Source organism: Oncorhynchus clarkii, chromosome 19 (genome assembly GCF_045791955.1).
Source record: "Oncorhynchus clarkii lewisi isolate Uvic-CL-2024 chromosome 19, UVic_Ocla_1.0, whole genome shotgun sequence".
Taxonomy (NCBI): domain Eukaryota; kingdom Metazoa; phylum Chordata; class Actinopteri; order Salmoniformes; family Salmonidae; genus Oncorhynchus; species Oncorhynchus clarkii.
The window spans coordinates 53,924,734-54,063,554 of NC_092165.1; the positions used below are offsets into that span (position 1 = coordinate 53,924,734).

The following is a 138,821-nucleotide window of genomic DNA, read 5'->3' on the forward strand; positions in this document are numbered from 1 at the left end:
TGCTTTTCAACCGATCGCTGCCTGCACCCGCATGCCCAACTAGCATCACCACCCTGGATGGTTCCGACCTTGAATATGTGGACATCTATAAGTACCTAGGTGTCTGGCTAGACTGCAAACTCTCCTTCCAGACTCATATCAAACATCTCCAATCGAAAATCAAATCAAGAGTCGGCTTTCTATTCCGCAACAAAGCCTCCTTCACTCACGCCGCCAAGCTTACCCTAGTAAAACTGACTATCCTACCGATCCTCGACTTCGGCGATGTCATCTACAAAATGGCTTCCAACACTCTACTCAGCAAACTGGATGCAGTCTATCACAGTGCCATCCGTTTTGTCACTAAAGCACCTTATACCACCCACCACTGCGACTTGTATGCTCTAGTCGGCTGGCCCTCGCTACATATTCGTCGCCAGACCCACTGGCTCCAGGTCATCTACAAGTCCTTGCTAGGTAAAGCTCCGCCTTATCTCAGCTCACTGGTCACGATGGCAACACCCATCCGTAGCACTCGCTCCAGCAGGTGTATCTCACTGATCATCCCTAAAGCCAACACCTCATTTGGCCGCCTTTCGTTTCAGTACTCTGCTGCCTGTGACTGGAACGAACTGCAAAAATCGCTGAAGTTGGAGACTTTTATCTCCCTCACCAACTTCAAACATCAGCTATCTGAGCAGCTAACCGATCGCTGCAGCTGTACATAGTCTATTGGTAAATAGCCCACCCATTTTCACCTACCTCATTCCCATACTGTTTTTATTTATTTACTTTTCTGCTCTTTTGCACACCAATATCTCTCTCTACCTGTACATGACCATCTGATCATTTATCACTCCAGTGTTAATCTGCAAAATTGTAATTATTCGCCTACCTCCTCATGCCTTTTGCACACATTGTATATAGACTCCCCCCTTTTTTTTCTATTGTGTTATTGACTTGTTAATTGTTTACTCCATGTGTAACTCTGTGTTGTCTGTTCACACTGCTATGCTTTATCTTGGCCAGGTCGCAGTTGCAAATGAGAACTTGTTCTCAACTAGCCTACCTGGTTAAATAAAGGTGAAATAAAAAAATAAAATAAAAATATTTGAGGCATCTTTTGGTGACACAGGCTGCAGAGGGATCTCGGCACCAATATTTTGAATGCATTATGTAGGTATAATTATTACAGGGTGTGTGTGGGAACTCTTTCAAGACTGTTGGAAAAGTTTTCCTCAAGAAGCTGGTTGAGAGAATGTCAAGAGTGAAAAGCTGTCATCAAGGCAAAGGGTAGCTAGCTACCTTGAAGAACCATTTGTTTAACACTGTTTTGGTTACTACATGATTCCATATTTGTTATTTCATAGTTTTGATGTCTTCACTATTATTCTACAATGTAGAAAATAGTTTAAAAAAAATAAGAAAAACCATTGAATGAGTAGGTGTGTCCAAACTTTTGACTGGTACTGTACGTGTAAATTGAGTCTGTATTTGTATTTTGTCTAAAGTTTTGTGAGTAGTCAATGGAAAACACAAATATTAAGTGAACATAATCATCATTATTTAACTCTATTTGCCATGGTGCTGACTGACTGAAGAAATGGTCAAGCTGAGAAATTATTAAATTGCTGCATTCTGTCAAGTTCCCCCTAGTCTCTTCCCACAGCCGCTGTATCTCCAACACCAACACTGGAGCGTCATGAGTCTTGCAAATGAAACCGTTTTCACACCCAACTTGGTGTGAGTTTCTAAAGACACACAGCTTCACACTGTGGTTTCATTCCTTTTTAGTTAACCCACTGACTGGCCTTCTTCTCACTGTTTAATGTTTCTACAGAGGAGGGTTTTGGGTGAGCGTCAAGATACTGTGGGAAAGTGCCTAGTCACACATCAGTGTTGTCACCTCAGTGTATCACTATATCACTCAGAGATTGGGCCAAAGTGATTATGGTTAGGATAACTAATTTCATCACCTGTTATTGTAATTTCCAATTTCTAAAAAGCAATTACTAAATGGTTTCTGTTAGTTCAACTTGTGGATGGTGCTACTGCCACCTTGATAACTATTTAAGCATACCCATGTGTGTAAAGGGCTGCTAACCACTTATGGTTGGGACATTTTTGAAAACATGCACAAACCTTTTCACAGTTTGAAAGATGTAGTATGCATGCATACTGAAATACTTTCTAGAAAGTGCAGCAAGTACATATTAGTGGTCACAGTGTCTTCCGACAGCTGCTGTGTCTTACCTATTAGTTTGAGGGAAAAAATACTATGACATGCATGTGGTTATGTTCTAGTCTAGCTAGAATCCTCTCAGAAGAAGATATATAAAAATTACACTATATAAAAATTACACTATATAAACCTATGTTTTTTTTATTTGACTCTCCCAAAAATTGCAACCCTTCCCATTTGGCTTTACAGCATTTTATTTAACCAGTAGACCTGTATTTTTTTTTAGGAACTCAGTTGTGACTTATTGTTGAGAGTTATTCAAGTAGAATACACAAGGTGTATCTTTTGATGACAGGCTGCAGAGTGATCTCAGGCATTTATATTATGTTATATTAATATTATGCATTATGTAGATACAGTGGGGCAAAAAAAGTATTTAGTCAGCCACCAATTGTGCAAGTTCTCCCACTTAAAAAGCTGAGAGAGGCCTGTAATTTTCATCATAGGTACACTTCAACTATGACAGACAAAATGAGAAGAAAAAATCCAGAAAATCACATTGTAGGATTTTTAATGAATTTATTTGCAAATTATGGTGGAAAATAAGTATTTGGTCAATAACAAAAGTTTATCTCAATACTTTGTTATATACCCTTTGTTGGCAATGACAGAGGTCAAACATTTTCTGTAAGTCTTCACAAGGTTTTCACACACTGTTGCTGGTATTTTGGCCCATTCCTCCATGCAGATCTCCTCTAGAGCAGTGATGTTTTGTGGCTGTTGCTGGGCAACACAGACTTTCAACTCCCTCCAAAGATTTTCTATGGGGTTGAAATCTGGAGACTGGCTAGGCCACTCCAGGACCTTGAAATGCTTCTTACGAAGCCACTCCTTCGTTGCCCGGGCGGTGTGTTTGGGATCATTGACATGCTGAAAGACCCAGCCACGTTTCATCTTCAATGCCGTTGCTGATGGAAGGAGGTTTTCTCTCAAAATCTTATGATACATGGCCCCATGCATTCTTTCCTTTACACGGATCAGTCGTCCTGGTCCCTTTGCAGAAAAACAGCCCCAAAGCATGATGTTTCCACCCCCATGTTTCACAGTAGGTATGGTGTTCTTTGGATGCAACTCAGCATTCTTTGTCCTCCAAACACGACGAGTTGAGTTTTTACCAAAAAGTTAGATTTTGGTTTCATCTGACCATATGACATTCTCCCAATCTTCTTCTGGATCATCCAAATGCTCCTGGACATGTACTGGCTTAAGCAGGGGGACACGTCTGGCACTGCAGGATTTGAGTCCCTGGCGGCGTAGTGTGTTACTGATGGTAGGCTTTGTTACTTTGGTCCCAGCTCTCTGCAGGTCATTCACTAGGCCCCCCCGTGTGATTCTGGGATTTTTGCTCACCGTTCTTGTGATCATTTTGACCCCACGGGGTGAGATCTTGCGTGGAGCCCCAGATCGAGGGAGATTATCAGTGGTCTTGTATGTCTTCCATTTCCTAATAATTGCTCCCACAGTTGATTTCTTCAAACCAAGCTGCTTACCTATTGCAGATTCAGTATTCCCAGCCTGGTGCAGGTCTACAATTTTGTTTCTGGTGTCCTTTGACAGCTCTTTGGTCTTGGCCATAGTGGAGTTTGGAGTGTGACTGTTTGAGGTTGTGGACAGGAGTCTTTTATACTGATAACAAGTTCAAACAGGTGCCATTAATACAGGTAACGAGTGGAGGACAGAGGAGCCTCTTAAAGAAGAAGTTACAGGTCTGTGAGAGCCAGAAATCTTGCTTGTTTGTAGGTGACCAAATACTTATTTTCCACCATAATTTGCAAATAAATTCATAAAAAATCCTACAATGTGATTTTCTGGATTTTTTTTCTCATTTTGTCTGTCATAGTTGAAGTGTACCTATGATGAAAATTACAGGCCTCTCATCTTTTTAAGTGGGAGAACTTGCACAATTGGTGGCTGACTAAATACTTTTTTGCCCCACTGTAAGCACTGAAGTCAACGTCGGTTGCTTCACTCGCCTGTCATCTCTAGTTGGCAGTTTTTGCTCGTTTTTTAATACTAGTTGTTCCTGCCGACGCCCAGCACCTGGATCTAAATGCACTGCTGTGCACAGGGTTTCTCTTTCTTTTTTGTCTCCAACTCTCCCTTGGTATGGTTGTCATCTCTGTCTATGATGTAGTCCCCCCACGTGTTGTCCTACTCTTTCAGATACCCCCAACCTTTAAGATTAAAGAATTGAGCAAAGGCTAGCCAAAAAACAAACAATCTAATTAGCGTTTGAAATTTTTTTCACATACAGTTAATGTTACATCAGCTAATTCCATTAGACCTATTTAGTTACATTACATTAGGCCTATTTAGTTACACTTCATTAGGCCTATTTAGTTACCAAGTATACGCCTTACATTTTACCTCAAAAAAGACTGGTCACATATTTACCTGCACAAACCAGCAGAAGACTAATACTGATTATGGGAGAACTGGACCTCAGTCACAAGATACTGAATGTTTTAGGCCAGCGTTGTTGCAAACTACATGTTATGCATATACTACTAACACCCTTGAAATCATTAGTAGTTACCACAACCCTTTCTCGTTAGCAGTTACCGCTACTAATGTTATGTACTACAGTGTTACTTGCGGTTACATTTGTAGTGATATTCTGATAGCACTGAATATACTATTTGTCAGTTGAGGGCTAGATTCAATCCGTATCGCGGAAGTATTGAGGAAGATCCATGTTAAAATGTGAAGGTAATTTCTGATTGAGCCGACATATGCATAGTTTATTGATAAATGCAGTCTCCACGGACGCGGGAACATTGCCTTTAAATTTCAATCGAGCTATAACTTGAATCTTCCACAATACGAATTGATCCCTATTTCACAGGTTGATTTTTCCAATGTAAAGTGTCCAAAAGGGAGACACCAAGACCCTTTTTCTCGACTGCATTCCAGTGAGATAGTATACATAAATAGCAAGGGTTTTATTGTGAAACTAAGGAGACCGTTTTGAATCAGTTTCAGTATTTAATTCAATAAAAATTGCAGTAGCAATGCAAGTGACTTTAAAGACTGCCATTCCATCCAGACAGTTGTGCATGAAAATAATGTAAAGCTAAGCTATGACAGTGTGTTCATCTGAAAAAAAAACAGACAGAACATGTATGCTCAGACCTGAGCCCAGGGCAGTCATGGGTAAATGGTATCTCATTTGCATAGCTTCAATTTTTTACAGGCATTTACTGCATCCACATCACTGGCAAGTGCATCAATCAGTTGTTCTTTGTATTTATTGACCAGTTTGTTGCAGACACCTTTCAGCTTCCACAAGCTGCGACAAATAGAGTCCAGTATAGCAGTGATGTTATCCTGCAAGCAAAAATATAGAGCTATATCACAAACAGAATGCGTTAGTTTGTGTCATTGGTGACACAAATGAACTTGCTTACATAACATTGTGAGAATTGCAGAGAAATACAGTTGAAGTCGGAAGACTACATACACCTTAGCCTATATTTTAACTCAGTTTTTCATAATTCCTGACATTTAATCCTAGTTAATTCCCTGTCTTAGGTCAGTTAGGATCACCACTTTATTTTAAGAATGTGAAATGTCAGAATAATAGTAGAGAGAATTATTTATTTCAGCTTTTATTTCTTTTATCACATTCCCAGTGGGTCAGAAGTTTACATACACTCAATTAGTATTTGGTAGAATTGCCTATAAATTGTTTAACTTAGGTCAAACATTTTGGGTAGCCTTCCACAAGCTACCCACAATAAGTTGGGTGAATTTTGGCCCATTCCTCCTGACACAGCTGGTGTAACTGAGTCAGGTTTGTAGGCCTCCTTGCTCGCACACACTTTTTCAGTTCTGCCCACACATGCTTTTTCAGTTCTACCCACACATTTTCTATAGTATTGAGGTCAGGGCTTTGTGATGGCCACTCCAATACCTTGACTTTGTTGTCCTTAAGCCATTTTGCCACAACTCAGGACTTATGCTTGGGGTCATTGTTCATTTGGAAGACCAATTTGTGACCAAGCTTTAACTTCCTGACTGAGGTCTTGAGATGTTGCTTCAATATATCCACATAATTTTCCATCCTCATTATGTCATCTATTTTGTGAAGTGCACCAGTCCCTCCTGCAGCAAAGCACCCCCACAACATGTTGCTGCCACCCCCGTGCTTCACGGTTGGGATGGTGTTCTTCGGCATGCAAGTATCCCCCTTTTTCCTCCAAACATAACAATGGTCATTATGGCCAAACAGTTATACTTTTGTTTCATCAGAGAGAGGACATTTCTCCAAAAAGTACAATCGTTGTCCCCATGTGCAGTTGCAAACCGTAGTCTGGCTTTTTTATGGCGGTTTTGGAGCAGTGGCTTCCTCCTTGCTGAGCGGCATTTCAGGTTATGTCAATATAGGACTTGTTTTACTGTGGCTATAAATACTTTTGTACCCGTTTCCTCTAGCATCTTCACAAGGTCCTTTGCTGTTGTTCTGGGATTGATTTGCACTTTTTGCACCAAAGTACGTTTATCTCTAGGAGACAGAACGCATCTCCTTCCTGAGCGGTACGATGGCTGCATGGTCCCATGGTGTTTATACTTGCATACTATTGTTTGTACAGATGAACGTTGTACCTTCAGGCGTTTGGAAATTGCTCCCAGGGAAAAACCAGACTTCTGGAGGTCTACAATATTTTTCTGAGGTCTTGGCTGATTTCCCCATGATGTCAAGCAAAGAGACTCTGAGTTTGAAAGTAGGCTTGAAATACATCCACAGGTACACCTTCAAATGACTCAAATGTTGTCAATTACCCTATCAGAAGCTTCTAAAGCCATGACATCATTTTCCAGACTTTTCCAAGCTGTTACATGGCACAGTTAACTTAGTGTATGTACATTTCTGACCCACTGAAATTGTTATACAGTGAATTATAAGTGAAATAATCTGTCTGTAAACAATTGTTGGAAAAATGACTTGTGTCATGCACAAAGTAGATGTCCTAACCGACATGCCAAAACTATAGTTTGTTAACAAAACATTTGTGGAGTGGTTGAAATGCTAGTTTTAATGACTCCATCCTAAGTGCATGTCAACTTCCGACTTCAACTGTTGCTGTATAAAGTGGTTTCTCAATCATTTCAATATGACGCTGACTAGGCTTTATTATTACTATAATGTACTGCACAGTGATGAGATTGGTGTGTTAAAACTACAAAGTTAATATTTGTATGATATTTATTAGAGAGTGTAAAACCTAACGTGAGATTATTCTGTGATTGTAAAAGGGAAGGTGAGCAATCTATCATCATTACCTTGCTCTTATCACCATTCAGCTTGGTCTTGATCTTTTTGATGATGCGCTTACACAAAAAGCAGGTACCTGGAAGGACAGCTTTGATCTGAGGGAGAGGGAGACATTTTAGGCAACAAAAATGACCAGGTATTTACTTAAATATGACATGGCAAAATGGTATCACCAAATAATGGCATAAACCTTGATGTACGTTTCTTTCTTTCTTTGGGATTAATTAAAACAAGCATCGCAAGGCTTAGTCTGTTTCTTCTCTCTTGACATGTTTGGCATGACAATGGGTTACAAGGAGTTGGGATTTTTTTCATCTTTATGTTACCACATGCAAACCGCAATTTCTTTAGGCTACCGATCTAGCACATACCATTCTGAAAACCATATATTTCATAGAGCTTGGTGAGAGTGTTATTGTCTGGTGGTTATTTTGCAAACAACCTTCCCACAACTTTCTGGGAAAGGTGCAGGATATTTGCTTCCCACAGACGTCAAATTGATGTCTATTCCACGTTGGTTCAACGTGATTTCATTGAAATGACATGGCTACAACATTAATTCAATCAGTGTGTGCCCAGTGGTTTGGCTTTGGAACATTCTCAGCACAACCTTGAGTGTAGGGGGCAGTATTTAGATGTTTGGATGAAAAACGTACCCAAATTAAACTGCATATTTCTCAGGCCCAGAATCTAGAATATGCATATAATTGTCAGATTAGGATAGAAAACACTCTAAAGTTTCCAAAACTGTCAAAAAATATTGTCGGTGAGTATAACAGAACTGATATTGCAGGCGAAAACCTGAGGAAAATCCAACCCGGAAGTGGCTTCTATTTTGAAAGTTATGCTATGTTCCATAGCCAGCCTTCGCTCCATTTAAAGGAATATCAACCAGATTCCCTTTCCTATGGCTTCCCCATGGCGTGAACAGCCTTTAGACATAGTTTCAGGCTTTTATTTTGAAAAATGAGCGAGAAAGATCACATCGCGTCATTGTATGGCTGGGTGCCAGCAGTGTTATGTATGCGCAACAGCTTGGAGCAGCCATTTTCTCTCTCTCTCCTATTGACGAAGCTACAGTCCCGGTTGATATTTTATCGATTATATATTGTAAAAACAACCTGAGGATTGATTATAAAAAACTTTTGAAATGTTTCTACGAACATTACGCATACTATTTTGATTTTTTGTCTGCGATGTCGTGACCGCTCGAGCCTGTGGATTTCTGGACATAACGCGCCAACCAAATGGAGGTATTTTGGATATAAAAATAAACTTTATGGAACAAAAGGAGCATTTATTGTGTAACTGGGAGTCTCGTGAGTGCAAACATTCGAAGATCATCAAAGGTAAGCGATTTAATGTATTGCTTTTCTGACTTTCGTGACCAATCTACTTGGCTGCTAGCTGTTTGTAATATTTTGTCTACTGAGAGAGATGTCCTTACATAAACGCTTGGTATGCTTTCGCCGAAAAGCTTTATTGAAATCTGACACGCCAGGTGGATTAACAACAAGCTAAGCTGTGCTTTGATATATTGCACTTGTGATATCACGAAAATGTAATATTTTTTGTAATTTCATTTGAATTTGGCGCTCTGCAATTCAGCGGTGGTTGACGAAAATGATCCTGCTAACGGGATGGGTGCATCAAGAAGTTTAAGGAACTTCTCAAAAAAATCATTTTCTTGGCACTTCGTTACTTTATCATACGGTTTCCTAAAAGTTCAAACATGGTTATATTTACATTTTGGTAACGTTCTAGGAACGTTCTCCAACTGGTTTGACATCATGAATGTTCTGAAATAGTTCTGAGAAAGTTAAGAAACGGTTCTTCTGTGGCAATTTCAGTTCTTCAGCATAACATTTCCTAAAGTTGTTTTCATGGGTCTATTTAGTCATGTTCTTAAATATTTCGGAGAATGTTTAGAAAACCATTAAAAAAAAATCTACTTTACTAACATTCAGAGAACGTTCTAAGAATGTTATTTAATAAAAACATACATGCCGTGCTCAGCATGAACAAAACTCTCTCTATCCTCTGTCTTGTTATGCATGTTCACTGAGGCCAAACTCCCTGCCATCCAGGACCTCTTTACCAGGCGGTGTCAGAAGAAGGCCCTAAAAATTGTGAAAGACTGCAGCAATCCAAGTCATAAACTATTCATTATGCTACCCCACTGCAAGCAGTACCGTAGTGCCAAGTCTTTGTCCAAAAGGCACCTAAACAGCTTCTACCCTCAGGCAATAAGACTGCTGAACAGTTAATCAAATGGCTACAAGGACAATTTAAATTGAACCCCTTTGTTATTTTGTTATTTATCCAAATTGACTCCCTTGCACTGGCTCTATGCACACTCACTAGACTCAATCTACACACTCACACATACTACACTGACACTCCAACACACTCATACGCTCACACACACACACACACACACACACACACACATGCATATTGACGACACTCACACATAGACACACTCCCACATACACTGCTGCTACTCTGTTCATTAAATATCCTGATTGCCTAGTCACGTTTACCCCTACCCACATGCTATATTACCTCAACTACCCCGTACCCCTGCACATTGACTTGGTTCTGGTACTTAGTACCTTGTAACTAGCCTCGTTATTGTTTTTGTTGAGTTACAATTTCCTTTTGTATTCAGCAAATATCTGTTACTTTTGAACTCTGCACTGTTGGGAATGGGCTTGTAAGTAAACATTTCACTGTAAAGTATTCAGCGCATGTGACGAACAGGATTTTATTTTTTTCAGGTGCCCACCAATTGGCCACACCTGATCTTATTGGGTGCTTGTTTCCTTTGAAATGGAGTCTATTTTAATAGATGAACGTTTTCAGCTTTGAATGTTTAAACAAAACATGGCATGCTAGATCCATCCTGGTGGCTCAATGGACTAATTCCATGGAAACAAATGTCATGTTACAATTTAAAAAAAAACATGTTTTTGCATAATTAATGAATAAGGAATTTCCATGTGTCCTATCTGTGCTTGGAGTTCAAAGAAATAAGCTAGCAGTGTTATTAAAAGTCTTATTGAAATATTTAGTGAAAGTTAAGGAAGTTATTCAAAAAAACAAAATTACATAGAATTTCCCTTCTCAAAGCATTAATATAACCTGGCAGAAAAACATTAAAGGAACCAGAATAAAACGTTCTTAGAACCTCCCTGCAACATAAAAATAAACATTCACAGAACAGACAATGTTCTGTTTTACTGGTCAGGAAAAATATGGCTTCTTTCCTACATCCAATGTTAAACCAAAAACATACGTTCCCACACCTTCCAACAAAACAAATCTGCTAGCTGGGTATTGTGTAGGGCAGTGTTTCACAACTACAGTCCTTGAGTATCCCCAATAGTACAAATTATTTTGTAGACCTGGACAAGCATACCTGATTCAACTGAACTAGTCTTCAAGCCCTCAGTGAGTTGAATCAGGTGTTTTTGTCCGGGCCTACAAATAAAATGTTTGCTGTTGTTAAGGTACTCACTAATACAATACAATGAAAAGTCCCCCACAGTACCTCGGCATGGTTGTCATCTCTGTCCATTAGGTAGTTCCCCCACATGTCCTCCTCCTCTCTCAGACTCACCCCACCTTGAGACTTGAAGGACTGAGCAAAGGCTACCCCCCCCCCCCCCCCCCCCCCATCACACACACACACACACACACAAAAAAGACTATTAGCATTGTCATTTTAATATATTTTTGCAAAGCAGGGAATTCTTTACAACAGCTAAATGGTCACTCCATTGGGATTCAATCACTTTTTGACAGCACCACTTTTTGATTTGAACAATTCCATATTTGTCCATTGTAGAATTGCTCAGGAAGTGACCTTTTAGACCTGAATGCCCAAACATTAAAGAGATAAAGGTGCTCAAAGTTCTCCCATTTTACATCCCCCTCCGTACCATGAGACATCCATGTCTTCATCACTGGGAAATATTCAATGGTTGAGATTATCATAATTTAAAAGCTTACAAACAGGGCAGTCAAATATTTTATCATTTCTGGGGATAAATATATATATACATATATATATATTATATTTTAATATGAATGATCTAAAACGCATAAACATGTTCACAGACCCTATTTTACATAATCTATAGTATTTGTGTTGTGCCCACCATCGGTTGAGATACATCATGCTCTTGTGGATACAGTGGATATTATGTTTTGTCTGATAAATGCACTAAAATATGAATCAAATTGAAATGTTCAAATGGTACCACAAAGATGGTTGGAGGTCCACACATCAGAGAATGTTGACTTGAATGGGAATATCTGTTGTTATAAATTATACTGTCAATCCTCCATAGGAAACCTATTGAAATCATAAAAGATACCAGAATAGACATGACCATATAAATTGAAATTAGGCGGCGGGTGGACCGGCGGTCATCTTTGTGGTAGGAATTAGAAGTAAAAATTTCAATTCAATTAAAATGTCAATGGTTTACCATCTAAATTGCAGTGGTCTGAAGGGATAGATCCATTCTATGAATTACTTTCTATGATTGAAAGGACACCTATACTATATTCAGAAGCATGTTGTGTCTCAACCGATGGTGGTCACAACACAAATAGCTCAGATAATAGAAAGGGTCTAAGCTACAACATATGTGAACATGAAAATAAACGGACTTTAAGCGTTTTTAGATAATTGACGTTAACGGATTTCAAAATGACAATTCTTTATTAAAAAAAAAAGATATTCAAGACAATAAAATACTGTAGTTTGACAACACTTTGTAAGCTTTTGAATTAAATCAAACTCAACTGTTTATCTTTTCCAGTGATGAATACATGAATGTCTCATGGTATGGTGGGGTATGCAAAATAGGTCAACTTTGAGCACCTTTGTCTCCTGAATATTTTGGCACACGGGGCCAAAATGTTACTTTCTAAACACTTCTTCCATGGGCAAACATGTATTGAATTAAAACGGATTTACACTAAAGCTGGATTTTGATATGTAATTTTCCTGACTTTTCACCCATATTTCACAAAAGAAGACCCATATATTTACCTGCACAAACCAGCAGAAGACCGATATTAATGACCCTCATCTTCTTCTCAGTCAAAAGGTAGAAATGGATAATAAAGCAACTGTTGTAAGCCAGTGTAGTTAGCTTGGTCCTGGTTGGATAGCACAGAACGTCTGCTCTTTTCTACCCATTGCCTCTGGCTTGATTGGTTGCCGTTGTGGAGGGGAAGGAGCGTTGTTAGCAAGGTTAAGGGATTGGATCTGAGCCCGGGTGGGCGGGGGGGGCAATATTGTCGTTTAAGGTATTTTATAAATGGACATTGAAACACTATCATTTTTCAAAGCGAAGATCAGAAAGCTGACTTCCTTTTTCACTAGCTGTACCACAAATACAGATAACTGCCCAAATAAAGGAAACACCAACAGTGTCTTAATAGGGTGTTGGGCATCCACAAGCCAGAACAGCTTCAATTCACCTTGGCATAGATTCCTCAAGTTTCTGAAACTCCACTGGAGGGATGCAACTCCTTTTTTCCACAATAATTCCATAATTTGGTGTCATGTTGATGGTGGTGGAAAACGCTGTCTCAGGCACCACTCCAGAATCACCCATAAGTGTTCAATTGGGTTGAGATCTGGTGACTGAGATGACCATGGCATATGGTTTACATTATTTTCATGCTCATCAAACCATTCAGTGACGATCCGTGCCCTGTGGATAAGGGCATTGTCATCCTATGGGGGCGTAGCCATGGTAGCCAAAATATTGGCCTGCCCAGCATTGTTATTCATGACCCTAAGCATGATGGGATGTTAATTTCTTAATTAACTCAGGAACCATGTGTGGAAGCACCTACTTTCATATAATTGTATCTATCCCTCATTTAGTCAAGTGTTTCCATTATTTTGGCAGTTACCTGTAAATGCAACATCCTGACTTGTGGCAACTCAGTGTGCGGCCTAAAATTCTCACAACCTAGAGCCAACACATTTTCTAAATGTGTACACAATTGTCAAGCCCACTTTCATTTTATATGATAGAAGTGCTCTCCTAACCATGCTAATGCATGCCATTGAAATTAAATTGAAATCTGCAGGGATTTTAATCTGAAATTAGCTGACCACAATGCCTCTCCCCAATGTTTCAACATTTAATGTCACGTATACAAGTACAACAGTGAAATGCCTTTTTTGCTACTGTAGCTTAACCACAACAATGCAGTAGTCAATAACAATGTAATACTAAAAATAACAAGGTAGAACAAAAACACACAAGATATAAAAATAAGAAATAAGAAGAACACGATAAAGTAAGTAAGGATAGGATATACAGAGTCAGTTCTAGTACCATAATTATAATGTGCAGGGATACTGGAGTGACAGAGAGAGTGACAATATGTATTGGGGTAAGGTGACTAGGCCATCTTCTTTCGCGCCTTCTTCACGACTGTGTGTGTGTGTGTGTGTGTGTGTGTGTGTGTGTGTGTGTGTGTGTGTGTGTGTGTGTGTGTGTGTGTGTGTGTGTGTGTGTGTGTGTGTGTGTGTGTGTGTGTGTGTGTGGACCATTTTTAAGTTCTTAGTGATTTGGACACAGAGGAACTTGAAACTCTCTACCCACTCCCCTACAGGCCCGTCGATGTGGAGGGGGCATGAGGGTAGTGTGGAGTGCTATTGACATTGTGACCTACTTTTTGTGTGTCTACCAGTGGAGGCTGCATGCTGAGGGGAGGACAGCTAATAGTAATGGCTGGAATGAAGTCAATTAAATGGTATCAAACAACTGGAAACCACATGATTGATACCATTCCATTGACTCCATTTCATCCATTATTATGAGCCGTCCTCCAATCAGCAGCCTCCACTGGTATGAACTGACATGTATATGTAATAGTGATGCACGGGATGACTCATAACCTGCAGTCCCCGTGGTTATATCTGCGGGGCAGACGGGTTTAGAGTAATTAAATATTGTGAGGCTGAAGGGTGGATGGGTGGCTGGTGGGTTGAATAAAGAGAAACAATACCTCAAAAAAATCCAGAAATGAAAAGTTCTTGTGGAATTTATATAGGCTACGTTGAGGTTTTTCTTTCATTATTTAGGTGATCTGGTATTGTGCATAAGCCTAAACTTTAGGGCTTAAGTGTATGCACGCCTACACATCCGATCACCAAATAATGCTTTTGGGAACAGGCAGAAAACCAAATAATGCTTTTGGGAACAGGCAGAAAACCAAATAATGCTTTTGGGATCGGGAAGAAAAAGTTAACCTCAATCCACAGAGGCAAAAAGGACATTGTCGAAGTTTAATTCAATAAGACAAAAGCTGTGAAAAGAGAGTTGAAAATAAAGAGGAGGAAGGGACAGAAAAGTATTGTTTGGAAAAGATTTGGTGAAGTGGTTAAAGAGGATGGATGATAGCAGTGCCGGCTATGTTGACTTCTTTCTTTCTGCATCTTGAGAGAATGCAATGCTCAGATGCAATCTGAAGAGGTGCTGTCTTCATCATATTATTTCAACTACATAAAATGTGCATCGAAGCCAAAATCAAATCTTATCAGAAACATGATGGATGTTTTCACAGCTTTCTTTTTCCTTACAACCTGTCAAATGTCATTTGTACACATTTGCACAGAAAATATTTGTTTCTTTTTTTTGCGTTATTGTAATTTCTCCTTATTCATTAAACGTCTTTGATCCGCGAAAGATGACAGAGAACTTTACCGATGTCAACTAGATTGAAGCATTCATTCTATCGCTCTATTACATTATTCTGTTGAGCAACGGTTTGTTTAGTTTTCTAGGGCAACATACAGTCTAATGGCTACATGTATAGCCAAGTTGACTAGCAAACAGCCCACCAAAATGTTGGTAATTATAAGCAGAAACATATCTAAATCAGGAAAAAAAAAAATCCTGCACCCCCTGTCAAAAAAATTTATCTGCCGTATTAGACTGTAGCTCATAGCAAATGTTCTATATTTGCAGGTTAGGGTTGGGTGCGGGCCTCAGATTTTCACCTTATCACATATAGTTGGGCGGTTGCAGATGGGTTATTGGCTATTGCAGGCGGGTGAGGGTGAAGAAACAGCTGACCTTCGCATCACTAATGTGTAACTGCTAGATGCAAACACACATATACACACACACACACACACACACTACATGTTCATGTTTTAAATGTATGTAAATCGTAAAGTATTTTGTCTGTAATGTTTTTTTCATTATGTGTCAGACCCCAGTAAGACTAACTAATAAAATCGAACTCATTCATTCATTACAGTAGGGAACTACAGTCACCAGAAAACTGCCAGCCAAAATCATAGGCGAAATTCTCAAATGGGATCGGGGGACATGTTCAGACGTTTGAATTGTTGCAACTTACAGTATAATTCCTTTAGTCTGCACCTTTGTGGCTCCAAATAACCAAGAAGTGAAGGACTGTCACCAAAAACCAGTCAGACAAAACAAACATCCATGTTCATCGTAGCTACATGTTCCGTTCCCATCTTCCATAATCACCTGGCAGTTTCCCTGATGGCAGCACAACTCAACTGCCCCATAAAGTGTCCGTAGAGTGACCATTAGACTTGCCACCATGCTGACTGAATACGTTTGTAGGGACAACAGTTTTGAATGCCAATAGAGAACCAATAGTGTGCTACCTTTTTGTAGCATTTCTGACAACGCTAATATCTTTTTAAGCTGTAGCTCAGAGATCTAACATCAGTTCAAGAAATGTAGTTGCTTGGCAACAACACAACTGCTGCTTCACCAGGCTACCCAAGTTATGAGAAGTACAGTTGAAGTCAGAAGTTTACATACACTTAGGTTGGAGTCATTAAAACTTGTTTTTCAACCACATAGAAAATGTGTGGGCAGAACTGAAAAAGCGTGTGCAAGCAAGGAGGCCTACAAACCTGACTCAGTTACACCAGTTCTGTCAAGAGGAATGAGCCAAAATTCACCCAACTTATTGTGGGAAGCTTGTGGAAGGCTACCCGAAACGTTTGACCCAAGTTAAACAATTTAAAGGCAATGCTACCAAACACTAATTGAGTGTATGTAAACTTCTGACCCACTGGGAATGTGATGAAAGAAATCAAAGCTGAAAGAAATCTTTCTCTCTACTATTATTCTGACAATTCACATTCTTAAAATAAAGTGGTGATCCTGATGGACCTAAGACAGGGAATTTTTACTAGGATGAAATGTATTTGGCTAAGGTGTATGTACACTTCAGACTTTAACTGTATATGAGAACAAACCTAGGCTAGTTGTGCACCGACTCCGTCTCCTGTGGTTGGAATCGAAAATAATCAACTCTTGCTCGACTCTGACTCCTGTGGCTGGAGTTGAAGGAGTCGACTCTTGCTCAACTCCCAAAATACGCTGAAACGGATTCGGAAGACTAGGACTGCAATACTCCAAGATGGCGTGGCAGTGAAGACGTTGTTTGTTGTTCTCACGTGTAAATTCTGTTTTGTTCCGTCATTTTTTGTATATATATACAGTATATATATTTTCAATCTCTTTTTCCATTTTAAATTAAATATAGCTTCCGGCAACCCGCCTCACCCAATGTGATAAGGATCTGCTATTTTAGACCCTATAGCCAGAACCTCCATCAGAAGCTAGCCATCAGAGGCTAACCAGCTAATTAGCTACTAGTTACTTAGTCATTGTTAGCCACTGCTAGTGGCTTTTACCCTTAGCACAGACCTCAGCCGCTTTTAGCATTGATAATACTTGCATACCGGACTGTTTTTCTCCAATACAACACCGGATTCCTGACGTAAGCCCTGGACCATTACTCCTGATCATCGCAGCTAGCTAGCTGCTACCGAGTGGCCCAGCCCCGAAGCTAGCCTTGGAGCCAGACCATCTCCCGGCCTGCTCAGTGGACCCTATGTTCACTCGGCTACTCAGCTGATGCTTCCCAGACTCTTCACAAAGACGACTAGAATCCACTACACCACCAGAATCTTGCCGTAAGCTCTGGACCTTTGCATCGGATCATCGCTGCTAGCTAGCTGCTCCTCGCTTTTATCTCTCTCTAATGTCAATATGCCTTGTATACTGTTGTTTAAGATAGTTATCATTGTTTTAATTTAATGCGGAGCCCTGAGTCCCACTCAACATGCCTCTGATACCTCTTTTGTCCCACCTCGCACACGTGCGGTGACCGCACCCAGCATAACTAGTGCATCCAGAGATGCAACCGCTCTTACTGTCACTCAATGCCAAGGTTTCCTCCACTGTACCCACACCCTACCATACCTCTGTCTGTACATTATGCCCTGAATCCTACCATCTACTCCTTTTATTCTCTGTCCCCAACGCACTAGATGACAAGTTTTGGTTGGCTTTAGCCGTACCCTCATCCTACTCCTCCTCTGTTCCTCGGGTGATGTAGAGGTTAACCCAGGCCCTGTGTGTCCCCAGGCGCTCTCATTTGTTGACCTCTGTAACTGTAAAAGCCTTGGTTTCATGCATGTTTACATCAGAAGCCACCTTCCTAAGTTTTTTTTACTCACTGCTTTAGCACATTCCGCCAACCCTGATGTCCTTGCCGTATCTGAATCCTGGCTTAGGAAGGCCACCAAAAATTCTGAGATTTCCATCCCCAACTACAACATTTTCTGTCAAGATAGAACTGCTGAAGGGGGAGGAGTTGCAATCCACTGCAGAGATAGCCTGCAAAGTTATGTCATACTTTCCAGGTCTATGCACAAACAGTTTGAGATTCTAATTTCAAAAATATATCTCTCCAGAAATAAGTTTCTCACTGTTGCCGCCTGTTATAGACGCCCCTCAGCTCCCAGCTGTGCCCTGGACACCATATGTGAATTGATTGACCTCCATCTATCTTCAGAGTTCGTTCTGTTAGGTGACCTAAGCTGGGATATGCTTAAAACCTTGGCAGTCCTACAATCTAAGCTAGATGCCCTCGATCTCACACAAATTATAAATGAACCCACCAGGTACAACCCTAAATCCGTAAACATGGTCACCCTCATAGATATTATCCTCACCAGCTTGCCCTCCAAATATATCTCTGCTTTTTTCAATCAGGATCTCAGCGATCACTGCCTCATTGCCTGCATCCGCTCTGGGTCCGCAGTCAAACGACTACCCCTCATCACTGTCAAACGCTCCCTAAAACACTTCTGCGAGCATGCCTTTCTAATCGACCTGGCCCGGGTACCCTGGAAGGATATTGAACTCATCCCATCAGTAGAGGATGCCTGGTCGTTCTTTAAAGTAATTTCCTCACCATCTTAAATAAGCATGCCCCTTTCAAAACATTTTGAACCCTCGACCAGCACAAAAACATCGTGGGGCGGACTAAACTAGCATTGAATAGTCCCCGCGATATGCAACTTTTCAGGGGAGTCAGGAAACAATACAAGCAGTCAGTTAGGAAAGCAAAGGCTAGCTTTTTCAAACATAAATTTGCATCCTGTAGCTCTAACTCCAAAACGTTTTGGGACACTGTAAAGTCCATGGAGAATTAGAGCACCTCCTCCCAGCTGCCCACAGCACTGAGAATAGGAAACACTGTCACCACCGATAAATCCATGATAATCGAAAATTTCAATAAGCGTTTCTCTATGGCTGGCCATGCTTTCCTCTTGGCAACCCCAACCCCGGCCAACAGCTCCGCACCCCCCGCAGCTACTTGCCCAAGCCTCCCCAGCTTCTCCTTGACCCAAATCCATATATCTGATGTTCTGAAAGAGCTGCAAAACCTGGACATGTACAAATCAGCTGGGCGAGACAATATGGACCCTCTCTTCATAAAATGATCCGCCGCCCTTGTTTCAACCCCTATTTACCAGTCTGTTCAATCTCTCTTTCTTATTGTCCGAGATTCCTAAAGATTGTAAAGTTGCCGTGGTCATCCCCCTCTTCAAAGGAGGTCACAATCTAGACCCAAACTGTTACAGACCTATATCCATCCTGCCCTGCCTCTCTAAAGTCTTCGAAAGCCAAGTTAACAAACAGATCACTGACCATTTCGAATCCCACCGTACCTTCTCCGCTGTGCAATCCGGTTTCCGAGCTGGTCACGGGTGCACCTCAGCCAATCTCAAGGTACTAAACAATATCATAACCGCCATCAACAAAAGACAGTACTGTGCAGCCATCTTCATCGACCTGGCCAAGGCTTTCGACTCTGTCAATCACCAAATTCTTATCGGCAGACTCAACAGCCTTGGTTTCTCAAATGACTGCCTCGCCTGGTTCACCAACTACTTCTCAGATAGAGTTCAGTTTGTCAAATCAGAGAGCCTGTTGTCCGGACCTCTGGCAGTCTCTATGGGAGTACCACAGGGTTCAATTCTTGGGCTGACTCTTTTCTCTGTATATATCAACGAACCATCAAACCTGGTTCCCAATCAGAGACAATGACTAACACCTGCCTCTGATTGAGAACCATATCAGGCCAGACATAGAAATAGACAAACAAGACATCCAACATAGAATGCCCACCCAGTTCACGTCCTGACCAACACTAAAACAAGGAAAACACACACGAACGATGGTCAGAACGTGACAGTACCCCCCCTCCAAGGTGCGGACTCCGGACGCACAACTTAACCTATGGGGGAGGGTGTGGGTGGGCATCTGTCCGCGGTGGCGGCTCTGGCGCTGGACGTGGACCCCACTCCATAACAGTTTTAGTCCACCTCCTTAGCGTCCCTAGATAGGTTACCCTCCTTAAAGACCGCTCGGGACAGAGGGGCAGCTCGGGACAGAGGTAGCTCGGGACTGATGGGTAGCTCAGCACTGAGAGGAAGCTCAGCACTGAGAGGAAGCTCAGCACTGAGAGGAAGCTCAGGCAGGTGGTTGGATCCGGCAGATCCTGGCTGGCTGGCGGTTCTGGAAGATCCTGGCTGACTGGCGGATCCGGAAGAGTCTGGTCGACTGGCGGATCTGGAAGAGTCTGGTCGACTGGCAGATCTGGAAGAGTCTGGTCGACTGGCAGATCTGGAAGAGTCTGGTCGACTGGCAGATCTGGAAGAGTCTGGTCGACTGGCAGATCTGGAAGAGTCTGGTCGACTGGCAGATCTGGAAGAGTCTGGTCGACTGGCAGATCTGGAAGAGTCTGGTCGACTGGCAGATCTGGAAGAGTCTGGTCGACTGGCAGATCTGGAAGAGTCTGGTCGACTGGCTGCTCTGGCTGCTCCATGCTGACTGGCTGCTCCATGATGACTGGCAGCTCTGGCTGCTCCATGCTGACTGGCTGCTCCATGATGACTGGCAGCTCTGGCTGCTCCATGCTGACTGGCTGCTCCATGCTGACTGGCAGCTCTGGCTGCTCCATGCTGACTGGCAGCTCTGGCTGCTCCATGCTGACTGGCTGCTCTGGCTGCTCCATGCTGACTGGCTGCTCCATGCTGACTGGCGGCCCTGGCTGCTCCATGCTGACTGGCGGCCCTGGCTGCTCCATGCTGACTGGCGGCCCTGGCTGCTCCATGCTGACTGGCGGCCCTGGCTGCTCCATGCTGACTGGCAGCTCTGGCGGCTCCTTGCAGACTGGCAGCTCTGGCGGCTCCTTGCAGACTGGCAGCTTTGGCGGCATCCTGCAGACAGGCAGCTCTGGCGGCTCCTTGCAGACTGGCAGCTCCATGCAGACTGGCAGCTCTATGCAGACTGGCAGCTCCATGCAGACTGGCAGCTCCTTGCAGACTGGCAGCTCCTTGCAGACTGGCAGCTCCTTGCTAACTGGCAGCTCTAAGCTAACTGGCAGCTCTATGCTAACTGGCAGCTCTATGCTAACTGGCAGTTCTGAACAGGCGGGAGACTCCGGCAGCGCTGTAGAGGCGGAAAGCTCTGACAGCGCTAAACAGGCGGGAGACTCCGACAGCGCTGGAGAAGAGGAGGGCTCCGACAGCGCTGGACAGGCGAGGCGCACTGTAGGCCTGATGCGTGGTACTGGCACTGGTGGTACTGGGCCAAGGACACGCACAGGAAGCCTGGTGCGGGGAGCTGCTACCGGAGGGCTGGGGTGTGGAGGTGGTACTGGAAAAACCGGACCGTGCAGGCGCACTGGAGCTCTTGAGCACCGAGCCTGCCCAACCTTACCTGGTTGAATGCTCACGGTCGCCCTGCCAGTGCGGCGAGGTGGAATAGCCCGCACTGGGCTATGCAGGCGAACCGGAGACACCGAGCGCAAGGCTGGTGCCATGTAAGCCGGCCCAAGGAGACGCACTGGGGACCAGCTGCGTAGAGCCGGCTTCATGGCATTAGGCTCGACGCTCAATCTAGCCCGGCAGACACGCGGAGCTGGAATATACCGCACCGGGCTAAGCACCCGCACTGGAGACACCGTGCGCACCACTGCATAACACGGTGCCTGTCCGGTCTCTCTAGCCCCCCGGTAAGCACAGGGAGTCTGCTCAGGTCTCCTACCTGGCATAGCCATACTCCCTGTTAGCCCCCCCCCCAAGAAATTTTTGGGGCTGCCTCTCAGGCTTCCATCCGCGTCGCCGTGCTGCCTTCTCATACCAGCGCCTCTCTGCTTTCACCGCCTCCATTCTACGGTAACCCTCCTCGCACTGCTCCAGCGAATCCCAGGCGGGCTCCGGCACTCTCCCTGGGTCGGCCGCCCACCTGTCGATCTCCTCCCAAGTAGTATACTCCATACTGTACTCCTCCTTGGGCTGTTCCTGTTGTTTCTTCTCCCGCTGCACCTTAGTGCGGCTACACTCCCCTGGTTTAGCCCAGGGTCCTCTCCCGTCGAGGATTTCCTCCCATGTCCAGAAATCCTTTTTGCGCTTCTCCTCGCGCTGCTCCTGCCTGTTGACACGCTGCTTGGTCCGTTGGTGGTGGGTGATTCTGTAATGAGTTTCGTCTTCATACGAAGGAGAGTCGGACCAAAATGCAGCGTGTGGTTTACGATCCATGTTTATTAATAATAAGAAACACGAATCTCCAATACAATACTACAAAACAAAACGTAACGAACGTAACAAAAACCTAAACAGCCTATCTGGTGAAAAACACATAGACAGGAACAATCACCCACAAACACACAGTGAAACCCAGGCTACCTAAATATGGTTCCCAATCAGAGACAATGACTAACACCTGCCTCTGATTGAGAACCATATCAGGCCAGACATAGAAATAGACAAACAAGACATCCAACATAGAATGCCCACCCAGTTCACGTCCTGACCAACACTAAAACAAGGAAAACACACACGAACGATGGTCAGAACGTGACACAAAGCCTCCTTCACTCACGCTGCCAAACATACCCTCGTAAAACTGACTATCCTACCGATCCTCGACTTCGGCAATGTCATTTACAAAATAGCCTCCAACACTCTACTCAGCAATCTGGATACAGTCTATCACAGTGCAATCGCTTTTGTCACCAAAGCCCCATATACCACCCACCACTGCGACCTGTATGCTCTCATCGGCTGGCCCTCGCTACGTATTCGTTGCCAGACCCACTGGCTCCAGGTCATATATAAGTCTTTATTAGGTAAAGCTCCACCTTATCTCAGCTCACTGGTCACGATAACAACACCCACCCGCAGCACGCACTCCAGAGGGTATATCTCACTGGTCATCCCCAAAGCCAACACCTGCTTTGGCCGCCTTTCCTTCCAGTTCTCTGTTGCCAATGATGGAATGAATTGCAAAAATCGCTGAAGTTGGAGACTTATATGTCCCTCACTAACTTTAAACATCAGATATCTGAGCAGCTTACCGATCACTGCAGCTGTACACAGCCCATCTGTAAATAGCCCATCCAACTACCTACCTCATCCCCATATTGTTTTTATTTACTCTGTTGCTCTTTTGCACACCTGTATGTCTACTTGCACATCATCGTCTGGACATCTATCAATCCTGTGTTAATATGCTAAATTGTAATTACTTCGCTACCATGGCCTATTTATTGCCTACCTCCTTACGCCATTTGCACACACTGTATATAGACTCTTTCAATTGTATTGACTGTACATTTGTTTATTCCATGTGTAACTCTGTGTTGTTGTTTGTGTCGCACTGCTTTGCTATATCTTGGCTAGGACACAGTTGTAAATGAGAACTTGTTCTCAACTGGCCTACCTGGTTAAATAAAGGTGAAATAGAAAAATAAAACAAATGTGCCTTCTAGAAGACTGGCATGATCATGATACCGCCCATTTGCTCATCAACTTAGCCTTTTAATATGGTGGTGTGTAGGAACTATAATATTTCTGTTGTCCGCAGACTTGACGGTTCACCGGACGTGCTACCTGTCCCAGACCTGCTGTTTTCAACTCTCTAGAGACAGCAGGGGTGGTAGAGATACTCTTAATGATCAACTGACATTTACTCCTGAGGTGCTGACTTGCTGCACCCTCGACAACTACTGTGATTATTATTATTTGACCATATTGGTCATTTATGAACATTTGAACATCTTGGCCATGTTCTGTTATAATCTCCACCCGGCACAGCCATAAGAGGACTGGCCACCCCTCAGCCTGGTTCTTCTCTAGGTTTATTCCTAGGTTTTGGCCTTTCAAGGGAGTTTTTCCTAGCCACCGTGCTTCTACACCTGCATTGCTTGCTGTTTGGGGATTTAGGCTGGGTTTCTGTACAGCACTTTGAGATATCAGCTGATGTACGAAGGGCTATATAAATACATTTGTTTTGATTTGACATGGGATGATGCTACGCACTCTACGCTGATAAGCCTGTTCTTTGCCATGTTATATTATAGCCCTATTCGGACAGGTAGGCTATTACTAGAGACAATGGTCTTGTAATTATTATCCTATGCATGTATGTTACTCCAGATGACAATTCACACAGGATAGGTTTTTCCAAACTGCCCCTTGTAATTCTTATTTGCACTTGAGATGCGTTTATGGATAAGAAAGTGCAGTTTAGCGGGGATGCCCTGTTTTGAGATCTATAGCCAAAAACAAGGCTTTCCAAACCTGTTTGCGGAAAGCTACCATCATGTAGGTTTTCACTCCAACCCTAATCTAGCGCATCTGATTCAATAATTAGATGGTTGACATGCTGAATCAAGTTAGTTACAACTGGGATTGGAGCAAAAACATACAGGAAGGTAGCTCTCCAGGAGTAGGGTCGGAGAGCCCTGACCTAGGACATCAACATAATTTAAATAAGCTATAAGCACAATACTTTATATTCCACATTTGGTCTCATTCAACTTATATTCATTGGCACTATGAAGTTTAGCTTAAACATACTCATTCATAGCCCAATCTAGATTTTAACATACTTTGGTGAATTTACGAGGTATTGCTAGACAAGACATTGCGAGATACAGATTACCAAGATATAGACCTGTCTCTTTCTCCTTGGGGAAGCCAAACCAGAAAAAATCCATATTACAATCTATGTGTTGTGAGAAAAACGTTGTTTGCTCTATAAACTGTTCATGCCTGGCGACTGTGATGTATATGCCTGAGGCTGAGACAATAAGAAGACACAGTGGCAGAATAAATTCAACCACACCTTTGTTTCATCACAAAAACAGAGAGCAACCTCTGGCTGGTGAAGTCCACAAAGCATATTGCATGTAACAAAACAGTTAAATGACCTACAGCATTGTCAAGCAAGTTAAAGTTTCTGACATTTTTGGACCTCTAAACAACTATTGATTTAGAACCATGCAAGTCGCAAAGAAAACAGGAGCTGCCTCCACTATTCCAACACCATTTCAACTTCAAAATGTCAACATCAACTCATCTATGCTTAGTCTATTACAGGGACAAAAAAAGATAACAAAAACATGTGTGTGTGTGAGTGCAAGTAAAAAACATGTTGACTCACCCTACTTGTAGAGAAACGCCAACGCCATCCTCCTCTCATGTTGACGCAACAGTCTATCACTCTGTCATACAGTACACACTTTAATTTTTGTTGTCCTAGGCTACCTGGCTAAAATGCTTGCTCGTTAGCCTAACTTCCTTTCATGGGCAACGTTAGTTAGTTAACATTTGCCTTCTATATTTAGCTACATATTCAACTTCCATCCTCTCAGTCCAGGGGCACAATGTATTCATTTATGGTTGGATCAGAATCGCCTTTATAATCATTGGCCAGTACTGAGAATTAAGTAAAACCAGAAGTACATCGGATCCATGGCTAATTTAGGAAAGGGCCCATTTTAGCTAGCCAGCTAGACACCGTAGGACAACACAATAAGAAGCACAACGAGTTTCTGTCAATAACATATGCTCTCTCGATGCGATTGGAGTGAAGCCAAATCCAAACTGTCTTCCCGTCATGCTTTTATTTTGGTTTGCCAGGGCCATTCACAGTTGAGTTCACTCAGTTTAACTCAACACTGGTTGTCCATAATTAAAACATAAATAAATATATCAAAAGATGCCAAATACTCGCTGGGTAATTACTAGTCACATTTCACTGTTAGACAGGACACAACTCAATCCGCTGAGAAAACAAATTACTAGCTAATGTTACATGTAAATAGCGCCTCGATTGTGCACTGACTGCAGTGTGCAAATGCTTGCTTGGAAAAACCCACCAGCTTCTAACATCCATAATAAATTCCAGTATGCACCTTCTCCTGTCGTTTTTTACATTTTAATACACGTGATCAACAGTGCCAAAGAACAACTTTACCATGTGTTTGATATTTTTCAATAACTCCAGTGCATGGTTCTAGAGGAGGGGGCTTATGTCCCCCCAAACCAGAATTATTTAAATGTATAGGATTTATAACTAGCTTTAGGCTAGAAACAAGCTGTAAAAGCACAAGAAAGACCCGGCTCTAGCGCACATGGGGATATCTTTGTTTAGTCTCTATGGCTGAGTTATACGACCTTCAAAAGCCAATGACGTAAAACTCTTACTTTGCTTTCAATGGGTATGGAGTCATATTTTACAATGTAAGACTGTCACAGCCAATTGAGTACCACAGTATGAGTTTTAATACCCATCAAACCTAGTGGTCAAACAGGGAAATGATTCCAATCATTTTTCCACCATTCGTTTTCACATAGGGGATTTTAGAAACACATAAAATAAGGACTGTGTTTCGTGTAGACTTACCCCGGCGTGACGTTTTGTTAGCCATGTAAATCTCTCTAGGACAAGGTGACTTTTATCAACATTACTAGAAGACAAAACTGCTCAATCAATCAAGCCTGACGGTCTTGTAGGTATAAATGCAAAGCTTGCATTCATTTAATAATAAAGATGCTTGAAAAGGTAGTGTAATAGGATAATGTCTTAGTGTGGCGTGTGAAGAATCCAATACTTTATCTTGAATGCAGCACAAATCACATTGTTGTGGGAGCACCTACTCTAAGATTATGAATTAGGCTGTTTGAGAAGGTTTGAATCGTAAGGAACGTGCCTACACATTATTTGAAATACAATAGACCAACATGGCTACTGAAATAGGTCAAAACTGTGTGCTGGAAAACCTTGGTAGAGCATGAGTGTAGTTGGCATTGTTGTGCTCATGTGAATTTCCTTTCTATTTTGGCTTCAAACCAATGCCTACTTTTCACTTAAAACAGAGTTTTTTTAAATCATCTTAGCGATAACAGCTACAACCCATGTGACAGACGTACCCAGACACCCCTGGGTGTCATCCGTTTGTCTGCTTCTACAGAACTTCCCTTCCACCGCTCTGAGATCCGAAGCTTGTTAACGTCTATCAAGGTGACAGGTGGCGGCTTCCCCGACCTGCGGCAACAAAAAATACTTTTGCAGATGGGTAGTGAAGATGGTGAGGTTTGGGAGAATAATTGGCTGGGAGGAGACAGACCTTGTCCTGGCATGGGACTGGGACATGACGAGCATGTGTCTCCACTGGGTTGACAAGAATTGAGTAGTCTCTGCTAATAGTATGACTTCCTAAAATGTGCCCAACTGTTGAAAGTACCAGCCAGGAGGTCAGTGCCAGTCGTCACAACGGGCACTCTCAGACAGCTCATTGACATGAAGACTGTGAAGGGAATAAGTCAATAACATCAGTCGCCAATGTTCAATCAACCACTTAAACAGCTCTCTTGGGAACCTCAGTTAGGCTACAATCTTTTGAAGGTCCAATGCCGCCATTTTAATCTCAATGTCAAATCATTTCTGGGTAACAATTAAGTACCTTACGGTGATTGTTTTAAATTAAAAAGGTCAAAAAATAAACAAAAATAGCTTCGTAGCATGGACATACTACTCAAGCTAAAATTGTTAGGACTGTCTGGGAATGGAGAAAACTGAAAACTAGCTGTTATTTGCACAGAGGTATGGAACTCTTTCTTAATGGTCTGTTAACTAATTTTCCGCCTGGTGATTTAGGCAGGCGAAATGTCACGGTCATTGTATGGAGGAGACCAAAGTGCAGCGTGGTAAGCGTACGTACTTATTTAATTTAAGAAAGAACACTGGACAAACTATCACAACAACAAACTGTGACGCTAATTTGCATCGTGCAGACAGGCAACTGAACATAGAATAAGATCCCCACAAACTACCCAAGGAATATGGCTACCTAAATATGGTCCCCAATCAGAGACAATGATAAACAGCTGCCTCTGATTGAGAACCAATCCAGGCAACACCTAGACTTACAAAAACCGCTAGACATACAAAAACCACTAGACAGTACAAAAACTAAACAAACCACCCTCGGCACACCCTGACCTAAGCAAAATAATAAAGAAAACAAAGATAACTAAGGTCAGGGCGTGACACGAAAACTTCATCCCACCAAAACATGCAGGAATATCAAAGAGCTCATACACTAAATGGACATTTTCATAATTTTCACAATTTCAGAGTATTATTGCAACCTCAGTCTGGAAATATATATAAAACACAGGAAAATCATGTATTCGACTGCACGTTAATATAAAAAAGAAATGTCCTCTCACTGTCAACTGCGTTTATTTTCAGCAAACTTAAGTGAAAATATTTGTATGAACATAACAAGATTCAACAACTGAGACATAAACTGAACAAGTTCCACAGACATGTGACTAACAGAAATGGAATAATATGTCCCTGAACAAAGGGGGGTCAAAATCAAAAGTAACAATCAGTATCTGGTGTGGCCACCAGCTGCATTGAGTACTGCAGTGCATCTCCTCCTCAACGACTGCACCAGATTTGCCAGTTCTTGCTGTGAGATGTTACCCCACTCTTCCACCAAGGCACCTGCAAGTTCCCGGACATTTCTGGGGGGAATGGCCCTTGCCCTCACCCTCTGATCCAACAGGTCACAGACGTGTGCAATGGGATTGAGATCCGGGCTCTTCGCTGACCATGGCAGAACACTGACATTCCTGTCTTGCAGGAAATCACACGCAGAATGAGCAGTTTGGCTGGTGGCATTGTCATGCTGGAGGGTCATGTCAGGATTAGCCTGCAGGAAGGGTACCACATGAGGGGGGAGGATGTCTTCCCTGTAACGCACAATGTTGAGATTGCCTGCAATGACAACAAGCTCAGTCTTATGATCTTGTGACACACCGCCCCAGACCATGATGGACCCCCCACCTTCAAATCGATCCCGCTCCAGAGAGTACAGGCCTCGGTGTAACGCTCATTCCTTCGATGATGAATGCAAATCCGACCATCACCCCTGGTGAGACAAAACCGCGACTCGTCAGTGAAGAGCACTTTTTGCCAGTCCTGTCTGGTCCAGCGACGGTGGGTTTGTGCCCATAGGCGACATTGTTGCCGGTGATGTCTGGTGAGGACCTTACAAAAGGCCTACAAGCCCTCAGTCCAACTTCTCTCAGCCTATTGAGGACAGTCTGAGCACTGATGAAGGGATTGTGCATTCCTGGTGTAACTCGGGCAGATGTTGTTGCCATCCTGTACCTGTCCCGCATGTGTGATGTTCGGATGTACTGATCCTGTGCAGGTGTTGTTACATGTGGTCTGCCACTGCGAGGACGTTCAGCTGTCCGTCCTGTCTCCCTGTAGGGCTGTCTTAGGCGTCTCACAGTACGGACATTGCAATTTATTGCCCTGGCCACATCTGCAGTCCTCATGCCTCCTTGCAGCATGCCTAAGGCACGTTCACGTTCACACAATTGTACATTCAATTTACAGTAAATGCTTTAGCTAGCTAGATTCTTTACATCCACTGTTTCACAAGATGACAGCCTGGTGTGCTGGTTTTCTCAGGAGTCCTTAAAACATTAAACAGCACGAATTACAATTTCATATTCATGTCATAACACTAGCTAGCTAGTCAGCTAACTTACTAAATAGCGATTTTCGTAAATTAACTTTATGACAAAAAAATATTCAGAATCGTGTCTCTACACTAACTAACATATTCCTCTCAATTGTAATTGTTTTGCTTGACTCATTATGACGTTATAATTATTTACATTTGCTTCCACCGTGATGTTGTGTTAGCCCTCTTTGCTGAAGAAAATCACCAGCGAAGGATGGCTTGCGCCAAATTCTTCATTGGAACCACTCGATAGGACCCAAATGCATAGTGAGTGCTCTAACTCCCCCTTGCGGTGGTCTGGAGCAATGAAGCCGTGTCGCTGGATACCTCTAAGTCCCGCGGTGTAAGCTCGCAACTTTTAAAGGAGGAACCACTGTATATACTGTATACTGTATCCTTCACTTATCCTTCATCTATTGCATCTTAGCCGCTCTGTCACTGCTCATCCATATATTGTATACTTATATATTCTCCTCTCATTTACTTTACTAGATTGTGTGTATTAGGTTTAGTTGTGGAATTTGTTAGATATTAGGTTTTGTTGTGGAATTGTTCAATATTACCTTTTAGATACTGCTGCACTGTCGGATCTAGAAGCATAAGCACTTAGCTACACTCACAATAACATCTGCTAACCTTGTGTAAGTGACCAATAAAATTTGATTTGATTTGAGACGACCTTGTCTACCCATTGTATGGGTCAGGGATGTATTAATAGTTGTGTATAAATCCTGGGAGAAATTAATACAATTATTGTTTTGACAAATTTGTGACACCTGGCTATATGCCTGTGAGGAGTCTGTAGATCATTAAAGTCATTGAGAGAGTCTTGCTGTAATATCGATAGAAAGGCTATTTTGAAGAGGCAGATAATGTTGCGGTTATAGTACTGACAAAACAAAGAGAATGGATCCTATGCTCTATGTCACTGAAGCAGCCTCTTTTCTTCTTACTTCCTTAGGCAATCTAACTGACCATCTGGATATAGTCCAGGCCTTCCTAGCCGAGGCGAAGCAATGAAGCCGCCGAGTGGATTTTGCTGTGTCATTAATCACAGCTCACTTGTCCTGCTGTTTCTCTTTTGTTATTCTGTCAATTACTCTTTTTTTTCATGTTGACTACCCAAAGTGACAAACTGCCACTCTAGCCCATTTAGAATGGCTTAAAGCTAGACTATTTTGTTTGGCACCTCTTTCTTCCCCATCCAACACACTTGCACGCACACACACCCACTCACTCCATTGCACCACAAAGAGTGTATCTTGTGAGATGTGTGATATATGTCAAACGAACATCAGACCAAGTGCATGCAGTGTGAAATGACTGATGCTTACTCATCTATCTGAAACTGTTATACCGCTATTCCTATTACTGATATCAACCTGTTGCATACAACAAGCCATTTAGCACTTTTGTTCATTCTGCAACACCCTAAATGCTAAATGTTGCCAATGCAATACAGGCTAATGTCAGCACAATACCAACAGAGGATGCTAGAGTGTTTGTGGCCTGTATCAGCACTGGTGTGGTGCACTGGCCTGTGTTATGACAAAGGCAGAGAACAAGGGCACGTCTTTAGAACGGTTGCTGCAATTTACTGTCTTCTTGGTAAGCAATTCCAGAGTAGATTTGTCTTTGTGTTTTAGGTTATTGTCCTGCTGAAATGTGATTCCTTCCCCAGTCCCTGGTGTAAAGCAGACTGAAGCAGGTTTTCTTCTAGGATTTTGCCTGTGCTTAGCTCCATCCCGTTTATTTTCATCCTGAAAAACTCCCCAGTCTTTACCAATGTCAAGCATACCCATACCATGATGCAGCCAAGGAGGCAGTTACTCAGTGATGTGTTGTATTTGCCCCAAACGTATGCATTTAGGCCAAAAAGTGTATTCCTTTGATGTGTTTTGTTTTCTTCTTCAGTGTTACTTTAGTGCCTTGTTGCATACATATGCATATTTTGGAATATTTTTATTCTGTATATTTTTATTCTTATTTTCACTCTGTCATTGGTGACATCCCTAAGCAGTTTCCTTCATGTCCTGCAGCTCAGTTCAGAAGGACAACTGCATCTTGGATGTGTCTGGGTGGTTTATGACATCATCCACAGCATAATGATTAACTTGACCATGCTTAGATATATTAAATGTCTGATTTGTTAATGTTAACCATCAGCCAACCACTGCCCTTCTTCATGAGGCTTTCGAAAAGCTCCCTAGTCTTTGTAGTTGAATTTATGCTTAAAATTCAGTACTTGACTGAGGGACCTTACAGATGTATTATGTATGGGGAACAGAGGAAGGGGTAGTCATTAAAAAAGAATGTCAACCTCTTATTTCACACAGTGAGTCCATATGACTTATGTGATTTGTTAAGCCACATTTTACTTCTGAACTAATTAAGGCTTGCCTAAACAAAGGGGGTGAATATTAATGTGACTATATTGTACTTATTTAATTTTAATTAATTTGTAAATATGTGTATCATTTTATTTTCACTTTAACATTATGGAGTATTCTGTATAGATCAAAAACGTGTTTTACTTTAACGCAACACCATGTGAAAAAGAGGGTGCAGACTTTCTATAGGCTCTGTACTTTACACCAAAGTGATTAAAAAACAAACTGTAATGTTGTTAATGCAATACAGGCTAATGTCAGGCCAATACCAACGGAGGGGTGCTAGAGTCTGGTGGTTGAGGCCTGTATCAGACCTGGTGGACTAGCCTGTGTCATGACAAAGACAAACAGGGGAACAAGACAAGGGTGAGTATTTAAAACTGTCTCTGCCCCCTGCCAGGAGAATCTTTCAGCAGCCACTACACTTCTGAACAGCTGCCTAATGGGGCTAGTGAACCTAGGAGCCGCAGTAAAAACAAAATGACAGCTTGAAGATAATTAAAGTAGTACAGTTGAGCAAATTATGAGCCAATTAGCAACAGTTAATTAAGTAGTGGGTGGGAGAATCAAAGGCACGGCTGTCTGTGTAGGGCTTTATGAATAGTTTGTGACAGATGTGTAAAAAGACATGGACAACTGTATCACTCAGTGACTTGGTGACTATATTGTGTTTTGATGCTACAGGATGTTGCAGTATAATCATGAGAACACAATGCACAATGCTGTCAGTAGAGGGTGTTCTTCTGCATAAAATATGTGATCAGTCTAGATGGCCACATGGCATGTAGTTGTTAACAGTTCTACCGTGAGCTATTCAACATTTTATTACCAGAGATTTCAAAGGTAAATATATTTCAATTTTTATTGTGAAGGTAGAGCATCAGTATTTCCAGAAAATATCAACGTGATTCCCATATTATTTATATTTGTTATGAGGGAATGTGCATCCCTTTCTTTGTTCTCATGTGGAAAATGTGTATGGAGCTGCAGAAGGGGAAGTAGGTGAGGATGAGGGGGGAAGCAGCCTCTTCATCACGGTAGATGGGTCCTCATAAGATATTTTCTCTGATAGGGCACCAGGCCCCAGGTTAACCAAGGCTTGTCTTAGCTAGTATTATATTGGAGGTCATACTGGTGGATACCATTTTTATGTCGCTATGTCCAGCATGAAGGAAGTTAAAGGTAGTTTCACAAGAAAATGTTAACTAGCATTAGCGCAATGACTGGAAGTCTATGGGTATCTGCACCAAAGCTAGTTAGTATAGGCTCGCGAGGGCCTCCCGGGTGGCGCAGTGGTTAAGGGCGCTGTACTGCAGTGCCAGCTGTGCCATCAGAGTCCCTGGGTTCGCGCCCAGGCTCTGTCGTAACCGGCCGCGACCGGGAGGTCCGTGGGGCGACGCACAATTGGCCTAGCGTCGTCCGGGTTAGGGAGGGCTTGGTCGGTAGGGATGTCCTTGTCTCATCGTGCACCAGCGACTCCTGTGGCGGGCCGGGCGCAGGGCGCGCTAGCCAAGGTTGCCAGGTGCACGGTGTAGCCTCCGACACATTGGTGCGGCTGGCTTCCGGGTTGGATGCGCGCTGTGTTAAGAAGCAGTGCGGCTGGTTGGGTTGTGTATCGGAGGACGCATGACTTTCAACCTTCGTCTCTCCCGAGCCCGTGCGGGAGTTGTAGCGATGAGACAAGATAGTAGCTACTACAACAACTGGATACCATGAAATTGGGGAGAAAAAGGGGTACAAATTGTTATTTTTTTTATTTAAAAAAAAAAAGTATAGGCTCGCGAAACTACCTCTAACTTCCTTTATACTTCAATGTATAGTCAGCACAGGCATACATGACTGTGATGTTTTCTGTGTTCCGAGTATGAAGACAAAGCTATCTATCTCGAGTTAAGGACAGTGCTTTATATATACTGTAAATAGTTTCCCCAAACGGCGATAATAAATTGATACAATTGATTTTAAAAAATTCTAATCAATTTATTTTTTATTCTGTGCATACAATCTATACAATACAGTGGTCTTTGACTATGGTTGCAACATTTCAGGAACTTTCAATATATTCCCTGGTTTCCCAGAGATCCTAGTTGGAAGATTCCATATTTCCTGCTAATTGTCTTCTTATTCCCAAAATCCTCCAAGTGGGATTTCGGGAAAACTAGGGAATTTATTGAAAGTTCACAGAGTTTCAGTGCAGCTTAGATGAACTTATAGAGAGACACATTTACTACCATACCTTTCCTTTGACAGTTCATAATAATATTTTAACAGAAAACAAATATACATGAGGATGATCAAGAAATCCTCAAAGAATATTGCTATTCCTCAAGAGAAAGGAATTGAACAGGAGTGTGTCATAAAGAGTGACATTAAAGGGATAGTTACATCTCAACAAGCATGTCTTGATTCGATGAAAAATGGGTTTACATTGTTTAACATGAATAGCCATATCTGAGTGACCATTTAGTGCAATTGGAGCAAGCATACATGAATGTAAATCAAAGCTGAATTTCAAGTAGCTCATGCATTGAAGCTTCTCTGATCAAATATTTTGACAATAACAGGTGTAAAAAGCCATTTGTAAAAGAAAAGAATGTATATAACTTGTTTTGGTTTACTTGTTATGGTGTATAGAATTTAATGTAATTGTGTCGAAATGTATATTAGATACCACACCAAGCCACTACAACAGGTATGCAGATTTTATGACATATATTCAAAAACAATTGATCTAACCACTTCCTAAATTCACATAATTTCTCATCAAATCCATTATCCTTTATAAAACACATCAAGAAACAATGTCATGATGAGTTACCCGAAGAGAACATTATCACCAGACTAAGTTGCAAATTAGGTATTCATTGTTTTGAAATATTCACAAAATCTGTTTGACAGGTTTGTAGTCCTTTTGTGGTGTCATTTGTTAAACGCAAATGTGGATGGGTAAGCAGCTAGACTAGGAACATCTAGATTTGTGCAGAATATTTTTCTCCTTTGAACAATACTACCTCGGAAATCTTGATACATTTCTGCTTCGTCTAATTATTTTTGTTGTTCCTCTCCAGTGACAAATCCAATGTATGGATTTTTTTTGTATCACAGAGGGATGGATTCTTGGGAGAATGGGTCTGTAGTTGTGAGCTTGAGGCTATCAAGACTCAGTAGAGCCATCATACGAGCATAGAAGAAAAGGGACTTATCTTCTATGCTTTTGATTAATATGCTGTTTGTAACCTCAACTGCTTGCATCAAAGTTAGCGTAAGTGAATAAAATATGATTTGATTATTTCAGAACAGAATCTTCGGCTATAGAGAACAAGTGCTTGAACATTTGGGCTTTAGGTTAAACAAGTGGTTCAAACATACTGCAGCTGATGCTAAATAAGCAAGAATGTATGGATAAAGAAAGTTGCCCAAAGTAGCTTTCCTTGCTCTCTCTGTCTCAGTAGTAGACACACGAGTACATTCAGTATATTCATGCATGATGCGTCACCTGCATTCTCCACTGGGAAATCCCACAAAGAACAAACAATGCTCAGCTGTCCTAAAAATCAAACAAAATCGGAATAAAAATCTAACCAAATCCAGAGATGCAATCACCCCACTCTCCCTCCCTGTGACCACAAAGTCAGGTTATCTGATCCGTCGCAACATTTTCCCCTTCAGGCTAAAAGGGAAAGAGGAAGGTTGGCTCTGACTCTGACAAAGCTATTCCCTTAATGGCAACAGAAATATTTTGGATCAACAGCTCAGAGGATTTCCTCCATGGTTTCAGGCGGCCATTTTGTGGGAAGAATGGTCCTCTCCCTCACGCCTGAGGTTGGCATCTAATCAGTGCTACTGTCAGAGCCATCCCTGAACATCATGGGAGTGTGCCACTGTGCCTCTCCTCCCTCCTCTCTCTCCTTCTCTTCCTCTCGTTATCGCTCTCCAGCACTCTCTATTTCTCTCTCTCGCTCTCAGATGTTTTCCAGGACATCACAGGGCACATAGCCTCTCTTCTTTCCACTGGCCACTCGGATGAAGCCACTGTGTTCATCCTCACCGCTTACACAAATCTGATGAAACAGTGAATATGATCTTGTGATTTAGTTGCTTTTTGTACAAACAAAACACATTTTAACACATTCAATTCACAATGCACAGTGGCCCTAAAGGGCGAAGTAGCTTTAGGGTCACTGTAAGGAATATTTAATTCTCCCACCAAACAACAATGACACCTGTCTGTATTTGCCTGATAGTCTTTGATACAGCTGTAGAGGGGTAGTTTGAATAGTATTTTATACAGCTGTAGAGGGGTAGTTTGAATAGTCTTTGATACAGCTGTAGAGGGGTAGTTTGAATAGTCTTTGATACAGCTGCAAAAGGTAGTTTGAATAGTCTTTGATACAGCTGCAGAGGGGTAGTTTGAATAGTCTTTTGATACAGCTGCAGAGGGGTAGTATGAATGGCTGTGTGACTGGAAACAGCGGATGTTGCTACTCATTGGGGATGGAGGCAGAGCTATGAGGTCACTGAGTCATCTTCAAAGTGTTAGGAATGGATGCATCTCCATTGGGGGTTACTAGCATGAACTCTCCTCTGAATCCTAAAATGGCCATGCAAAGCATTGTGGGAAAAGGATTTGAGGCGGCATTTTCCGTGCCAAAATGGTAATGCCATGGAAACTGCTGAGAGGGGGGGGACTACCAATTGGCCAGCTCAGGTCCCTCCTTTGAAGTGAATGTCCCGGGAGAGAGTCTTTGGACTGAGTGCCCAGGACTCCCATTGCCTATGGGAATTGGTGAGCATATGAACTGTATCTGATGTCCACTTGTATTTGGGGCTTAAACATGAACTGCAGCAAGTAAAGTTGTACATGGAAACATTTAAGGGACTAACTATACAATTCTTTAACAACCGATAATACCAATCATGTTTTCTTGTATATTAGTTCAATTGGGGATAATTGGGTACTTTTTTGTCACAAAATCGTTTGACATAATTATGGTATGATTTAAAATAATGCTGTTATGGAATTTCGGATTTTATTGGAGATGTACAGATAGAGGATGACAGGAAAGATAGAGAGAGATAGAGATATAGAGAGATAGAAATAGAGATAGAGATAGCAAGATGGAAAGATAAAAGGGCTAGAGATCGCAAGATAGAGAGAGGTTGTCTCAAAAGGCAGCAGGCCAGATTCAAACCTATGACGACACCGCAAACATGCGTGCCGGAGGCCGGGCATTACCACTCAACCAGACAGGCCACAATTATCATTGTATTGCGGGTAACAGTGAGATCACATACCTGGCCCTCCTTCAGAGTGATCTGGCCTTGCTCCTTACAGCCGATAAACGTCCGGTGACACCTGAACACTCTGTCTCCGGTCTTCACCTGGTGAGCAAAGGCTGCTGGGAAGAAACCGATCCTGTCCTCGATCATGCCCTAGATCCATCATCCAGAAGAAACATTATACACCATCACAGCTCCTGGTATTACTAACATGGCAGCAGACTGGTGCAGACCCAGCGCCAGAAAGAATCCGTTGGACTGGCCTTTGATTTCCATAGGGGGAGGCATGTTTTTCCACAGGACCTCCTATGTGTGCACCCGCTTGAGCGTTCACAATGGGTTAATGGGTCTAATAGTAAAGCACATAGGCAGCTGGTGAGTTTCAAGTTTGGGGAAACTTACAATTTATCCTACCACTTCTACCGATCTGCTTGCCAGTCATGATCATTTTTATACGCGTAATTTCGTGGAACAGTTTCATTTCAATAATAACGTTTTAGTTTTTTTCTAAATTATCGTCATGTGGTTAATCATAAAAATCTGAAGTAAAATGATAAACATCTAAAAGTTCAAATTGAACTATGGCGAGAGCACCAACCTCATATGGACACATTGATACACTGTGATCCATTGGCGGCTAAAGAAATGACAGTATAGAACTCAGAGACAGCCTATAGGCCAATGCAGCAGTAGGCCTATAACTTCCATCGTCAACTAAGTAAAATACATAGGCGTAAAGCCGACAAATACAAACAGTAGAAAATATCCTGATGAAAATTCTGGTTCTTTCAATCACATTCATCTCTCTGCCTCCCTTTCTATCTGTCTTGACATGAGCTATTGCTAGTGGTGCAACATTGTATCAAATCATCACTTGGTCCAGCCTGAAGCTGTAGCTGTAGCTAGTGAACTTGCAACATTGTATCAACTAGGCTATTCCGGGCCCATGTGAGTTTCCTGCGCCAGTGAGCTCAGGACAGAAATATGTTTGTTTTTTAATGATGTTTCCACTGGATATATGGGATCATGATATTTAGCTCTTTCACACCAAGGCTTGGTGATTATCGAGGCCGGGAGTGTTGGATAGATTTTTCACATACTGAGGAATTATCATTCACAATGGATGTAAAAAAAACAGACTTTGTTGACTTTGTTGACTGAGAGGCTCAGCTTATGTGTACGTGGTGAGTTAAAACAATCAGAAATCAGACATTGCCAAATGGGCTCTTTCCTACAAATGCATTCTGGAGAGAGATGCACCATATTCTCCACACAAACCTCCCCTTCTTCTTGATACAACATTTTAAATTATAGTAAAAACACATGCCATGCTATTTTGGTACAGACAGCATCAGCTACATGGTCTACACATACTGAGACAAAGGGGCACTGCTTCATTCGCTTGGATGCTTTAACTGAGATTGATGAGTCTGTCTGTTGGCGCGTGTCTCGGTCAAATGAATTATCAAAGAGGAGGTAGGGTAAGGAGGTAGAGTAGGATGGGCCAGGCCCCCTAAGGCCCCCCCATAACGCCGGCCCTGGACTGGTGTGGTGTAGTGGTTTAAATGTCAGTACTAGCTGTCTTCCACTTAAATACATACCTTCCACCAGTCATCATTGGAGTCGTCTGCAAGTACGATTCTGTCTCCGGGTCTAAATTAGAAATAAATTGTGTATTAAAAAAAATCAACGTCTCTGATGCTGTAAATTAGATTTAATCTGACAATAAGAAAGAAAAATCAGAAATAATGTTTCAATTATGACTCGTTGATCTCTTTAAAAAATATCCTGTCCATTGAGACAGGTCTGTGAGAGGAAAAACACTGTGGTTTTAGTTTGAACATGTTAAAAATGGTCATCTATTGAGATCTTTCGATTATAAAAAAAAAGATGGACGTTTTGGTTTATTAAATATATTGCCAATCGGAATATGTTTGGAATCATGCTTTTATGGTTTCATCACCATCATCGTGGGGGCGACAGGTAGCCTAGTGGCTAGAGTGTTGGACTAGTAACCGGAAGGTAGCCTAGTGGCTAGAGTGTTGGACTAGTAACCGGAAGGTAGCCTAGTAGCTAGAGTGTTGGCCTAGTAACCGGAAGGTAGCCTAGTGGCTAGAGTGTTGGACTAGTGACCGGAAGGTAGCCTAGTGGCTAGAGTGTTGGACTAGTGACCGGAAGGTAGCCTAGTGGCTAGAGTGTTGGACTAGTAACCGGAAGGTAGCCTAGTGGCTAGAGTGTTGGCCTAGTAACCGGAAAGTAGCCTAGTGGCTAGAGTGTTGGACTAGTGACCGGAAGGTAGCCTAGTGGCTAGAGTGTTGGACTAGTAACCGGAAGGCTGCACGATCGAATCCCCGAGCTGACAAGGTAAAAATCTGTCGTTCTGCCCCTGAACAAGGCAGTTAACCCAATGTTCCACGGCCGTCATTGAAAATAAGAATTTATTCTTAACTGACTTGCCTAGTATAATAAAAAATAAACTAAAATCATCATGTTGCAGTAGGCTAATAACAAATTATACAGAAGAAAGTTATCACAAGACAGGTGTCACAACATGTAATGTAAAAAGAGAGTGAAATTTCTCCACCTTTTGATGAGGGTGCCTTTAAAGCCCACAGTACAATGTGATTTATTGTGTCTGTCTGAAGTGTTGATTAGGGTCTGTAATGGGAACCTGAGACCTTGATCCTGTCTAGCTTGTCTTTCATAGGAGAAGATTTAAAACAACACTTTGAAGCAGCACCCAACTGTACAGCAGCTATTTGTGGGTTGGGAGTCATGCTGTGATGTGGGTGTGAATGAATTTCAAATGAAGTGGGGGATGATTGAAGTCTTTCTGGGGAGCAAGGAGGAAGATCTCAGATGATTGGAGCGTCTGAGAGGAGACAGTGTAGACATTATACACGCCAGATCCAAGGACTGGATTACAAAGGGAACGATGGAGTAAAATGGATACTTAGGGTCAAGGGCTGTTGAGAGAGAAACTCTTATTTCTTAAGGGCCCATTGCAAAATGACATAAAGAAAATGGTGCCCTATATGTTAATATTTACGTAGTCCAGACAATTCTCACTGGGCACAGACGTCAATTCAACATCTATTCCACGTTGGTTCAACGTAATTTAATTAAAATGACATGGAAACAACAAGTGTGTGCCCAGTGGGTTGCCAGCTTTCCACAGGTTCCAGAAAATATCACAAAGACGTTGATATTTGTCTCATTAAGCAATGAGGCCCGAGTGGGTGTGGTTTATGGCCAATATACCACGGCTAAGGGCTGGTCTTTAGCACAACGCAATGCGGAGTGACTGGATAGAGCCCTTAGCTGTGGTAAAGTATATTGGCCATATACCAAAAACCTCAGAGGTGCCTTATTTCTATTCTTATTTCTATTATAAACTGGTTACCAAATAGAGCAATTAAAAATACATGTTTTGTCATACCCGTGGTATACGGTCTGATATATCATGGCTGTCAGCAAATCAGCATTCAGGGCACGAACCACAGTTTATGATAAGCAATAAACCATCAGGTATTGTCTTTCTATCTCATCATATTGTAATTGTGTCAAATCACAACCATATTTATGTAACAACATCTTTGTACGCTAATGAATCGGGTCAAATCATAACCATATTCATGTGTCGATATCTTTATAATCGAATGAATTAATGTGGGTTTATGCCTGGCTCATGATTAAGAGATAGTCTTATGGTCATTAAACTGAGCAAAGTACAAGCAGAAGACCACACACAAGTCACAGACACTTTAATTGTCATGCATAACAAAACAGACAGTGTTTATTCATGTTGTATTAGAGAATAGCACTGGCAAAGACCAGATATCTATTGAGCAGTGACTACAGCATGCATTCAGTGACGTCTGCCTGCTTATCGGGGTAAACACAGTGTGTTCTACATTCAAGAGAAACCTAAGGTAATTGTTAACGTCGTGGTTTTAACAAAGAAAATGCAGGAAATGTCCAGGCAAGGCCAAGGCCCATCAGAAATCAATCAAACACCCTGTTCTGACAGTGAGCTAGTAGGAGCTTCTGGCCCTTGTAGATAAGAGAGTTTAAACTAAGCAGTCCCATAAATCAGTCACACCATTTATGACACTGTTTTTGTAAGTATTACAAAAGTGAGACAACGGTAATGTGTGACTGACTTGCCATTGGTGCCTGCTACCAGGTTAACGGACAGCTTCAGTGTGTGTAGATTTGTGCGTGTAGATATGTGTGTAGATTTGTGTGTGTAGATGTGTGGGTCGACTGAAGCTTATTTCCATTACAATTTGCCACCACAATTGAGGGCCAGTCACAAAAATAATATCAACTTGGAGAGAAAAAGGGAATGTGTGTGTGTGTTTGTGTATACCACTGACCTCATCTCCAGGTCTTCACTCTCCTGGGGAGTGAATGTAAACAAAGCAACATAGGTGTTGAGCTGAAGTGTGTCCTTCTGCAGCCATTTCCTCTCCTGCAAGGCAAAACACACACGCATACAGACAGACAGACAGACAGACAGACAGACAGACAGACAGACAGACAGACAGACAGACAGACAGACACACACACACACACACACACACACACACAGCAGCTGTCAGCACGATCCACAAAACAGAGTATAGACGTGCAAAAAACTACTACAGGTTTGTTGTTATTCCCTAATCAAATCACAGAGGAAATGCATTACTTCGTTCATTCCTTTTGATTATTCCTAGAATAGAATGAGCTCTTGTTCCGATGAAAAAAAGAGAGAATTGCTGAAGTCGTTCTGCCACCTGCTACTGTAAAGTTTCCACAACATTATATACATGTGTGGGAGGAAGCATCCTCTTGTTGAGTTGATCTGTTTTCATAAGCTCCCAGGAAATGAAAAGACAATAATAGCAGGGGCGGAGAGGATGTTGTTAGAGACGTGCTAACACAATTATCGCAGACACATTCAGTAACCGTATTTGTACGCACCTTTAGGCACTTTCTGCTTTTGTCACAATTAGTCACAATGTCACAATGACCCAGAATGCCAGGCGGTGTCTGAGAAAGGCCCATAAAATTGCCAAAGACTCCAGCCACCCGAGACATAGACTGTTCTCCATGCTCCAGTCTGGCAGACGGTCCCGGTTCATCAAGGCTCAGACCAACAGACGACTAAACAGCTTCTATCCCCTGGCCATAAGACTGTTAAATAGCTAATAACTACTGCTCACCCTCACACCTACACTGCTGCTGAAATTATTATTGATTTGATTTATTACTACCACTACGCTGCTGTTCACTGATTATTGATTGCCATTAGTACCTATCTATTTTAGCCTGTTACTTGTCATTGTTACTCCTGTTTACATGTATACTGAGTGTACAAAACATTAGGAACACCTGCTCTTTCCATGGCATAGACTGGCCAGGTGAATCCAGGTGAAGCTATGATGCTTTATTGATGTCACCATTAATCCACTTCAATCAGTGTAGATGAAGGGGAGGAGACAGGTTAAAGAGGATTTTTAAGCCTTGAGACAATTGAGACATGGATTGTGTATGTGTGCTGCTGGCCCTGGGTGAAATGTACTGCTGGCCCTGGGTGAACCGTTCTGCTGGCCCTGGGTGAACCGTTCTGCTGGCCTTGGGTGAAATGTTCTGCTGGCCCTGGGTGAACCGTTCTGCTGGCCCTGGGTGAACCGTTCTGCTGGCCCTGGGTGAACCGTTCTGCTGGCCCTGGGTGAACCGTTCTGCTGGCCCTGGGTGAACCGTTCTGCTGGCCCTGGGTGAAATGTTCTGCTGGCCCTGGGTGAACCGTTCTGCTGGCCCTGAGTGAACCGTTCTGCTGGCCCTGGGTGAAATGTTCTGCTGGCCCTGGGTGAAATGTTCTGCTGGCCCTGGGTGAAATGTTCTGCTGGCCCTGGGTGAAAATGCGGTAAGGCACAACAGAACTTTAGGGGATCATTATGGCAGACTAAAAGCTCTCTGGGGACATTTCCTCCGCCCTGGGTGGTTATATTTTTCTGTATGGTGGCCATTACATTGGAAAATGTCAAAACAATGATAACTGCAGTAGGGCCAATGAGACAGAGTGAAGAGTTAAACGAGCAGCAAAAAAACCTCTAAGTTCACAAATCAGTGTAAGAAAACAAAGTACAAGCCATTTGATTACTTCTCAATCATTCAAGACATGGGGATGTAAGATGTCCAGGGAACAGGTGTTGGTTAAGACAAGGGGACGTAAGGTGTCCAGGGAACAGGTGTTGGTTAAGACAAGGGGACGTAAGATGTCCAGGGAACAGGTGTTGGTTAAGACAAGGGGACGTAAGATGTCCAGGGAACAGGTGTTGGTTAAGACAAGGGGACGTAAGATGTCCAGGGAACAGTTGTTGGTTGGTTTGGAATATAGGACAAGAAATGGGCTGTACAATTGAATAGGCCAGCTAGTAATTTGTGTCTCTCATTTCAGATTGGACAAGAGGCAACAGGGGACAATCTGCTCCTGCAGCATGGTTCATTCCTCTGCTCATTATCCTGTAGAGCCTGTGTCTGTGTGTCCTTGTGTTTGGGTGCCAGGCTGCTTTTAAAGACCTGCCTTCAGACGAACAAACGACATCCTCCCAGCCGTGCTCAGCTCAGCCAGATAAGAGTGGTGGAGAATACCACTTTACATGTTTCAGCAAGCTGGCCAGGAGAGATCGCATAGTGTGTGTGTGTGTGTGTGTGTGTGTGTGTGTGTGTGTGTGTGTGTGTGTGTGTGTGTGTGTGTGTGTGTGTGTGTGTGTGTGTGTGTGTGTGTGTGTGTGTGTACGTATGTGTGTGTGTGTGTGTGTGTGTGTGTGTGTGTGTGTGTGTGTGTGTGTGTGTGTGTGTGTGTGTGTGTGTGTGTGTACGTATGTGTGTGTGCACATTCACATGCATGTTTGCTTGTATATCTTTGTGTCTCTCTGTATTTTTTTGTGTTTTTGGTCGTTTCCAAAGTTGACATTAAGGATAAACATGTCAAATGAATGATAGAGGCTGGCTAGAAATCTTACAAATATGAAACATGTTCTGGGAACATGAATACGGCATTTCTTATACATGTATTTTTTTTCATTCTACCACCGTAGAAGCCAGAGAGAGGGCAAAATAAATCTGTCTGAGGTTTGCTAATCAATATTACACTACAGGGAACAGAATGAAGTTTGCACTAGTTTTGTAACGTGTCAGGCTGCGCGCAGAAAATAAATATTGCACAGACCGGAGCTGGAGATATAAACATCAGGGTAAAAGCCTATTCATATCTGTGTGTGTCAGTGGCCGAGGCAAGGGTATAATTTGTCTGTAAGGGAGATGTGTTTTTCTCGTAACTCCTGGGAAAGTAAGTAGTGATGGGAGTCTGGCCAATTGTAAGTAGCATGCTGATGGACACCCACACAGCAAGAACTGGCTCAGGATCAGGTCTCAGGCTGAAGGCACAGAGTAGAGTACAGCCCACCAGCACACACAGCACAGACACAGTTCTCAGAAGCTTTCAATAGAATACTGTACAATATCTCAGGACATCCTTTAGTCCAGAGCTATGATTTGCTCAGGGCCAACAGACAACAAAAGCTAATGTCTCATGTCAGTTTTCTTCCTCGGCATAGACTAATTGTGACATGTTGAAATCTAAGTTTAGAAGCTAGTTAATGATAGGATTTTCACACTGCTCCTCTTTTGGGTAGGTTCAAGCCCTACCCATTATAGACAATGCATATTTCAAATTGGGATGACACCAACCTTACTAAGCCCAGAGCTCATTTGTCTCCAGAGCAGTTTGTGCTATCCTTAGACTTTATGTCAATGTGATGGTCCGTAGGACAAATGGGCAATAGACTAAGGATAGCCGTGGGTTGAGAGACATTCTAGAGGGACATTTCTGCAGCACACACAAACAATAAGGACTGAGAAAAGAATCAGTCACTGGGCTCCACTGAAGAACAATAACTTTGTATTTTCCATTTCCAGATCAGAGGTTATTATGATTTGTCATGAACAGTTCTTGCAGTGTTTACTTCTACCTGGGTTCTATGTGCCAGCAGTCTTTCTCAATGCATTTGTGTTTCGTCATGAAAGAGCGCATCGCCCAAGACAACGGAACTGTACTGTAGATGAGGCAGGCGAGAGACATTATTTGTGACCTCATAAAAAAGTATTAAAATGATGTTGGTGTGTTCTACTCTGTTCCACCTGTGTAAGACAAGACAGGCTGGCTGTTTCTCACACCCTCAGCTGCCATGCTGTACCCTTTTCTCTCTCTACTGACCCTGTTGTCTCAAAGCATCTGAGTGTTCAGAGGCGTCCTGGATGAGTTCAACACACAATTACACCATTTCTAACGTAACAAATATCTGTAACTCCCTTAGCATTCCACTGATATGCTTGGATGGGAATTAAATGAGTAACACTAATGTAATTCACAGTAGGAAAAAGTCTGTGTGGAAGTTGAACTTTTCTCTCCGCTGCCCTCCTTGGAGTTACAGGGAATCTGGTTACTATACTGTAAGTGTTTGTGTTCCTTACCGGTGAATCATCAGGTTTCCTCTCAGCTACGTGGCAATAGGGAATGGGCTCCATCCCATTCTCAAGTGATGTGAACACTGGAAAATGTCAAAACATTCAGTAAATCACCCCAAATCAACGACAAATACTTAAATTATCAAAGACAACAGTAAAGCTATCAACACTTTGACAATCATAGAAAAGACAGCGAAGCTTGGATGAATCTCGATAGCAGTGGGATTTCATCTACTGAATGTCCTGGAATAAACCTAAGTATTTATTTTTACAGTACAAGCTGTGATAGAAAAGCTTTTCATAAACAAATACATCATTTCAGAAAGCAATAGAGTATTCAGATGGGATTACTAATGGGACAGATTCCCATGCTGGAATCTGTCCCATATTTTCCTCTTTTTAGTGAGCACTGTCCAGATATTCAAGTAGCATTGGGGAGTAATTACAGTCTCTACATGTGGCAAGTAGAGAGGAACACAGTAGAAGGTTACCCTTCCTCAATCCTCAGGGGTCAGATTATATTCTTTTTGTGGAGCTTCTAAAGGCATTTTGAATAATGTGAGCTCTACTTCAACCAGTGTCCCTTCTACAACTTCATTGTCCTGGGTGAATGCTAATGCATGCAAAAGGTCAGGGCAATAGGCTCTTCCTCTTTGAGATCTTACACTAAGTACAGTACATAGAACTGAGAATCCAATGCATTCAGTCCCGCATCCATTACATTCAGTGAGCATCCAACACATTGTCGGCATCCATTACATTCAGTGAGTATCCATTACATTCAGTCGGCATCCATTACATTCCGTGAGCATCCATTACATTCAGTGAGCATCCATTACATTCCGTGAGCATCCATTACATTCAGTGAGCATCCATTACATTCAGTAAGCATCCATTACATTCAGTGAATATCCATTACATTCAGTGAGTATCCATTACATTCAGTGAATATCCATTACATTCAGTGAGTATCCATTACATTCAGTGAATATCCATTACATTCAGTGAGTATCCATTACATTCAGAGAATATCCATTACATTCAGTGAGTATCCATTACATTCAGTCGGCATCCATTACATTCAGTGAGCATCCATTACATTCAGTGAGTATCCATTACATTCCGTGAGCATCCATTACATTCAGTGAATCAACTGGAATTTAGATCAAGGATCTGGCATATAAAGTTATAGACATACCATTGAGCAGTCAGTAATGTTTCATTCATAAAGTCTATGCATAACAGAAGTGCATTTCCCAGTGTCACTGATGGCTGTCTCTTAGTCACTGATGGCTTCATGGCTGATGGCTGCCTCTTAGTGACTGATGGCTGCCTCTTAGTGACTGATGGCTGCCTCTTAGTGGCTGATGGCTGCCTCTTAGTGGCTGATGGCTGCCTCTTAGTGACTGATGGCTGCCTCTTAGTGACTGATGGCTGCCTCTTAGTGACTGATGGCTGCCTCTTAGTGACTGATGGCTGCCTCTTAGTGACTGATGGCTGCCTCTTGGTGACTGATGCTGCCTCTTGGTACACCGTGTACAGTACTCACCATTATCACTGTGCTTCCTGGTGAGTTCATGTTGACTGCTGTGAGCGTCGTCCTCCTCTGGAACCTGGGCTAAGTCACTGGTCTGTGGGAGCAGATAGAGAGCATTACATCTAACTGACAGATTGTTGCCAGTCATTCAGATCCTACAGTAGCTAGATACCTAGACCACACACACATTTCTGATCTTTAAAGTGATGCAGCAGAGTTTTTGTAGTAGCTAGTAGTTTTGAAGTAGCACTCACGAGGCAAAATGGGTCATCCATATCATGATCATCCATATCTTATGATATGTTACGTCCTTATTTTTTATTTTCCCCCTGGAGTTCGTATGATATGTTACAAATTCCAATTTGTACTTTTTCCTGCAATTCGTACCATATGACACATTTGTAAGTGCTTAAGATCCTGTTAAATCTCTTTAATGTTTGTGACACATTTCCTAGAAATCGTAGAGGGTGGTCTAGATTTAGGACCACCAAAAAAGCTTTGATGTTATCTTGAATTTACAAACGCTGCTCAACGGAGCACAAAAACATTGACTGATATTATGACTGGGCAACAGTTGAAGGAATCATAACAACATATGAACCCACCAAAGCAGTACTGCAGATGTTCTAAATCGGTGCCAATTATCATTGTAACTTATGCGAAACGTGTACAATGTGTATGGCAAGTTTATCGTGCAATTTATGTATTATGTTGAGTGTAGAATATACCGTGTCTATTTTGTATGCAGCACTACTGTGTGTCCAAGACTATTTTCCCCTCGGGGACATTAAAGTTCATACTATCTTATCCTTACCAGGGGTGTACTGGTAAACAAACTAGGTGGGTGAACTGAGTTTACCCTCTGCTATCACTGATGCTAACCATTGTCCTAGTTTTTAAGCGCCAGGTACTTCAGCTTAAAAATAGCAGCTGTAGCTGGCAGGACTTCCCTGGTAGTTTTAAGACATCATTTCCAGGACTGATTCAAGCTGCAGATACAGTTTAAATTAGATTTACACAGATAAGCTGCAGAGAGGAGAAGAGAAGAGAGGTGCTCCCTTTTTCTTTTGCAATGACTGCATTGTTTACACTTTGAGTCTTCAAGTCCTCCTCTCTGTCTAAAAGCTCAGCAGATATCTCTCCTGGAATAATTATTTCAATCCCCTCATCATCATCATCATCATCATCTCTTCCTGGAGTAGATTTCCTTTATTGGTAATATTTACTCAACAATGTCTGTATCCAAGTACACCTTTATTGGTCATATTTACTCCACAGTGGCTGTATCCGAGTCTACCTTTATTGGTCACATTTACTCCACAGTGGATGTATCTACACCCACCAGACATGCCACCAGGGGTCTTTTCACAGCCCCAAAATCCAGAAGAAGTTCAAAAAGCGTACAGTATCATATAGAGCAATTATAGCATGGAACTCCCTTCCATCTCATATTGTTCAAATTAACAGCAAACCTGGTTTCAAAAAACAGATAAAGCAACACCTCACGGCACAACACCTCTCCCCTATTTGACCTAGATAGTTTGTGTGTATGTATTGATATGTAGGCAACGTGTGCCATTTTTACATTTATCTAGTTCTGTCCTTGAGCTGTTCTTGTGTTTTAATGTTCTGCATTATGTCACGTTTCATGTTTTGTGTGGCCCGCAAGAAGAGTAGCTGCTGCTTTCGCAACAGCTAATGGGGATCCTAATAAAATAACAAATCTGAGTACACCTTTACTGGTATATTTACACCACAGTGGCTGTATCTGAGTACACCTTTACTGGTATATTTACATCACAGTGGCTGTATCTGAGTACACCTTTACTGGTATATTTACATCACAGTGGCTGTATCTGAGTACACCTTTACTGGTATATTTACATCACAGTGACTGTATCTGAGTACACCTTTACTGGTATATTTACATCACAGTGGCTGTATCTGAGTACACCGTTATTGGTCATATTTACACCACAGTGGCTGTATCTGAGTACACCTTTACTGGTATATTTACACCACAGTGGCTGTATCTGAGTTTACATTTATTGGTCATATTTACTCCAATGTGGCTGTATCTGAGTACATCATTATTGGTCATATTTATTCAACAGTGGCTGTATCTGAGTACACTGTTACTGGTCATATTTATTCCACAGTGGCAGTATCTGAGTACACTGTTACTGGTCATATTTATTCCACAGTGGCTGTATCTGAGTACATCATTATTGGTCATATTTATTCAACAGTGGCTGTATCTGAGTACACTGTTACTGGTTATATTTATTCCACAGTGGCTGTATCTGAGTACACCGTTATTGGTCATATTTACACCACAGTGGCTGTATCTGAGTACACCTTTACTGGTATATTTACACCACAGTGGCTGTATCTGAGTTTACATTTATTGGTCATATTTACTCCACTGTGGCTGTATCTGAGTACACCTTTACTGGTATATTTACACCACAGTGGCTGTATCTCAGTACACCGTTATTGGTCATATTTATTCAACAGTGGCTGTATCTGAGTACACTGTTACTGGTCATATTTATTCCACAGTGGCTGTATCTGAGTACATCATTATTGGTCATATTTATTCAACAGTGGCTGTATCTGAGTACACTGTTACTGGTCATATTTATTCCACAGTGGCTGTATCTGAGTACGCTGTTACTGGTCATATTTATTCCACAGTGGCTGTATCTGAGTACATCATTATTGGTCATATTTATTCAACAGTGGCTGTATCTGAGTACACTGTTACTGGTCATATTTATTCCACAGTGGCTGTATCTGAGTACATCATTATTGGTCATATTTATTCAACAGTGGCTGTATCTGAGTACACTGTTACTGGTTATATTTATTCCACAGTGGCTGTATCTGAGTACACCGTTATTGGTCATATTTATTCAACAGTGGCTGTATCTGAGTACACTGTTACTGGTTATATTTATTCCACAGTGGCTGTATCTGAGTACACCGTTATTGGTCATATTTATTCAACAGTGGCTGTATCTCAGTACACCGTTATTGGTCATATTTATTCAACAGTGGCTGTATCTCAGTACACCGTTATTGGTCATATTTACTCCACAGTGGCTGTATCTCAGTACACCGTTATTGGTCATATTTACACCACAGTGGCTGTATCTGAGTACACCGTTATTGGTCATATTTACACCACAGTGGCTGTATCTCAGTACACCGTTATTGGTCATATTTACACCACAGTGGCTGTATCTGAGTACACCGTTATTGGTCATATTTACACCACAGTGGCTGTATCTGAGTACACCGTTATTGGTCATATTTACACCACAGTGGCTGTATCTCAGTACACTATCATTACTCAAGGCAGAGCTGGCATGCGCATACAACAACAACTCCATGACTGTAGCTTTTCAATCTATACTTTGCCTTTTTGTACATTCCTTGCTGTAAGTAAGAGACAGAGCTCACTTGGCCCACACTTTAACATGAGTCTCCCATCTATACCATTAATCCAGCTGAATATGTGTGTCCCTTATCTACTGCGCCCCTACATTCCGACACTCATTCATTCACAGTAAGCAAAGACGAAAGAGAAGTAAAACCAAAAAACAGAACAACATGTTATAAACACTTTGAAATCACCTGCTTAACGGCCATTATATTAGTAGCCTAACCACTGGAATGACATAGCCATTAGTTCATTTCGTTCTTAATCTCTATACGTTGCTGATGGGGTAGTTTCTTAAATGACAGTCAGGTGGTGAATTGCTAATGAGGTAGTTTCATTACAGTTTCTCAATCCCGTACAGGCACATTTTGGATCTGTGTTGAAACGTATCTATAGCATAACAGCGATGATCAAATACTCAAATAAATTTACTGACTCAGGTGAAGAAGCCGGATGTGGAAATCCTGGGCTGGTGTGGTTACACGTGGTCTGTGTTTGTGAAGCTGGTTGGATATAATGCCAAATTCTCTAAAATGACATTGGAGGCAGCTTATGGTAGAGAAATTAACATTCAATTCTTTGGCAACAGCTCTGGTGGACATTCCTGCAGTCAGGATGCTAATTGCATCTGTTGCATTGTGTTGTGTGACAAAACTGCACATTTTAAAGTGGACTTTCATTGTCTCCAGCACAAGGTGCACCTGTATAATGACACACCTGTCAGTTGGATGGATTATCTTGGCAAAGGAGAAATGCTCACGAACAGGGATGTAAAATTTTTAGCGAAATAAGCTTTTTGTGAGTATGGAGCTCATGAAACATGGGACCAACACTTTATATGTTGCGTTTATATTTTTGTTCAGTGTAGTTACTCATCAGCATATCAGGTATTTATATGGTCGTGTCATAATAAGCATATGGTCATGTCTGGACTCATCCTTTACTATTATTAAGCATGCAGAATGTCATTCACCAAACTTCAGCCTATGAGCATGACACACTAAGGTAATTCCACCACGCTGGCTGATTAACCTATCAGTTCACTTGTGCAATAATCCCTTTCCTTTCTTTCAACCAATGGGCATAAATCTAGTGTATTGGGGCGGCAGGGCAAGTTCAAATCCCCGAGCTGACAAGGTACAAATCTGTCGATCTGCCCCTGTACAGGCAGTTAACCTACTGTTCCTAGGCTGTCATTGAAAATAAGAATTTGTTCTTAACTGACTTGCCTAGTTAAATAAAGGTAAAATAAATTAGTATTTATACAGTATCAGACAAAAGTTTGACATTGAAGAATAATTGTGAAGACATCAAAACCACGAAATAACACATAAGGAATCATGTAGAACCAAAAAAGTTTCAAACAAATCAAAATATATTATAAAGTATATTTGAGATTCTTCAAAGGAGCCACCCTTTGCATTGATGACAGCTTTGTACACTATTGGCATTCTTTCAACCAACTTCACCTGGAATGCTTTTCCAACAGTCTCGAAGGAGTTCCCACATGCTGAGCACTTGTTGGCTGCTTTTCATTCACTCTGCGATCCAACTCATCCCAAACCAAATAGCCCTTACACAGCCTGGAGGTGTATTGGGTCATTGTCCTGCTGAAAAACAAATGATAGTCCCACTAAGAAGCTGTTTGAGAGAATGCCAAGAATGTGCAAAGCTGTCATCAAGGCAAAAGGTGGTGTCACAACTTCCGCCGAAGTCGGTCCCTCTCCTTGTTCGGGCGGCGTTCTGCGGTCGACGTCACCGGCCTTCTAGCCATCGCCAATTTACTTTTCATTTTCCATTTGTTTTGGCTTTGTTTTACACACCTGGTTTCAATCCCCCAATTACTTGTTCATTATTTAACCCTCTGTTCCCCCATTAGTTTTTGTGAGTGATTGTTTGTATGTATACAGTCCGTTATTGTGGGCTAGTTTTTGTGTTGTATATATTTCAATTCTTGAGTAAAGTACGTTCATTACTCATATCTGCAGTCCTGCGCCTGACTCCTCCACACCAGCTACACACAGGCCAATTACAGGTGGTGACTTTGAAGAATCTCAAAAATAAAATATATTTTGATCTGTTTAACTCTTTTTTTGGTTACTACATGATTCAATATGTGTTATTTCATAGTTTTGATGTCTTCACTATGATTCTAAATAGTCAAAATAAAGAAAAATCCTTGCATGAGTAGGTCTGTCCAAATTTTTGACTGGTACTGTTTGTCACCTCTTTGTCACCTCAAACCTTGTGTGTCACACCTGTTGCAGCAACAGTCTTCCAATGACCTTATACCTGCCCACCACCACCAACAATAAAATTCCATATTGTATTCTGTCTCTTTTGTCATTCAGTTAAGCCTTTACTCGACTGAACTGTAATAGATTGTGTTGTTGTTCTTACAGAGTTCCTGTGGGGGGACTCGGAGACACTGGCCCTCTTGTCCCTCTGTGCCAGGGAGGTCCCAAACCGGAGAGCTTCATACACAGGGTCCACTTTACTGCCACAAGCTGGGGAGAGACACCAGAGAAGAGAAGCTCATGTCAGTCAAATCAGCCAGACAAGGACAATCTAGTTGTGCATCAATTTACTGGAAGTGTAATTGACATTTTGAAAGGCAGGCCAATATAAATCGCTTTAGCTTGTCTCACATTGCTTTCAACAATAAAATATATATATTTTTAAGCAAACTTCCATTGTCTTATAAAGGATTGCTGAGTGTCTTCTCATCTTCAGTTTTCTCCACTGTTCATGCACCTTGGTTTGTAATGACATTTCTTTATCTCTAGAGTATTGTAAGGCAAAGGGACAGAAAGCATGCTTACCAATGGGCATGACTTCTTTGATGCAGCCAAATTGCTCCGTTATCAGCAGTGGGGAGCTGTAGTACCTTCGAAAGCCCTTTGGCTGTGGAGGGGGAAAGAGAAGGGAGGGAGGAAGGGAGGGAAGGATGGATGGAGGGCAGGAACATCATAGTGAGGGATCAATACATCAACAGGCAGTGCAGCACACCAAAATACATTAGAGCCACTGCATAACCTAATTTCTCTATTAGTTTCCACATGCACTATACTGTACTCTAGTCGGGGTTTGTTTCTGTTTACAACAACACAACATCATTGTTTGGTGATACAACAACAAGCTGGCTCAAGCAGAGGAGACATTTTAGACATATCCCAAGCCAGAACAACTGGTTAAAAGCCATTTACCATTATAGACCTCTCTGTGATCACCAACTGCTGATCACTCTCCCTGCCTCAGCCATGCTAAACAATATTAAACAATGTGTAAATAAAAAATAGCTTGATGAGGGTTGAGTGAAGATGTGCATCTGGAACAGGATCAGATTAGTCATGTAGGGTAAGCAGAAATACATTGGTGGGTGGGCCTGCAGAAATTTGTGTGGGCCCAAAATAATATACAGTGCCTTGCGAAAGTATTCGGTCCCCTTGAACTTTGCGACCTTTTGCCACATTTCAGGCTTCAAACATAAAGATATAAAACTGTATTTTTTTGTGAAGAATCAACAACAAGTGGGACACAATCATGAAGTGGAACGACATTTATTGGATATTTCAAACTTTTTTAACAAATCAAAAATTGAAAAATTGGGCGTGCAAAATTATTCAGCCCCTTTACTTTCAGTGCAGCAAACTCTCTCCAGAAGTTCAGTGAGGATCTCTGAATGATCCAATGTTGACCTAAATGACTAATGATGATAAATACAATCCACCTGTGTGTAATCAAGTCTCCGTATAAATGCACCTGCACTGTGATAGTCTCAGAGGTCCGTTAAAAGCGCAGAGAGCATCATGAAGAACAAGGAACACACCAGGCAGGTCCGAGATACTGTTGTGAAGAAGTTTAAAGCCGGATTTGGATACAAAAAGATTTCCCAAGCTTTAAACATCCCAAGCAGCACTGTGCAAGCGATAATATTGAAATGGAAGGAGTATCAGACCACTGCAAATCTACCAAGACCTGGCCGTCCCTCTAAACTTTCAGCTCATACAAGGAGAAGACTGATCAGAGATGCAGCCAAGAGGCCCATGATCACTCTGGATGAACTGCAGAGATCTACAGCTGAGGTGGGAGACTCTGTCCATAGGACAACAATCAGTCGTATATTGCACAAATCTGGCCTTTATGGAAGAGTGGCAAGAAGAAAGCCATTTCTTAAAGATATCCATAAAAAGTGTCGTTTAAAGTTTGTCACAAGCCACCTGGGAGACACACCAAACATGTGGAAGAAGGTGCTCTGGTCAGATGAAACCAAAATTAAACTTTTTGGCAACAATGCAAAACGTTATGTTTGGCGTAAAAGCAACACAGCTCATCACCCTGAACACACCATCCCCACTGTCAAACATGGTGGTGGCAGCATCATGGTTTGGGCCTGCTTTTCTTCAGCAGGGACAGGGAAGATGGTTAAAATTGATGGGAAGATGGATGGAGCCAAATACAGGACCATTCTGGAAGATGACCTGATGGAGTCTGCAAAAGACCTGAGACTGGGACGGAGATTTGTCTTCCAACAAGACAATGATCCAAAACATAAAGCAAAATCTACAATGGAATGGTTCAAAAATAAACATATCCAGGTGTTAGAATGGCCAAGTCAAAGTCCAGACCTGAATCCAATCGAGAATCTGTGGAAAGAACTGAAAACTGCTGTTCACAAATGCTCTCCATCCAACCTCACTGAGCTCGAGCTGTTTTGCAAGGAGGAATGGGAAAAAATGTCACTCTCGATGTGCAAAACTGATAGAGACATACCCCAAGCGACTTACAGCTGTAATCGCAGCAAAAGGTGGCGCTACAAAGTATTAACTTAAGGGGGCTGAATAATTTTGCACCCCCAATTTTTCAGTTTTTGATTTGTTAAAAAAGTTTGAAATATCCAATAAATGTCGTTGCGCTTCATGATTGTGTCCCACTTGTTGTTGATTCTTCACAAAAAAATACAGTTTTATATCTTTATGTTTGAAGCCTGAAATGTGGCAAAAGGTCGCAAAGTTCAAGGGGGCCGAATACTTTCGCAAGGCACTGTATGTTTTAAAGCACATTTTCTGCTCTTCTACACATTTTGCCATGAAGCTGAAATAAAATGCTGCAATTTTAAACCTAACTTAAGCTAGAACATACAGTCTCTCCGGAAAGTAAAGCCTTATTCTAAAATGTATTTTTTTAAAAATCATAATCAATCTACAAACAAAACCCATACTGAAAGAGCAAAAACATGATTTTTTAAATGATGCTAATTTTTACAAAAAAAACTGATATCACATATACATAAGTATTCACACTCATTCACATACAGAACTTTGTTGAAGGACCTTCGGCAGTGATTACAGCCTCAAGTCTTCTTGGGTATGACGCTACAAGCTTGGCAGACCTGTATTTGGGGAGTTTCTCCAATTATTCTCTGCAGATCCTTTCAGGATGGGGAGCGGATGGGAAGAAATCATTTTCTTAAGAACTAGATGACATGAGTACTATAGTCAACGAGTAATGTTTTTGTTTTGTGCGGATGAAGGGATCGCGATATGAGCCTGTTTTATTTTTAAGGACTCCATATTGTGTGCTTTCATGCTTTTTCTACTCCTTTTGCAAATATCTTCTTCTTTTTTTGTCTTGGTTCTTTTCAATTGTGGCTTTTACAGATGTACCAACTGCCTCTATTTCTTTTGTTGTGACACCTTATTTATTTTTATTTTTTTATAAGGGAAGAAAAAAAATAAGGTATCAGGATGGGGAATAAGGAAGGGGAGCTTTTGGGTGGGGAGCGTTGCTGCACAGCTATTTTCAGGTCTCTCCAGAGATGTTCAATCGGGTTCAAGCTCGGGCTCTGGCTAGGCCACTAAAGGACATTACAAGACTTGTCCCAATCCTTCGTTGTCTTGTTAGAATGTGAACCGTCGCCCCAGTCTGAGGTCCTGAGTGCTCTGGAGAAGGTTTTCATCAAGGATCCCTCTGTACTTTGCTCCGTTCAACTTTTCCTAATCCTGACTGGTCTCCCAGTCCCTGCCGCTGAAAAACATCCCCACAGCATGATGCTGCCACCACCATGCTTCGCCGTAGGGATGGTGCCAGGTTTCCTCCAGAAGTGACACTTGGCATTCAGGCCAATGGGTTCAATATTAATTTCATCAGACCAGAGAATCTTGTTTCTCATGGTCTGTGAGTCTTTAGGTGCCGTCTGGCAAACTCCAAACAGGCTGTCATGTGCCTTTTACTGAGGAGTGTCTTCTGTCTGGCCACTCTACCATAAAGGCCTGATTGGTGGAGTGCTGTAGAGATGGTTGTCCATCGGGAAGGTTCTCCCATCTCCACAGAGGAACTATAGAGCTCTGTCAGAGTGACCATCGGGTTCTTGGTCACCTTCCTCACCAAGGCCCTTCTCCACCGATTGCTCAGTTTGCGTGGGCGGCCAGCCCAAGGAAGAGTCTTGGTGGTTCCAAACCTTCAATGTTTTGATACCCTTCCAAAGAGCTGTGCCTCGATGCAATTCTGTCTCAGAGCTCTACGGCCAATTCCCCTCGACCCCATGGCTTCGTTTTTGCTCTGACTTGGGCTGTCAACTGTGGGACCTTATATAGACAGGTGTGTGCCTTTCCAAATCATGTCCAATCAATTGAATTTACCACAGGTGGACTCCAATCAAGTTGTAGAAACATCTCAAGGATGATCAATGGAAACAGGATGCACCTGAGCTCAATTTTGATTCTCATAGCAAAGGGTCTGAATAAGGTATTTCTGTTTTTTATTATTTTTACATTTGCAACCATTTCTAAAAACCTGTTTTTGCTTTGTCATTATGGGGTATTGTGAATTGCCAAGGATTTGTATTTATTTCATACATTTTAGAATAAGGCTGTAACGTAACAAAATGTGGAAAAAGTCTAGGGGTCTGAATACATTCCGAAGGCACTGTAGATGATAGACATGTGTCCTTGTTTGCACTTGGTACGTGAGGAATGGGACGGATCATAACAGCACAAGGACTGGTAAACATCCTGTTAATGACTCTGGAACTGTATTCAAAAAGTGTCTCAGAGTAGAGTAGTAAATCTAGGATCAGGTCCCCCATCTAATTCATCACGTTCTAAAAGGCAAAAAACTGATCCGAGACCAGCACTCCTCCTCTGAGACTATGTGGATATGGGACCAGAAATCTGCAGTGTGGCAGTCTGTCAACTGAGCTGTACTAACTGTACACAAACTAGTCAAAGTAACAGAATTGATGCTGGACTAATCTAGCCACGTAGGTATGGGCGGGACCGGGTGGACCCGGCAGATCAGACTGAGCAACATTTTTTTGAATGCTCTCTACTTGTCAGTGTTCCAAATGAGACATGTTTTGTATTTTTACCTAAACACCATCAGATTTAATTTATAGCAAGAAGTGCACTAGAATGACATTAACTTTCATGGGTTGGGTGGCAAAAAATAACTAACTGAAAACCACACCTCCAAAAGGCCACGAATATGACCACATTAAGGCATATGTCACTGTGTTTCTATGGCTATATGCACCATAACACTGCTTATTTCATTATTTTCATTTAGCAGACATAGCAGCTCATAATCCAGTGCCATTATCACAGTCAACACACCTACAGTGCTTTCTGACAGTATTCAGACCCCTTGACTTTTTCCATATTTTGTTATGTTACAGCCTTAATCTAAAATGGATAGTACAAATAAAAATTCCTCAGCAATCTACACACAATACCCCATAATGACAAAGCAAAAAACGGTTTTTAGACATTTTAGCAAATGTATTAAAATAAAAAACTGAAAAACCTTATTTACCAAACTATTCAGACCCTTTGCTATGAGACTCGAAATTGAGTTCAGGTGCATCCTGTTTCCATTGATCATCCTTGAGATGTTTCTACAACTTGATTGGAGTCCACCTGTGGTAAATTCAATTGATTGGACATGATTTGGAAAGGCACACACCTGTCTGCATAAGGTCCCACAGTTGACATTGCATGTCAGAGCAAAAAAACAAGCAATAAGGTCAAAGGAATTGTCCTTAGACCTCCAAGACAGGATTGTGTCAAGGCACAGATCTGGGGAAGGGTACTAAAAAATGTCTGCAGCATTGAAGGTCCCCAAGAACACAGTGGCCTCCATCATTCTTAAATGGAAGAAGTTTGGAACCACCATGAGTCTTCCTAGAGCTGGCCGCCCGGCCAAACTGAGCAATCTGGGATAAGGGCCTTGGTGAGTGAGGTGATTAAGAGCCCGATGGTCCCTCTAACAGAGCTCTAGAGTTTCTCTGTGGAGATGGGTGAACCTTCCAGAAGGACAACCACTCCACCAATCAGGTCTTTATGGTAGAGTGGCCAGATGGAAGCCACTCCTCAGTAAAAAAGGCACATGACAGCCTGCTTGGAGTTTGCCAAAAGGCACCTAAAGACTGTCAGACATTGAGAACCAAGATTTCTGATCTGATAAAACCAAGATTGAACTCGTTGGCCTGAATGTCAAGTCTGGAGGAAACCTGGCACCATCCCTACGGTGAAGCATGGTGGTGGCAGCATCATGCTGTGGGGATGTTTTTCAGCGGCAGGGTCTGGGAGAATAGTCAGGATCGAGGGAAAGATGAACGGAGCAAAGTTCAGAGAGACCTCAGACTGGGGCGAAGGTTCACCTTCCAACAGGACAACGACCCTAAGCATACAGCCAAGACAACTCAGGAGTGGCTTCGGGACAAGTGTCTGAATGTCCTTGAGTGGCCCAGCCAGAGCCCGGACTTGAACCCGATCGAACATCTCTGGAGAGACCTGAAAATAGCTGTTTAGCAACGCTCCCCATCCAACCTAAAAGAGCTTGAGAGGATCTGCAGAGAATAATTTGAGAAACTCCCAAATACAGGTGTGCCAATATATGTTTGCCAGGTGTGCCGAGCTCAAGAAGACTTGAGGCTGTAATCGTTGCCAAAGGTGCTTCAACAAAATACTGAGTGAAGGGTCTGAATACTTATGTAAATGTGATATTTCCATTTTTATTTTTAATAAGTTAGTAAAAATATCTTAACCTGCTTTTGCCTTGTCATTATGTGGTATTGTGTGTAGATTGATGAGGGAAAACATGTATTTAATACATTTGTAACATAGAAAAATGTGGAAAAAGTCAAGGGGTATGAATACTTTAAGAAGGCACAGTATCTAACCATGACGTTTCTGTGTTACCTTCTCCCATACAATCAATATTTCCCATCAGAGATGTCATTCCTACATCCAGAAAAATTACAGTGGATGGCCTCCATTTTCAGAATTTCAGTTTCTCGCCCAAGAAATAGTAATTATCTTAGGCAAGGATGGTAACGTCAGTGCAATACATGACAAGACAAGTAGGTAGAATAATTGAACTACAGATGTAGGATCTTATTTTGATTATCCTGTTGCATGAGAACTGTCCTGCAATGCAATACATTTTAAACGTGTGTATTTGAGTTTTAAATAAAGGAAGTTTGTAGTTTCCACTTTGACATTTTAGACTTGATTTTCTATTACTTATAATCCACATAATAATTCACATTTCCTGTGGCAGCAGGATTATTTTCCTGCTGTAGCAAACGGGCTCAAATTAAGATCCTACATCTTTAGGTGTTTATCACATACTAAGCTTATCAAAACAAGGACAGATTCACCTTGGTATCATATACAGTGAAAGGTCATTTCAAAATCGGGTATTAACTGACAATGAAATCAACTTATTGTGTTTAGGTGTTTGGCAGCCATTATTCCTGCAATAAGCACAGCCACTATGCCTCAACTGTACAAAAAAGATGCATTTCTGTTTGATTAAATTTTGTATAATCAACCGTGGGTTCAGGCAATCTGCATGTGTAATCTGCCTTGATTAATTCTCAATGTGCCGCGGCTGGTAATGAGAAGGTAAAAGAAGCAACTCTTGAACTTTATAAGCACCTCTGAAGTGCCACCCAATGTCAGGCCCTGCCAGAGGCAAGCTCCTTAATGAAAAGGTTGTCTGGTTGATGCATGAGACCACTGAAACTCATCTACTGAAATAACATTGAGGTTTGAATCCAGTTTGAATGGTCACTGGTCAAAAGTGTGGAATTATCGTTGTGATAGTCATGTTAACTGTTTGGGAAATATAAAAGGATGTATGTTTTCACTGACTGTCATGCAGTACACATATTGGTAGGATAGCCTATACCTACAGTGTGAATATTATAGGCTGAGTTTACACGGCTGTATTCTGATCTAAAAAACAAAACGAATTGGTCAGAATTGAGCTGCCTGTGTAAACGCAGCCATATTGACTGAAATACTAAGAAAGATGATTTCAGCTGTAGTATGTAAGTGGCCATTTCATATGACTATGTCTAATCTAATCTAGTCACTGTTTCACTGTTATGAGATGTCATGGTGTAATATTTTGATCTTCAACTCAAACAACACATTATGATATATATTTGGTTTCATGTACTCTCTTTTTTCTCTGACCAAATTCTCTTGCCAAGAGAAATAAGCAGGGTTGAAGAAATACAACCTGCCACATTTTGAGAAACCTTAATTTAGAGGCGAGCCCAACTGGGAGTATATTCTCTTTTTATGCTTGACCCCTCAACCTCATTTTCCACTCCTGAAAGCTGATCCCTATCTCCATGAGCCTCATCCTCAATGCATTAGGCAGCTCATGGAAAAATGAAAATGGAGGGCAAAGGGAACACTTGTCTTCCTGCATCCTGAGCAGTCTCATGGTCATGGTACACAAGGTTCACTAAACCCAAAGTCAATCCTGATCACCCCTGTTCAATCCCACCCATTCCTGGCCAGTTCTTCATTTCAGCTCGGTAATGTCCAGTTATCCCCAATGATTCCCTGTCAATCCCAGTTCATTCCCTCCCATTCAGGCCAGGGGCACCTGGACTCTGGAGGAGTAAGTCACTGGAGAGCCAAGCAAATGGGAATCACACATGACGGAACCGCACACGCTATATATTTTCCGCGTGGGACGTGTGATTCGGTGTGAATGACTAAAAAGCCCCAGTACAGTCGTGACTGCCAGTTCCCCAGAGTACATTGGACAACAGCGAATTGACAGATTGGTCTTGGCATTCTCTGCAACCAGCCCCCCCCCCCCTCCCCCACCCTCATTAAAATGCAAGCTCACAGTTCACATACTGAGATAAATGAGGGAGAGTGATGAATCACACTGTACACAATGGAATTGTCTGATAATGGGAGGACACAATACAAGCTAAGAAAGTGTAAGTTCGACCCAGTCAGAAATATGGATATTTCAGATAATGGACAATAAAGTGTTCTTCTTTTTCTAGTATTATATCACCTTTTTTATGAGCTGCTTATTGACTCCTGTGGCAGTGGACTTTCAGCACCACCATGATTATTCAATTCTGTAATTGCAGTGCCACATTACTAATCTACCTTCCATGTCTTTGTGATGAGTACATTAACCTCTGTGGAGTCCTGCCTCGCTGCACAATGTGTTCCGCATCACAGCTTTAATCTGGTATTCTGGTGGGACAGTTGAGACAAATATACGTGAATCATACTAAGCAACAGGCTGTAATCGCCATGGTGTACTTCTACCAGAATGGCATATAGCACTTCAGTATATTCCAATGTAATAAAAAGATTCCTCGAGGCCGGACCTAATGACCTTGGATTAATGTTTAATACGGGGAGAAATACTGTAGGCACGAAGGGAGCTTGATGGCACCGATGATGTTAATACAACATTTTCTATACATTCTCTGGTTAGCTGGGGAGAACACTGACGACACTGATGACAATGACAGTGATAGAATATAGATGTAACTCTATGGAAGATGACGGTGACGATGTCATTGATGATGACATTGATGACGACACTAATGGTGACATCGGTGATGATGTCCATAGAGATACAGTATATATATAATACCTTTGTTCTATATTTAATTATGTGATGATGTTCAGGCTCTTACCAGCTTGCCTTGGCAGCGTTGAGATCCCACTCCTTTCTCACACTTGTGGTGGATGCTCATCTTGCAGGCTTTGCAGCGGAGGCCATGTTTGGCCGTGTTGCCTGCCAGCATCACCACATGCTTGGAGGTGGTACCTGTCAAAAAAGCACAACATGAAGTCCATTTCATCTTTAAAGTGCCATCAAAGTTTTGTGATGTATTCATAAATTATTTGGCTGATTTATCTACAATTTCCATGACACAATTCTTTCGGCAATTCCCATGACAGAATACAATTCCCAAAACACAATTCATTCAACATTTTCCACGACAGAAAAAAGAGGATACAATCACAACTACCATGTCATGTCATAACTGCTTTAATCAGACTACAGGAGAAGGAATAGAGGACAGGTGAGTTAACTCAGTTTTGTTGTAATCACGGTCGTTGCAGTTAAAAGTACTACTCAGATATTGCCCATTTGCAGTGCAGTCAATCTCTGACACAGCAGTGTTCACCTTGAGAGTGCAGTGGACCATACATTTGCCTAGACATGACCGTCTGGTTAAGGTAATCAAATCCAATGTTAAATTAAAAACTGAACAAATATGACCTCCCTCAACCCCAAACCATGTCCCCAAACTTCCTCTCTTAAAGTTTCATTAAATTGGAACCAACTTAATCCAATACTCTTCTCCTCAGTGTCTAGATGCGCTTCTGTTCACCTTCAATATATTTTCCGTTTCTGGATACAATGGAAGTTTGATGCGAAAAATCCCCATGCGGAATGATGCCTCCTGTCTATGTGTCTACACCACTAGTGGTTTCATTGATGTATGAGTCACAGACATTGGAATAATTGAAGACTAATTAGGCTTAATTGCATTCTGAAGTTATGAAACAGACAATGTGACTGTCTGTAAGCAAGAGAGAGAGACAGCAGTAGAGAGAGAGAGAGAGAGAGAGAGAGAGCAGAAGAGATAGAGAGAGAGAGAGGGGGGGGGAAGCAGAATAGATAGAGGGAGAGGGAGGGGAAGAGAGAGAGCAGAAGAGATAGAGGGAGAGAGAGGGGAAGAGAGAGAGCAGAAGAGAGAGGGAGAGAGAGTGGAAGAGAGAGAGCAGAAGAGATAGAGGGAGGGGAAGAGAGAGAGCAGAAGAGATAGAAGAAGAGTGAGAAAGAGCAGAAGCGAGAGGGAGATCAGAAGAGGGAGAGCAAAATATAGAGATTGGGAGAGAGAGAGAGAGAGAGAGAGAGAGAGAGAGAGAGAGAGAGAGAGAGAGAGAGAGAGAGAGAGAGAGCAAAAGAGAAAAAGGAGAGATAGGAGAAGAGAGAGTGAGAAACAGAGAGAGAAAAAGAGAGAAGGAGCAGTGGAGATACTATAGATGGGAGGAAAGTATCATAGAAGCCTAACAAAAAACTATTAGCCAAGAAATAATAATGGGGATCCTAACAAAATACCAAATACCAAAATAAATAAAAATGTCATTAGACAACCAAAGAAAATTAACAACAATGATAAATGGTTTTATGAAGAAAGCAAAAACTTAAAAAGGAATTGAGGAACCTATCCAACCAAAAACACAAAGACCCAGAAAAGCTGAGCCTACGGCACTATGGCAAAACAATTAAACAGTACAGAAATACACAAAGAAAAAAATGATGAACAGCACATCATAAATCAGCCCAATGTAATTGAAGAATCCATAGAATCTAACGACTTCTAGGAAAATTGGAACACATTAAACAAACAACAACATAAAGAGCTATCTATCCAAAATGGAGATGAAAGGATAAACCCCATGTCCTATCTTGTAGGCCCTATAACAAAGAACAAACAGACAAAACATATACATTAACAAATACAAATCTTAGAATAAACTATTAAAGACTACCAGAACCCACTGGATTCTCCAATTACCTTGAATGAACTACAGGACAAAATACAAACCCTTCAACCCAAAAAGGCCTGTGGGGTTGATAGTATCCTAAATGAAATTATAAAATATAGAGACCACGAATTCCAATTGGCTATACTTAAACTCTTTAACATCATCCTCAGCTCTGTTATCTTCCCCAATACTGATAACCCCAATCCACAAAAGTGGAGACACATTCGACCCCAATAACTACCATGGGATATGAAACCTTGGGAAAATCCTCTGCATTATCATTATTAACAGGAGACTCCTACATTTCCTCTGTAAAAACAATGTCCTGAGCAAATGTCAAACTGGCTTAATACCAAATGACCGTACTACAGATCCCAAACTTGCCCTGCACACCTTTATTGACCAACAAACAAACCAAAGCATACGTTTTTTTAATTTCAAAAAAGCTTTTGACTTAATTTGGCATGAGGGTCTGCTATATAAATTGATGGTAGGGGAAAGCGGTGTTGGGGGGGAAACCATATAACATTATAAAATCCATGTAAACAAACAACAAGTGTGCGGATAAAATGGGCAAAAAACACACAGATTTCTTTCCTCAGAGCCGTGGTGTGAGACAGGGATGCAGCTTGAGCCCCACACTCTTCAACATATATGAATGTTATTCCAAAGCGAATTCCTGCGCGCTCCTCGTCCCCTGCCTCAGGTGGAACAGACGTTCACCCGCCGCTCGACCTTCAGGCCAAAAACTGCCCGAAAGCGGTGGGTGAACTCTGCGTAATGGTCCAACGCCGCGTCTCCTTCACTCCATACAGCGTTGGCCCACTCCAGGGCTTTGCCTGAGAGGCAGGAGACAAGGGCGGACATGCTCCCTCAGGAGCGCGAGCCGAATCCCGCTGGGAGCGGGTGAAGGAGGGGTGGACAGTGGGGTCTGCTGTAGTGGGGCTGGTGGAGGCGCTGGATGACCTCCTCCTCTCTCCCAACGACTCATCGTCTGCTCGTCTGCTGGACGCGCTCCTCTATCGCCACAGGTGGGCGTCTGCTCCTGCTGACTCCATTCTTGGTGAATAATTCTGTAATGAGGTCTGTGTGTAGCTTGTGTAGAGGAGTCAGGCGCAGGACAGCAGATTTGAGTAAATAATTTACAAAAATAATTTACAAAAATAGACAAATACAATACAATAAAGCGAGCCCACATAACGGACCAAATTACATATAAACAATTACTCACAAACAAACATGGGGGAACAGAGGGTTAAATAACAAATAATTGGGGGATTGAAACCAGGTGTGTAAGACAAAGACAAAACAAATGGAAAATGAAAAGTGGATCGGCGATGGCTAGAAGGCCGGCGACGTCGACGGCCGAACGCCGCCTGAACAAGGAGAGGGCCCGGCTTCGGCAGAAGTCGTGACGGCTGACGATCTGGTGCCTCTGTCCCCAACCATTGAGGGACTACAGCAGCACCTAGATCATCAGCACAGATTATGTCAGACTTGGGCTCTGACAGCTAATTTCAGTAAGACAAAAATAATGTGTTTTGAAAAAATTCCAGTTGCCATGACCATAAATACAAACCTTTCACCTAGACATTGTTGCCCTAGAGCACACAAAACACAATACCTACCTCAGCCTAAACATCCGCACCTCAGGTAACTTACACAAAGCTGTGAACGATCTGAGAGACAAGGCAAGAATATAACACAATAGATCGGGTAAAAAAACAACCGTTCTTTTGTATTTTTGAAATGCAAAAGTAAGGCCATAATGTATTATTCCAGCCCAGCTGCAATTTAGATTTTGGGCACTAGCAGTGTATGTGCAAAGTTTTAGACTGATCCAATGAACCATGGCATGCACAAAGACTGCACAAATGTGCAATTTTTTTGTATTAATAACTTTTCATGTTCAAAACTGTGCACTCTCCTCAAACAATAGCATGGTATTATTTCACTGTAAAAGCTACTGTAAATTGGACAGCACAGTTAGATTAACAATAATTTTAATTTTCTGCCAATATCAGATATGTCTATGTACTGGGAAATGTTCTTGTTACTTACAACCTCATGCTAATCACATTAGCCAACGTTAGCTCAACCGTCCCGTGGACAGGACACCGATCCCGAAGAAGTTTAATCAAATAGCCATTCAATTCTACAAACACATAAAAATAAGTGATTCTTAAACCATAACAAAGCCCTCACCTACAGAGAGATGAACCTGGAGATGAGTCCCCTCGCACTATCTTTCTGATTGACTGCCAAATTTTAATGAATGGTATTTTTTTTGGGGGGGGGGGGGGGGTCTAGGAATCAGAAGCACACTTTGGCTTTCTGTAAATAAAGTGAGTTTTTTTCCGAAGACATATGCCATGAGGATCGTATCACTTGGCTCTCAACCTGTGACCCTGTTAACCTTTTACTGCAGTGGGCTAAATCAGGGCCACACAGAGTGTTCCTTGGTAGACTTGAAACAAATCTACTTTGAAATAAAAGTATACACCTGACACACATGGTTATGGTCTTCTGTACCATTTCAGATATAGAGTTGAAATGTATTCAATGTTGAGTTTGCATCTCAATGTTACACTTCATATACAGTACGAGTCAAAAGTTTGTACACCCCTACTCCTTCAAGGATTTTTCTTTATTTTTACTATTTTCTACATTGTAGAATAATAGTGAAGACATCAAAACTATGAAATAACACATATGGAATCATGTAGAACCCCAAAAAGTGTTAAACAAATATATTTTATATTTGAGATTCGTCAAAGTAGCCATCCTTTGCCTTGATGACAGCTTTGCACACTCTTGGCATTCTCTCAACCAGCTTCATGTGGTAGTCACCTGGAATGCATTTCAATTAACAGGTGTTAACAAGTTAATTTGTGGAATTTCTTTCCTTCTTAATGCGTTTGAGCCAATCAGTTGTGTTGTGACAAGGTAGGCGTGGTATACAGAAGATAGCCATATTTAGTAAAATACCAAGTCCATATTAGGGCAAGAACAAATAAGCAGAGGAACGACAGTCCATCATTACTTTAAGACATAAAGGTGTCACACCCTGATCTGTTTCACCTGTCTTTGTGCTTTTCTCCACCCCCTTCCAGGTGTCGCACATCTTCCCCATTATCCCCAGTGAATTTATACCTGTGTTCTCTGTTTGCCTGTTGCCAGTTTGTTTTGTTTGTCAAGCCTACCAGCACTTTTCCCCTTGCTCCTGTCTGTTTCTAGTTCCTCTTTTCTAGTTTTCCCGGATTTGACCATTCTGCCAGCCCGGACGGACCCTGAGCCTGCATGCCGATCTGTACCCTGTCACACCACACTGGATTATTGACCTCTGCCTGCACTGACCCTGAGAATGCCTGCCATTCTGTACCTTTTGTACTCTGATCTGGATTGCTGACCTCTGCCTACCCTTGACGTGTTGTTTTGCCTGCCCCCTGTTCTAATAATAAACTGTTGTTACTTCGACACTGTCTGCATCTGGAATTTTCCTAAAACGTGATAGAAGATCAGTCAATATGGAACATTTCAAGAACTTTGAAAGTTTCTTCAAGTGCAGTCGCAAAAACCATCAAGCGCTATGATGAAACTGGCTCTCATGAGGACCGCCACATGAAAGGAAGAACCAAAGCTACCTCTGATGCAGAGGATAAGTTTAATAAAATGAACTGCACCTCAGATTGCAGCCCAAATAAATGCTTCACAGAGTTCAAGTAACAGACACATCTCAACATCAACTGTTCAGAGGAGACTGTGTGAATCAGGTCTTCATGATTGAATTGTGCAAAGAAATCACTACTAAAAGACACCAATAAGAAGAAGGGACTTGCTTGGGCCAAGAAACACGAGCAATGGACATTGGAGTGGTGGAAATCTGTCCTTTGGTTCCAACCGCCATGTCTTTGTGTGACGCAGAGTAGGTAAACAGATGATCTCTGCGTGTGCGGTTCCCACCGTGAAGCATGGAGGAGGAGGTGTGGTGGTGTGGGGGTGATTTGCTGGTGACACTGTCAGTGATTTATTTAGAATTCAAGGCACACTTTATTTATTTGTATTTTTTTTGTTACCCCGTTTTTCTCTCCAATTTTCGTGTCCTCCGAAACACGACCCACCAAGCCACACTACTTCTTGACTTTTTGCTTGCTTCACCCGGAACCCAGCCGCACCAATGTGTTGGAGGAAACACCGTCCACCTGTCGACCATGTCAACGTACATGCGCCGCCCAGCCCGCCACAGGAGTCGCTAGAGCATGACTGGAAAAGGACATCTTGGCAGGCCAAACCCTCCCAAAATCCGCACGACAATGGGCCAATTGTGCACTGCCCCATGAATCTCCTGGTCGCGGCCATTTCAAGGCACACTTTAACCAGCATGGCTACCACAACATTCTGCAGCAATACGCCTTCCCATCTGGTTTGAGCTTAGTGGGACTATCATTTGTTTTTCAACAGGACAAGGACCTAAAACACATCACTGATATTTCATTCCATAGACAATGTTTCTTACATAATAATGTTAAAATGCTACATATAAGTGCCTATTCAACTGTAAGCAATATGCCACAGTGAAGCCCAGCTGCCATTTGTCATTTGTCTAGCAAAACGTTTGCTTCCAGGACTTCATTGATTAATCAATGAGCACATGCCCATGCAGCCCAGAACCTATACGCGTGTGGATATGTGAAACACAATCAATCGATTCCTTCATCGCACAGAGGCAGAGTAAGGCCCGTTTTGTATGACTTCTATCAGTAACTATGTTGACCTACTGCACAGCCATCATTCAATATTAACAGTGGAATCTGGATTTCCAGTGAGATGTGTTACATGCCCAAATTATAGCATTAAAACCTGATCCATAGGATGAGAGCTGACATGAGATATGTGGCACTGAACAAGCTGAACACACCACTCTTCCCCTCATCCCCACATACTACAGTACTTACTATAGAATTATGTAGTAAACTGTAGTATACTGTAGAATACTATACTACACACTGTCCCTCATTCATGTATAGTACTACTACACAACATCCCTCGTTCATGTGTAGTGCTTAGTATAGCATTTTTTAATATACAGTAGAATACTGTCATGACTGTCCTGATCAGGTCACGGTTACAGGAGACCACAACCCTACAGATTATCTCTTAACCCCAACAGAGGAGGAGAGATCTAGGGGTCTGAAGATGTGGGGGGTTTATGACCCCTCACGCCCCTGGTAAATCTCAGGCCACAGACAAATTCCTTTGTCCTGTTACTATGGAGAACCAGCCTCAGAACATTAAACATGAAATAAAGAGACTTTGGAACAATGGTTTCCGTCAGCCACAATGGTGGTCATGACAATAGATGGAATATGAAAATGTATGTCATTTTTTGTTTTGTTATTAAAGGTTAATAGATGACGTTATTACGAAAACATTGTAACGTGAAGAGTTTTCCTAGTATATGTTTGATGTTTACACATTGTACGTTGTATGGAAAATATCCAAATCAAAGAGAATGTTTTAAGGAAGATGAAATAGGAAGTTAGTTGTCTAAAATTGGATTTGAGTAAAATCTAGACCTTTCCCTCTTAACTTGGTACGCCCAGAGAATTGCCCTAAAGGCGGTAATGCCCACTTCTGACCCATAAAACCTGTGAGTAAAGAATTTCCAGGGAAGACTACGACCAAGCTGCAGCCAAGATCTAAAAAGTCAACGAACCCAGAACGCAACACAAGTTTGAAGACAAAGAAATATTTTTCTACCCAAGCTACGGATGAGTAGCTGTGTCTAAGCGGGTGAATTCAAGCCGGACCCCCTTAGCATCCAATCCCAGCGAATGGTGGTATCAAAAGGTTTCATTCCTATGCTCTGAGCTACAGAGCTGTCTGTCCTCAGAAGACCCCTTCCATAGCAAGGGTGAGGGAACAGACTCCTAAGCCAAAAGGACACTGACTTGAGGACAACCAGAAAGGCGCGCCGGAGAAGTGCATCATCGAGCAGCCTGAACGGTCCACGCGGAGGATCCACAGATAACTTCCCCACATAATTACATAATTATATTCTGACCCATAAGAGCGGCAGTGTGGGGCAAGGCTAGGGTTAGAATAGCATAGCTGACAAATGCACCCAAATGTATATTTCTCTCGTGTTCTTTCTTTTTTCTCTCTCTCTTTGAAATCCCCATTTTGGGTAACACGCACCATAGTGTGTTGGCACGTTATACTAAGTTCTAATCAATAGCCTATAATGTGTTTTGTCTATGTGTATCTTTTAACATCATTTTAGCTTTTTAGTAAATAAATATTCAACTAAGATTGGTGTGGTACGAACTCATTAGTGAGACCCGGGTCCGTGCAGATTCACGGACTATACGACGTTCAGAACGAGATAGTAGAAGTAACTGGTTAATTAGCGGCTGTTGTAAAATCGATATTCTGATATTCTTTGAGTTAATTTGGGAAATAGAAACTCAATAAAAACTAGTTTTCCCATGGTGCCCCAGGTTAATTAGTTAATAATTGCTTGATTCAGTTAATCACGCAATTAGAAACTATAATCATTCGATGAGCAACAGTCATCACATTAACTAATACAATGTCACGACAATACTATAGTGAATATTACATTATTATCCACACAAAAAGTAGTAAATACTACAGAAATGTCTGCAAACACTGCAGTCCGCAAAAACACTACAGTATTTAATTTGCAACTACCCTGTCCATTCCCCTCCCCCATATGCACATTTGTGCCACCTGTAAGAAAGAAACCTACATGCAAAGTATAGACCATATATTGTGTTCCTTATGGTTATAGAAAAGAGAAGATCTGATCCCTCCATTCAGAACCCAGTCCTACCTACAGTTGAAGTAGAAAGTTTACATACACATTAGCCAAATACATTTAAACTCTGTTTTTCACAATCCCTGACATTTAATCCTTGTACAAAATTCCCTGTTTAGGTCAGTTAGGATCACCACTTTATTTTAAGAATGTGAAATGTCAGAATAACAGAAGAGAGAATTATTTATTTCAGCTTTTATTTCTTTCATCACATTCCCAATGGGTCACAAGTTTACATACGCTCAATTAGTATTTGGTAGAATTGCCTTTAAATTGTTTAACTTGGGTCAAACGTTTCGGGTAGCCTTCCACAAGCTTCACACAATAAGTTGGGGAAATTTTGGCCCATTCCTCCTGACAGCGCTGGTGTAACAGAGTCAGGTTTGTAGGCCTCCTTGCTCGCACACGCTTTTTCAGTTCTGTCCACAAATTTTATATGGGATTGAGGACAGGGATTTGTGATGGCCACTCCAATACCTTGACTTTGCTGTCCTTAAGCCATTTTGCCACAACTTTGGAAGTATGCTTGGGGTCATTGTCCATTTGGAAGACCCATTTACGACCATGCATTAACTGATGTCTTGAGATGTTGCTTCAATATATCCACATCATTTTCCTCCCTCATGATGCCATCTATTTTGTGAAGTGCACCAGTCCCTCCTGCAGCAAAGCACCCCCACAACATGATGCTGCACGGTTGGGATGGTGTTTTTGCTCCAAAATAACGATGGTCATTATGGCCAAACAGTTCTATTTTTGTTTCATCAGACCAGAGGACATTTCCCCAAAAAGTACGATCTTTGTCCCCATGTGCAGTTGCAAACCATAATCTGGCTTTTTTATTGCGGTTATGGAGCAGTGGCTTCTTCCTTGCTTAGTGGCCTTTCAGGTTATGTCGATATAGAACTCGTTTCACTGTGGATATAGATACTTTTGTACTTGTTTCCTCCAGCATCTTCACAAGGTCCTTTGCTGTTGTTCTGGGATTGATTTGCACTTTTCGCACCAAAGTACATTCATCTCTAGGAGACAGAACGCGTCTCCTTCCTGAGCGGTATGACGGCTGCATGGTCCGATGGTGTTTATACTTGCATACTATTGTTTGTACAGATGAACATGGTACCTTCAGGCATTTGGAAATTGCTCCCAAGGATGAACCAAACTTGTGGAGGTCTACAATAAAAATGTTGAGATCTTGGCTGATTTCTTTTGATTTTCCCATGATGTCAAGCAAAGAGGCATTGAGTTTTAAGGTAGGCCTTGAAATACATCCACCGGTACACCTCCAATTGACTCAAATGATGTCAATCAGAAGCTTCTAAAGCCATGACATAATTTTCTGGAATTTTCCAAGCTGTTTAAAGGCACAGTCAACTTAGTGTATGTAAACTTCTGACTCACTGGAATTGTGATACAGTGAATTATAAGTGAAATAATCTGTCTGTAAACAATTGTTGGAAAAAGTATTTGTGTCATGCACAAAGTAGATGTCCTAACTGACTTGCCAAAACTATAGTTTGTTAACAAGAAATTTGTGGAGTGGTTGAAAACAAGTTTTAATGACTCCAACCTAAGTAGATGTAAACTTCCGACTTCAACTGTACCTACCTACAGTATCTACCTATACAGGTTATGGAAAATGAGCTCCTTTACCATTTCTCCAGTAGGCTTCCTAAAGGAGAAAGCACCCCACTTCTATGTCAAAGATAATAAAACAAAAACACTACTACAGTAATGTCCCCAAAAACACTACAGCAAATACCATAGTACACTACCGTAAATACTACAGTGGATACTACAGTAAAGTCTTCAACAACACTAAAGTGAATACTCTAGTATTCATATGGGATCCCTCCAAAGAAACTTAAACCAGAGGGAAAAGCTAGGTCCTTGTCATGCAGTCTGCTCCTGTGTTGCTGGACTAAGCCTCATTAATACTCAACAACAGGAGTCATTAGTGATACTGATCTGTTTTTGCTCTCTTGACAACTCCTTATGGCTTGACAATGACACTGGAGTAGGCAAAAGCACAAACAGACGTGGGACCAGGCTACAGACAGACCTGGGACCAGGCTACAGACAGATCTGGGAATATGATCCTTGTCTGGGACGGGGAGGGACGGAGAGGTCAACAACAGAGCACAACAACAACAAGGCCACAAACAAACCAACAGCAACTGTAAACCAGAGAGGAGCCCGAGCCCTGCATGGCTAAGCCTACATCTGTAGAGATTTGGGTCAGACAAAGTCAGCTTACTACTAGTCTCGTGCACCACACCTCTGGACAAGGTTAGGTTACTGCTAATGTCAAAATATGTCAAGGTTACATATTAGTATGGTTTGGAAGTCATTGATTATTGTTTTGTCTGCATTTATTGTGTAGCCTACAGTAGTACATTACTGTTTTTAATGGGAACTATGATTGTCCTTGAGCACAATATACTGGGATCATTGCAACGTCTATCCGGATGGCTAGGGTGCCTGACAGTGACAGAATAGCAAAGGCCAAATTAAACCCTTGTTACACAGTTGTTAAATGGGGGTGCTTGCACTGACTCATTGTAATAACGTGGAGGTATGATGAGAACCCCTCACGCTGAATGAGATGAGTGCAGCTATGGGATGAGCCATGGTGCCCAAGTGCCTAGACACTTCCATCTGACAAAAGCCCTTTCAGCTGTGGTGGTGAATGGTGTCTGGGGGGTGAGCTAGCGAGGAGCTGGCCAAACAGATTAAAATAGGAGAAGTGATGGCACCCTGGCATCCAATCACACTGTGGTGGCATCTGCTCTCATGGCTGAGGCTACTTTTAACAGCCTCTTTTTATTTATTTATACCACAGTAATAGTTTGGACAACTGCCAGACCTGAACTTCCTCTTCCTTCTCCCTCACTCTCTCCCCCCACTTTTTTTGTCACTCTTTTTTCCCTCTCTCTCCACACGTGAGCATGTGGGCACACACACACACACACACACACACACACACACATGCCCAAACTCTGATACAGTGAGTTGGCACATTGATCCGTTAAGTCCCCTTTCCTGCCTGGATCCCCTCATTTCCTGTGTAAATGACCTTTATCGTGCCTGAGACTCGCCTGCCTCCCGCCGCCTCTCTCTTCCGTACCCTTACTCCACTTCAAATGAGAGCCTGTACAACTACTTTTAATTAATTTATCAATTTTTATCCGTTTTTGTTCAACTGGGTATCGGCGTATGACTTAATTCAGCGGTACTGAAAAAACACAGATTTCCCTTGACCCCTTCATTAAATGAAACACTGTAGTAAATTAATTAAGGATGATGAAGCTGAATATTGTTGTTTGGAACAGAAGGAAGGTGATAAGATTGATCATTCTTTCGTCAAGGAGCTTACTCATTCCTGATCATCACTGTTATAGCCTGCTGTAAGAATCACAGAGCAGAGTCTTTGCTATGTTGTACATCTATGTTGTATATTTCTATGATGGCCTACTGTGTACATTTTTCTAAGCTTATCATCACAATTTGCAGGTATAACTTGAGAAAGAGAAAGAGAGAGAGAGAGAGAGAGAGAGAGAAAAAGAGAGAAAAAGAGAGAGAGAGAGAGAGAGAGAGAAAAAGAGAGAAAAAGAGAGAAAAAGAGAGAGAGAAAAAGAAAGAGAGAGAAAAAGAGAGAGGGAGAGAGAGAAAAAGAGAGGGAGAGAGATAAAAAGAGAGAGAGGGAGAGAAAAAGAGAGAGCGAAAAAGAGAGAGAGAGAAAAAGAGAGAGATAGAAAGAGAGAGAGAGAGAGAGAGAGAGAGAGAGAGAGAGAGAGAAAAAAAAAAAAGAGAGGGAGAGAGAGAAAGAGAGAAAAAGAGGGAGAGAGAGAAAGAGAGAAAAAGAGGGAGAGAGAGAAAAAGAGAAAGAGAGAGAGAGAGAGAGAGAGAGGGAGGGAGAGAGAGAGAAAAAGAGAGAGAGAGAGAAAGAGAGAGAGAGAAAAAAAGAGAGAGAGAGAGAGAGAGAGAGAGAGAGAGAGAGAGAGAGAGAGAGAGAGAAAAAAAAGAGAGAGAGAGAGAGACAAAAAGAGAGAGAAAAAGAGAGAGAGAAAGAGAGAGAGAATTTTTTAAAGAGGGTAAAGAGTTGAAATGTATAGATAGGAGTTAGGCTAGGAAATACAGACGTAACAAACACCTCATCATAATATTCCCCTGAGCTTAGTGATTAGTATTTCACCTGATAAACTTTTAAGCTAATGAACTTTGACCAGTATTTTTGGATGTTTCCTTCTGTTTACATGTCTATCTTAGGGATTGAATTTGCAGAAATGCATCAAAGCGAAGAGATTACTTTCCCATGTCATACGACAATTATGTGATTTGCAATTTGCCAAATCAAATTATATACAATAGAAGAACCCATTTCATACATCCAGCAGCACAATTACATTTTCACATAGGAGCACACGCAAGAAGGGGAACATGCTCGGGGGCTCAATTGATTTCCAACAAATGGTGTGTTTGCATTCCATAATATACCAATCCAATGAGCTGGAGAACAAGGTAATAAAATCAGCTTTTTCATTATTGATGACATTAATTCTGCATGAACTTTTATTAAATAAAAGCACCCTATGTGCAAACAAGGTGATGTTGACTCGTTGTAGAGGATTCTCAACAGGTCTTCTAATATGACTTCCTTTCCAGTTCTCTAGAGTCTAGACAGGCATTAGAGATTAATTGATTGCTGAGAAAAGTTCATCAGGCCCCTTAATTGATGCATAGCGCAGGCATTTGTACAACTCCCAAGACAAAATATTATATCGGAGAGCAGCATTGAAATTCATAAAACCTGACCAAGTCCATTTTGCTCTGTGATTCAGTATGCTGACATCCCAGCATTCAAGCCTTTAGTTCTATGTGATGGTCTTGCTGCCCTTCTGTGACTCTAACTCTCCTTCCACAGGGCTCATTAAACAGTCTCTCTCTCTCTTTCTCTCACACACGCTCTCATTAGATCTGGTGAGCTGGACAAATCACTCACAACTGTGTGGCCATGCACGACTACAACACCATCATCAAGTTTGCTGATGACACGACAGTGATAGTCTGATGACTGGCAGGTCTGATCTGTGTGATCACGCTCTCTGTAGCCAATGTTTATTTTTATTTTTTCTTTATTTAACTAGGCAAGTCAGTCAATAACAAATTCTTATTTTCAATGACGGCCTAGGAACAAGAGCAGAACGACAGATTTGTACCTTGTCAGCTCAGGGATTTGAACTTGCAACCTTTCGGTTACTAGTCCAACGCTCTAACCACTAGGCTACCCGGTCATGTCGATGTGAGTAAGACCTTTAAAAAGGTCAACATTCACAAGGCCGCAGGCCAGACGGATGACCAGGACGTGTACTCAGAGCATGCGATATCCAACTGGCAAGTGTCTTCACTGCATGTTCATCCTGTCCCTGAATGAGTCTGTAATACCAACATGTTTCAAGCAGACCACCATAGTCCCTCGGCCCAAGAACACTAAGGTAACCTGCCTAAATGACTACCGACCCGTAGCACTCACGTCTGAAGCCATGAAGTGTTTTGGAAGGCTGGTCATGACTCACATCAACACTATTATCCCAGAAACCATAGAACCACTCCAATTTACATGCCACCCAAATAGATCCACAGATTATATAATCTCTATTGCATTCCAGACTGCCCTTTCCCACTCATTGACTACAGCTCAGCGTTCAACACCATAGTGCCCTCAAAGCTCATCAATAAGCTAAGGACCCTAGGACTTAACACTTCCCTCTACAATTGGATCCTGGACTTCCAGACGGGCCGCCCCCAGGTAGTAAGGGTAGGTAACAACATATCTGCCACACTGATCCTCAACACGGGGGCCCCTTAGGGGTGTATGAAAAGTCCCCTCCTGCACGCCCTGTTCACCCATGACTGCCTGGCCAGGCATGACTCTAACACCATCATTAAGTTTGCAGACGACACACCAGTGGCAGGCCTGACCACGACAACAATGAGACAGCCTATAGGGAGGAGGTCAGAGACCTGGCAGTGACCGTGATCAAGACCAAGGAGATGATTGTGGACTACAGGAAAAGGAGGAACGAGCACGACCTCATTCTCATCGAAGGGGCTGTAGTGGAGCATGTTGAGCGCTTCAAATTCCTTGGTGTTCACATCACCAACAAACAATCATGGTCAAAATACACCAAGAAAGTTGTGAAGAGGGCACGACAAAGCCTATTCCCCCTCAGGAGACTGAAAATATTTGGCATGTGTCCTCAGATTCTCAAAAGGTTCTACAGCTGCAACATCGAGAGCATCACTGCCTGGTATGGCAACTGCTCTGCCTCCAACCGCAAGGCGCTACAGACGGTAGTATATCGGCCTAGTATATCACTGGGGCCAAGCTTCCTGCCATTCAGGACCTCTATACCAGGCGGTGTCAGAGGAAGGCAGCATCTACGCTGAGATTTCTCTGCAATACACTACAGTGTGAATGTTTGTTTGAGTTCGGAGGGTGACCATTACCTACGATCATGTGGTTGCAGACGTCGCAGAAGGTGGGCTTCTTGAAGATGTGCTCCATGAAGCCATGTCCAGTGGGGTCGATGGCAAGGGGGTGGCGTCCCGGGGAATAGACCAAGGAAGGGGGAGCACACGGGATGGCCGGGGGCGCATTAGAGATCACCAGGTTGGAGGTTGAGAGAGGGGGGGCATGGTGGATGGGGTGGACTGAGTGGACGGGGTGAACAGGGTGGACGGGGTGGACGGGGTGGACAGGTTGGACAGGTTGGATGGGGTGGACGGGATGGGCCACCGCCACCCCGATCACGCTCAGTTGGCACGTGCTGCTGCTGTTGTCAGAGAGCAGTTCCGTCGATAACTTGGCGTCATTGTTGTTGCGCTGGTAGAAGTTGTCAGCGCTCTTGCTGCGCATGCTCTTGGTCTTGAAGGAGAGGGAGCGCTTCAACTTCTGCATCTGCAGTGCGAGAGAGAAAGAGAGAGAGAGAGAGAGAGAGAGAGAGAGAGAGAGAGCGAGAGAGAGAAGAAATTGACCTTAGAACATGTTTATTACCGTACAATATTGTACAGTATGTATCAAATTAATTAAAATTAGTCCCATTACTGTAGCATGGTATCTTTGCTCCATAAGCAGCACGTCTATACAAGGTGCCATACAATCCTTTTCTGCATTATTACTGCTTATGACTTCTCATTGGGCTGTTCCAAGATAACTCACATTGAGTCTTCAACTGAAAGAGTCTTCAACTGAAAGCTTCAACTGAAAGAGAAAAACATTCATGAATGTTCACTCATATTTTTCTAAGTCTATTTCTGACGCTCATACTGTAAGCGGTCACTGAAATTGCAAAGTCAACCTGCAGTTCTTTTGTAGAAAACCACTGTATCGGTTCGGTCCCCCACATGGAAAGGAAATGTAATTTCCCGGGTTACGCTTTGCATCATGGAGGAATCCTTTCTACCATGCTGGGCCATAACCTGAATCAATTTCCTTACTGCTTCTCTTTTTTTTAGGTATAATTTATAGAGCATCCTGGGAGACAGGAAATGTCTCCTCTACCATCTCTACAAATGTATTTCCTCATCTTGAAGGACTTATTGTTTACTACACTCTCACGTGGGTTGTGACAAACTCTCAACAAATTCCTTACTGTACACCCTGAGGCCATGCAACCAAAACATGTCAGAGTTTTAAAAAATGTTTCCATTTAACATGCCATACAAATAAAGGCATTTTAATTCATTATATGAAGAGTGCCTCGATCCTCCTTTCTTTTTGATGAACAATTTATCCCTTTTACCAAAGAGCACCTTCTATCTACCAAAATCTACTATTGTGTACCTTAGCACCTTCTGTCTACCAAAAACCTACTATTGTATACCTTAGCACCTTCTATCTACCAAAAACCTACTATTGTATACCTTAGCAATGGCTCCCTTCCTCTTTTTTTCTACAAATTCCTTACTGCTTTTGTCTATTTTTTTGTATAACTTAAAGAGCTCTTCTACCACCTCTACAAATGTTTTTTCTCATGTTGAAAGACTTATTGTTTACTAGGCTCCCACTTGGGGTGTGACATACTCTCAACAAAACGACTCTCCGCCAAACTACAATTTCGTTGCTTCCGTATATCTACCCAGTCAGTGCCTGCACTGTCACATTAAAGAGCACTTCTTTTAAAATGATGGTGAATGGTGGTCAGAGAATGGACTCATTAAACAATTATTTTCCATTTCACAAGTCAGTGGCTGAATCTGTAATGGGGACCCTACACCAGGGTGAGTGGCTATTTTCAACTTGTTATTTAGGTGCATTTGTCCCTGCAGTTGATCTGTTTTCATTAGATTGGCCTCAGTGATTTCCAGGTTTCATGACTGGAAAGTGTTGAGGATAACATACATATACATATCATAAAATGTTTTGTTGGATGAACAAATCTCCTGTGGTGACCAATGATTGCATTATCTCAAATGCAATTTGCAATGTGTTCCCCTGTTGTATTTTCCATCCAAATGAATCCAGCAGTGAAACTGAGTTTTGGCAATATGCGTGTACGTGATCATGACCTGTTGATCAATCTGGTCAATCTGGAAATAATTAAATCAGCCCCCCACCAACAGAGCATGGTACTCTGGTAGTTCAGTGTAGCTGTCTTTTCACAATTAAGCTTTGATGTAGTCTAGCCTTGACTCTAGGAGATGGTGATTGGAAAATAAAATACTTATCTATAATGTATAGTCTTCTTCCTCACTGAGAAAGGCTGCTTTTTTTGTTTTTTTTGTTTAACTTCTCAGTAATGACATTGAAATGAAACAATGGGCAAGATAAATTCAAAATAATCCTAAATTGTGTCATCTTGAAAGTCAAATTGCAATGTTATAATTGAATTAAACTTGTATGGTGGGGTAAGACATGAGCTGATACCGTATCTGTCTACTCCGGCTCCTCCCCTCCTGCGTTCGACGTAGCCGGTTTACTAACCACCGGTCCTGGCAACCATCATTATGCGCACCTGGCTTTCATCATTACTCGCACCTGGCTTTCATCATTACTCGCACCTGGCTTTCATCATTACTCGCACCTGGCTTTCATCATTACTCACACCTGGCTTTCATCATTACTCGCACCTGGCAACCATCATTACGCGCACCTGGCTTTCATCATTACGCACACCTGGCTTTCATTATTCCGCACACCTGGCTTTAATCATTACTCGCACCTGGCTTTCATCATTACTCGCACCTGCGCTTCATCATCAAGCACACCTGTTCTCCAATACCTCACCTTTATCTGGCACTCTAATAGGTTCCTTCCCAGGCAGTTTTATTTATGTTTGTTCATGTCTAAAAGCTACTCCTACGTTATATCGTTCCATGTTCGTTGTAATATATTAAACTTACCACCTGCTTCTCGACTCCCAGCGTCGACGTTACAGAATACTGTATCTAAGAAACACCTATGCCCCATTTCAATAGGATCCCGACTGAGAAGTATCATTATTTTAAGTTATAGCTTGGAGATGGACAAAATAGAGATGTGTTATCATTGCATTTTGCACTTTCTCTACTAAGACCAGAGAGAGAGCCATAATACACCAGATGTCAGTATTTTATGAGCATCTGTGTTACCCACTCTATCATGAGCTTAGTGGCTGGAATCCTTAAAACCCCTACATGTGCAAAGCAGTCAGAGAATTGGAGAGGTGGGATCTATCAAAAATATATTGTACTTTCTTCCTCTCTCAATAAGGGAATGATGTGACTGCTCTGTAATTTAATGGAAGGAAACAGAAAACTGTACTTCAATTAGACGCCCATCTAAAATTATTTGCCATGTTTTATATTCTATAGAAAATATGTTTACTGGTATGTTGCTCCCCTTCCATGAAAAATAAAACAAATTATGAAGAGCTTTTAGCTATATTTCTATAAAGGCAGTTGCCACTCAATGCACTTCGTCATAAACAATGAAGGCTGCACTGTTCTCTTTCTCAATACTACAACTCTACATTAAGGTCTTCCTCAGCATAATAAGACAAATTAATCAACAGACCAGGATGAGGGTACCCCATTGGGAAATGTCTGGCTGTTGATACAGGATCCATCACAAGAGCAATAGCCACATGGACAAGCTTAAAAAGAGCCACTCTATCATACTTCACAGGGGGCTAATGAGAAGGGGGGATTTCAAGCTAAAAGCTAATTTACCAAAAACACCTCAGGGAATCTCATGAATTACACATTTCCCAAGGCAGCTTAAATAGTGTTTCTCATCAAGAGTATATAAAATGGAGGTTTGGCAAAGAGGCTGATTAAAGTTTTGATAGGGCACTTCAGTTTTCTTACTTTATGAACCCCAACTTTCCTTTAAAAGGAAAAACAATGAAAGTCACATCGAAACCAGTGAAAGAGTCCCTATATGGTGCCTTTAAAGAAGTAGCCTAGTTTTTTCTCTGCAAATTGCATTACAAATGGTTTACTATGCATTCCGAATGAAATCAACAGCCTGTGCCATGTGCATTGAATCACAGGTGTGAGGTATGGTTTCATGCAGTATTCCAACATTCTAGAATGACTTAGTATAAGTGGCATTCTGGGAACAGGTATCATTTCTCAATAATAAAAAAACGATCATGACACGTGACTAATAACTAATTATCCATTCAGAAAGCAATCAGCATATCCACAGTCACACACTTCTCTCAAAGGAACCCAACCATCCCAACTGAGACACCTGGAAGAAATGATTACAGTTGCTTGCCCACAGCTGCTAAGCTACTCCAGGATACCTGCCAAGAATCCCTTCAAATAGCAATCTAGCGACCACATTTACTGATGTGTAGAGATGGGGAGTGCTACAGACTAATGTAACGATGAAAGGGGAAAAGGTTTTAGTTTTGCCATCGCTGGAGCAACTGGCTGCCAAGGAAAGGGAACGGAAAAACTGAAATGGTTTCTCTCAACTTGAGATTGTCATTTACGAGAACTGCGAAGCGTGTCTAAAGTGTCCCGCATAAAGCCAGAGAGCTTTGGGACAGGAAGTGAGTGTAACTGGCTGAAAACCTACAACCATAATGATAGTGACTGGTCCAGTATGTTAGAGCTAATTATAGCTAGTACTTACTCAGGGCTATGGGTGACCCAGATAAATAGGTGTGGACCACAAAATGAAACAAAATGCCAATGGCCACATGCAGCAACCCCCATCAACTTTTAGGGTCCATCTGTCTGTCCTATTCATAAATATTCATATTTTTATGATACTGTACTTCCATTGGCAAGGTTAAATATGATACTGTACTTTCATTGGCAAGGTTGGATGTTATAAGCCAATAATATTGGCTGAAAACAATCAGTGGAAACACTTCACTGGAATCAGTGGGAAAACTCAATTCAGACTAAATCGAACTCAGGAACAATTAATGTTGTTATTATAGGATTTTGAGCTATAATACAACATAGTGGCCTAAACTAGTATTTCAGAGTATATATAGTTTAAATATGTCCATCATATACCTTTACTTTAAGAATGCCAGACACTTAGATACTGAACATATTTAATACATGAAACATGTATGAATGGTTGGAATATACCATATGAAAATGTTTTTGTTTACAACAAGATGCACAAGTATGACCATGTGCAATATATGAGCCATTTAAAATATATAAAAATAGACTTATTTGACCATTTGTCTAAATAATTTAAATAAGGTACATGTCTAAGCTTCGGCTGTTCCAGGCAGATTGAGAGGCAGTTATGCAGGTTCTTTATCTATTTTAAACCATTTCACGATCTATTGATTCATGGAATGGGCGCATCAACTAAAAACCGACCTTCTTGGGTACCACTACCTTTGTCTCCTGTTGACTCGCGCTGGGCGCTGGTGACTGAGGGGTCTCGTGCTGCTCGCGCTCGTTCTCCTTGCCCAAACTCTCGTCTTGCATGATGTTAGCTGGTGGAATCATGTTCTTTCCTCTTGGACAAAAAAAAACTTAAAGACCGGCTTCGGGTTGCGCTGAGGACTTTGTACTACATTTTTCAGTGTTTCTTCATTCTTCGTCGTGACTTCGTTTTCAACTGTCCTGAGATGAGAAGTCGGTTTTATAGCGGTTCTGAAAGATAGGCTACAGAATCGACTGCGGGGGAAAGAAAACAATTTGGTGCGTAGAATACATACTTGCAAGCCAATTGCCTTATAAGTTCACCCACTATCGACTCTGTTCGGTACTTTCCATCACTCTCCTGCTGCGTAATGTTGCCAATATCCCATCCGTGTCCATGCGCGCGCTGCGTCTGGTCTTGAGCTGTTCGTGCCCTTGCTGTCAGTGATCAGCCGGATTCTGCTGTCAGCTTGTTTATAGGCGGATAGCTGAGCGCCTGCCTCATTGCTGTGAAGGGAGGGGTCTTTCTTGTCAACGTAGTTTGGTAAGCCAAGGCAGGCCTAGATAGCCTTCCATTTCTGTCATCATACATTTCAGAAAGAATACTACATGTATTTGGTTATTTTGGTTCAAATTGAAGCAGGCAGCTGGCAGGCTATTATATTTACATAGGCTATATAATATACATGTTAATACATTTATAGGCACCTTGTCAATAATCTATAGTCAAATTTGCTCACTACAAACTACTCATGGAATGAGGAACTGGTTGAGGAAATATCTTATGAACTATGGGAAGGGGCACTCACTATTTGTGCTCGGCACGGTCTCATTCAATGCAAACTCATTCATAGGGCCCACTGGCCCAAAGCAAGATTATCCAAAATTGGTTTTTCTTGTTGGTTTCTGGAAAGACATCTTTAACACACTTTCAGAATTAAGCGGCACACAAATCAAGCCAGACCCTTGTATTGAATTATTTGGGGTTTCCTTACCCACAATACAATTGACCAAAATCAATAAGGATGTAATTGCCTTTGTCACTTTGTTAGTGAGACATAGGACATCTTGGATGTTAAGGACTATCAAATATATTTATTTATTTTCTTGTCTTTTAATTTTTTATGTTTATTTTTAAATTTTTAATTTTGTCTCTCTCTTTGTTTTTCTGTATTGTTGCCTTTGATGTGTTGTTTTATATTACTACCAACTAACTTACAAGTGCAATTTTTTTTTAAATGCTGGTGTTGAAAATTCAATAAACAAAGTTTTTAAAAAACAGACACTAACAGCTTACAGACGATAGGCACTTAAGGCCACAGTTATGAAAACGTAGGACACTAAAGAGGACTTTCTACTGACTCTGAAAAACACCAAAAGAAAGATGCCCAGAGTCCCTGCTCATCTGCGTTAACGTGCCTTAGGCATGCTGCAAGGAGGCTTGAGGACTGCAGATGTGGCCAGGGCAATAATTTGCAATGTCTGTACTGTGAGACGCCTAAGACAGTCCTACAGGGAGACATGACAGACAACTGATCGTCCTTGCAGTGGCAGACCACATGTAACAGCACCTGCACAGGATTGGTACATCCGAACATCACACCTGAGGGACAGGTACAGGATGGCAACAACAACTGCCCGAGTTACACCAGGAACACACAATCCCTCCATCAGTGCTCAGACTGTCCGCAAAAGGCTGAGAGAGGGTGGACTGAGGGCTTGTAGGCCTGTTGTAAGGCAGGTCCTCACCAGACATCACCGGCAACAATGTCGCCTATGGGCACAAACCCACCATCGCTGGACCAGACAGGACTGGCAAAAAGTGCTCTTCACTGACGAGTCGTGGTTTTGTCTCACCAGGGGTGATGGTCGGATTCGCGTTTATTATCGAATGAATGAGCGTTACACCGAGGCCTGTACTCTGGAGCGGGATCGATTTGGAGGTGGAGGGTCCGTCATGGTCTTGGGCGGTGGGTCACAGCATCATCACTCCATCACTCCAGACCTGACTAACCTTGACCAGCACAAAAACATCCTGTGGCGGACTGCAATAGCATCGAATAGTCCCCGCGATATGCAACTGTTCAGGGAAGTCAGGAACCAATACACGCAGCCAGTCAGGAAAGCAAAGGCTAGCTTATTCAAACAGAAATGTGCATCCTGTAGCTCTAACTCCCCCCCCACCCCCCCACCCCGCAGCTACTTGCCCGAGCCTCCCCAGCATCTCCTTCACCAAAATCCAGATAGCAGATGTTCTGAAAGAGCTGCAAAACCTGGACCCGTACAAATCAGCTGGGCTAGACAATCTGGACCCTCTCATTCTAAAACTATCCACCGCCATTGTTGCAACCCCTATTACCAGTCTGCTCAACCTCTATTTCTTGCTGTCCGAGATCCCTGAAGTTTGGAAAGCTGCCGCGGTCATCCCCTCTTCAAATTAGGGTGACACTATAGACCCAAATTGCTATAGACCTATATCCATCCTGCCCTGCCTCTCTAAAGTCTTCGAAAACCTAGTTAATAAACAGATCACTGACCATTTCGAATCCCACCGTACCTTCTCCGCTGTGCAATCCGGTTTCCGAGCTGGTCACGGGTGCACCTCAGCCACGCTCAAGGTACTAAACGATATTATAACCACCATCGATAAAAGACAGTATGTGCAGCCGTCTTCATCGACCTAGCCAAGGCTTTCGACTCTGTCAATCACTGTATTCTTATCGGCAGACTCAATAGCCTTGGTTTTCTCAAATTACTGCCTCGCCTGGTTCACCAACTACTTAGCAGGAAGAGTTCAGTGTGTTAAATCGGAGGGCCCGAGGTCTGGACCTCTGGCAGTCTCTATGGGGTTCAATGCTCGGACCGACTCTTTTCTCTGTATATATCAATGATGTCGCTCTTGCTGTGGGTGATTCCCTGATCCACCTCTATGCAGATGACATCATTCTGTATACTTCTGGACCTTCTTTGGACACTGTGTTAACTAACCTCCAAACAAGCTTCAATGCCATACAACACTCCTTCCGTGGCCTACAACTGCTCTAAAACGCTAGTAAAACCAAATGCATGCTTTTCAACCGTTCGCTGCCTGCACCCGCCCGCCCGACTAGCATCACTACCCTGGACGTTTCTGACCTAGAATATGTGGACAACTACAAATACCTAGGTGTCTGGCAAGACTGTAAACTCTCCTTCCAGACTCATGTTAAGCATCTCCAATCCACAATCAAATCTAGAATCGGCTTTCTATTTCGCAAAAAAGCCTCCTTCACTCACGCCGCCAAACTTACCCTAGTAAAACTGACTATCCTACCGATCCTTGACTTCGGCGGTGTCATCTACAAAATAGCCTCCAATACTGGATGCAGTCTATTACAGTGCCATCCGTTTTGTTACCAAAGCCCCATATACCACCTACCACTGCAACCTGTATGCTCTAGTCGGCTGGCCCTCACTACATATTCGTCGCCAGACCCACTGGCCTCAGGTCATTTATAAGTCTATGCTAGGTAAAGCTCCGCCTTATCTCAGCTCACTGGTCACGATAACAACACGCACCCACAGCACGGGCTCCAGCAGGTGTATCTCACTGGTCATCCCCAAAGCCAACACCTCCTTTGGCCGCCTTTCCTTCCAGTTCCCTGCTGCCAGTGACTGGAACGAATTGCAAAAATCGCTGTGGCTGGAAACGTATATTTCCCTCACTAACTTTAAACATCAGCTATCTGAGCAGCTAACCGATCGCTGCAGCTGTACATAGTCCATCTGTCAATAACCCACTCAATCTACCTACCTCATCCCCATACTGTTTTTATTTACTTTCTGCTCTTTTGCACACCAGTATCTCTACTTGCACATCATCATCTGCTCATTTATCAGTCCGGTGTTAATCTGCTAAATTGTAATTACTTCGCTACCATGGCCTATTTATCACCTACCTCCTTACGCCATTTGCACACACTGTATATTATAGACTTTCTGTGTGTTATTGAATGTACGCTTCTTTATTCCATGTGTAACTCTGTGTTGTTGTTTGTGTTGCACTGCTTTGCCTTATCTTGGCCAGGTCGCAGTTATAAATGAGAACTTGTTCTCAAATAGCTTACCTGGTTAAATAAAGGTGAAATACATTTTTTAAAATTAAATCATCAGACTAAGCTTGTTGTCATTGCAGGCAATCTCAGCGCTGTGAGTTACAGGGAAGACATCCTCCTCCCTCATGTGGTACCCTTCCTGCAGGCTCATCCTGACATGACCCTCCAGCATGACAATGCCACCAGCCATACTGCTCGTTCTGTGCATGATTTCCTGCAAGACAGGAATGTCAGTGTTCTGCCATAGCCAGTGAAGAGCCCGGATCTCAATCCCATTGAGCACGTCTGGGACCTGTTGGATCGGAGGGTGAGGGGTAGGGCCATTTCCCCCAGAAATGTCTGGGAACTTGCAGGTGCCTTGGTGGAAGAGTGGGGTAACATCGCACAGCAAGAACTATCAAATCTGGTGCAGTCCATGAGGAGGAGATTCACTGCAGTATTTAATGCAGCTGGTGGCCATACAAGATACTGACTGTTACTTTTTAACACTGGCCGTGTGGTGCCAGGACAACAACCTCTCCCTCAATGTGGGCAAGACAAAGGAGCTGATCGTGGACTACAGGAAAAGGTGGGCCGAACAGGCCCCCATTAACATTGACGGGGCTGTAGTGGAGCGGGTCGAGAGTTTCAAGTTCCTTGGTGTCCACATCACCAACGAACTATCATGGTCCAAACATACCAAGACAGTTGTGAAGAGGGCACTACAAAACCTTTTCCCTCTCAGGAGACTGAAAAGATTTGGCATAGGCCCCCAGATCCTCAAAAGGTTCTACAGCTGCACCATTGAGAGCATCCTGATTGGTCTCATCACCGCCTGGTATGGCAACTTCTCGGCCTACAGAGGGTAGTGCGAACAGCCCAGTACATCACTGGGGTCAAGCTTCCTGCCATCCAGAACCTATATAATAGGCGGTGTCAGAGGAAAGCCCATAAAATTGTCAGAGACTCCAGTCTCCCAAGTTATAGACTGTTTTCTCTGCTACCGCACGGCAAGCGGTACTGGAGCGCCAAGTCTTGGACCAAAAGGGTCCTCAACAGCTTCTACCCCCAAGCCATTAGACTTCTGAACAATTCATATAAATCACCACCGAACAATTTACATTTCCCCCCTAGGAGATTAATTCACATTTCAGCAGGATAATAACCTATAACACAAGGACAAATCTACACTGGAGTTGCTTACGAAGAAGACAGTGAATGTTCCTGTGTGAGTTGCAGTTTTGACTTAAATCTACTTGAAATCTATGTGTAACGGTTGTCGTCTGGAGAAAGAGAGGAGGACCAATGCGCAGAGTGGTAAGTGTCCATTATTTTAATAAAACAACTGAACAAAACAACAAAAATGACAAACAAACAGTCCTGAAAGGTGACGAAAAACACTAAACAATAAAATAAAATAATCACCCACAACTAAAATGGGGAAAACAGGCTACCTAATAGTGATTATATCTCTAGATTGTAGGAAAAAGCTGTTCCAGGTGTTTGAGAAATGCTAAATTCTACGCCCCCCCCACCCCATATATCATGCCTACTCTTATGTAATAGGTGCATGACGCCCCTGCTTTCACCTTGAAGTTCCATAATTACCCTGTCTCTCCAGATCCAGCGTGTCTTGTTTAAATTAGAAGACTTTAGGAAAATATTTCAAGCAATTGGAACAAAACCTCTTGACATTTGGTATAATTAATTTTTGTTCTATTTCTGCATACCTTCTAAATTACTTTTGCTGGAGAGCAGAGACAGAATTCTGCTAGAGACAGTCAATACAATGAGACAGGCATGTGTCTTTATTGACAATCAATTTGGTATAATTCTCCAATATGTTGAAGCCACAAACAAAACATATTTTTTCTTATGTGTTTTCATTGTTTTAGATTCATTTGGTTTGTAGTGCAGGACTATACTGACTTGCAATAGGCATTTCTACAAACAAATTAACTCCCCTAATGCTCCTCTGCAAGGTTATGTCCGTGAAATTATAGCAGAGAGAGCTAGACTGCAGCCTCACTGTGACTGAAATGCAAACCACAGAGCAGTGTATGATATACAGATATTATGATATTGATATTATATCAGGATACGTTCATCCCAAAAAGGTAAGGGTCAGAAAAAAAGTATAATCTTAGCGTTATAACCTGGCCTATATGTCTACAATCAATACTGATGTTAGCCTACTCTACTGTGAAGTGATAAAGGTTTTTTGTATTATCTCCTGTACCTGGATAGTGCTGCTTGAAACGAATGAAGACAGCAACCCCTTAATAACATGGTACTTTATTTTGTTGTAATCCATAATACTAGGCAGAAGGACACATTGTGGTCACAATGCGGCAGGTGGGGCGCCGCAGGTAGCCTAGTGGTTAGAGCATTGAACTAATAACCGAAAGGTTGCTAGATCGAATGCCCAGGGTAAAAATATGTTGTTCTGCCCCTGAACACGGCAGTTAACCCACTGTTCCTAGACTGTCATTGCAAATAAGAATCTGTTCTTAACTGACATACCTAGTTAAAAATAAAAATGCATTTCATCAGCATAAAGACTCTAGGTGAGCATAGAGACAGACACAAGATGAGACCCAGATGCCGACACAGGAGGCAGATGATTGGAGTCTAAGATGTTTAATTATCCAGAAGGCAAGAGAATGGTCATGGACAGGCAAAAGGTCCAAACCAGTTCAGAGTCCAGGATGTACAGAGTGGCAGACAAGCTTGAGGTCAAGGCAGGCAAAATGGTCAGGCAGGTGGGTACAGAGTCCGGAACAGTCAAGGGTTAAAACCAGGAGGACTAGAAAAAGAAGAATAGCAAAAGTAGGAGAACGGGAAAAAATGCTGGTTGACTTGGAACATACAAGACGAACTGAGACAGGAAACACAGGGATAAATACACTGGGGAAAACAAACGACACCTGGAGGGGGTGGAGACAATAACAAGGACAGGTGAAACAGATCAGGGTGTGACATCAACATGTTTCATGACACATCATTACGCATAATAAAATTGCTCAAACAAGTAAGTGAAAATGACTCAACCAAGAGGGTGTGTTACTGAGAACCAACTCATCACCTAAGATAAGAGGACAGGAAGTTGTAAGGTGAAGGAAGAGAAACACTATCATTTTCAGGCTCAGCTGCTGTCATGACTGAGAGCCAAAGGGCTAGGAGAGATGGAGGGTTAATTATATAAAATGAAGGGTCTCGGCTGAGGCACTGCAATGAGAGCTGACTTGTGTAATTTCATGGCTGACCGACTGGTTATCACAGATCTTTTATTTTCTATCCGTTCTTTGTCTTTTTTTATTTTCTTTTTTTTCTTCTTTGTCGTGGCTTCCGTTCAGCATCAAGGCCCTGCTTAAAGAAAATAAAGACTTTTTTTCTCTGCCATTTTTCTCTCAGGCAAGATATTGAGGTATTACATTTTGAAGATTTCCAGTGTTGTTTTTCAATTAGTGTGTGGGTTATTAACCGAGGGAGAGAGTGAAAAATAAAATTATATTTATTTCCCATTATGACTCTGATACGCAGTGGTGGTCCCCCACATTCGGCGATGACAGGGGCAGCAACCTTAAAGGAGAAAGGTCTAAACTTTGTAACGGGGCAGGGGAAAAAGAGGGAGGAGCATCAGGGCTAGTCACATTAGAAGGGGTGTGAGATGAGGAAATGTTTGATTGGCAAGGAGGCATGACTGAGTCAAATAGGAATCCTGACTTAATGAAGTGGTGATTAAAGAGCTCAGCCATGTGCTCCTTGTCAGTAACAACCACATCATCAACATTAAGGGACATGGGCTGCTGTGAGGATTAGGGTTTATTCTCCAGGTCTTTAATCGTTTTCCAGAACTTCTTAGGGTTAGACCCACAGAGAGAGTACGGCTCCTTAAAGTAACTTTAACTTAACTTTGGCCTTCCGGATAGCCTGAGTGCACTTATTTCTCATTTGCGAACGAGAGCCAGTCAGCCTGAGTATGCATCTGCCGAGCCTTTCGCCAAATGGGATTCTTGAGGTGGAGTAACTCTGCAAGATCATGGTCGAACCAATTGCTGAACCTGTTTTTAATTCTAATTTTCTTTATGGATCAAACTGATTCTATACCAATTTACAGAGGCTAGGTCCTGAAGGAAAGCTTACTCATTCAAGTTTTTTAGCAAGGTATATGACAAATCGTTTCACTGAGCAGCTATTACGAACACAGGCTGTAAAACAGTGATCACTAAGGTCATTACAGAAAACACCAGACTGATGCCTATCAGGATTATTTGTGAGGATAACATCGAGGAGAGTAGCCTTTTCTGGGTGTTTGGTGTCATACCTTGTGGAATTGGTAGTAATGTGAGAAAGATTTAGGGAGTCCCATTGCTTTAGGACTTGATCGGGTGGTTTAAGCATGTCCCAGTTTAGGTCACCTAGCAGGACAAATTCAGACTTAGTGTAAGGGGCCAGGAAAGAGCTTAGGGCAGGTAGGGTACTGCCCAGTGCTGATGGAGGACGATAACACCCAGCAACAGTCAACAAAGAGCTATTTGAAAGTGTAATGCTTAAACCCAGAAAGTCAAATTGTTTGGGGACAAACTTGGTAGAGACAAACAAGCACTGAAGGTGATCCTTGATAAAGATTGCCACTCCACTACCTTTGGAAGATCTGTCTTGCCGAAAAAGGTTATAAACAGAAAGTTTAACATCAGTATTCAAAATGCTCTTCCTTAAGCACATCTCAGTAATGACCAACATATCTGGATTGGTGTGAACCCATACTTTTAATTGATCCATTTTAGGTAATAAGCTTTTAGTGCTAACGTGCAGAAAACCCAAGTCAAAATTGGGGCTAGCAACAGTAGATGGGCGAGGGTATACATGCACATTTCCAGATTTAATCAGCAGTAATACAATCAGGGCACGGCAAAGGACAAGGAGAGCTCTGCAGTGTTGATTTATGACATTTGAATGTGCATTAGATGACAACAAGATTATATTGTACAGCTATTTCATCAGGTAACATGAATACAAAGCTGGCGAGAGAATAGGATGGGAGGCCAAGAGTCTGTGTAACCAATAGAGAGTCAGAGTCCCGAGTGTGGGAACAAACATACACTGTCCCACGGTTGGATAAGAAGAAAGTTCATAGTCAACAAAGCATGCCGGAGTCATGAGGCAAATACCATTGTAAATTCAGAGTCACTCGCCCGAACAGTGTGTGTATGCTGGAGGCGAGCGAAAGCTCGGGAGAGAGGTGGGAGTGTGGCTGGAGTACCTGTACCAGACAGGGGGAGACAGACCAGGGAGAGAGGTGGGAGTGTGGCTGGAGTACCTGTACCAGACAGGGGGAGACAGTACCGGGCTTTGAATCCAAGCAGCAGTGGAGCAGGGAATAGGAGTAGGTGTCACACCCACATGGGAGAAGCTTTTTTCTGGTGGCAGATTTCTTGTAGAAAATGTCGGTGTATGTTCTCTGAACAGCGGGAGGGGGTCTCAAAGGCCTCTGGATTTGGGTGGAGTAGGCTGTGAGAGACTCCTGCCATTGTTGGGCTCAAAGGCTTTGACACCTCTCACTTCACACCTCAGTGCTAATTGAAGTTGTATCTGTTCTGTCCTAGCAAGCTTGGCAGCCTTATCTTAGCATTCGTTCCCTATAATGTAAAATGTATCATTGTAATGTACATTTTTATTTTTTCTTCTTCTTGGCTTTCAAAATAGCATCAGACCAAGCATTACTCACTCAGTTCAAGTTTGGATCCACCCTCAGGACACCAGGTTGGATGGTGTCCTGAGGTCTCTGCTGTTTGTTTGCCAGAGCACCCGCTGTATTGCTTGGAAAAAATAATCCTTAGTAGTAGGAATCAATCCAGGTAATTTTGTCCAAAATCAGGTTGTAGGTTTGGAGTTTTGACCTGGAGTGAAGGTTATGCTGTGGAGGGTAGCATCCTGTTTATGTCCCAGCCAAAAAATCCAAGTTTATTCTGTTCATGGGAGGTGGTCTTCCACAGCTAGATGACGATGCTGTTCATGGGAGGTGGTCTTCCACAGCTAGATGACGATGCTGTTCATGGGAGGTGGTCTTCCACAGCTAGATGACGATGCTGTTCAAGGGAGGTGGTCTTCCACAGCTAGATGACGATGCTGTTCATGGGAGGTGGTCTTCCACAGCTAGATGACGATGCTGTTCATGGGAGGTGGTCTTCCACAGCTAGATGACGATACTGTTCATGGGAGATGGTCTTCCACAGCTAGATGACGATGCTGTTCATTGGAGGTGGTCTTCCACAGCTAGATGACGATGCTGTTCATGGGAGATGGTCTTCCAAAGCTAGATGACGATCATGTTCATGGGAGGTGGTCTTCCACAGCTAGATGGCGATGCTGTTCATGGGAGGTGGTCTTCCACAGCTAGATGACGATGTTGTTCATGGGAGGTGGTCTTCCACAGCTAGGTGACGATGCTGTTCATGGGAGGTGGTCTTCCACAGCTAGATGACGATGCTGTTCATGGGAGGTGGTCTTCCACAGCTAGATGACGATACTGTTCATGGGAGGTGGTCTTCCACAGCTAGATGACGATGCTGTTCATGGGAGGTAGTCTTCCACAGCTAGATGACGATGCTGTTCATGGGAGGTGGTCTTCCACAGCTAGATGACGATGCTGTTCATGGGAGGTGGTCTTCCACAGCTAGATGACGATGCTGTTCATGGGAGGTGGTCTTCCACAGCTAGATGACGATGCTGTTCATGGGAGGTGGTCTTCCACAGCTAGATGACGATGCTGTTCATGGGAGGTGGTCTTCCACAGCTGGATGACGATGCTGTTCATGGGAGGTGTTTTCCACAGCTAGATGACGATGCTGTTCATGGGAGGTGGTCTTCCACAGCTAGATGACGATGCTGTTCATGGGAGGTGGTCTTCCACAGCTAGATGACGATGCTGTTCATGGGAGGTGGTCTTCCACAGCTGGATGACGATGCTGTTCATGGGAGGTGGTCTTCCACAGCAAGATGACGATGCTGTTCAAGGGAGATGGTCTTCCACAGCTGGATGTCGATGCTGTTCATGGGAGATGGTCTTCCACAGCTAGATGACGATGCTGTTCATGGGAGGTGGTCTTCCACAGCTAGATGACGATGCTGTTCATGGGAGGTGGTCTTCCACAGCTAGATGACGATGCTGTTCATGGGAGGTGGTCTTCCACAGCTAGATGACGATACTGTTCATGGGAGATGGTCTTCCACAGCTAGATGACGATGCTGTTCATGGGAGGTGGTCTTCCACAGCTAGATGACGATGCTGTTCATGGGAGATGGTCTTCCACAGCTAGATGACGATCATGTTCATGGGAGGTGGTCTTCCACAGCTAGATGGCGATGCTGTTCATGGGAGGTGGTCTTCCACAGCTAGATGACGATGCTGTTCATGGGAGGTGGTCTTCCACAGCTAGATGACGATGCTGTTCATGGGAGGTGGTCTTCCACAGCTAGATGACGATGCTGTTCATGGGAGGTGGTCTTCCACAGCTAGATGACGATGCTGTTCATGGGAGATGGTCTTCCACAGCTAGATGACGATGCTGTTCATGGGAGGTGGTCTTCCACAGCTAGATGACGATGCTGTTCATGGGAGGTGGTCTTCCACAGCTAGATGACGATGCTGTTCATGGGAGGTGGTCTTCCACAGCTAGATGACGATGCTGTTCATGGGAGATGGTCTTCCACAGCTAGATGACGATGCTGTTCATGGGAGGTGGTCTTCCACAGCTAGATGACGATGCTGTTCATGGGAGGTGGTCTTCCACAGCTGGATGACGATGCTGTTCATGGGAGGTGTTTTCCACAGCTAGATGACGATGCTGTTCATGGGAGGTGGTCTTCCACAGCTAGATGACGATGCTGTTCAAGGGAGCTGGTCTTCCACAGCTGGATGTCGATGCTGTTCATGGGAGATGGTCTTCCACAGCTAGATGACGATGCTGTTCATGGGAGGTGGTCTTCCACAGCTAGATGACGATGCTGTTCATGGGAGGTGATCTTCCACAGCTAGATGACGATACTGTTCATGGGAGATGGTCTTCCACAGCTAGATGACGATGCTGTTCATGGGAGGTGGTCTTCCACAGCTAGATGACGATGCTGTTCATGGGAGGTGGTCTTCCACAGCTAGATGACGATGCTGTTCATGGGAGGTGGTCTTCCACAGCTAGATGACGATGCTGTTCATGGGAGATGGTCTTCCACAGCTAGATGACGATGCTGTTCATGGGAGGTGGTCTTCCACAGCTAGATGACGATGCTGTTCATGGGAGGTGGTCTTCCACAGCTGGTTTACGATGCTGTTCATGGGAGGTGTTTTCCACAGCTAGATGACGATGCTGTTCATGGGAGGTGGTCTTCCACAGCTAGATGACGATGCTGTTCATGGGAGGTGGTCTTCCACAGCTAGATGACGATGCTGTTCATGGGAGGTGGTCTTCCACAGCTGGATGACGATGCTGTTCATGGGAGGTGGTCTTCCACAGCTAGATGACGATGCTGTTCAATGGAGATGGTCTTCTACAGCTGGATGTCGATGCTGTTCATGGGAGATGGTCTTCCACAGCTAGATGACGATGCTGTTCATGGGAGGTGGTCTTCCACAGCTAGATGACGATGCTGCTCATGGGAGGTGGTCTTCCACAGCTAGATGACGATGCTGTTCATGGGAGGTGGTCTTCCACAGCTAGATGACGATGCTGTTCATGGGAGGTGGTCTTCCACAGCTAGATGACGATGCTGTTCATGGGAGGTGGTGTTCCACAGCTAGATGACGATGCTGTTCATGGGAGGTGGTCTTCCACAGCTAGATGACGATGCTGTTCATGGGAGGTGGTGTTCCACAGCTAGATGACGATGCTGTTCATGGGAGGTGGTCTTCCACAGCTAGATGACGATGCTGTTCATGGGAGGTGGTCTTCCACAGCTAGATGACGATGCTGTTCATGGGAGGTGGTCTTCCACTGCTAGATGATGATGCTGTTCATGGGAGGTGATCTTCCACAGCTAGATGACGATGCTGTTCATGGGAGGTGGTCTTCCACAGCTAGATGATGATGCTGTTCATGGGAGATGGTCTTCCACAGCTAGATGACGATGCTGTTCATGGGAGGTGGTCTTCCACAGCTAGATGACGATGCTGTTCATGGGAGATGGTCTTCCACAGCTAGATGACGATGCTGTTCATGGGAGGTGGTCTTCCACAGCTAGATGACGATGCTGTTCATGGGAGGTGGTCTTCCACAGCTAGATGACGATGCTGTTCATGGGAGATGGTCTTCCACAGCTGGATGACGATGCTGTTCATAGGAGGTGGTCTTCCACAGCTAGATGACGATGCTGTTCATGGGAGATGGTCTTCCACAGCTGGATGATGATGCTGTTCATGGGAGGTGGTCTTCCACTGCTAGATGATGATGCTGTTCATGGGAGGTGGTCTTCCACAGCTGGATGACGATGCTTTTCATGGGAGGTGGTCTTCCACAGCTAGATGACGATGCTGTTCATGGGAGGTGGTCTTCCACAGCTAGATGACGATGCTGTTCATGGGAGGTGGTCTTCCACAGCTAGATGACGATGCTGTTCATGGGAGATGGTCTTCCACAGCTAGATGACGATGCTGTTCATGGGAGGTGGTCTTCCACAGCTAGATGATGATGCTGTTCATGGGAGATGGTCTTCCACAGCTAGATGACGATGCTGTTCATGGGAGGTGGTCTTCCACTGCTAGATGATGATGCTGTTCATGGGAGGTGATCTTCCACAGCTAGATGACAATGCTGTTCATGGGAGGTGGTCTTCCACAGCTAGATGACGATGCTGTTCATGGGAGGTGGTCTTCCACAGCTAGATGACGATGCTGTTCATGGGAGGTGGTCTACCACAGCTAGATGATGATGTTGTTCATGGGAGTTGGTCTTCCACAGCTAGATGACGATGCTGTTCATGGGAGATGGTCTTCCACAGCTAGATGACGATGCTGTTCATGGGAGGTGGTCTTCCACAGCTAGATGATGATGCTGTTCATGGGAGATGGTCTTCCACTAGTCTCACGTTGCCATTCCTCCAAAATCATGTTGTCACGCCACGCCACCCTTGGAGGTCTGGAGAATTTTGTATTGCAAAAACAGTTTGAATGGTCCGCTGGTTCCCAGTTGCAAGATTTTGATTGGATGTTACATTTCAAGAACCCTCCACCCACGCACTCATAGAAGGGGTACCGTTTTCTGTAAGAGTAAGACACATTTTGTAGAGAGTTGTTGCATATTGTAGTTTCAAGTGCTAGTTTTCAAGTGTGGCCGACTGTCTGCAATTTATATTTATTGACACTGAAAGTGGATTATGTTTGTAAAGTCAAACGTTACAACACATTCTAAACCGCTCTGGTGACAAACACACATTTTGCCTTGTCTCCATTCATCCACATGGCGCTTTGCTACCACCGGAAACATCTTGAAGATTGCCCATTATCTCAGTTTGTATGGACCCAAAAACGGAGGCAGTGAGAGAACCTAAAAATATGATATTTTGTTTTATTTTACATTTTTTGTGAAATTGGTCTACTGTACAAAAGGGGGGACGCCAGTTGCCCATCCCAGCTCTATACCATGGGTTATATGTAAAGTGAAAGTGTAGGCTACTCTGAACAGGATAGGTAATTTTATGGGAGGACATTATGAAAATATTCTACAGTTCCAGTCCCTAGAGGGTTAAACCTTGAAGACAGAGAGATAATAACAAAACAATATTCAGTACTGTCTAATTTGAGTATAATGAAGCCTGTTTCTTTGTGATGTTCTCTGTCCTCAGATATGGAAAGCTGTGAAAGCCTGTTTGCAGATGAACAGAGAGGTCCCAAGAGACAAAGAGTATATCCTATATGCCATGGCTTATACTGTATGTGTAGGCCAACATATATTAGCACATGTTGTATACAAAAATACAGTTAAACATCACACACAATGTATAAACCTATAACAACTGGAGCAGGCCAACCCTACTGGGTGTGCAGGGTTCGGTTTCAGCCCAGCAATAACACACCTAATTCAACGTATCAAACCTAATGAGTTGATCATCGAATGTGCTATTGCTGGGTTGGTATAGAAGTCTGCTCACCCAGCAGGTCAGGGATCAGTGGAGGAAGGTTGGCCACCGCTGGTATGGATTTATTTTTGTTCACCTGAAATGATGCTTTAGTAATAATAACCTACTTCTTACTACTCAACGATCTATTGTTGTTGAGACTAAGAGACTAAGCTTATTTGTACATTTTGTAGTGATGAAGTGTTGATTCTTTGAAGTAAAGTGTTCAAACTTGTTTTAATTGTAAAACTATTATTCAAAATGAACTAGTGCCAATGTTGGTTAATCACATATCACAATCCTGCAATAAAGAGGGGAAGGGGTTCTGTCTGTAATGTGTCTGTGTTTCTGTGTTTTATTCTCAAATCAACATTTGATTTTTGTCTAGTTGTAAGATCTCCAATCTGTTTTATGCACCCATAGGCCTACAGTATGATGGCATTACTGGCCTTATGGGCATCTGTCATCTGAAGCAGAGAATAGCTCAACTCACACATTGAGCTACAGTATATGTTCTAAATTTAAAATGATACCAGTAGACAATGTACAGTATATGAGGCAAAACATATACCAGATTTTGTACATACTGTACATACCTTTTAAGTGCTGACATGCAAAACAATAGTTTAGTGCAAATCCAATTTAGATACAGTGTAAACATATGGAGATGACGAGTAGGCTACAGGAGATGAGCATTACAGGTAACATATTAGCAGTTTCATTTAATTTTATACATTTTAGCAATGTTGATTGTAAAAAGGTTGCAGTTGGTCCCATAGTAGATAGAGTCCATAGGTATTACTCTTACCTTACGAGGTCCGGAGCCTGCTGGTTTTCTGTTTTACCTGATAATTAATTAAATCCACCTGGTGTCCCATTTCAAAATCAGTCCATGATTAGAAGGGAACAATGAAAAAAGCAGTGGAACTGTCTTCGAGGTCCAAAGTTTGAGGGAGATAAAGCAACCATGTATTCTCTATGTAGTCCTATCACTGACCCCCAACATTTTGTTGGCTTTATAATTGTGAGCGAACTTTAACTAGCTAGTAGCTAATGGTAGCTAGCTAGTTGTACCTTGCAAATTTTTTATCAAAACAAATTTGTATTACACTGAGCTGAACTACACTTCAATGTGTTTTGTAACAAGATACTTTCGAAAGCTGTGATTTGTCTTTTCAAAATACAAAATACATTTCTATACCATTTGGCATTTTTATGGTATCCCTGATGATGATGCAGTTAATGAGAGATGGTGTTCCAATGCTAGATGATGATACATTTCACTAAAGGTGTAGTTTGAGGGCAGATGGCGTTGATGGTACAGCCAGGGAGAGAGAAACATCAGGCAGGCCGCAATCAGGCACCTCTATTTCTGAAGTTCACAGCCACTCCTCCTCTGTAGGTAGGCTGAAACATCCACCACATCATGTGCAGCACCCACCTGGGTGATGCTTCGCCAGTTGTAAGCGCCAGAGAGACCACCACAATTTAGCAGTAATCAGCAGCAGTCTCCTACGAAGCGAGCCTCTGTCATCTCCTCCTACCACAGTGTTGTGAGATTTGTCCTTGATTTAGCGAACAACACTCTTCAAGTGCTAGTCTTCCATGGCCTGTTTGTGAGTGAATGTTCACACTCTGTTCTGGTACCAGAATCATAGTACCAGCCGCTTTATGGAATTCTATTTGCTAGATGGGATGAGGGATGATGAATGCATGAATTAACTTGGAATTACCTTTCAAGCACTGCATGACTGAACATTTTGAATAATGAGATATCCACTTGAAATAGAGGTGACATTCACAAGTTCAATGTTTGAGAACACATTCCGTGTGGTTCCCCTGGCAAGGCTATTCCAAGGGCTGGTGGTCATAGTATTTACTAACTAGATGGATGTTTTGTGCTACACAGAGTATAGAGAAGCAATACGTTTGGCTGTGATTGATGAGTAGTCTTTGAATGTTAGAAGTTAAGTCTTTTGCGATAATGTCAATGCCTTGGCAGTGCCTTTCATGATTTAGTCCTTGTATGTTGAATCAGAATCAGTGCTGTGCTGTGCTGTCAGACCCATTGCCTTCCGAGAACACACACGCATACACACACACACGCACGCACACAAACACACATCCAAAAGAGCCCACAGATGAACTCATTAAGGTAAGGTCATTTCAAGTCTCTCAGTTGCCTCATCACCTACTTTACCAATATAAACTCTACTTTCATAGTCATTACAAAGGAAAGCGAGATCTGGTGTGTTCAATTCGGAGCTCTTTCTCAGCTCTCAGTTAATGAACATGTTCAGAGGTGTCTTCAACAAGTCAATCGCGAGCTACCAAACAATTCTGAAAGTACATGCAATTTTCGCATTTACATGGCAATACTGTCATAAACAAATCTCACAAGCATTTTACTACACGCGCAATAACATCTGTTAAATATGTGTATGTGACCAATAACATTTGATTTGATTTGACAACGCAAGCTCCCAGGTACTAGCTAATCAATGCAACTTTGACATTATCCCACCCCTGGCTTAAAAAGCCAAACCTAACACAATATCTGCCAATTAATTTCCAGCAATATTGCCTGTCTGACTGTGTGGTAAATGCGTTTGTCCATCACTCCGTGTGCAGCCAGTTGATGTCATAAACTTCTTGTGGGTTGACAAAAATATTTTCCCCCAAAACCTTCTCAATTAAATGTTAACTGCTAAGTAGGCTTACCTGGCAGAAGTATATCATGAGTAAGTATTTTTATTATTTGTATCTATCATTTGTTATTTGCTAGCTTTGCCATGAAATGAGCAACAGCAGTGCAGAACCATCGCTAGACCAGCACATTATATGGAACATTCCCCACTCGCTAGATACGCGATTAAAGGGCCAGATGTGAAATGAAAGAAAAAATCAACAACAAAAATCTAAATGTTCTTCCAGCCCTAAAACAAAAATGTTTTAAGCATTGACATGGAATCAGAACATCCAATTCCATTGATTTTCTATGAACAATTGTAATTTTGAGAGTAAAATAAAATCTACAACCACGAAAAATACAACTGAGAAAAAAAATATTTGTGAATATATAAAACAGAATTTGTGGGGAAGAGTTACAGGGGAGAAGAGAAGAATGTAGCTATTTGAAAAGCTAGAAATAAATGTGTAGCTCGCGATCATTGCTAGAAAAGGTTGGAGACCCCTGATCTACACAGTCTCGTCTAATACCACAGCCTTTCTCTGTTAAACAAATTATCTTTATTGAAGTTTTTCACATTTTGTAATCATAAATAGTTCACATAAATACAAATCAACTTTCACATCAATACATTTGAGTTCATAATTGCATAACATGATTTACAGACTTTCTTTCCATGAGTCCCAATAGATGGGTGGGTTGTTTAGCAACAAAACCGATGCATTCGCAACTTTGGGGCAAAACAACTGTCAGCTCTTTAGGATTATTGACAGCATTAACTATATTTAGTCTACAAATGTTCATTGAAAACATAATACAATGTGCACAATAGACGTTTGTTGTCTCTCAAATGCATCATTACAGTTAATGGTTAGCTAGCTAGCAAATATTATCCATATTATCATAGATGTGACAATCTGTCAAAACACCTCAAAACAAGACATATTTGGATTTTAATTTGATGCAATGCAGGACATTTAAAAATTGTAGTGTATTTTAAGTTTAAAAAGGCTTTTCATGTTTGTAATTTCTACTCAGAAATTTGAGACTTGATTTCCCTTGTGAAAAATGTATCAACCCCTACAAAAATGTCCATTAATGTAGCACCATGCAGAAATCACTCCGCCATTTCCTGGTTGCTAAAACTCAGTTCACCTAATTTCAGTTTATGCAACAGAATATTCTGGTCTAATGTAGAGAATCATTGTACCATCTAAATCCCTTTTAAATCTATTTTCCATGACCAAAAATATTGTTGTTTCAGCTGTTTGAAGCTGGTCTACAAAACCGAAAGTAAAAGATGCAACTACAAAATTTAAGAGCAGGAAACATAGAAATAGCGCATATAGAAGATATCTCTCGCTTCTTAGGCTTGCTTTCAAATAGAATTATATATCTATGACTAACATTTCTATGTGAATTTGGTAGGGTCGCCCAAAATGTTACATATTGCCACTTTAGTTATAATTCTGTTAATTGTAATTCTGTTGCTGCAGGATAATTTTTATGCTGTAGCACACTGGCTCAAAATTAAGGTCCTACAGTGCCTTACAAAGGTATTCATCCCCCTTGGCATTTTTCCTATTTTGTTGCATTAAAACCTGCAATTTAAATGGATTTTTATTTGGATTTCATGTAATGGACATACACAAAATAGTCGGAAATTAAAATGAAAAAAAGTACTTGTTTCAAAAATGTCTAAAAAATTACAAACGGAAAAGTGGTGCCTGCATATGTATTCACCTCCTTTGCTATGAAGCCCCTAAATAAGATCTGGTGCAACCAATTACCTTCAGAAGTCACGTAATTAGTTGAATAAAGTCCACCTGTGTGCAATCTAAGTGTCACGTGATCTGTCACATGATCTCAGTAAATATACACCTGTTCTGAAAAGCCCCAGAGTCTACAACACCACTAAGCAAGGGGCACCACCAAGCAAGTGGCACCATGAAGTCGAAGGAGCTCTCCAAACAGGTCAGGGACAAAATTGTGGAGAAGTATAGATCAGGGCTGGGTTATAAAAAATCTGAAACTTTGAACATCCCACAAACTACCCTTAAATCCATTATAAAAAAATGGCACAACAACAAACCTGCCAAGAGAGGGCCGCCCACCAAAACTCACAGACCAGGCAAGGAGGGCATTAATCAGAGAGGCAACAAAGAGACCAAAGATAACCCTGAAGGATCTGCAAAGCTTCACAGCTGAGATTTGAGTATCTGCCCATAGAACCACTTTAAGCCATACACTCCACAGAGCTGGACTTTACGGAAGAGTGGCCAGAAAAAAGCTATTAAAGAAAAAAAGAAGCAAACACATTTGGTGTTCGCCAAAGGGCATGTGGGAGACTCCCTAAACATATGGAAGAAGGTACTCCGGTCAGACTTTCTGGCCATCAAGGAAAACGCTAGCCCATCACCTCTCATCACCCAGAGAACATCTGTGTTTTTCATCGGCAGGGACTGGGAAACTACAGGGAAATTCTTGAGGGAAACCTGTTTCAGTCTTCCAGAGATTTGAGACTGGTACGGAGGTTCACCTTCCAGCAGGACAATGACCCTAAGCATACTGCTAAAGCAACACTCAAGTGGTTTAAGGGGAAACATTTAAATGTCTTGGAATGACCTAGTCAAAGCCCAGACCTCAATCCAATTGAGAAGCTACGGTATGACTTAAAGATTGCTGTACACCAGTGGAACCCATCCAATTTGAATGAATTTGAAGGAGCAGTTTTACCTTGAAGATTGGGCAAAAATCCCAGTGGCTAGATGTGCCAAGCTTATAGAGACATACCCCAAAAGACTTGCAGCTGTAATTGCTGCAAAAGGTGGCTCTACAAAGTATTGACTTTGGGGGGGTGAATAATTATGCACACTTAAGTTTTCTGTTTTTGTTGTTTGTTTGTTTCACAATAAAACATATTTTGTATCTTCAACCCCCCAAAAAATCTATTTTAATTCCAGGTTGTAAGGCAACAAAATAGGAAACATGCCAAGGGGGATGAATACTTTTGCAAGCCACTGTACATCTGTATATCAAGAACAAGATACAACTAGCTGAAACAAGCCATCTGCGATTCCCCACATGGCAGCTTTTGTCATTGTTGCTAGATATCTGACCATTCAGAATCATAACAGCACACGGCCTTCTGTCCCGTCGATGCGCCCATCATTTTCGTGACGTTGTCAGGCAACCCGTCTATGATCCAAGCACAATTCTGTAAGCATATGAAAAGCCTGACCACATCCATTAGATATGACTCATCTCTTGTGGACCCTGTTCCTGAAGGGAGCCTCTTTCCTGGGTTAAGCCACCCTGTACTGAATGATTTCCTGTACTGTTATTATGCATCCATTATCAATGCATAAGCCTTTGTGAAAGGGACTTGCTGCCAAGAGACCTGATATTTGGGGTCCCAATGTTTTTTTGTATTTTTGGTGAGTATCGTTCTGCCAAAGAGATAATTCAGCAAGCACAAGCATTTGGCATTTAGCGGCTTATTGGTAATGATGACTCTGCCAAACCACATGTTACACATGTGACAATGATGTCATTGTCACTGCCAAACCCCACCCAATTCAAACAGGGTACAATGGTTATGGAAGACAACTGAGATATTGGCTACAGAATCAAGGTTATGGATGGTGGCCATCTGCGTCTGTGATTACCATGCTAATGATGACATAGGTTTCAGAAATACAAAATTAACAGAGGCCTCAACATTCTCAGTATCTTCACCATGCTGTCAGATGTCTTGGTTTTATTTCTGGACCTGTCGAGTTTAACATGTGTGAATGACGTACTGGGGTAGTTGTGCTCACTAGGTGTTTTTAGGTTGGCGTCACGGATCTGTGAATACTATATATACACATTTCCAATTCCACACTGAATATTTAATGATTTTACACACAGATGTGCTATATTGAAATACAGCTGCTCGGTTCCCTCCCTATATAATGTACCAATGCCCCAATATCTTCTAATATGATTATTTCATCTAATTAGGCTTTATATGTTCAAGGCTATGTTTGTTCTGACAAAGGTTTTTAATGGCTATTTGTTTGGACTTTTGTTGGAGATTGTTTTGCATTACAGTATAACTTATTTCCCTATACAGGCTACTAAATTTTCATTCCACACCAAAAGCAGTGCCAAAATATGGTAAAATTGTATAAGGTACTGAAGATTGGCAAGGGACTCTCTCTCTCTCTCTGTGCTTCATGAATTATATTTGCCTCGACGCTTTATAAAATATCAGGATGTATAAAAAGCGATCCAAAGCGTCAGAAGCTTTGTCACCCTTGTCGGCCAAAATCTCAATTTCCTTCTTTGTGATTCTAAGCTCCTGTGAGAGACTGCACGTGTCATTCGCACATGGTGTTTAACTGCCTTGACAAGCAGTGGTCAAGGTAGCACTTTACATTACAGTGGTAATATAGCTATGCAACTATCAGGAAATGATCACTGTTTATCATGCAAGCATGTAATGCACTTACTTATTTATGTGGTAGTGCTTCTATTTTTAAATGCCCCCAAAATCAACAAGTTCTTATGTAAGATGTTCTTTGGATGTTGCACTTGTGTAAGACCACTCTAATGTAAGGTGTCAGGCCATTGGCAAAAATGCCATTAGAGGGGAAAACAAATCATATACAGTATCCATCACTGTTTTGAAGTGGAAGTGAGAATGTCTAAATCGTTATGCTGACACCACCCTGTGAAAAACATCCTGTAAAAATCCAACAAAATGTACCTTTAAAGATGAAGCACTGCAAATTAATTTGTATTTCAGTGAAATTTCTAAGCAATGGATGAAAGATTGCTAATTCCCTTCATAATTGCCTTTCTTTGGTAAGAATTCTCTCTGATGGGCAACTATTACGGGCTGTGGGAATTTCAGCACTCCAGTTATTCTAATGGCATTTTGATCAGGAAGCTAACAAGCTTTGTGTCTCACACTGACAGAGACCTCAACCCAAAGAAACATGATGTTAAAACCAAATATGTGACTGAAATATACTGTGTCCCCACCCCACATGACCTGACATACACCTCCCCTACTGTCTGTAGCTACTTGGGAGGGCGGAGAGAGGCACAGCGTGGGTTTGGAGTAATGGGTAAATGGATTCCCTAAGAAGCTCTTCACTGGCACTGGGCTAATTAACCCAACTCATAATGAGGAATCCAAGGAAGGATCTCAGCAGGGAGGGAGACCGATGTGAGATAAAAGACAGAAACTCTAATTTAATTGAGCATGGTAATTTTGTGAATGTATCTTTTAAGATTACACAAATTATAATCAGTGCACAACATCACTTTTTTAAAACAGAATAATGTACCATGGTCAGGGTCAAGTGGCTGTGTAGCACTTAATAGCACTTCGATATCACAATTTACTTGGCTATCCTTTTAGTAAAGCTGTTGAAACTGATTATGAAGTCTGACATGAGAGCAGGGGTCTTCAATAAAACAAAAACTCAACAGTTGCATCTGTTTGTATTGTAAATGTGAAATGCACTGCCTTAATTCTTCGAATGGAGAAAATACATCAACGAACTGTCGTTGCCGAGTGTCGTGTTTTGAACCTACCATCTTGTGTATTTTCATCTGGTGACGCACACAACTGAACCCCAAAGACCATGATGCTGCTGGTCTCCAGCTGGTCACTTTGGCTCTGTGTGCAGCAGCCAGCATTAATGAGGCTGTGTAGGGATAAAAACAGCATGCAACAGCAGCAGCAGCAGCCCCCTGCCTCACTGAAAGCATCTCTCTCCTAAAGTGGCTCTGTGCTAAAGGCTGCTTCACCCCAGGGCAAGATGTAACACACAGTGAGGGTTCAGACAGTGAAGATGGTCTGGTAGTGAGGGCATTGACAGCATGGAAAACCCAATAGTTGTATTCTTTCCCCTTTAACATTTATGTAGCGTGTTTTTCCTCTCAATCCCTCAATCAACACATTTCTCATTCTTAGTTGAAGTGATACCTCTATATACATTGCTTTCAGAAGATATTCATGCCCCTTGACTTATTCCACATTTTGTTGTGTCACAGCCTGAATTCAAAATGGATTTAATATTTTTTTTCGCCCATCTCCACACAATACCCGATAATGACAAAGTGAAAACATGTTTTTATAAGTTTTTGCAAATTTGTTGAAAATGAAATACAGAAATATCTCAGTCAACGTTAGAATCACCCTAGGCAGCTATGAGTCTTTCTTGGTAAGTCTCTAGGAACTTTGCATACCTGATCGTACAATATTTGCACTTTTTTTATTTTTTATTCTTCAAACTCTGTCAAGTTGGTTGTTGATCATTGCTAGACAGACATTTTCATATCTTGCCATAGATTTTCAAGATAGTTTAAAAGTCAAAACTGTAACCAGGTCACTCAGGAACATTCAATGATGCCTTGGTAAGCAACTCCGGTGTATATTTGTCCTTGTGTTTTAGGTTATTGTCCTGCTGAAAGGTAAATTTAAAATAAAATAAAATTGTATTAGTCACAAGCGCAAAATATAACAGTGAAATGCTTACTTACGAGCCCCTAACCAACAATGCAGTATACAAAAATACAGATAAGAATGAGAAAGAAAAGTAACAAGTAACTAAAAAGCAGCAGTAAAATAACAATAGTGAGACTATTGTACAGATGTGTGGGGGCACCGGTTAGTTGAGGTAATATGTACATGTAGGTAGAGTTATTAAGGTGACTATGCATAGATGATAACAACAGAGAGTAGCAGCGGTGTAAAAGAGGGGGGGGGGGCAATGCAAATAGTCTGGGTAGCCATTTGATTAGGTGTTCAGGAGTCCTATGGCTTGGGGGTAGAAGCTGTTTAGAAGCCTCTTGGACCTAGACTTGGCGCTCTGGTACCGCTTGCTGTGCGGTAGCAGAGAGAACAGTCTATGACTAGGGTGGCTGGAGTCTCTGACAATTTGTAGGGCCTTCCTCTGATACCGCCTGGTATAGAGGTCCTGAATGGCAGGAAGCTTGGCCCCAGTGATGTACTGGGCCGGTCGCACCACCCTCTGTAGCCCGAGCAGTTGCCATACCAGGCAGTGATGCAACCATGCTCTCGATGGTGCAGCTGTAGAACATTTTGAGAAACCGAGGACCCATGCCAAATATTTACAGTCTCCTGAGGGGGAATAGGTTTTGTCGTGCCCTCTTCATGACTGTCTTGGTGTGCTTGGACCATGATAGTTTGTTGGTTATGTGGACACCAAGGAACTCTCAACCTGCTCCAAGGACACCAACAACCTGATCCACCGCAGCTCCGTCGATGAGAATGGGGGCGTGGCTCGGTCCTCTTTTTACTGTACTCCACAATCATCTCCTTTGTCTTGATCACATTGAGGGAGAGGTTGTTGTCCTGGCACCACACGGCCAGATCTCTGACCTCCTCCCTATAGGCTGTCTCGTCGTTGTCGGTGATCAGGCCTACCACTGTTGTGTCATCGGCAAACTTAATGATGGTGTTGGAGTCGTGCCTGGCCGTGCAGTCATGAGTGAACAGGGAGTACAGGAGGGGACTGAGCACGCACCCCTGAGGGGCCCCTGTGTTGAGGATCAGCCTGTTGGATGTGTTGTTATCTACCCTTACCATCTGGGGGCGGCCGTCAGGAAGTCCAGGATCCAGTTACAGAGGGAGGTGTTTAGTCCCACGGTCCTCAGCTTATTGATGAGCTTTGAGGGCACTATGGGATTGAACACTGAGCTGTAGTCAATAAATAGCATTCTCACATACAGTACAGTGGCTTGGGAAAGTATTCACCCCCTCTGCATTTGTCCTATTTTGTTGCCTTACAACCTGGAATTAAAATTGATTTTTTTGGAGGTTTGTATCATTTGATTTAGACAACATGCCTATCACTTTGAAGATGCAAAATACATTTTATTGTGAAACAAACAAGAAATAAGATAAAAAAGTCTATACTTAGGTTTAGAACCACCTTCTGCAGCAATTGCAGCTGCATGCCTCTTGGGCTTAGCGCATCTAGCCACTGGGATTTTAGCCCATTCTTTAAGGCAAAACTGTTCCAGCTCCTTCAAGTTGGATGGGTTCCGCTGGTGTACAGCAATCTTTAAGTCATACCACAGATTGAGGTCTGGGCTTTGACTAGGCCATTGCAAGACATTTAAATGTTTCCCCTTAAACCTCTCGAGTGTTGCTTTAGCAGTATGCTTAGGGTCATTGTACTGCTGGAAGAGGAACCTCTGTCCCAGTCTCAAATCTCTGGAAGACTGAAAAAGGTTTCCCTCAAGATTTTCCCTGTATTTAGTGCCATCCATTATTCCTTCAATTCTGAACAGTTTCCAGTCCCTGCTGATTAAAAACATAAATTCTCATCTGACCAGAGTACCTTCTTCCATAGAGCTCCATGTTTGGTGAGTCTCCCACATGCATTTTGGCGAATTTTTTTTCTTTAAGCAATGGCTTTTTTCTGGCCACTCTTCCGTAAATCCAGCTCTGTGGAGTGTACGGCTTAAAGTGGCCCTATGGACAGATGCTCCAATCTCCGCTATGGAGCTCTGCAGCTCTGCAGCTCCTTCAGGGTTACCTTTGGTCTCTTTGTGGCCTCTCTGATTAATGCCCTCCTTGCCTGGTCTGTGAGTTTTGGTGGGCGGCCCTCTCTTGGCAGGTTTGTTGTGGTGCCATATTCTTTAAAAAAAATGTATTATGGATTTAATGGTGCTCCGTAGGATGTTCAAAGTTTCAGATATTTTGTCCCTGACCTGTTTGGAGAGCTCCTTGGTCTTCATGGTGTCGTTTGATTGGTGGTGCCTCTTGCTTAGTGGTGTTGCAGACTCTGGGGCCTTTCAGAACAGGTACATATATACTGAGATCATGTGACACTTAGATTGCACACAGGTGGACTTTATTTAACTAATTATGTGACTTCTGAAGGTAATTGGTTGCACCAGATCTTATTTAGGTGCTTCATAGCAAAGGAGGTGAATACATTTACACACAACACTTTTCCGTTTTTAATTATATGTATTTTTAATTATTATATATTTTTTCATTTAACTTCACCAATTTGGACTATTTTATGTATGTCCATTACTTTCGGTCATATTATTTTCGGTCATAAGAGACACTACAAAATAAGTAAAAAAGAAGTTGCAAATAAACAAACAAAAAAACACAATCGGTTGGGGACACGTAAAACGTCTACCTTCTTTTCCGGCGCCATTTGTCTTCGAGTGTCTGTTGGAAAGCAGACGGAACAAGGTTTTCCTCTAGGATTTTGCCTGTGTTTAGGTCTATTCCGTTTCTTTTTATCCTAAAAAAACTTCTCAAGTCCTTGCCATTGACAAGCATACCCATAACATGATGCAGCCACCACCATGCTTGAAAATATAAAGAGTGGTACTCAGTGATGTGTTGTGTTGGATTTGCCCCAAACATAACTCTTTGTATTCAGTGCATAAAGGTTGTGTCTACACTTAACACTTACATATGACTTCTGTTATCAGAATATGAAGAAAAGATGGGCACAAATATGCTTTGTGGTCTGATTGTGTTCAGATCTGGCTGATCAATTCAGGAGGTGGTCAGGGATGCACTGTGTGCAGATTTCTGTCTGGATGCATTCAGGCTACCGAAAGCACATACAGTGAGCGACGTCATCAGCACTCCTCCCACAAGTCTCCAGAAAACGTATGTTTTGGGACCGGGAGACACCTTTTTATTATAACGTTGGAGCAAATATGTTCCTAGCAAGTGAGGAACTTGTTTTCTGTGGGCAGTCTTCAGACGTGCCCCCAATATCAGTAAAATGGTGGTGAGGCCATGTAGCACCTTCCTAGACAATGTGCCGGATGGTAATTACAGATGTGGCCAATGTACCCAGTGTAACTTTACGAACAAATGCACAATGTTCAATCACCCTATCACGGGCAAGGCCATTAAGATTAAGGGCATCATTACGTGTTCTGATCAAGTGTATTTGTAGCCTATGCTATGTAGGAATTACCAAACAAGCTCTGAAAACAAGGATAGCAGAACACAGGAGTAATATCAGGAACCTTGACCAGAGAAAACCTGTGGCGGCGCAATTCATGGAGGCTCGTCACAACATTAGCTCTCTGAAATACATTGGTATCGAACACATTAAGACTCTTAGGAGGGGGGGAGATACTGATAATCTATTATTGAGAAGATAATTGTATTGGATTCACCATTTGTGCACCATGTTTCCTAAAGGTCTGAACCAAGAGTTTGAAATCAGCTTTTGTGTTGTTGTTTTTTTTTTTTTTATGTACACCCTTTTTCTCCCGAATTTAGATAATTTCTCATCGCTGCGAAAGTTGAGTCATGCATCCTGTGAAACATGACCCGCCAAACCACGCTTCTTAACACACCCGGAAGCCAGCTGCACCAGTGTGTCAGAGGAAACACCATTCAACTGACAGCCAAGGTCAGCCTGCAGGCGCCCGTTCCGCCACAAGGAATCACTAGAGCGCAATGAGCCAAGTAAAGCCTCCCCCGGCCAAACCCTCCCCTAACCAGGACGATGCCATGCTAATTGTGCGCCGCCCTATGGGACTCCCAATCACGGCCAGTTGTGATACAGTCCGTGATCGAACCTGAGTCTGTAGTGACACCTCTAGCACTGAGATGCAGTGCCTTAGACCGCTTAGCCACTTGGGAGGCCCTATCAGACCATTTCTTACATGAATATGTCACTTTGATTTTCCTTGCCTTCCTGGTCACCCACTTGGTCATTTTGTAAATATATGTTAGATTCCGTAACTACTACATGTGCCCATCTCATTGATATCAAATTATTAGAGACACACAAATTGTTTTTGGAATAGGTCACTGGAATTATATTTACTGCATCCGTCATATGGGCGGGTATTCCAACAGTTTCCAACGTAATATTTTATACTGTTGCCTAGGTTTTAACTTGAAACCATTTGTATGTATGTAATCCTTTTTGACCATATGTATCTCTGTGATTAATTATGATTGATTCGGCACAAAAGTGAATTTACTTGTTTCCACACCCACAATGTGTCATGTGCGTAATGTTGATGTGAGATGAAAAGTGTATATTTTGGAAAGTGTTTGTTTGACCTGACGAAGATCCGATCTGGATCGAAACGTTTTCAATAAAGCAGTGAATTGGGAGTTTTAACAGTGTGCGGGCCTTCTTGATCTTTACAGCGTGTTTCTTTCATCACAATCCCAGTGGGTCAGAAGTTTCCATACACTCAATTAGTATTTGGAAGCATTGCCTTTAAATTGTTTAACTTGGATCAAACGTTTTGGGAAGCCTTCCACAAGCTTCCCACAATAAGTTTGGTGAATTTTGGCCAATTCTTCCTGACAGAGCTGGTGTAACGGAGTCAGGTTGGTAGGCCTCCTTCCTCGCACGCGCTTTTTCAGTTCTGCCCACACATTTTCTATAGGATTGAGGTCAGGGCTTTGTGATGGCCACTCCAATACCTTGACTTCGTTGTCCATAAGCCATTTTGCCACAATTTTGGCATTGTCCATTTGGAAGACCCATTTGCGACCAAGCTTTAACTTCCTGACTGATGTCTTGAGTTGTTGCTTCAATATATCCACATCATTTTCCTCCCGCCTGAAGCCATCTATTTTGTGAAGTGCACCAGTCCCTCCCGCAGCAAAGCACCCCACAACATGATGCTGCCACCCCCGTGCTTCACGGTTGGGATGGTGTCCTTCGGCTTGCAAGCTTCCCCCTTTTTCCTCCAAACATAACGATGGTCATTATGGCCAAACAGTTCTATTTTTGTTTCATTAGATGAGAGGACATTTCTCCAAAAGGTACGATTTTTGTCCCCATGTGCAGTTGCAAACCGTAGTCTAGCTTTTTTATGGCAGTTTTTGAGCAGTGGCTTCTTCCTTGCTGAGCGGCCTATCAGGTTATGTCGATATAGGACTCGTTTAACCGTGGATATAGATATTTTTGTACCTGTTTCCTCCAGCATCTTCACAAGGTCCTTTGCTGTTGTTCTGGGATTGATTTGCACTTTTCGCACCAAAGTACGTTCATCTCTAGGAGACAGAACGCGTCTCCTTCCTGAGCGGTGTGATGGCTGCGTGGTCCCATGGTGTTTATACTTGCGTACTATTGTTTGTACAGATGAATGTGGTACCTTCAGGCGTTTGGAAACTGCTCCCGAGGATGAACCAGACTTGTGGAAGTCTACAAATACATTTTGAGGTCTTGGCTGATTTCTTTTGATTTTCCCATGATGTCATGCAATGAGGCACTGGGTTTGAAGGTAGGCCTTAAAATACATCCACAGGTACACCTCCAATTGACTCAAATTATGTCAATTAGCCTATCAGAAGCTTCTAATGCCATGACATAATTTTCTGGAATTTTCCAAGCTGTTTAAAGGCACAGTCAACTTAGTGTATGTAAACTTCTGAGCCACTGGAATTGTGATACAGTGAATTATAAGTGAAATAATCTGTCTGCAAACAATTGTTGGAAAAATGACCTGTGTCATGCACAAAGTAGATTTCATAACCGACTTGCCAAAACTATAGTTTGTTAACAAGAAATTTGTGGAGTGGTTGAAAAACTCCATGATTCCAACCTAAGTGGATGTAAACTTCCGACTTCAACTGTATACTGGAATTTAAAAATAGTGCAGGAAAAAGGAATCCGGACTAGAGGTCGACCGATTAATCGGAATGGCCGATTAATTAGGGCCGATTTCAAGTTTTCATAACAATCGGAAATCAGTCATTTTTGGACGCCGATTTTGCAGATTTTTTTTTTACACCTTTATTTAATCTTTATTTAACTAGGCAAGTCAGTTAAGAACAAATTCTTATTTCCAATGACGTCCTAGGAATGGTGGGTTAACTGCCTTGTTCAGGGGCAGAACGACAGATTTTTATCTTGTCAGCTCAGGGATTCAATCTTGCAACCTTACGGTTAACTAGTCCAACACTCTAACCACCTGCCTCACGAGGAGCCCGCCTGTTACACGAATGCAGTAAGAAGCCAAGGTAAGTTGCTAGCTAGCATTAAACTTAATCAATCATAATCACTAGTTATAACTACACATGGTTGATGATATTACTAGTTTATCTAGCGTGTCCTGCGTTGCATATAATCGATGCAGTGCGCATTCGCGAAAAAGGACTGTCGTAACCATAAACATCAATGCCTTTCTTAAAATCAATACACAGAAGTATATATTTTTAAACCTGCATATTTAGCTAAAAGAAATCCAGGTTAGCAGGCAATATTAACCAGGTGAAATTGTGTCACTTCTCTTGCGTTCATTGCACGCAGAGTCAGGGTATATGCAACATTTTGGGCCGCCTGGCTCATTGCTCACTAATTTGCCAGAATTTTACGTAATTATAACATAACATTGAAGGTTGTGCAATGTAACAGGAATATTTAGATTGATGGATGCCACCCGTTAGATAAAATACGGAACGGTTACGTATTTCACTGAAAGAATAAACGTATTGTTTTCGAAATGATAGTTTCCGGATTCGACCATATTAATGACCCAAGGCTCGCATTTCTGTGTGTTATTACGTTATAATTAAGTCTATGATTTGATAGAGCAGTCTGACTGAGCGATGGTAGGCAGCAATAGGCTCATAAGCATTCATTCAAACAGCACTTTCGTGCGTTTTGCCAGCAGCTCTGCTGTTTTTGACTTCAAGCCTATCAACTCCCGAGATTAGGCTGGTGTAACGATGTGATGTGAAATGGCTAGCTAGTTAGCGGGGTTCGCGCTAATAGTGTTTCAAACGTCACTCACTCTGAGACATGGAGTAGTTGTTCCCCTTGCTCTGCATGGGTAACGCTGCTTCAAGGGTGGCTGTTGTCATTGTGTTCCTGGTTCGAGCCCAGGTAGGGACGAGGAGAGGTACAGAAGCTGTACGGTTACACTGGCAATACTAAAGTGGTAATAAGAACATCCAATAGTCAAAGGTTAATGAAATACAAATGGTATAGAGATAAATAGTTTTACCTGGGAATATTGAAGACTCATGTTAAAAGGAACCACCCGCTTTCATATGTTCTCATGTTCTGAGCAAGGAACTTAAATGTTAGCTTTCTTACATGGCACATATTGCACTTTTGCTTTCTTCTCCAACACTTTGTTTTTGCATTATTTAAACCAAATTGAACATGTGACATTATTTATTTGAGGCTCCATTTATTTTATTAATGCATTATATTAAGTTAAAATAAGTGTGCATTCAGTATAGTTGTAATTGTCATTATTACAAATACATTTTAAAATCGGCCGATTAATGCTTCTACACCTGCATTGCTTGCTGTTTGGGGTTTTAGGCTGGGTTTCTGTACAAGATATGAGATATCAGCTGATGTACGACGGGCTATATAAATACATTTGATTTGATTTGATTTGATTTAATCGGTATCTGCTTTTTTTTGTCCTCCAATAATCGGTATTGGTATCGGCGTTGAAAAATCATAATCGGTCGACCTCTAATCCGGACACACTGTTGACACTGCACATTTAAATGTGGTGTATACACATGAAGCTTTCTAACTTCCATGATCAGAACTCTAAAGCTGCATGTACTGTCAAGTCTAGACACGGCCAAAGTTAATTTCTTTGACACATTTTTTGCAGTTTTGCTTTAGTGACTTATTGGAATATATTTTTTATTCTGTACAGGCTTATTTTCCGGTGGGTTAGTATGGTGGAATAACTACAATGTTGATCCGTCCTCAGTTTTCTCCTATCTTAGCGATTAAACTCTGTAACTGTTTTAAAGTCACCATTGGCCTCATTGTGAAACTGAGTTAGGATGGTTGCCAGTATCTTTGTAGTGACTGGGTGTATTAATACACCATCCAAAGTGTAATTAATTACTTTTTTACCAATAGGTGCCCTTCTTTGTGAGTCATCGGAAAACATCCCTGGTCTTTGTGGTTGAATCTGTGTTTGAAATTCACTGCTCGACTGAGGGACCTTACAGATAACTTTGAGCAAATTACACTCACTGGAGTATCTGAAAATGGCTTTGAAAAAGCATTGGCAAACAGGCCACCAGTGCAGCAAGTGTTGCTGGCTGCTGGTAAGCTTTCTTGACTTGGACATATGTTTTTGTCAACACATGGCTAACCTTAGTTTAGTACTGCTTATTCTAATTGTGTCTTGTTGGTCAAATTCAGTGTCAGACCCCATATTTATTTGTGGATAAATCAAGCACATAGTTAACGTGAAGGCAGACACAAACACTCATGTAGTATGTAACGTCACAAAAGCATGAATCATCTCTGACTGGAAATAACTTATTTGTGTTCTGATGCCAGAAATTGCCAATTAGTCACCAGTAGTTATTATTTATATTAGACTAAATGGGTTTATTTGTGTGTACGACTCTGGAAGCTATGACTGAATCATCAGTGAGGAGGGGAGTGAATCTTCCACCTACACTGAATAATCATCATTTGTTGGGTTGCTGAAGAAAGAAGCATAAATATTTCCACTTGGCTTCTGTAATTGTTTCTTCATTAACTCAATTTACTCTCATTTGTTGTCTCCAGGTAGCATCAATTCTCCTCCCATGTCATCTTCTTACCAAAGAAATCTCATTATTGTTTTGAAAGAAAGTGTTATTCCTATCTGACAAAGAAGATGAGAAACTCAGTCGCATGAAACACATTATTTTCGCAATGATCCACAATCACACTTTAAGTATACCCTAAAAAGGAACTATTTAATAGTGAAATGACACTTCACGAATATCAGATCATTATCATATTTCCCGCCATAAATGTGATCGGTTTCTTTATTTGGCCTTTAGTGTTGCGGCAACATATGGACTTCTAACACAGAAGCCATGTTGCAAGAGTACCTTATGTGGAAGGCAACTGCCTCGCATCAATTTCTAACCAAAACGTGACCCTGAGCTGAGGAGGAGGGGAAAAGACTTCACAATTACTCCCATTCTCTCTCTCTTCTCTTCTCCCTTTTATGAGCTCTGGGAGGCATCTGGGAGCAGGAGCTGGGCCCCAGATCAAACCGTTTGCTACGAAGGTGTCAGATTAACGGCAAATGCCCACTACGAGAAGATGAATGCCCAGAACAGGACTTTGATGATGACATGCTCCAATTAACGGTATAACTGATGGTTTTGAGCATCCCAAAATATATGGGTAAGGAGTTATTGTTTTCAAACAAGCCCAGCAAGCCCTAAAACATACAAAAACCAAATCAAGAGTCATGAACACATTGTGAATCTAATTGGGGAATTTTAGGCAGACTTGGGGTCAATTGAATCTTCCGTCCTGACTGTTCTGAAACCTTTGAGTATTGGTCTAGAAAGGTAATTCATGATTCACGATGACACCACAAAATACTAAAGATATGAATCACATGGTTGGTTCGAGTGATAATCTTTATCAAAACATATTGATTAAAAGATAAGAAGTATGGAATACATGTTCAAAATACTTCCACATCAGTAAAGCCTTCAGGTTATGTAATGAAGAAAGCACTGTTCATTTCTGAGATCTCAGCACAATCAACACGTAATAGGAGGATTAATGAAGCTCTGAAGAAAAAACTATGAGTTATTGTGGCAGCTTCCAGCCAAGACTGAGTTACAATAGCTAGTTGGAAGGTCAACAACATTTGCAATATACAAAGCAATATTTTGCGATAGTTGCCTAGTGTGAGTCCATTTCCTGGTTGCTATGGACCTGATCCAGATGTAGTAATGTATGCTTTTCCTACACACCTCTCAGTGTTTGGTATTCAGACTTACATGTACCTTATTCAGCCCCGTAACGCACTCTGCAGGTGTGGCTACCTTGTGCGCTCGGAATGAATTTCATTCAACCACTGAAAACCATCCCACTTTCTGGCCAACGGATTTTGTCATGGAGTTTTCATTAGATGGGGTTTTCAGAACATTTATCTTAAGCCATTCCTTTAAATACAGTGTACCTTTAATTAGAATTTTGGTGACATGCTCAATAGAATATGTTGAGAGAATGGGGTCAGGTTATAGAGATCAGTGAAAGAAAGCCATCTATGCATCTTGGTCTCTGTTTCAGCACCAACTGATAGATAATAAAAAATACCATCTTGTCGATTATTTTGGCAAATTTTAGGGTTAGGAATGTGTGTATAAATAAAAAAAAACGGTTTGGAGAGCTTTTAAGCACTGAATACTGTACTATTCCAAAATGATTCAAATAGCCTACATGTCCCAGATTATTTGCACAACGTTAGCCTAATATGATTCATTAATGCTCGACACCCTCTGGGACACCTTACACAGATGTGACAGAGGAAAGAAAAGTAAATGGAATGGAAATATGCATAAATAAATGAATGTGGGTATTATTGACGGTGGCTCCTGATAGTGGCTAATATCTAACATGCTACAAATTGTCAAATAAAATGTAGAAAAGCCTGGGCATATAACAAAACATTCTACAGCGCATACATCACCTCAGCAGGTTCAGCCCTACAGAAGCCTATAGCTTGGGTCTCCAAATTTCATCCACGCAAATTATGAAGCCACACATTTAGAATTCAGAATAACGGCAACAGCTATTTATATCCTACTCTTCACTGTGGAAAAGAGGCTGTAATACATTTCATGTTGATACGATATTCAGTTTGCTTCCATATGGCTGGTTTTCACATTAGTCTCCAGGGAACATAAGGAGAAATCATTTAAAACAACTGCTATGTGTATTTACAATCCCCTTCTCCAAAAAGATTACTCATTTACCTAGCTCTTATCAATAGCTCTTATCAATAGATAAATTACAGTGCATGGAGAATGGTGTTATTTCCACCAGGACAAAATAGATGCTTTTTCCATTTGGAACCGGCAGGTTCACTTGACCTTATTCATTGTGAGTAAAGGTGGTGGAATTATGATTTTTGGTATTTGATTTATTAGGATCCCCATTAGCCGATGCCAAGCTTGTCTTACTGGGGTCCGACACATAATGAAAAAACATTACAGACAAAAGACTTTACAATTTACATACATTTAAAAAGCATTAACATATAGTGTGTGTGTGTGTGTGTGTGTGTGCATCTATCAATTACACATACACACAACAAGTAGGTCACATGGGGGAGAGGTGTTTAAGTCATGAGGGAATTAAGTCAAGGTCAGAATATGGTTTATCTGTAGACAGACCTCCGCCTCTGCTTCATTTATTCCATCTCCACCCAAAATGAATAGCATGCTATTCTCCTGCTTAAGTTCAAGGTCAGAATACGCATTGAGAGAAAAGCGCATAAAAAGGGAATTCTATTCCATTTACTTAACTCAAGTCAAAATCGGGGAATAACTGAGTATCATCAGAGACACTTTATTTTCCATTACAAAGCATCAAGAGAAGGAAGCAAACACATTTTCAAAAGCAGGAGAAAACAGTACATTCAATATGGAGATCCTATTTGTTGTTGAAGCTTTCTTGTCTTGGCTGTGACTCACAAGCATTTAGTGTTTATAGGCGACTGAGGTGGGAGCTGAGGCGGTGGGGGGTGTTCCACAAGACTGTTTTCCTCCATTTAGTTTAACGACATACAATTGGCTGTTCCTACAATACCTCCTTCCGATGTGTGATGTCAAGAGGAAAGAAATGACTCCCCGGGCAGACACAAAAATTACTGCCAACTTTTCATACTCATCCTGGGAACCTTTAATTGCATGGCAACCGACCTGCTCATCACGCACATCTTTGATTAAGGCAAGTCATGTAGGCCTATCTGTTTGAAGCAAATGGGGGGGTGATCTTGTTTGAAACCAGTCCATAGTGTATAATCTTGTCATTATAAGAATCTAGAAGTTGTGCCAACGAGTCTGAACCCATTTGAGGGATTGTTTTAGTTATAATTCTGGTATTTTAGATATTGTTCATTGTTAATTAGTTTATGTAACCCATGGACGGACGATAGCACTGTATATTCCTGCGCCTCCATCTAAGAAGTGGGCAACGTTTTTTTGGGGTGGGGGGTGATTATTTTAGGAACATCTATAACCAGATAGAAAGTATGTAGAACTGATAATGGACATATGTATTTTTAAATAACTGCTCTTTTTTTGGGCCGCAAATGATATTGACAAACAAATTGGCCAACAAAAAAATATGAGTGGCCCTCGGTTGAATTTCTAAAAGATTCCCCACCCCTGAACTAACCCTTTAGTAGACAGCTGGGCCCTATAAAGCCATCCTAATAACACAGAGGGCAGAAGCAAGGTGCTGTCAGTGGATTGAATTAATATGAAATACTGGCAGAGGGTGCGTTCTTGAAGGTAATGTTCTCCTGCTAATCTGTTGCTATGGGTATGGTTGAGACAGACAGTAATGCTCATTAAGCTGGCAGCTGGCAGCTCTCTGTCTCTGGTATTTTCAAATTGGCAAGTCATTCATACTCATCTGGACAACGGAATCCTTACAGCAGCATTGGATCCAACAGAAACAGATATTGTGATTGTCTTCCAATTATTCTCAGACAAGTGAATTTGAGCAATTTTTTTGTATAAATCGCACTTTCTTATTGCTCTTTTGAGTTTGATATGACATTGTGATATAAATAAATAAATATAACTAATTTACAAAAAAAACTGAGCTAGTGTACATTAGTACAAACATCATGCACAGTTAGTTTCCGCTATAATGGGTATGAACCATGGATGAGGACATTCCACTGCACTGAAGTGACTTTCCCCGAAAGCCCAGAGAGGGTATAAATCTTCCTAAATGACACATTCCCTGTGACACCCGCCCTGCAGCTTGCAGTTTTACAAGACTGATGACCGTTAGGGCAATCTCTCTTCCCCTGGTTGGAGCAGGGACGTAGAAGCAAATCGCTCTTCACCTCAGCCAAGCCTAGCAACGCCTCAGAATTACCTCTGCTCAGTCTGCTGCACTGCCGTGCCTCAACTCTCTACACATTTGTCAGAAAGATTAATCGAGGCTAGAGTTTCCACTTCATCACTTTGCTGAGCAAGTGTCTTGTTCCCTGGGCACTTTGAAGACAGACAACTAGAGAACAACACGTACAGTCACAGTGTGGGACTGGGACACACGGACAACTTGTAAAACGGTAGTGGCAATGTCTGGGAAGAGAGGAGAACTTTGAGAACATTGGGAAAGTTTCCCACTTAATGACTTTTATAAAAGGTTTCCGGCAAACGAAAGAGGCATTCATGAAAAACACTGTAGTTGAACAAGTTGGAAAATCATGTTGATTTATATGACAGATAGGAGCACTCAATTCTGGAAACAACTAGCTAGCAGCCTAGTTGAAATAGCAAAGGGAGTGTAGGAACAGTTACAGTGTTGGCTTGACAGTTGCTGGAGCTGGGGCTACCCCCTGAATTCGCTACAATATACTTCCATTGTTGGTTTCATTGACTCTCCCCTTTAACTGCCCCTAATTTACCTATTTTTTTAGCTACAACTGCTGAGTCTGTTGGAGAAGATCAGCTTGAGCAAATTGGGGTGTAGTATCACTGATCTACAAATAGTATTCCCTGACAAATAATAGGTTGTTGTTTGATTATGATTTGCAGAGCTACCCATCTCCTAGCTTAGGCAATCCCCCCATAAAAACACACAACACACACACACACACACAACCAGACATTGATTGAATGATTGGAGACAGCTTGCATCAATTACAGAACATTTCCTAGAATTTCCAACCTGCAGCAACACCAGTGGACAATGCTGGAAATACCGGTAAAAAATTGGGACATACAAAAGTGTCCCCAACCTCCTGGCCCTACCTATATATAACATGGTGTCAAAAGTGTCCCCAACCTCCTGGCCCTACCTATATATAACATGGTGTCAAAAGTGTCCCCAACCTCCTGGCCCTACCTATATATAACATGGTGTCAAAAGTGTCCCCAACCTCCTGGCCCTACCTATATATAACATGGTGTCAAAAGTGTCCCCAACCTCCTGGCCCTACCTATATATAACATGGTGTCAAAAGTGTCCCCAACCTCCTGGCCCTACCTATATATAACATGGTGTCAAAAGTGTCCCCAACCTCCTGGCCCTACCTATATATAACATGGCGTCAAAAGTGTCCCCAACCTCCTGGCCCTACCTATATATAACATGGTGTCAAAAGTGTCCCCAACCTCCTGGCCCTACCTATATATAACATGGTGTCAAAAGTGTCCCCAACCTCCTGGCCCTACCTATATATAACATGGTGTCAAAAGTGTCCTCAACCTCCTGGCCCTACCTATATATAACATGGTATCAAAAGTGTCCCCAACCTCCTGGCCCTACCTATATATAACATGGTGTCAAAAGTGTCCCCAACCTCCTGGCCCTACCTATATATAACATGGTGTCAAAAGTGTCCCCAACCTCCTGGCCCTACCTATATATAACATGGTGTCAAAAGTGTCCCCAACCTCCTGGCCCTACCTATATATAACATGGTGTCAAAAGTGGGATCATAGTGATTTGGGCAAAATATATTGATGAGGCTGAGAGAGATGAGTAAAGTTAAGATGTTTAGAACCTTTAACATGGATTCTTTGAGAAGATAATATGGCAACAACACACACGCATCCAAGTCTTTGAACAAATTGACCCTTTACAGGACAAGTTTAAATCAAAAGACCCAAAGCTCCATGTCACATTATTGCACCCACTCTGTGTAGAAATGTTACTAAGGCCTACCTGGCAAGGGAAAGAAGTTTACTAGGGCAGACTCATAATGGGTTCCGAAGCATTTGGAATATCTCTCGTGGGACTTCTCATGTCACGGTCCGTTCATTTTCTCTCAGAAGCACAGTAACCTTCTTTGAGGAGCTTTACATATATATTTGATTACGAAACCGTCTCAATGTCACCCTAAGGTCTATAATAATAGTTTTAACAATGCCACATTGACACCGAGCCATATCAGATCAACTCTCCACAGACATCTCCCAGCATCTAAAATAGCTAGGAAGGTCTTAGTGGAGGTGAGGGAGACAAAGTAGGCCAAGGATTAACATGGAAAATAGACTGGCCTGGATCATCTTGGGCCATCGAGAGAGAGAAAAATAACAAGGTTAACTAGAAAGTTATTAGCCTCCCTAGGGAATGAAGGAGAGCTGTCAAAGATTGTTAAAGAACTGACGGTGTCATGGTGGACAGATTTTTAGGGCAGGTGACAAGAGATCATCTTAACAACAGGGCAAGATCTAAAGGTGTCATGGTGGACAGGTTTTTAGGGCAGGTGACAAAAGATCATCTCAACAACAGGATAACAAGATCTGACCAAATTACAACTGACTTGTGTTTTCCATCTGTAATTCTGCTCTAGTGTGCTACTGTCGAGTAAACAGAAACCACAAGAGATTTTAGCTTGGGGCCTTGCCATTTCAGAACAAGTCTGCAGAATGTTTTATATACAATGGTACTACTGTCACTATTTATTTTTTATTAGCATTGTGTATCACAGTATATGCTTACACGTTCAAGAAGAGAAAGGGGATATACATTATGATACAAAAGTATGTGGTATACCACTTGTCTACCAGGGTTGGTAGACAAGTGGTAAACATGTAAAGGATTAAGGGAAGGGATTACAAAAACCCGGTAACTGTAATCCATTACGTTACCAGCTAAAATATTGTAATCAGATTACAGATACTTTTGAAAAACTAGATGATTACCTTGAGGATTACTTTTAAATTCCCGAAAGGATGTTTACGAGAAAATACATATTTGACACTTCTGTTTTCTCAATGACATTCAAATCAGCATTGAAAAAAGGAGCAAGTTTAAGTTTGTTCCATTTGAGCAAGTCTGACCACAAGTCAGAGACCACTATGATGACACACCAAATGTGTTTGAAGGATTACGGGAAAAGAGCAGGAATAGGCTTTTATAGGCTACAGTCCAAGCTATGTCTTCCAATGGTGCGACTGCTGTCGGCATCCAAAGTTTATCCAACTTGAATAAACGCTTGGAGGTAAGGATGACAGCAGAGGATATCACGTATTATTGATATCTACATAGCGCATTGATGTGAATCACACTGCTGCTATCATTTAGCTATTTGCGCCTTACGTATTGTGGTTGTTGTGGATGGCTGTTCACAAATTTAAATGTGTATTTGAACCCAATAATGTTTGAATTAAATAAATTTAAGCTGCCTATCAACCATTGTTTTTGAAACCAGTGGACAGCCAGTGAAAATACGCTCTTGCAACAGCTGCATAGTGCAGATCCTATGGATTAAAAGTGGGGCTTTTATTGCACAATCTAATTCATGCTGATAACAAAAAAACATCCACAGGACAAATGAACACATGCTCAAACTAGCACACGTTTGACAGACTTAAAGGGGCAATCTGTAGTTGCTACATCAACTACAGATTGGATTTATAAATTATATATACACACACAATACCAGTCAAAAGTTTGGACACACCCACTCATTACAGGATTTTTCTTTATTTTTACTATTTTCTACACTGTATAATAACAGTGAAGACAACAAAACTATGAAATAACACATGGAATCATGTAGTAACCCAAAAAGTGTAAAACAAATCAAAATATATTTTATATTTGAGATTCTTCAAAGTAGCCACCCTTTGACTTTGATGACAGCTTTCCACACTGTTGGCATTCTCTCAACCAGCTTCACCTGGAATGCTTTTCCAACAGTCTTGAAGGAGTTCCCACATGTTGGCTGCTTTTCATTCACTCTGCGGTCCCAACTCATCCCAAACCATCTCAATTGGGTTGAGGTCGGGTGATTGTGGAGGCCAGGTCATCTGAAGCAGAACTCCATCACTCTACTTCTTGGTCAAATAGCCCTTACAAAGCCTGGAGGTGTGTTGGGTCATTGTCCTGTTGAAAAACAAATGATAGTCCCACTAAGCGCAAACCAGATGGGATGGTGTGTCGCTGCAGAATGTTGTGATAGCCATGCTTGTTAAAGTGTGCCTTGAATTCTACATTAATCACAGTGTCACCAGCACCCCCACACCTCCTCCTCCATGCTTCATGGTGTGAAGCACACATGCAGAGATCATCCGTTCACCTATTCTACGTCTCACAAAGACACGGTGGTTGGAACCAAAATTTGGTACTCCTCAGACCAAAGGACAGATTTCCACCAGTCTAATGTCCATTGCTCATGTTCCTTGGCCCAGGCAAGTCTCTTCTTCTTATTGATGTCCTTTAGTAGTGTTTTCTTTGCAGCAATTCGACCATGAAGGCCTAATTCAGGCAGTCTACTCTGAACAGTTGATGTTGAGATGTGTCTGTTACTTGAACTCCATGAAGCATTTATTTGGGCTGCAATCTGAGGTGCAGTTAATTCTAATGAACTTATCCTCTGCAGCAGAGGTAACTCTGGGTCTTCCTTTCCTGTGGCGGTCTTCATGAGAGCCAATTTCAACATAGCGCTTGATGATTTTTGCGACCACTTTAAAGAAACAGTCAGAGTTCTTGAAATGTTATGGATTGACTGACCTTCATGTCTTCAAGTAATGATGGACTGTCGTTTCTCTTTACTTATTTGAGCTGTTCTTGCCATAATATGGACTTGGTCTTTTACCAAATAGGGCTAACTTCTGTATACCACCCCTACCTTTTCACAACACAACTGATTGGCTCAAATGCATTAAAAAGGAAAGAAATTCCACAAATTAACTTTTAACAAGGCACACCTGTCAATTGAAATGCATTCCAAGTGACTACCTCATGAAGCTGGTTGACAGAATGCCAAGAGTGTGCAAATCTGTCAAGGCAAAGTTGGGCTACTTTGAAGAATCTTAAATATATTTAGATTTGTTTAACACTCGTTTGGATACTACATGATTCCATTTGTGTTATTTCTTCACGATTATTCTACAATGCAGAAAACAGTAAAAATAAAAATCCTTGAATGTGTAAGTGTGTCCAAACTTTTGATTGGTACTGTAAATATATCCATTGATTCTTGAAGACTATAGTTAGTTCAACTGTCACACTACATGAGAACCCAAAATATAAGCTTATTTTTCTCTAATGTTTGCAAACAGAAACACACACTGTATAGCCTCAAAACATGGTTAAAACAATACTTTTGATATCATGGATAGTCAGTCCTTGCAGCCATAGCTCTGTCTAGTAATCAGCAAGTGGAAACATTCCTCCAGGACCATCCCTCAGCTTTTTTCCAAAACAGAAGCAGGGCGACTGTTTTGCTATTGTTTCATCTGTAGATTTGCCCTTTAAACAGCTGCATATTATCAAGATGTCAAAGTGTCACCAACAAAAAGGTCAACAATAGGCCTATAGAAAATGCAGCATGTGACATTCATTTTTCACATGTACATAGCACTTTTCAGTAGTGCTCAAAGCACACCATTCCATGAGCACTGCATTTTCAACTCGAATCAATGAGCCCAATCAGTCCGCCATTATAACAAAATCATAATCAACAGAGTAGGGCTGGCTACTAGTCTACTTATTAGTCCTTAGTTTTGGGGTTATGCTCAGGTAAAACAATTTGGCTAATCTATACTTCCAAGTCCTATTCTTGAAGATCAAGGGGTATTATAAGGGCACAAGGTGAGACCCAGATGTAGACACAGGAGGCAGATGGTTAGAGTCTAAGATGTTTATTAACAATCCAAAAGGGGGAGGCAAGAGAATCGCCGTGGACAGGCAAAAGGTCAAAACCAGTTCAGAGTTCCAGAGGTACAGAATGGCAGGCAGGCTCGAGGAGCCGTGCAGGCAGAATGGTCAGGCAGGCAGGTATGGAGTCTAGAAAAGAGGCAAAGGTCCTAACCGGGAGGACTATTAGAAGAGAATAGAAAAGAAGGAGCATGGTTGACTGGTTGACTTGAACATACAAGACGAACTAGCACAGAGAGACAGGAAACACAGGGATAAATACACCAGAGAAAATAAGCGACACCTGGAGGGGGTGGAGACAATCACAAGGACAGGTGAAACAGATCAGGGTGTGACAGTAGGGGCTCCTCTAGGGGCTCCACCTGGCATCCTACATGGGTGCATACCTGATTGACCGGGGTGTCGGCAGTGGAGGTCGGCGATGGGGGCTGGATCCAGGATGTCTGTAGCAGGAACCCAGCACCTCTCCTCCAGTCCGTAACACTCCCAGTCAACCAGGTACTGGAAACCCCTGCCCTGTGGTCGAACACTCAGGAGGCGTTTTACCGTGTAGGCAGGATAGCCGTCAATGACACGGGGAGGGGGGGGGGTGCGTCTGGGAACAGAAGACAAAGAACAGTGAATAGAGAGGGTACGGGTAACAAGAGACGGACAGCAGTGGAACTAAGGACTCTAGCAATGGGAAATGGACCAGAGAAACGGGGGGACAGTTTGTGAGACTCTACCAGAAGGGGCAGGTCCCGTGTAGACAGCCATACCCTCTGCCCAATGCGGTAGCGGGGAGCTGGATTCCGCTTGTTGACGATACCTAGAGTTGGTCTTGAGAAGCCCTACCCGAACTCTTCGGCGGATTCCAGCTCCCCGCTGCCGCATTGGGGTGAGTTCCATGGCAGAACAGGGAAGGGTGTTCCAGGCATACTCTATCCAGACCAGTTGTCGGATCCAGGTAGTGGGATTGGTTGAAACAAGGCATCTTAGGGTGGTCTCCAGGTCCTGGTTAGCTCGCTCCAACTGGCCGTTCGATTGGGGATGGGATCCACAGGATAGGCTGGCCGACTTCCCAGTAAGGGTACAGAATGCCTTCCAAAACTGAGATGAGAATTGAGGACCCCGGTCGGAAACCATATCCACCGGGAGTCCATGGATCCGGAAGACGTGCTGCACCATGAGCTGGACTGTTTCCTTAGCAGAGGTAAGTTTGGGGAGAGGGATGAAATGAGCGGCCTTAGTGAACTGATCCACTACTGTCAGAATGACGATGTTGCCATCAGACGGGGGAAGCCCAGTGACAAAGTCCAGAGAGATATGGGACCAGGGACAATGAGGGACCTGTAGTGGCTGAAGAAGGCCAGTAGGAGCTTGCCGTGGAGTCTTGTTCGGGCACATACCTTGCATGCAGCGACGAAGTCAGAGACGTCAGGAACCATTATGGGCCACCAGAAACGTTGTCGGAGTAATGCTAGGGTAGGGCGGGAACCTGGATGACAGGTTAGCTTGGAGGAATGAGCCCATTCCAGGACCGGACTGAGTTAGGGATAAACAGCAGATTAGCTGGGCCCCCTTCAGGTCCAGGCTGGGAGCGTTGTGTCTTCCGAACCAGGGTCTCAATATCCCAACCCACTGTGGCTGCAAAGCATGAGGTAGGGAGAATGGTTGTGGCAGAGGAACTGTATAGGCAAGAGAGAGCATTAGGCTTCACATTTTTTTACCCTGGGCGGTAGGAGATGGTGAAGTTGAATCTAGTAAACAAGAGAGCCCACCGGGCCTGCCTGGAGTTAATACGCTTGGCTGTACGGAGATATTCCACATTTTTATGGTCAGTCCAGACCAAGAATGGCTGTTCTGTGCCTTCCAACCAGTGCCTCCACTCTTCCAACGCCATCTTGACCGCCAGGAGTTCTCGGTTGCCTACGTCGTAGTTCCTCTGCAGGATTGAGACGATTGGACAAGGCACAGGGATGAAGCTTTTGATCGTGGGCAGATCACTGGGACAGGATAGCCCCCAATCCAACATCAGAAGCATCAACCACAAATTGACGAAACAGGTCCGGATGGATGATGATGGGTGCTGTTGTGAACCGATGCTTCAGGTCCACAAAGGCTTTGTCGACAGCTGGAGACCATGTGAACTTTGGCAGAAGTGAGTGCCGCTAGGGTGCTATAACCCCAAATGAAACGGAGGTAGAAGTTTGCAAAACCTAGGAAACATTGCAACTGCACCCTGGACGTAGGTTGAGGCCAATCCACCACTGCTTACACCTTTCCAGGATCCATCTGGACATTACCCTCAGCAATGACATATCCCAGGAAGGTGATTGTAGAGCGATGAAACTCACTTCTTGGCTTTCACAAACAATTGGTTCTCCAGGAGGCGCTGAAGGACCTACTTGACATGAAGAACATGTTCTTGGGCAGACCGGGAAAAAAACAGGATGTCGTCAAGGTAGACGAACACAAAATGGTTTAGCATGTCCCGGAGAACATTGTTACCAAAGCCTGGAAGACAGCGGGGGCGTTAGTGAGTCCAAACGGCATGACTTGGTACTCATAATGCCTCTGGCTTTGTTGAAGGCTGTCTTCCACTCATCCCCTTCGTGTATCCGAACCAGGTGGTAGGCATTCCAAAGGTCCAGCTTGGATAAAATGGTGGCCCCCTGGAGAGGTTCAAAAGCCAGGAGAGGAGTGGTATGGGGTTTTTAACAGTAATGTCATTCAGTCCCCGGTAGTCACTGCACGGACGCAGGGTCTTGTCCTTCTCCACAAAGGAAAACCCTGCGCCGGCAGGAGATGCAGACAGACGGATGGCCCCAGTAGCCAGAGACTCCTCTATGTACTCCTCCATAGCCTTGGTCTCCGGCCCGGATAGAGAATATTGCCGACCAAGAGGTGGTGTGGTGCCTGGGAGAAGATCAATGGCACAATCATAAGGACGGTGCGGGGGAAGGGAAGTAGCACGTGCCTTACTGAAAGGACTAGTGGAAGAGAATCGAAAAGCAGGAGCACGGGAAAAACCACGCTGGTTGACTTGAACATACAAGACGAACTGGCAGAGAGAGACAGGAAACACAGGGATAAATAAGCAACACCTGGATGGGGTGGAGACAATCACAAGGACAAGTGAAACAGATCAGGGTGTGACAGGTATAACATTTATTGGAATGACTGGAATTCTGATATATTTACATTAAAAACTAGTCTATCATTTAATTGGGGATGCACGATATATCGGTAAGCATATCGGAATCGGACGATTATAGCTAAAAATGTCTAGTTTAACGCTGATGGGCAAAACCAATGTCAAAGCTGACGTGCATACCTATATAACGTAGGTAGATGAAGTAATGACGGCAAGAAAAATATAGCGCTACACGTGCAACACAGCATTCCTAACCTAGCCCACAATGTCTGCTGTACGGATCGAGCAGTCAACAAGTTGAGCAGTCATTTAAAAGAGTAAGAACATTTCATCGAGGCAACTCAAAGGCAAAATCCATTAATGCCAAGATAATGGAATTCATTTCCCTTGACAATCAACTGTTCTCTGTCGTGGATGATTTTGGCTTTCGCCGACTGGTCGAGCACTAGTACACACTACCAAGTTGGCGCTATTTTTCAGATATTAACCTACCAGAGTAACACAGAATTGTTGAAACTCACATCCATGAGCGTCACTGCTATTAGCTTCACGACTGACATTTGGACCAGCGATGTCAGCCCCATGAGCATTGAGTCTGACAGCACAGTGGGTCGACAAGGATTTCATACTGAAGAAAGTCGTATTGCATGCCCAAGAATGTGCTGGTTCTCATACCGCTGCTGTCATTTCAAAGGCATTTGAGAACATGTTTGAAACTTGGAAACATGAACACTCCTAGCTCCATTCGAACAACTGACTCGCGAAATAAGCTCAACTGCGTCTGCAGCAGACGTGATACCCTGTCATTGTATTGAAACGCCTGATCAACAAAAATGCCAACACAGACCGTGGGGTTAACTTGGAAAATAACTCTACTAGAGGCTGTGAACAAGCAATTTAGTGGCATTCTCTCTAAGCCTCTACGGTGTCATGCTCGATGCTAGGTACAAGGACCGCTACTTCGATGCAGACAAGAAACAGGTTTTAAGTGAAACGTTACAAACATACAAACGTAAATGCCAAAAAAATAACTTTTTGGTCAGTGTGTGTTTAAACTATTTAACTGTACTAGAATGCCTAAAAGGACGCAAACATTTTTAATACCGATTATCGGTATCAGTTTTTTGGCAAGGAAAATATTGGATATCGGCCAAAATGTTTATCGGTACATCCCTAAATTTAAGTAGAAATCGATGGGTTAGAAGAAGCCTACATAACCAACCCATAAAGTAAAATGTAACATCCAAATATGGCCAACTATGTTAACATTGATTTATCCTGCAATAGATGTCATTCAATTGGTAACATACATTTTTCTTCTAATGCAGCTTAAGGGGAAAGTAATCTAAAAGTAACTGAATGTAATCAGACTACGTTACTGAGCTTGGGTAATCCAGAAGTTATACAGTGCCTTGCGAAAGTATTCGGCCCCCTTGAACTTTGCGACCTTTTACCACATTTCAGGCTTCAAACATAAAGATATAAAACTGTATTTTTTTGTGAAGAATCAACAACAAGTGGGACACAATCATGAAGTGGAACGACATTTATTGGATATTTCAAACTTTTTTAACAAATCAAAAACTGAAAAATTGGGCGTGCAAAATTATTCAGCCCCTTTACTTTCAGTGCAGCAAACTCTCTCCAGAAGTTCAGTGAGGATCTCTGAATGATCCAATGTTGACCTAAATGACTAATGATAAATACAATCCCCCTGTGTGTAATCAAGTCTCCGTATAAATGCACCTGCACTGTGATAGTCTCAGAGGTCCGTTAAAAGCACAGAGAGCATCATGAAGAACAAGGAACACACCAGGCAGGTCCGAGATACTGTTGTGAATAAGTTTAAAGCCAGATTTGGATACAAAAAGATTTCCCAAGCTTTAAACATCCCAAGGAGCACTGTGCAAGCGATAATATTGAAATGGAAGGAGTATCAGACCACTGCAAATCTACCAAGACCTGGCCGTCCCTCTAAACTTTCAGCTCATACAAGGAGAAGACTGATCAGAGATGCAGCCAAGAGGCCCATGATCACTCTGGATGAACTGCAGAGATCTACAGCTGAGGTGGGAGACTCTGTCCATAGGACAACAATCAGTATATTGCACAAATCTGGCCTTTATGGAAGAGTGGCAAGAAGAAAGCCATTTATTAAAGATATCCATAAAAAGTGTTGCTTAAAGTTCGCCACAAGCCACACCAAACATGTGGAAGAAGGTGCTCTGGTCAGATGAAACCAAAATTTAACTTTTTGGCAACAATGCAAAACGTTATGTTTGGCGTAAAAGCAACACAGCTGAACACACCATCCCCACTGTCAAACATGGTGGTGGCAGCATCATGGTTTGGGCCTGCTTTTCTTCAGCAGGGACAGGGAAGATGGTTAAAATTGATGGGAAGATGGATGGAGCCAAATACAGGACCATTCTGGAAGAAAACCTGATGGAGTCTGCAAAAGACCTGAGACTGGGACGGAGATTTGTCTTCCAACAAGACAATGATCCAAAACATAAAGCAAAATCTACAATGGAATGGTTTAAAAATAAACATATCCAGGTGTTAGAATGGCCAAGTCAAAGTCCAGACCTGAATCCAATCGAGAATCTGTGGAAAGAACTGAAAACTGCTGTTCACAAATGCTCTCCATCCAACCTCACTGAGCTCGAGCTGTTTTGCAAGGAGGAATGGGAAAACATTTCAGTCTCTCGATGTGCAAAACTGATAGAGACATACCCCAAGCGACTTACAGCTGTAATCGCAGCAAAAGGTGGCGCTACAGAGTATTAACTTAAGGGGGCTGAATAATTTTGCACGCCCAATTTTTCAGTTTTTGATTTGTTAAAAAAGTTTGAAATAACCAATAAATGTCGTTCCACTTCATGATTGTGTCCCACTTGTTGTTGATTCTTCACAATTTTTTTTTTTTATAAAAACAGTTTTATATCTTTATGTTTGAAGCCTGAAATGTGGCAAAAGGTCGCAAAGTTCAAGGAGGCCGAATACTTTCGCAAGGCACTGTATATTACTGATTACAATTGGACAGGTAACAAGTAACTCATGGATTACGCTTAGAAAGTAACATACCCAACCCTGTTGGCTACATATGAATAAAATGTATACCAAACAAAAATAGAAAAGCAACATAAAGTGTTGGTTCCATGTTTCCTGAGCTGTAATAAAAGATCCTCTAAATGTTACATATGCACAAAAAGCTTATTTCTTTAAAATGGTGTGAACCAATTTGTTTACATCCCTTTCAGTGAGTATTTCTCCTTTGACAAGATAATCCATCCACTTGACAGGCATGGCATATCAAGGAGCTGATTAAACAGCATGATCATTACACAGGTGCACCTTGTGCTGGGGACAATAAAAGGCCACTCTAAACTGTGCAGTTTTGTCACACAGCACAATGCCACGTATCAAGTTGAGGGAGCGTGCAATTGGCATGCTGACTGCAGGAATGTCCACCAGAGCTGTTAGATAATTTAATGTTCATCTCTCTACCATAAGCCACATCCAACTTCATTTTAGAGAATTTGGCAGTACGTCCAACCGTCCTCACAACCACAGACCACGTGTAACCATGCCAGCCCAAGACCTCCACATCCGGCTTCTTCACCTGCGGTATCGTCTGAGACGAGAAACCCAGACAGCTGATGAAACTGAAGAGTAAATTTATTTCTGTAATAAAAACATTCTGATTGGCTGGGCCTGGCCTATGCCCTCTCAGGCCCACCAATGGCTGCACCCCTGCCCAGTCATGTGAAATCCATACATTAGGGCCTAATTTATTCATTTGAAATTGACTGATTTCCTTATATGAATTGTAACTCAGTAAAATCGTTGAAATTGTTCCATGTTGCATTTATATTTTTGTTCAGTATAAAATACTGATTAATTCTTGATTCAGCATAACAGTTCAGGCAATCGTGAACCTACACTGCCACCCAGTGGTGATTTAGTGCTACTACAGTGAGCACCATAATTCATTGGACAGTGACCATTTTTTTTGTTATTTTGGTTCTGTACTCTAGCAGTTTGAGTTTGAAAGGATACAATGACAAAGTGCAGACTGTCAGCTTTAATTTGAGGTTATTTTCATACATATCGGATGAACCGTTTAGAAATGACAGCACCTTTTGTACATGGTCCCCCCATTTTAAGGTACTACAAGTATTTCTTGAATTGGCTTCACAGATGTGTGTCGTTAGGCAGGTGTATTTTTTCGTGTCGTTAGTGAATTCAGGAGAGTTGTTGATGAATAGTTTTGATTCTAGGCTTTGCTATTGCCTTTGGATGTTGTTGTTGGGGTGTGACAACATGAGGAAGACAGCAGTGTCAATGCAAATGAAGCTGGCCGTCATAAAGCTCAGAAATGAAAATCAATCAATCAAGAACATTGCAAAAATCCTGGGCACGCCCAAGTCAACAGTTTGGTTCATCATTAACAAGAAAAAAAACAACCGATGAACTCAATTATGTCAAAAGACCCAGTAGACTGAGGAATACCACTGTAGTGGATGACCGGAGAATACTCTCTATGGTGAAGAAAACCCCCCTGACAACAGCCCAACAGATCAAAAACACTCTCCTGGATGCAGGTGTAGATGTGTCAAAGTCTACCATACGTAGACAACTACACCAGCAGGACTACAGAGGGTACACTACAAGATGCAAACCACTTATAAGCCTGAAAAACAGAAAGGCGAGATTACAGTTTACTAAAAAGCACCTAAAAGAGCCCCAACAGTTCTGGAAAAAATTATTGTGGACAGATGAGACAAAGATAAACATGTACCAGAGTGATGGAAAGAAGAAAGTGTAGAAAAAAAAGACATACCCATGATCCAAAGCATACCACCTCATCCGTGAAACATGGTGGAGGGGGTGTTATGGCTTGGGTCTGTATGGCTGCCAGTGGAACAGGCTCACTTGTCTTCATCGATGATGTGACTGCAGACAGAAGTAGAACAATGAATTCTGAAGTCTACAGAAATATTTTATCTGCTCAGATAAAACCAAATACCTCCAAACTCATTGGACAGCACGTCATCATGCAACAAGACAATGACCCTAAACATACTGCTAGAGCAACGAAGGGATTTTCAATGGCCAAAAAGTGGAAAAACCTTGACTGGCCGAGTCAATCACCGGATCTGAATCCAATTGAACATGCATTTTACATGCTGAAGAGGAGACTGAAGGCAATAAGTCCCCAAAACAAGCAGGAACTGAAGATGACTGCAGTATGCTGCCTCCGCCTTTGTGCGAGGAGCACTGCCAGAGCCCTGCAAAATAACCTCCAGAAGGCAACAAATGTGCATGTGTCTGCTCAAACGGTCAGAAACAGACTCCATGAGGGTGGTATGAGGGCCCGACGTCCACAGGTGGGGGTTGTGCTTACAGCCCAACACCGTGCAGGACGTTTGGCATTTGCCAGAGAACACCAAGATTGGCTAATTCACCACTGGCGGCCTGTGCTCTTCACAGATGAAAGCAGGTTCACACTGAGCACATGTGACAGACGTGACAGAGTCTGGAGACGCCGTGGTGAACGTTCTGCTGCCTGCAACATCCTCCAGCATGACCGGTTTGGCGATGGGTCAGTCATGGTGTGGGTTGGCATTTCTTTGGGGGGCCGCACAGCCCTCCATGTGCTCGCCAGAGGTAGCCTGACTGCCATTAGGTACCGAGATGAGATCCTCAGACCCCTTGTGAGACCATATGCGGGTGTGGTTGGCCCTGGGTTCCTCCTAATGCAAGACAATGCTAGACCTCATGTGGCTGGAGTGTGTCAGCAGTTCCTGCAAGAGGAAGGCATTGATGCTATGGACTGGCCCACCCGTTCCCCAGACCTGAATCCAATTGAGCACATCTGGGACATCATGTCTCGCTTCATCCACCAACGCTACAGACTGTCCAGGAGTTGGCGGATGCTTTAGTCCAGGTCTGGGAGGAGATCCCTCAGGAGACCATCCGCCACCACATCAGGAGCATGCCCAGGCATTGTAGGGAGGTCATACAGGCACATGGAGGCCACACACACTACTAGTCTCATTTGACTTGTTTTAAGGACATTACATCAAAGTTGGATCAGCCTGTAGTGTGGTTTTCCACTTTAATTTTGAGTGTGACTCCAAATCCAGACCTCCATGGGTTGATAAATTTGATTTCCATTGATACGTTGTGTGTGATTTTGTTGTCAGCACATTCAACTATGTAAAGAAAAAAGTATTTAATAAGAATATTTCATTCATTTAGATCTAGGATGTGTTATTTTAGTGTTCCCTTTATTTTTTTGAGCAGTGTATATATTACAACATTGTTAAAGTCGGAAACAAGAGTTTTTGAAAAATGGTCAACTATCAAAGTGGATGATAAAGAATACGTCTGGAGTTTAAAACATCAGCCCATCTTTATTTACGTTTCAAAACAAAGACAGACAAAGAGCTCTTTCTTCCATTTGGCAGAATAAAACTGACAAGTATGGCGGGCATATTATCAGAGACCATTATGTGGCATGGTCAATAGTTATCCAAAACAAGAATGGCGCAAAGCAGAATCAAAACAAAGCTGGTGATTGAAATGCGCAGTAAAGATCCCTTTCTATCAATAGGAACACCGGTGCACCAAGAATAGTAATAACTGCTCTAGTTCCGTTCCCTATGGGGTTCACAAAACGCCTGTAAAGACAGACTCTTGACCACATGAGTAATGCCAAACCTTAAAAAATAAAATTAATCTGAAGCATACTTTGTGAAATGCTCAGCTCAAAGTTTGATACTCTCGATTTTGCACACTTAAAATGGGAATATTTGTTAAAAGACCTAAGAGGAGGCAGACACTGAAGAAGAAAAAACAGACGAGATACAGACCTTAACACACAGCTGGGCGTCCTTATCACACCCCATAGATAACTTTGTGGGACCTCGCTTTCACTGCAAACTAAACTACAGTTCCACTGCCTAGACGCAAGTTGGTATTCACACATCTCAACAAAGAGTAGAGTAATATAATTATCTTATCCTGATATGATAAGAACTCAAAATGAGTGGAGAAGCATTTCTTCTGTGAAGGGGGAGGGGTTTCATGATAAAGGAGAAGAAATGACACATGATTGGCTCCCAAAGCAGTCAAATCAGTCACTTGATGTATGCAAATGTCAAAAGTGTGGTTGTTGACAAAGAGAATGATAGAGGTCTCTAGATGTAGAAAACCATTGAGGGCTCCCAGCATTTTAAAGTAGTAATCTGGGTGGGGATTCCTATGGCTTAAGGAAGGATCACATAATTAAATCCAGGTCACCAGGAGGGATCAGCCAATTAATTATACTTGTGAGCAAACATTCCATAACTGCAGGTGGCAGTAAATAGCCGAACCTCGTCTTTATACCTGTTCAAACACACTCTAGGTGGCAGTGTGCACCCTTTCAGTTTGTTTGCCAACTCATAGAAGGAGAATGATAAAATTGATTACTTCAAAATGGAGATGGCCTCAATGGCGCTGCCGGTGCTTTCACAGACGCCATAACGGGACAGATACAATGTGCCTATGGGTGGTTGCGTAAAAGTTTAGGGGCTCAAGAGGTGGGGCAAACTGAGGAAAAAGACAAAAACAGTGGAAAGTTATGGCACACCAACCAATAAATAAAAAGAACAACTGCCATATTGGAAGAGGCAATAGGTTTTGTTATAAGGCGTCAACAGGAGATCATTTTCAAAAAGACACAAGAGTCACTCATACTCATATCTTTTAGTGTATCGTGACAGTAAACATGCACATTGTCACATTCCCAAGAGCCACGCATTCTACACCATAGGGAAATCTGACATTTTGTATCTACATAAAAAAAACTGTACAGTTGTTCTCTGGTGTCTTAACAGGCAGCTATAGCGCAACATCACACAAGAGAAAACTTTCATTCACATTTTACCGTAGATTTATAAGTCTTCCAAGCTTTCCTTGTATCACACAAGTCCGAGGACGACACAAACACATATCATTCATATTTAGTCATGGCCGTCCACTGCTTTTAATTGGGATTTATTTATCTGTATCATGTTTACCAAAGGGCCATCAATCAAGCTAAATTCTGAGAGTCATTACCCCAAGGACAGCAATAACATGTTCTCGTATTGATGCAATGGGTTAATGAGTAGGTCCTGAAGAAGCCTGCAAATAAATAAACCTATGTTGTACACATTGACTATGACCGCAAGGTCATTATTGTATTTCTAATGCAGCGATAACACTGAAAAACATGAGATTTTAGCTGTAAATGAACAGAGTATTAAGTGTTTTGTAGTAATCTGTTACTCTCCTCAGTCTTATTTGTACATACAACTTCAAGTATGTATTATCACGACTATACAGAAACAAAATGAGAAAAAATTACAACTATCCCACTCCAACAAATGCATCCATCCACAACTCTTCTGTTGAAAGTCTAAGCTTGTCAACAACAAAAAAAGGGGTAAATGGTTTCTCTCGTGGTACTAGAACAGGTACGATATCCTAGAGAAACCCCAGCCTGTACATAAAAAGATGACTAGGCAGCACTGGAGTCAGTCTGGTGATTAGCGAGAGCCATCAAAGCAGGTGAATCTGTAGGGCATGTTATACAGCGCCCACAAAATTACATTGCCATGATGTTGCTCCTGAAGCAATGGGATAAAGAATCTACCTTTTTTGGGAGGTGTGTGGGA

The 138,821-nt window shown here is 42.2% G+C and overlaps 2 protein-coding genes across 4 annotated transcripts; both read right to left on the reverse strand.

Annotated features, from left to right (window-relative positions):
• Nucleotides 1-5,249: 5,249 nt before the first annotated feature.
• On the reverse strand, nt 5,250-12,715 carry LOC139374341 (saposin-C-like). Its single transcript, XM_071115379.1, has 4 exons — nt 12,562-12,715; nt 11,050-11,150; nt 7,505-7,591; nt 5,250-5,548 (listed from the first exon to the last, which is right to left on the reverse strand). The coding sequence occupies exons 1-4, from the start codon at nt 12,599-12,601 to the stop codon at nt 5,387-5,389; spliced, it is 390 nt and encodes a 129-aa protein (XP_070971480.1). The 5' UTR covers nt 12,602-12,715; the 3' UTR covers nt 5,250-5,386.
• A 21,359-nt stretch (nt 12,716-34,074) lies between these two features.
• Nucleotides 34,075-83,918, reverse strand: LOC139374342 (SH3 and cysteine rich domain). 3 transcript variants are annotated; one of them, XM_071115383.1, is made up of 12 exons: nt 83,443-83,587; nt 78,806-78,847; nt 78,094-78,544; nt 62,873-63,006; nt 53,724-53,805; nt 53,302-53,408; nt 47,469-47,550; nt 45,926-46,002; nt 41,779-41,873; nt 39,001-39,052; nt 37,415-37,552; nt 34,085-36,180 (listed from the first exon to the last, which is right to left on the reverse strand). In XM_071115383.1, the coding sequence occupies exons 3-12, from the start codon at nt 78,542-78,544 to the stop codon at nt 36,082-36,084; spliced, it is 1,317 nt and encodes a 438-aa protein (XP_070971484.1). In that variant the 5' UTR covers nt 78,806-78,847; nt 83,443-83,587; the 3' UTR covers nt 34,085-36,081. The 3 variants fall into 3 exon arrangements, with proteins under 3 accessions (XP_070971483.1, XP_070971484.1, XP_070971481.1); XM_071115382.1 differs by lacking the exon at nt 78,806-78,847 and having other exon boundaries at nt 34,075-36,180; nt 83,443-83,918; XM_071115380.1 differs by lacking the exon at nt 78,806-78,847 and having other exon boundaries at nt 83,425-83,918.
• Between the last annotated feature and the right edge of the window lie 54,903 nt (nt 83,919-138,821).

Coding starts and splice junctions, on each gene's coding strand:
- LOC139374342 (XM_071115380.1), bottom strand. CDS start 83,556: ATGATTCCACCAGCTAACATCATGCAAGACGAGAGTTTGGGCAAGGAG. Junction 53,409..53,723: donor CAAAGAAGTCATGCCCATTG/GTAAGCATGCTT, acceptor GTCTCTCCCCAG/CTTGTGGCAGTAAAGTGGAC. Junction 47,551..53,301: donor AGTCCCCCCACAGGAACTCT/GTAAGAACAACA, acceptor CTGCTCCCACAG/ACCAGTGACTTAGCCCAGGT.
- LOC139374341 (XM_071115379.1), bottom strand. CDS start 12,601: ATGAGGGTCATTAATATCGGTCTTCTGCTGGTTTGTGCAG. Junction 7,592..11,049: donor GAGATGACAACCATGCCGAG/GTACTGTGGGGG, acceptor CCTCTCCCTCAG/ATCAAAGCTGTCCTTCCAGG. Junction 5,549..7,504: donor TGAATGGTGATAAGAGCAAG/GTAATGATGATA, acceptor TTTTGCTTGCAG/GATAACATCACTGCTATACT.